The sequence below is a fragment of the Apus apus genome, chromosome 4, assembly GCF_020740795.1.
Source record: "Apus apus isolate bApuApu2 chromosome 4, bApuApu2.pri.cur, whole genome shotgun sequence".
NCBI lineage: Eukaryota > Metazoa > Chordata > Aves > Apodiformes > Apodidae > Apus > Apus apus.
The window spans coordinates 10,290,159-10,415,688 of NC_067285.1; the positions used below are offsets into that span (position 1 = coordinate 10,290,159).

A 125,530-nucleotide genomic window follows, 5' to 3' on the forward strand; every position below is an offset into this window, starting at 1 on the left:
CACTGGCCCCAGGAAATCCACAAGTGCCTAATGACCCCTGAGCCTCCTGGGAAGGGTCCTTGCTCCTCCCTATTCCCTAAAATATGCTACAGGCCACTCTCAGAGCCACAGAGAGCAGAAGTCCAAACCAGCATGGATGGCACCCCCAACTTAGCTGATACGGAGTTGACCATCCATTTAACAGACTAAACCAGAGACAGCTAAGCAGTTTTAAGTCAGTTTAAGCCAAATGTTTACACCTTTACTGACAGATACCTATGCTTAAGTGAGGGAGATGCCTTCCTGCTCCCTTTCATGGTTTGTTCTCATGCCTCTTTGCTGGATTTGAGTGCTGGGACTCATATTGTGTGTCTATACACCTGTGAGATGCTGTCCTCACACACTGGTGGTTCTCTTTGGGAAATGAGCACTCCTAGGGGGATAACTCAAATGGCCAAGAAGGTCCTTCAACAAGAAAGGAATGTTGAATGACCATCTCAAGCATCAGCATCTCCATTCAACACCTCCCAACATCCCCTGCCCTACGACAGCAGCTCTCCATCTACTATGCTTGCAACAAACTTCCCTCCTGGGACCAGCCATGATCCAACTCAAGTAAAGTGTTTTATGCTGCCACCCAAGGCCCTGTTCACCCCCTCTGCTCAGTGCTGGTCACATTTAGGAGTGCACTGTGCCCTTGTGCAGCATTACTACAGTGTGACAACCCCACCCTTTCCCTCCCCCCCAGCTGGAATTTCACCTGGACTTCCAGGGCTCAGACTATGAACCTCTCCCCTCACAACAGGGTCTGGATCTGGTCCTGGAGCATTTGGGAGTGGACAGAGTTCTAGTAGCTAATGCAGGGGGTGGGCTCCCTGCTAATCCTCTGCTTTCTTCGCTTGTATAGCCTGGGATAAGGCTCAGCAAACACAGCTACAAATATTTAACAAGTCACTGAGATGTTACTGTAAACCAGCTACAAAGAGCAGTTCATAGCAGACACGGTGAGACAGCTCCAAGAGTAGCTGTCTGCCCGGGCACTGGCTGTAATAAAGGAACAATCTCGGCAGACTTGGAACTTCTTCAGTGGTGAAAGAACAGGGAGTATTAAGAAATAGAATAAAACAAAGAGCTTCAGCTGATGAGAGCCACACATGCGATGGGACCAGCCACCCAACCCAGAGAGAAATCCCAGGACACCACGTCCAGCAACCCCTGGGCAAGGGGATGCTGGGTGGGACGGGGGTACTTACGGCACAGGAGTGGATGGACATTGGCTGAAGCCCTCAGAGGCTCCTCCAGGCCTGGGAAACACATCTCGGGTGAGCAGAATGATTCAGGCCAAATCCATCCCTCACTGGAACATCTTAGAAAGGCTCCTCTGTGTGATCCACTCCTTGTCCCTCAGAGAACAGGAACTAAAACCCCACAGAAATAACTGCTCGTGTCAGCAGGCTAAGGGACACAGGGACAAGCCCTGGGCAGGCAGTCACCAATCTCTGCTGGTGCAGTTCACTCCTGGGGACTTTTTAGGACCCTTACCATTCCAGACCACTTCACCTGTGCCCCTCCTGTCCCTGAGCTAGCACCTTTGGGCTGTCCTCAGGGCTCCCAACATGAGGGGTGGGGTGCAGGGTCGCTCCGCACAGGAAAGCTGTGGGGAAACCCCTGGCAGTAGCACCTCTGCCCACCGTTCGCTGTGCCAGCCCAGGTGGCTCCCAGACTGTCAAGGAGGCAGGTCCCTTTCCTGCCCTTGCATCATTAACCTTTCAGCCCTGAAATAAAAGGTTATAAAACCAACCCAAGTTCCTTACATTCCCTAATGTGCCGTTTGCCTGGGAATGAGCTGGGAGCAATGAGGCAGTTGAGGAGGGGTTTGAAAGGGGGGGAGGGGAAGAGCCAGGCATCAGGACCCGGCAAGGGTGGTGAGACTCAGCTCCACAGTGAGATGGGACAGGCACAGAGGTGAGCAGAGCTGGGCACGGTTATGGCAGAGCTGGAGGGAGCATCCTAGCAAAGGCCACAGCTACATGACCTCTGTCTCAGAGACCAAGCAGGGCTGGTCCTCATCTACCAAAGGAACAGTGATGGTGGGTTTCACCCCAGCACCTCCTCCACACAACCCACCGTGCCCAGAGGCTGCTGTGGCCTGAAAGTGCACCCCCCACCCCCAGCAGGTATGGAGGGTCCAGGACACAGCTGAAAGCAAAATTACCTACAGCTCAGCAAAAATCAAATAAAAGACTGAGTGTGAAGGTGGCAAAGGCAGCATGATGGTGGAAGTTCAGACACAGAGATGGGCAGGCAGCTCTGCTGTGTCAGATGCAGGGAAGCACTGCCCCCATGTAAAAGAGTCCCTTGAGCACTTTATTTAACTGGCTGAACCATGAGAGCACAAGGTTTTGGGAGGGACAAAACCCTGGAGGCATAATTTCAGGTTTTTTCACCTTACTCTTACTTCTGATGGAAAACTGTGAGCCATCAGACATTTCAGCTGTGCAAAGCTTCACCAACTGAAAATCCACCAAAGCCCCAGTCCCGCCAGCCCCAAACACACCAAAATACTCTACTGTTTGCACTACAGATTTGGCCACAAGATCAGATAGCCAGAGGGACAGGGCAAGCATAACTCATGGTTGCTGGATTTACCTCCTGCCCCAGGCAATGGCTCCTAAGCCTCCCACAGGGTCTGATTTATAAAACCCTCTAAGGCCAACAGGGCCAGCTGAGACCAGAGAACAGACATCAGGACACTGCCAGGATCAAGCCCTCCTGGTGGCTTGCAAAGGTCACCACCTGGTAACCAAGAGGTTCACATCTGAGACATCAGCAGGTGCCCTATGTCCAGCAGCAATGCTGCTTGTCAGCCCTGGTCCACGTCCCAGCTGAGCACCTCCAACCGTGACCTTGGTGGGGTTGGCAGAGCAGGAGTATGAGACCAGTAGCTCCAGCACTGGGCTCTGGTCACTCATTTTCTCACCAAACAAGAAGCTGAGCAGGGAAGGAGGGTGGCTCCAGGCACCCCAACACTGGGAAGACCAGGTGCCAGAGCTCCCAAACAGTTATGTGTGCTCTTGGGCAAAACAGAGCACATGCTAAAGGATCTGTTCCTTGTGTTTGTGTCCCCCCACCCTCTTTGGAGCTACCTGGTACTTGTGGCAAGGCAGAAACCCAGCTGAAGCTGATGGTGAACTGAACCCAGCAGCTTTGGGGAGGCAGGTAGCTACAAAGCAGCAACGCTGTGTTTGGTGGGAGAATGATCCCCTCCTTCACTCTCCTGCAGGGAGGGCCTCAGCAGCACTGGTAAGGGCAAGCAAACCTGTCTGGCTGGTCCTCAGGGGCTGAAAACAAAACCCCACTCAGATGGACAGTCCTGCATCTATCAAGAAATATTGCCTTCCTGCCTCATCGTTTCTAATCCCATCTGCAACCTAATTATTAAAAACCTTCTCAACCCAACAGCTGTAAATGCTGCAGCAGCCAGGCAGCCCCTGCAGTGCTCCAGGAAGCAAATCACACCCTGGAACCCTAAGCTCACTTATTTAAGAAACACACAAACCATGAATGCTCTTACTGTGGCATGAAGGGGGGTGGGGGGGGAACAAACAAGAAATATCAAGGACTCATTTGTTTTTATGTCACTGCACAGTGAACTGAGCCATTGTTCCCTACCTGGGATAACAAAGCCCTTCAGAAAACACAAGTGCTTTTCTCAGTGTGTTCTTTAAAAAACGTCAAGACCAAAGCTGCCAGAAGATGAACAGCTGGAAAAGAAAACAAAATAAAGCAGCTAACAGATTATCCAGAGGGTTTTCACACTTGAACTGTAAACGCTCATTTATTTAATAAAAATAATCATCCATTATAGCAACTTCTGCTCGTGGTTTTTGTTGATTTTTTTTTTTTTTTTACAGTAAAGCACAGTTTATTTGCTTTCCTCACCTCATGAGGATTCAATTCTGAAAATGCAAGTGAATGTAAACAATGCTCTCCAGGTCCCAAGATGCATCTGGGGACCCTTGGAGTTAATTACAAAGTCAAAAGAGAGAGCAAAATCAACGAAACACTTCCCAAAAGTAAAAAGTTATTTTTTTAAAGTCTCTCCCTGTGCATCATATGACTCCAGAGAAGGCAAATTCATCTTATACATGAGACTTACCCAAACTTTGCTTTCTCCAAACTATTTCTATGACCTGACAGCATTTGATAAAGCTTTTTTCACAACATTAAAAAGCTTGAAGACTCATTTATTGTGATGAATCAAAAGGTTTTCCTTTTAATGTTCTCCAGAAATTTCTTCATGGCACAAGGATGTTAGATTTGTTCTGTCCATTTTTGTATTTACTTTTTTTTTAGCAGAAAGAGCTGAAAGACATTTCAAGAAAGGAGTGTAAAAGCAACATTAACTCTCTCTTCTGCACCAATATCACAGTATTTACACATTTCTTTTTTTTTTTCTTTTTTTAAAAAGCAGCTTAATTACACTATAAAATACTGGAGAAACTGTCAGTTAAGTTTCCCATTTTGGAGTTTTGCCCTGTATAAGACTGAGAGAGGGATGTTTTTATATTTCCTAAGTATGATGAGACCGGCAGATTAAAAACGGAACTCTGCTCCCTTATTTCAGAAAGATGGAACAGCCCCTGTGCACAAAACCTCTCCTCTTCTGCGGAAATCCCACAGGAGTTTAATCATCACAAATCAATACAAATGAGATAACAGGATATATGCAGCCCTGCTATTTGCTTTGAAATGTCATCTATTTACAGTTGGAGGTGGGGGAAGCAAGTTAGCATCAAACACATTTTGGTGCTGCAGTGTGGTATAATATCCAGTAAGATTAATTCCTGGGGAGCTTGGCCAGGTCCCAAGTCTCACGTTGCACAAGAAATCACCAGTCCCTCCATTGCCCGGGATGTTCCTTCCTGCACAGCAAAGCCACTGCTCCCTCAGAGTCTGCTTTAATAAATAGTGAGAGGGCAGGTACCACCTCAGCTGTATTGTATCACAGGCAACACAGAAATTAAACAGAATTGGGTACAATATAAAAAATAACGACAAAAACAGCCAGTCTGGTGAGCTCTGTGATCCTAAGCTTTATAGCCAAAAAAAAAATAAAAATAAAAATGACAGGATATTGGAAGTTTTGGTATTATCATCAAATTATCAGGTAGGGGAAACGGGTCTAGTTGTTCAGTGGTTTTGAGTGAGGGGGCTTCAGGGGTGGGAAGGGAAGGACTTTTAAAAGGTGTCAAAGATAATTAAAGCATTCACAGTTTCAAAGCTGCTTGCCTTACAAAAATTTAAGACATTCAGATTCAAGGATACAACACTGTATTTTACAAAGGGGTTAAAATTAATTACATATACAAGGGGGAAAAAAAAGATACAGCAAAATAAAAAAAGCCAGCACCTCTGGGGTGGCATATTCCCTTTGTTGTTCGCCTCACGGAGCTGCACGTTTCCTATCTTTAAAGAATCAAACTGAGCAGTCGTGAAAACATTAACTGAGAGATTCTGGCAAAATTAAAAAAGAACTAACAAAACAAACACAGCAAGTCAAAAAACATCCTCCCCTAGAAAGCCGAATGCCACGGCTCAGGCTTCCACTTGCCTGCTGCTCCTTGCTGCTGCTGCCCGGAGTTTTCACAGGCTCACCTTGGGTTTTAAAGGCTTCCTGCTCGCGAGCTGAAGGAAACCATCCCATGCAAGCACAGCCCAAGTGGGCCATCCCTTACTCTGTTACAAAGTCTTGAATCGGTCCTGCCCACAGCAAAGGGTCCTTCAGACAACTCTTTTCCTCTCTATCCTGCAGAGGATTCTTTTGAAGGCCCTTCTGAAGTCATGGTTGAAAATTGTATAGATGACAGGGTTCAAGGAGCTGTTGCAGTAACCGAACCAGAAGAAGAACTTGAAGAGAGTGTCGGGCACGGAGCAGCTCTCGCAGACGGCTGTCAGCGTGTAGGTGAAGAAGAAGGGGAACCAGCAGATGACAAAGACCCCGATCACCACTGCCAGCACAAAGGTGAAGCGCTTTTCCCTGTTCTGCCTGCCCCTCCACCGGGACCCTTTGGTGGTCCTCTCCTCCTCCGCCTTCCTGGGCAAACTGTCCCCAGGCTTAATCTGGCTCAGTTTAGTCTTGGTCTTTCCCCTTGATGTTTTCTCTGACTTCTTACACTGGTTGTTCTCCTGCTGCTCGGAGGAAGAGGTCTCCTCCATGTCGATGCCACTGACCTCTCCCTCCTGCCCACCACCACCCCCTGCTGCCTTCTCCCCATTGAGCTGAGCTGTGGCTGGCAGGTCCTCTTTGTCAGTCAAGCCGTTCTGCCTCTTCTCGGGGCGCTCTGCCCGCTTGTTCGGCGGTACTCGGGTTCGCCGCTTGGCTATCTGGTAGATGCGCATGTAGACCAGGATCATGATGAGGCAAGGGGCAAAGAAGGAGCCAATACTAGAAGAGATGATGTACCACTTCTCATCGTTGATCTTGCACCCGGCCACCCCTTGGTCAGCTTGCTGCCCGCTCTTCTTCTCGATGGAGATGAGTGGTGGGAAGGAGATGACGGCCGAGATGACCCAGACAATGAAGATGATGCACTTGATGCGGCGCGGGGTACGCTTGAGGTTGTACTCGATGGCTTGTGTGATGGACCAGTAACGGTCCAGGCTGATGGCACACAAGTGCACAATGGAGGAGGTGCAGAACAGCACATCCAAGGCCAGGTAGATCTCACACCAGACTTTGCCGAAGTACCAGTATCCCATCACCTCATTTGCCAGGGAGAAGGGGATGACCAGTGTGGCTACCAGGATGTCAGCGGAGGCTAAGGAGACCAGGAAGAGGTTCTGGGGGGCCTTGAGCGCACGGCTGGTGAAGACAGCAATGATGACCAGGACATTGCCGAAGACGGTGAAGAGCATGAGCAAGCCCGCCAGGCTGATGAGGGCTACGGTGGTGTGCAGGGGGTACGGTGTGCCCCAGCCCGTCCCGGTCCCACTGTCGTTGAAGGTCCCGTTGGTGCCGGGAGGCGGGTAGCCCTCCTCCTCCTCCAGCTGCCGCTGGTACTCCATGGAGGAGAGGAAGTGGCCCCTCTCCGTGAACGGGCGCTCCAGGTTAAACATCAACCCCGGCTGCGTGGACACCCCCGCCCTTCGCCCCCTGCCCCACCCGCGCCGCGCCCCGCTTCTGCGCCCGGCTCCGCGGGGCTCCGCAGTCCTAACGCGCGGCTGGCGGGGCAGGGGCGGGGCGGTGGCGGCCGGGGGGCTGCGAGCGCCCGCGGCTCATGCTGAGCGGGGCGCGGAGCGGGGACCGGGGCTGCAGCCGGCGGCGGCTGCTCTGCTTCGCTCGCCGCCGAGCCGCTTTATAGCCCCGGATCAGGCCGGGGCTGCCGCGTCAGCCCCACGTGGGGAGCTGCCCCCGGTGCGCGCACACACACACACGCACACACACACACACACACGGGCGCACAGACAGGCGGACACACCCCGCACACCCCCCGCCCCTCGGCCCCCCGCACACTCACCTCGCTTAGTGCTTACGCCCGCCAGCTCAGCCCCGCCTGTGTGTTGCACCCGCGGCACCTCAGCCCGCACACAGCCCCGCGCTCTCGCCCGGCTTCGTCCCGCCCGGCAGCAGGAGCGGAGCGCGGCGGGTCGCGCCCGCGGGGCGAGACGCGCAGGGGGGAGCGGGGGCAGCGGGGCCGGAGTGCGTGTTTGGGGGGGTGGGCGTTGGAAAGGTCGTGCCGTGCCGTGCCCGGCCGTCCCGGCGCCGCACAGCCCGGGGCACCCCGGGCAGCTCCCGCGGCGCGGCTGCTCCGGCCGCCGCCATCCCGGGGCCGTGGGAGGTGGAAGCAGCGGCTCCGTCCCGCGTGGGAGTGGGAGCGGGAGCAGCGACAGGCTCCGCCGCGCCGCTGCGGCTCCGCTCCGGGAGCTGGGTGCTGGCTGGGAACCCCGAGGGCAGCGCTTGCGGCGGGGCTGGGGTGGCGGCCGCCCGGCGGGGCTGGGCTGGGTTCCGCGTCCCGGCCCCACGGGGCACGGCCCGGCCGCTGGCAGCGGGGCCCGCGCGGGGCGCCGCCCGCTCCGAGGGGCCCCGGGCAGCGCGGGGGGGCAGCGGCACCTGGTGGCCGCGGCGCCGCACTGCACCCGCCGCGCCGAGCCCCCCACCCTGCCCGCCGCACGGGGGGGGGGGGGGGGCGGGAGGAGCCCGAGCTCCCCTCTGCGCAGGCAGGGAAACGCTCCTGCCGAGGGGCCCCGGGAGGATGGGAGGAGCCCCCATCCAGGGAAGGAGGGGGCAGAGCTACCAGGTGTGGGATAGCTCAGCCCCAGCTCCACGGGTCCCCCCCTCCGTGTCGCAGCACCCACAAGGGCTCCCATCCCAGAGCACTAGACCCAGCAGACTTCTCTCCTGCCACCCCCTTGTTTCTGCCCCTGTGCTCCCCGCTGGCCCTCCCCAACTCCATGGGCAGGAGGAAAGGAGGTGGGCAGCAGGCTCAGGGGAACAGCTGCCCCCACACCCTGCCCCATGGGGTGCCCCAGCCCTGGGGAGCATCCTCAGGTGCTCCCCAAGGAGCACAGGGGCTGGCATCACCCACTTGTGTGTCTGCAATAGCAATGTGGGACCTTTTTAATAGCAGAAGAGCAGTAGTGGTGTACCTGGTAGCCCACCCATCCCCCAGAGCTGTCAGCTCTCAGCATGTACAGATCACTCACCTGTCCAGTGCACAGACTCCAGCCCTGATCCTCTCGCTCACAGACTCTTCTTCCTTATTTTCAGGTGGCTCTAATGATGCTCCCTTGGTCCTTCAGATCCAGGCAGCTCTCAATTAATCACCACGCTGAATGCTGGGGCCAGTGAACGTATTTCCACTGCAAGATGGAGGAAGCCCTGTCATCTTTGTCCCTGCACCACACACCGTGTTATAAGCCAGGCCCAGGAGAGAGGGAGCAGGAGTGGGAGAGACAGGGTCTGGGAGCCAGAGAGCACAGCCTCTGGGCCTGGCATGTGGCCAAGCAAGGGAAAACAAGGTGGAATCCCACCGTTTGAGCAAGGGAGTGCAGGGACCCACTGTGCTGGTTTGCCTGGGAAAAGGGCAATCTGCAGGGAGGGATTTAAAACTTGCAGATCGAACCCAAGATGACTGACAAGCACAAACATGATCTCCAACACTGAACACGATGTGTTACCACAGACCGCACTGCAAGGGACCCAGGAAAACACAAAGGATGAAGAGACTCACCTAAGTCTGTTGGAAAGCCAGGTGGGAGGTCGAGGTGTTGTTGGGCTTTGTGAGCATTTCCTGCCTTCTCCTCATCGTAGGTGATGTACGTGCTCTGCAGGGGGACGAGTAGCTCTGTGACCAGCAGTGGGTATTCCTCTCCCTCAGACGTGGCATCTGCAGGGGCTTGAGATCATCCCTGGCAAAGGCCTCCTTGGTCCCTCCTTAGATGGAAGGACCCAGAGAGAGAGGGAGGGTGCAGGGCATGCCCTACCTGAGAGTGGACAACCCCTTCCCTGATGTCAGCTGTAACAACGCACCTGCACTAAGGCCATCACAGACTGAGATGCTTTGCTGCAGACCCAGGCTGATGCTGTTCTGGAAACACCCCATGCCCCCTGCAAAGCTCAGCCTCCTTCCCCAACACAGGCAGAAAGTGGATTTAAATAACAAAACGTGACCTGCTGTCTTGATTGTCTGTCTCCTTTTGTGGCCGGACACCCTCAGTCCACCTGAAGGTAAGTCCAGCCAACAACACTGATCCTTCATTACAGCACTGAATTTCTTGACATCAGCAGCACTCGGCCCTGACTGCAAAGTGACTTGGTAACTCCCAGTCTCCCCTTCGTTTTCTCTGCAGGTCATCTCATGGCTCTGCCCAATTCTTGAAGTGAAAGGTGGTCAGAATCTGCCAGGGTAGCAAGGACCTTTAAGATCTCACACGACGACTCATGGCACACCTGTCCTACAGGGACAGATGTTTTTACAAGTCTATACCATGTGTGATGATAATTTGGCATATTCATAAAGCCTCAACTCCCAGAGTCCTGAGATTAGGCAAGAAACTTGCATGTGTAGCTCCTGGAAGACCATAGAGAAAAGCTTCAGGGAGGGGAAAAAAAACAACAACAAGTAAATAAAATTTTAATATCAATCCCCTGGCATTTGCATCCAGATGCTCAGTTTTTGAATGCATGCTGCTGACAGCATAGATATGAGTTATAACTCAGTCAACAAATGCCTGATGAGGCAGCCCAGAAAAACAGCCTGTCCTCTGGCAGCATCACACACCCAAGAGCTGCAGGAGCCTGCCCTTTCCCCAGAAAGCAGCCTGGATCCTCAGCAGAGCCCCACAAGGAGCTGGGTTCGCTAGGCATGGGGGGACAGTCTGGGTGCAGACTAATGAGCAAGGCTGAAGGTTATCCATCCTCCTCTGACAGCTCCCCCTCCACCAGCTGCCCCGGGCGGGCAGCAATGCCCTTTCTGAGGCACAGCAGCAAAGTTTGCATGCAGCACATGTGCCTCGAGCACATCCCTCGCAAACAAGCCGACCTTTACAGCTGGTTTCAGGTCATTAATTAGGCACACTGCTTCCATGTTTACACATCTCTTGCGCCCCTCAGCTCCGGCATCGCTTCCAGCGGTCCAGGGGAAGCTGGGACCACCCTCACCTGCTGCCTCTAAGGGAGAAGGAGCTGAGAAATGTTCATGGTGTCTCAGAGCAAATCACAGAGAGGGAGATAATCTGTGGAAAGAATTTGTATAATAAGGCTGCAAAATATGTGTTTTCAACAACAGCCCCAGGAATTGTTTATTTCTAGAAGAGCAGCTTGATTCTGGCAGAGAAAAAAGTAACAAGAGCTGCTGAAGGTCCACGACTTGCTTTTTGGACAGTCTGGTTCAAGGTTACAGAAGCTGGACAGACCTAAGGCCATGCCACGCTCAAGGGAAGTCAGCGCAGTCTCCTGGGGGGACCACACAAAAGGGACAATCACTAGAGCAAGGTGCAGAAATTGTTCCTCACTAGCAGCCTTCAAGAGCAGCTCTGTGCTGCCTTGACAAAAGCCATCAAAGAGGCAGCCTGGGCTGGAGCTGTGGGTGCTCTGCAACTGGAGGTAAACAACGGTCACTGTTTGCTTTGTGTCAGGAGAGCTGTGGTTTGCTCTTCACTGATCTCAATATTTGCATATCCATGGCAGGAAGCCCTTGTTGTAGCTGTGGATTTTGATTGTGCTACTGGGTATATTTGAATAAATCAAAGCAGGATGGCTTTCAGGAAGATTTCCTTCAGTAACTGGGCTCTGTTAAGGGCAATGCACTGACATCCCACAGCTTGTGACACCCCATGAACTAACACCTGGATAGCTCCTCACAGTAGCTTGAAGTTGGACAGTTTTCCTCCAGGCCTAGGGCAAGCCAGCAGAGATGCACCCAAGTCACACACAAAAAAAATGCTTTCCCCCTTTGCTGCATTAGCCCCAGCAGGAATAACACCATGGGAGCTATCAGGGGAAGAGGCACAGACCTTCTGCAGGGAAACCTGGCATTGCTGGGTATATCACGGTGCCACTGCAGAGTGGAAAAAAAGAAAAAAGTAATACGGAAAGCACACCAGCCTTTTCCAGGGAGGTGTTTCAAATGCTGCAATTCGTTGTTTTGGGGTTTTTTGTGGGTTATTTTTGTTTGTTTTTAAAAGACCATCAGAAGTGTGGCTTGTCTGGTCACCACTCTAGCTGCTTTGGGACCCTAGGCTCTCTTCCTCCTGCACACACACTCAAACCCACAGCCCTCCCTTTCCCCGGCTGCCACCATGCATGTGGGTTTTAGTTTTGCCCTTCTCATAGATCTCACAGCAATGGCTTCTGCAGAGCCATGTTTTTGAGCATAGGTTTTCCAGGCTCACCTGCTGGATGTACTCTTCCAAGTTACTTGAATAAACCAGTGGGAAACAGATAGCTACAACAGCAGGCTCTCCTAGCACCTAATCCCCTCATGAGCAGGGCCACTGCTGCAGTGATCAGATGTTGGGAGGGGAGGAAAGGAGACACGCTGAATATTACCTACAGTGGCAGTTCTTCACTACTCCCCATCTGCAGAGAGCCAGTTCAAACCAGTACAAGATGGACCCTATGTGACCACCTGCCCCTGCTGTGTTTTGTTTTTTTTGCAAAGAGCTTGAAAGCTCTACTTGCCTTTCCTCATCAGCTGCTGTTCAGGTTGCTCGCCCTGTTCGGCAGGATTTTAACCACCGGGTTTGATTGCACAGCCCTAAATCAACAGCCAAGAGAAACATTTCCAAGCTACAGATTATGGTGTGGCAGAGTCAGGGCTGAGGCTGAGACACAGGGACTGCACTCCTGTGAGCCTCTGGTTTATTTATTTATTCATTATATTCCCTCTTTTGCTTCTGCCTGGTGTCACACCAGCCTCTGACATAAAAGGCTCATTTCAGCTCCGCAGGAGTGATGCACAACAAGAAACCTCCCCAGCTGTCTGCATGTCACTGGCCTTGTGCCTCTCAGACACTTTACGTCTAGGGGAGAAGGGGAGAGAGAAATGTGCAGTTTCTCTCTGTAACACCCACAAGTAATTCACACGTGTTCCTCTGTGCCAAGCACAGGCGAGTACATTTTTATGCAGTTCAATTTTCTTTATCCAGCTCCTTAGCTGGGAGTCCTCAATCCTCACTGCATCCTGCAACATGGCCAGAATTAAACCCCTGTGGGCACAAGCCTCAGAGGAGGGGAGCAGCTCCATCCCCTGCCCCAGGCTTCCCATCCAGCCAGCTCACAAGATGGATCCCACTGGAATTAGCCACAAATGGCAGAAACATAATAAAAAATAAACCAACCAGTCTGTGGATCATTCCTAATATATTACAGGGGCATTCTATACTGCTCATCATCAGTCCATCCTTCAGGAGCCTGACTCACTGCCTCCCCTAAAACCCTTTACCGGACTATGATGGGCTTTTCCATACATTTGGGACCATAAAACCAAAACACAGCCAAGTCCTCCCAGCCCTGGCCAGAGCAAGAGAAGGCAAGACCCACCTTCCTCTGGCACTGTTCCCTCCCAGGAAGAGAAAGTCCAGGTGCCAGTAACTTTCCTTGCAACCTTCCTAAATTAAACCAATCAAGTCTCTGCAGCTCAAGAAGTTACCTTTCATCAGCAGAGCTGACCCATGTTTAAGGCAAAATTGAGGCCGCCTCACTTTAAAGCATTTAATTTCCCAACTGGGAGAGGTTAACATTCAATTACTCAGCTGAAAAGTAACTCATTCATTCAAGTTTCACTCCCTAAGGCCCAAGCATGTCTCTGCCCTTTCCCTCCCTGTTTCTCACCATCTCCATCCGAGACTGACACAGTGACTGCGTCTCTGGGCCAGGGGCTGCAGTCAGCAACATTCATTCTGTCCCTCTTGCCAAGGCAGAAGTGCCCCAGGTGAGCTGTAACTCTCCATTTTGTTGCACCTGCCCATCGAGCTCCTTTGGCATGGCCTGAGCAAAGCTTCCAGCAAAGCAAACAGCTCCGAAAAGAGAGGGCACAACAGAGAGCAGCCAAGCAGGGGCTGAAGGCTGTAATTCATACCTGGCAAGGTGTGGGTCTCACAGCAGGTTCAGATCATCATAGGAAAGGGGAAGCAGAGCATACACCCCCTTTCAAAAACCAGACCACAGCAAGCTGCTTAGCAGGAACAGCTCTCCACGTACACTCGCATCAGGCAGGTTTTCTGGCTGCGTTTAACTCAGCTCGCCAAACCTACATGAATCCAGGGTGGCACTAGAGTTAAAAGACCAAAGAGCTGGGTGGCAGCAGCAGTTCTTGAAGTCTGAGCTGTATAAAAGGTCCAGGGCATAATTGCCTGAAATTGCTGGGTTCCCAGAAAGCAGAGCACATCGGCAAGGTTTCACAGGGAGGGAGCCCAGCAGGGAATGCAGCAAGACCTTCCCCGCTTTCCCTTATTACTTATTTCACCATCTAGTGGCAAAAGCAAATATAACTGAGAAGCCATCCAGGAGCTGCAACTGACTCTGGGAGACCTCTCTTTGCTCCAGCTTCTCCCAGTTATCCTCACAGATGCCTAGGCTGGGGACACAGAGTAGGATACAGGACAGCATCCAGAGCCCTAGCAAGTCCCCTGTCTCAAATCACAGCCCTGTATAAAGGCTCCTCTGCACAGGCTGACCCGCAGCCCAGGATCCTCTGCCCACCCCCTGCTGCTGTGTCCCTGCTGTCCTCCACCCCAGCTGTAACCAACAGGCTGCTGTAACTTCCCCCAAGCACCAGTGGCCACCCTCCCGGCAACAGCCTCTCCCCAAAACCTCCTGGCTCTCTCTGGGAAGTCCCAGCCCCCAGGGAGACAGTTATCAAAAGACAGCTGCAAAGGAGCAGCACCAGGTAGGGCAAACCCAGGTCTCCTAGCCATGAAACCCAGGTTAGTGAAGGGCATGGCCTGAGCTAAGCTCCCAGGAAAAGACATCAGGGGAAGCAGAGTCCTTCAGAGTATGAGGCCCCACCCCAGCTGAGTTGTGAGCCAGGGCTGCAGTGGGTGGAGGAGGAAGGGTGTCAGAAAGGGACACAAATACCTCGAGGGAAAAACCTTTACTGTGGACTCAGCTGGGTGTTAGGAGCACCAGGGGTGCTGGGGAGAGCTTGCCTTCATCAGCCCTCTGAAGTGCTTTCTCCTACTGCTGCCTCTTTGCCATCAGGCCACGCAGAAGGGGAGATTCAAGGCCAGGCTCCATCTGCTCACTTGAACACGGCAGAAACGTTTGTACATGGATCTGCTCCATGGGAGGGGAGGAGCAGGAACCTGCCTTTGCAGGGGGACTTCCCAAAGAGAGCTGACAAAGCCAGAGCAGCCCCTGTGGCTGGGCCTGGGGCTGCCCCACATTTGACCTCTGGCTGACAGATGGTCCAACACCTTCCCGGCCTGCATGACGACAGCCAGGCAAGCAGAAAGCAGAAACCCTCATCATCTGGTGGCCACAGGAGGAAAGGTTCTTCTCTCCAGGGCCAGGGTGTTCATCCTCGTGGTGGTTTGCAGATCCTGCAGGCAACATGCTGCAGAGGGAAATCCATCACCGTTCTCGCTCTCCTTCCCTCCCTGCCTACAATACAATTATCCCTATGCAGATTGCCAGGTTTGTTTTTTTCCTGAGAGACTCAAATTAAGTTTAAACACCAGCTTCCGATTTATGTGCTTATTCAACACCATCAGTTGCTTTTCACCAATACATAGTAGGTCTTTCCCCAGGAAACACTTATCCTATCTTGGAATACTATACCAAGGGTGTTACTATGTAATCAGGACAAAGCACTTAGAGAAGGCAGGCTGATAGACTAGATGCTGAGAGAAGAGCTGTGATACATCTCTACTTGTGCTTTTTCAACTAATTTTTTCCTTCTCCCTGGTAACATCCTAGATAGCAAGGGAAATTCCTGCCATACAAAATTCAAAAGGAAAATAATCCATGTCTTTCCCTAAAGTGTCACTGAAAACTAAGCACATACACAAAAGCACACAAAACTAAGCATTATTAATCTCTGCTGCTTCTTTTTTTTTTTCTTTTTTTCTTTTTTTTTTTTTTTCCTGAGAAGTAATTTTCAGCCCTGCAGAGAGCAATGCCAACAAATTCTTGTGCCACATTTTTGTCTTTGCACTCAGATGAAGGATACTGCAGGTCAGTTCTCTCATCTGCAGAGGATGCCATCACCATCCTCACAAGGCTTAATGTTTCTAACACCCTGTGCCACCCTGGGAGCAACCAATGGGAGCTAGGTCTGGGAGGAGGGAAAGGGCAATCTCTACTATTTCACATACAATTCTGTTTTTCAGCCTGTCAGCACCAGTTAAATGCAAGGGCAGAGGGACTGAAAGGGAAAGCAAACTTAGTGAGAAACTCTGGAGCTCCCCTGCAGACAGGGAGTGTTGAACCTGCCCTGAACTCTTCTTTCCACTTCTTGAGGTCAAGCCATTTGTTGGGTCACAACCCAAAGAAGTGGAAATTGTCAAACAGCATCCAAGCACTACCCGAGGTGTAGCCCCTGTGCAACCAGACACATGGAGAGGAAAATAGCACAACCAAAATCTCAAGACTTAACAGCACCCTTTTATTTCAGCTATGCTAAAAACAGCCCCCAAATCCCCAGAAAGGCATCTCACTGCAGATTTCACCTGGCTTTGATCAACAGCTCCTCAGAACTCTTTTGGAGAGGAGCCTTTCCTCACTACCCAGCAGCTAGCATGTATGGGATCAACCACCCAGCTGGCCAGGAACCAGGCTCAGGTGCTGCAGGGGAGGGTTCCCAGTGCCTCTGAGCACTGGGACACCTCACCAGGCCAGCAAAGTCCTCTGGAGTTGAAGTCCCTGCCAATCACCTCACTACAATCCAATCTCAAACTTCCTTAAGCAGAGCTAGAGGCAAGAGTGGTAAAAAGCAATCATGGCAACTTAAACAAGTATCTTAGGAAAACCTAAGTTTTCCAGTGTTTCTGGGGAATTAAATGTCTGTATGAAATGAGAATGTAATTTTCTCATTAATATTTCACTAACAATTTAATTATAGGAGCGTGTAAGTTTTCCTAAAGCAAAAGTGATGAATATTTTTAAGCATTACATGTATTTCAAAACTCTTTACAGATTGCTAAGCAGTCCGTGTCACTTCAAAAATAAAGATGTTCATCTTTAATGCTAAATGCTTTGGAGCAATGATTGGCCATAGAATTTTCATTTAATTGAAATTCATCCCTATCTGAATCTTGACATACACCCCAAGCCAAATAATTTCTCAAAACCCTTCACAGGGACTCTGAGACACTGTAAAACCCTGGTTCCTCTCTGTAAACCAGGTGTCCAAGGAGGCTACAGAAAAGCTGTAGAGCAATGCACAGCTGTGCCATGTGCAGCAGATCCACCTTTTGTATTTCTCTCTCCCAGCCATCTTTTCCCAAATGCTGTTTTTCTCCTGGTGTCTCCATTCTGCAACAGAACTAGAGGAAAAGAGCTTGGACCCCATACAAAGCAAGTTCAGAAGAGGAACAGGGTGCACCAACAGATACATGAATTGGAAGCCACTGGTCCCACATCTTTTTGCACTCCTTGCCCTTCCTTACTCACTTCAGCTCAAAACAGTGTGGGAAGCACAAGGAGAGATAAACAGTCATTTGCAAAAAGAGGGAAATCTGAAGTAGGAGAGATGGGAGGTAAGAGCACAAATGGAGAGGATGAGATCAGATGTGACACTACAACAGCTCACAGCAAAAAAACAGGCCCTGCTGGAAAGGCCCGTCCTTCTGAAGAATTCTGCTACGTCCAAATACGGTTCAGCTTTAATGCAACATCTACCCCCCCACACACACAAATTTCAAAAGCTTCTTCTGAAGAAGCAGTGGCCTGGCTCCAGGACCATCCATCTGGTGGAGCCACAGTCCCAAGAATCTTGGCTCCACTCTCCTGCCTGGCCGGCTGTCCTTGGAGCTGCAGCCTAGTGTGGGCTATCAGCAGCACCAAGCAGGAGATGCTGGCCACAGGGGACCTCCTGGTCACAGGGGACCCGCTTACCACTTGCTCAACTTGCTTTTAGGGAATTTCCTCCAGTGCCTTTCACCCCTTCCAGGCAAACCTCTGACTCCCTGGCACTTCTGGGAATCTCTCCTGGTCCCCCATGCCAGAACCATACGGCGCTGTCTGACGCTGCTCCTCAGGAAGCTGGAAATGCCTGGCAGGCCTAAAAAGAAGTACTTTACTTGGAGAAGATTAAAAAGCTTGAAATGAGAGCTGCCTTGCTGAGAAGCAGCTCCTTACCTAGCTGAATTCCTTGCCCTCTGCTATGCTGGCAAGAAGAGGCGATTCCAGTCTTTGCAGCTGTAATTTCCCACTCGGTTAACTTGCTTGGCATGGATCAAAAAAAGCTGAAAGGCATGCAAAAATCTTGGGCCATACAGAGTGAAGAGTTTTACTGTGTTTTCTTACCATGGCTGTTGTCAAACAACATTATAAGATTTTCATGGGAAAATGTATTTCCATTAAAACTGACCACATGAAGTTTGGAAATCACTTCAGGCAGCACAGCTGCAATAATGCAGGACAAAAAGCAAACCAGCTACTACTAGGTCAAGTGAAGCAACGACCCAACTACAGCAAATTAAGGATTCATTATGAGTCTTAACAAAGAAATACTTTACCAATGGAAAGGAAAAAGAGGGTGTTGTGGAAAGAGCTTTTAAAAGGGAACACTTGTGTGCAATTTTGCAGATAGCATCTTACTCAGAAGCAGGGGGGTAGATTGATCTCTAAAGACTCTTAAAAGGTTTTGCAGTGGAAAAAAATAGTTGCAAGGCACAGTCAGATCATTAACTGTGCAACCCAGGCTGCCAGCTGCTCACTCAGATACTCCAGATGGCTCCTCCTCTAAAACATCATCATTTGATCTTGGTAATCAAATCATCTCCCACTCTTACAAGCCTAAGTGAGGCAAGGCTGGTACAAAGAGATGATGTATTTTATTTAACTGAGATGACTTGCCAAAACGAAACAAATTAGCTTTCAAGGCACTCAGCCTCTTCTCATTGTATGACAGCTAACCATCCCCAGCCCTTTAACACCTTGTATCTGCCACTGCAACCACACACAGCCCAAAGCACCAGACATACTCTACAAAGCTGCCCAGCATCCAGGTTTTATACAGTATTTTCACACTAAACACTTTAACATACAGTAAGTACCTAAGTCTACAGCCTCCCACCAGTGTAGGAAAGTAGGAACTGCCACTGGAGAGCAGCACTGGGAGACTCAGCATCCCAAAGCACTTAGGATGGATTAATTAAACAAACATGAAATTCTGTGTAATCTCTTTGCCTCACCACAGTCACCCAAGCCACCACCTGCAGGCTCTATTAAAGGCCTCAAAAAATGTGCAGGTGCCAGAAACAAGACATTTTCTTCACTTTTCACTCAGAGCCTGAACATTTTTCTGCTGAAGTCGGGCTCATCTGTGGATGCTCCCTTCAATCATGTGAACAGAAAGCAGTCATGACCAGCAAGATGCCCCCCAGTCCCAGTGGCTGCTGAGCACTGCTTGGCTGACACTGATTATTGGCAGGAAGCTACTGGGGCTGGGGAAAATGGCTTTTTCTTTTTCTTTTTTTTTTTTAAAAAAACAACGATGGGAATGTCTTGCACAGCTTTCTGCAAAGGCATCAAGGAGGAAAATTAAACTCAACCAGTGCACTGTAACTCTTCAATTCTCTTCCAGAGAAACAAAACTAGAAATTTCCCAATATTTTCAGAAAATATTGTTTTGATGGTTTAAAATGGCCAGCTGATATATCCAAAAGTCACATCTTCCAAAACAATGCACTCCTACTAGCATGACTGAGTATTGTAAATCCTGGCATTATTTAAATCAGCATACTTATGTAGAATGTAATATTAATTTTGTTTCTCATACTTGGTTACAAGAGATGATGGAAGTTATAGCCAATCAGGGGAAACAATTCATTATTGCAGTGGGTGGCTCGCATCTGAAGTCTAAACCCCAGCCTGATCATTGCCTACAGGGATTATTCCCCACTGGAGTTTAGCACTAAACTTTATCGCCCACTCCAGTTTAATTTTCGTAACAGAGCTGTACTTTTATTTCACAAACTAGAAGTATACAGAGAAGAAAACAGCCTGCTAAAGGCCATGAATTAGGAAAAAAGATCAGAACTGGGAGCAGAGAACTATGGAGAAAAAAACCCCAAGAATTATCACAGAAAGGAAGAGGTTTTATTTGAAAGGAAGCTAAAAACCCGAAACTCTGTGACTTGGAGCAAAAAAAAAAAAAAGCTGCCATTTGTAAAAAAAAAAAAAACCCTCACGAGTAGTAAAAAGCAGATGAACAGGAAAAAGACTGTTCGTACATTTCTCAGAATACAAGAACTAGTCGTCACCAAATGAAATAAGGTGGTGTGGTTTGAGACAAACAAAAGGAAGTACTTTTTCACCCAGCACATAATTGTATTGTAGAATTATTAGACACAGGATGTTGCAGAGGCCAGAAATACAAATAGATTTAGAATTTAAAAAAAAAACAAAACACAGTAACAACAAAACAAGAAGCAAGCACTTTCTTCTGTGAATTTGCCTAATTTGCCTAATCTATCAAGGGCTACTAAAAGCAGTGGTGCAGGTGCTGCTTCCCTTTTCACAAGCCCTGGTGGTGAAAGGCTGGTGAGGTCTGGAGCAGTACGGGGGAGGAACTGCATGTCCCTGGTGTGCTCTGTGCACAGTCTGCCACTCAGCCCTGCAGGACGAAGGAGGGGTGGCACCTGGCCCAACATCCCTCCCGTGATGAGGCCACCTCCTTAGTTTGTGTCCAGGTTGCTGTCAGACGCTCCACTGATTTTAATCTCTAAGGACAGAGCTACGCAGATTATTTCAGGAGGGACTGCTGTGCTCCGTGAGAACCCATGCAAGCTTTAAAGCCATCAGCCACAGCAAGTTACACTGGTGCTCTCCTCATCATCATTGTATCCCAACTGCCAAAGCCTTTCTATTCTGACTTCAAAGGATACCGGCACTTTTTGGTTTGTAGGACACAATGCAAGCATGACCACCTTCAAACAGTGCCTACTGTAATGAGCCTTACAGAATTCAAAGACATTTTGGTTTAGAGCTCTGCCATGTCAGCTTGGCAATATTGTATTTTATCAAAACAGAAGCTTAAATATAGGTGTCTGTCTTACAGGCACCAGAATACTATACCTACTTCAATTTTTTGTTGTTGTTGAAATGCATCTTGCACTAAAATCCAAAGATTTCTCTTCCATTCCAGAAAGTGGTGGGTTTTTTTCACTATATGCCCTACTGTACCACAACAAAGCAAAAGATTTTTCCAGCATTTGCTTCATAAAAGCATGTCTCTGAGTAAAGCAGTTACTCTCATGCAACTTCTGAAGTTTCCTTTAATTGCTATACATGGAATTCTATATTTTACTCAGGAAAAATGAAATCTTTAAAGACTGATGAGTATATAATGAGAAAGTAGTTCTGGATAATTTGGGGCACTGCAAAAGTGTAACTTACATCCAAGTTAATGTGAAACTAGAAATACTAGAAAACTTTCAAAATACTCAGTGGCACCTTATTTACAAATATACTATTTATAATGAATGCATTGATACAGAATGACTCTTATAAAAAAGCAAGGCAATCTTTTATATAGACATAACAATCAACATTACAATAATTCAGATTAAAAGTACATTTTTTTTTAGACTGTTTACACTCTTGTTTAGCTTTTAACCACAAAATTAGTGTGGTCTGGTATTCTTCCACAGCAAAAGTCCTGTGCAGTCCTGGTTAAGATCTAAAAATCAGAATAATAAACATAATTTTCTGATCTTTGCTAACATAAAAAACTAAAACCATTTGCAGATATTCTAATTTGCTTGTAATTGTCCTGACTGTGCCTTGAAGTTTCTGTTGTGCAAACTACAGCCAACTGCACATTTCTAATTAGAAGCTATTCATGGCATGCTGATTTGATACAACGGAGGTACCATAGTGACTAGATGAAAATTCTTAGTTGCATCCAGATATGAAGACTCCCTTGATACGGGTTTGTTCTGATTCAGAAATGTTATTCATTTGTGAGTTAAAAAAAAAAAAAAAAGGAAAAAATAACCTCTCAGATTTTTCTAATTGTTAAATAAAAGGTATCAAACTCCCAGGATTAAAGAGGATAACTGAACTCCAGGTGACACAATAGGTTTAAGTGCTAACCAGCTAGACAGTTTCAGTACTGATTTACTAAGTCATGTATATGAGCAAACACAACCTTCAAGAAGACTGAACATGCACTTTCTCACATAACATTAGCAAAAGAGGAACAAAACTGCAGAGGCAAATCTAAATCCAAGAGAGGCACTGAAGCAAATATCCCAGAACCCAAATCTCTTTCTAAAAAGGGGTGTATGAATTTTAAAGTTTCCGAAGCGTCAATTACACAACCGTGTGACCCAACTTTACAGGTAGCGTTTGCACTGCACTTATACCAGACAGCTTTGGTGATGAACTTAAATATGGGACATTCTGAGACAGAACTTCAGTGGGCTTCTACTAAAAGAAAACATTTTTTTTCCAAAGACTTACCAAATAACTTTCTATTTAGCAGATGTAAATGCAATATGTGGCCAACGTGAGTCACAGCAGCAATTATTCCTTCTTTTCATCATCCAACGAATCCCTAATCTGCTTTACACCTTACCAGACTTCCATAATACTGTATATTATATAGTACAGCAATTCAGATTGTTAAATCAAGGCATGATTCAGGCTACTGTCTTTATGGGGCATACGTATATGTACATATTCTTATGTATGTAGACACAGAAACATACAAAATGGGTATTTTATCTGTGGGCAAGCAATCAAGGTTAGGGTTTTCACCCAAAGTAAAGATTGTCACACTTTCCAATAACCCTTCTCAATTATTTTCCCCAGTACAGCAAGGAGCATAAATATTTAATACAAGTATCTGGGAATCACCCGTTTCTCTATTTTACCATCAAAGATGCCATAAAGAATTAATTTATCCACCTTGTCTCTGCTTTCATACATGTATAGATACACATATACATACACATATGTATGTATACATACACTTGTCAGGATGAAGTTCTTTCCATTCATACTTTAATTGATTAGGCCAGACAAAATTCTTAAACGTGTATAAGCCAGCATGTGTCCAACTGAATGTCATCAGGCATTAAATACAATCTAGGAACTGCACCAGTTAACAACCCAGTATCCTGGGAAATGCAAATGCCTGTTGTGTCAGGATGTGAGACTGTTTCGAATGATCAAAAAAACTGGATTTATATGGATCTGAGAACAGATTTGGATATAAATCCATGTACGTACTTGCATGGATTCATACACCTCTATTCCCAATCCATATTACACGGTTGATACTTAAATTTTCAGATAATTGTAAAGAACTTTTCCAATTCTTCTGAGTTGATTTCTCCTGTACCAAAGCTTCTCTCACACTGCTTTTTTTTCCCCCTCTCCCTTGAGACACTGAAAAAATAAGCATTCACCTCAGAATACATAAAATTAAACTCTTAAAACGGGGGCCAGGGTTATCTGGCATTGCAACAACCATACTAGCACAAAGATAGTTTGAAAAAATATCCTGTTTTTAATATAGTAATGAATTAAATCATAGCTTTATTTATTCCTACAAGTGTAATGAAAAGAATCGTTTGTTTTTAAGCAAGTGTAACGAGCACTATTTTGGTAGCCAACTTCTCCACAGGAATTTATCTGAGAGAGGGTCAGCTCAAATCATACAGTCATTAACCATGTACCTTAACAAGGTGAATAGTCAACATATTTACAAACTAAACAAATTCAGTCCCATCAACTCTTATAAAAATGGGATTGAGGAGCAGACAGGGAATGAGACCAAGATGCTTGAAAACACAGGGGTCACCACTTTTGTTTTAAGGAACCATATTCATCAAACCAGTTTCCCCTAGAGACCTGAGGGCACAGATACAGATTTAGAAGTATATTCAGAAGTTAGATTACAGTCTTGACACTAAGCAGCTCAGCATCTTCATATTTTAACACCTTAATGCTGAGAAAGATTAACTTCAGGCAGAACTGTAAGGAACTAGCCTTTTATAAACTACCATCTAAACTGAAAAGCTACAGTAGATGTAAAAAAAAAAAAAAAGGGGGGGGGTGGCAGACAGAGATAAGAGTGTGTGAGAAAGAAAGAACATCATTTAGTAAAATCCAGTGACATCTACAATAGTTTTACAGCATGTTTAAGCCCTCTAAGGTTTTATATCTCCACCTGCCTTCCATTTAAACTTACTCCTTGTTAAGGAAAAGACATATGACAAAACAGAAGGCAAACAGATCTAGGCAGCACGTCTAAGGAAGCATGCCTGAAAGCCAGAAATAATATTCCCTAGACTTCTGCATGTGAAATAGATTTCCCATGGCATGGGTTGATTTGATTTTGTTCAAAAAGGTACAATCCTCTAAGTCACACTACCCCAGCAGCAATTCCAATGAGTCTAAACTGGACAGCTTTTGAGTAACCGTGGAATGCAACCGCCTTGAGTTCCTACCCTCCTGAAAAAGGACAACTGGCCCTACAAGTGCAGCAACAGTGTAAATCTCCCTGAAGCATCTCCTGCCTTTTAACAACCAAGAAAGTCACCAAGATAAACCTGAATGTCCACTACTTACAGTGTTTCTCTTGAGCTATCAACACCTGTGCACAAATGAAAAAGGTGCCTTTTTTTTAATAGATTGGTTTAATACTGAAACAGATAGGATGAAGTTAAAAAAGAATAATCAAGATACTGAACTGAATATTTTGAAGCAAGTGCCCCAGCTGTGGGGAAAAGTGCATTTAGTTCAGCAGCAAAACAGCACAGTGTGAAGATATTGTGCTTGGACACAGAAGTTCCATAATGGAAGGAGGTACAAGGCAAGTCAAGATATAAAACCATAGTACATTGTTAACCAACCTTAAAACTTACATATATTGCAGTGTTTAAAAGTAAGACACATTCATTTATTGTACAAGGACTATAAGGAATCCTTAAAATTGCCTGTTGTAGTTTATGACTCAACATTGTAATAAAAATGTACATATATATTATTTCCTTGCCACTTAACTGCACTGTTAGACCTCATGGAATTGTTACTTCACAAAATGAAAACCGCTCTTCACTGAGAACACTCAACGTTTTTACCCATTGGAAAAGATTTACTTGTGCTAGAAAAGACCAACTGCAAAAGGCTCAGTTCAGATATGTTATGCCTGTAACTGATAACTCAGGGAAGCAAGACTTAAAGGAATTCAAGCTTTTTTCTTTTCTTTTTTCTTTTTGTTTTGACTGCATCCTTTTCACCTGCCAGTTGTTCTGATGAGTAAATGTTTTTAGTATACAAACCGGTTGATAAAAATTCATCAGCAGAGGCATATAAATTCTAGATATGATTGATTAAAACAGAGCAAATCAGAATAAAACAAAATCCAGTGATTTACTCTGACTGTAAACAATATAAAAACACCCATTTGCTTCAAATCTCAAATAAGTTAAAAGAAAATCCCAACCTCAGGACACATGACCCTTTCAGGTTTTGACATTAGAAAAAAAAAAAAAAAAGGGAGAAAAACAGAAAAGTTCATTATATAAAGGTTATACATTTCTCTTAACTGAAAGTAAATCTAAGCAAAACTATTTTTTGTCCCTTAAATTTAAACTTTGAGTTCATTGGCAATTGCTTTAAATGAACTGGCATTACCAGATTATTCAGACAACTTCCATCAAATTCAGCAAAGAAAACTTAGACAAGCATTTTTACAGAATAAAAAAAAAATCTAAATGGCTATGATTCCTCTATTAGCAGAAACACATAATGCAGTCTTAAATTTGCCTTTTTATATTATTTATATATTTATATATATATATAATATAATATAAGCCCGATATATTATATTATATATACATATACAGACAATTACAACATTAATGCAGTTTGTATTTTGTACAGTGTATTGGACAATCCGATTAGCATCAGACCATGGCACGATATGGTCCCTGCATTTTTAGGAACTGAATGATGAAGGAGGGTCCTCCTGCAACAATCTGAGGTGGAAGGTGGCTGAGCGGGCAGTTCTCAATACTCATTATTGACAGTTTGCTGCAAAGAGCCAGCTCAAAAGGAAGGCTGTGCAGATTGGGGTTGTCATTCAAATACAGTTCTTCCAGATTCTCCAGTGTACCTGGTTAAAAGAAAATAATGCCAAGTTGTTTTTTTTTTAATTCATGCAGTTTAAAACTTTTAAGACAGAAGCTCTAAGTCCACTTGAAGATTCTTTACTTTGTAGTATCTAGAGTTGGTGACTCATCTCAACTCCTGTTTTCAAGCACAGGAACCCTAAGCAAGAACGAATTTGGTTTAATTTCCCTGTAAAAAAATATCCATTACTACATCTCCTTTAGATAACAACTGACTTGAGAAGACACAGAGTAAGAGAACTGAGAGGGACTGTAACATTATAGTGCTGTTCCTGTGGCACATCAGGCTGTGTATATCTAGAATTTTCACATGAATTTTGTGGCCTCTGCTTATGAGCACACCAGATGCCTATCTGATGTGTCAGTAACTGCTTTGGCTCAGGCACCCTACATTAACGAAACAGAAAAGGAGATCTTACCAATTTCCTCAGGAAGGTGTGTGAGAAGGTTCTCTCCAAGCCCAAGGTGTGTCAGATTGGTAAGGTGACCGATACCTCTGGGAAGGGTGGTCAACTGATTATTAGTCAGAACCAATTTCTAAGGGGAAAAAAAACAAAAACATTAAAAAAAAAAAATGTAGTGACTTTTGCTTCGAATTACAGCAAGTAACAAGCTGATAAATTGATGCACTGTCCTCCAGCATCTGAACAAAAAAATGTCGACTCCTCAACAACATTTCAGACCTCTATTAAGCACTACTAAACATTAAAAAAATATAGCACATAGTAAATCACATGCTTAAATATAAAAACTTTTATGAACATCACTGAAATCAGAAGGTATTCCTGTGGCAGTATTGTAGTCCTGGTACAACAGTTAAAATCTTTACAATTTGTGTTCACTATTAACTGATAAATCTGGGAAAGAATTTGTGGGGACAGACTGTGGATGAAGTTGCACAAGATTCTTAACTTTTGTTGCTATGTCCATTTCCCAAAGAGTTTCCCTCATCAAACTAGCAATAATTAAATTAGCATGGTGTAAATAAGGGATGCAGGATGTTTATCTCAGCCATTATTGTTTCACCTGCAGATCCTTGAGGTAAGCTATTTCATTTGGCAAGGATTCCAGTTTGTTTTCCTCTAGATCTAGCTCTCGGAGCTTCCGTAGATTTCCAATTCCATGGGGAAGTTTCTTTAGTAGATTGTTGGACAAGATAAGAACCTAATTAAAAAAAAAATTGCATTTCAGCAACACAATTAGTAAATAACAACTAAGACAAGATCTTTTATATTCTCTAGTAAAGAAGCCAAATACTAGCCTCCATTCAAATTAAATTACCAAAAAAAACCCCAGTGCCTTCCTAGATTTCCCATTATTTTATCTTTCCTTATAGCTATGACATAACTGTGTTTTACATTATTTGCTGTACTTGCCAAGTCCTCCTTAAAGAGCTTAATACTTCCTCTTCTCCCTATGGCTCTTTAGTTAGGAGCAGCAGCAAGTTAACTTAAAGACCAGAGCAGCTAAGGAGAAGACTGCACAGATACTGGCTTTTCAGAATGGCCTCCTACCACACACTAGCCCCTACTACAGTGCTATCCTCATTTTTTTTCTAAAGTGAATTATAAATATCCTAGGTTCCAGAAATATACTTCTTTGCAACGTCATTAAACAGAGTTATGCAACATACCACAAGCATGTCAGCAGGGTTACACTAGCATGCCATTTTTCCTCCCGAGAAGTCCAACAGACCTTAGAACTAATCAAGCTTCACACCAACACAGTGAGCAGTAAGTCAGGCAATTAACTGCCGATTGAAAAATGCTATTACCTAATTATTTAACAAAGCACATTGAAACACAAGGATGTGAAAGAGCACACAGTGTGGATCCTCAGGCTGGCCACATACAGCTCGCTGCTAAGCCAGCCCAGATGGCAAGTGCCTGGCTTCTACCACCCCCAGCTCTCACTAGTCCCGTGCAACGAGGAAACACCAAAGGCAGGAAAACAATAGAAAACAAGGCTAAAAATCGAAGTGAAAATCAAAATGAATAAAAGCCAAAATCTTAGCACAAGTACAGGAAGTCTTTTGGTGGCCTTTCTTTATGAACCACGACATACACAGAATGATGAGAATAGTAACATTTTAATCATATATCATGAAACAAAGGCAGGAACAGAAAATATTACCTACATGCAATGCAGTTGACTTAACTCTACTGTGGGAACCTTCACTTTTGTGTAAACACTGTCCAAATACTTCTTTGTATTTGATTCTTTAATTACAGAGCAAAATAGCACTACACAGGTCTGCAGACCATGCAGCTCTCCAGCTTTGGCAGCTGGCAGAGCACTGGCAAATCCACTTGCTAGAGGTTACTAACTTCCCAATCACATCAATCACAGCCTTAACTGAAAGGGAACCGGACTACTAAAATACCTATTACTCTGCCATCTAATTTTTGCCTCAAACCACAGGAATTATTAATTCTTCAAAGCAGCAGTCACACTGGAAATCTACAATTTCAAATATGCCTTTTGCTATCGTACTTTAACAAATTTCTTCCAGCAACCCAGAAAGGCTACAAAGTCCCCTCAACTGCCCAAATAAGCACCTCTACATTTATGTCCCTCCAATTAAGTTTGTTTCTGCTGATGGTACCTTGGGAAACAGGACTAGGGGACACAACAGGTCTAGTTCATGGCTCCAACCTATGAGTTCTTCCCTCTCACAGGCTGGGAATTCCCACCCAGCTGCCTATAAAGTTCACAGTGCTACATTATGCCACCTCATACATTTTTTTTCTGATCTGTGATATTCCCATTTTGGTCTCTCCAGAAATCAAACTGAGCCCAGTGCCATTTAATTTACAACGGTAACTTCCTGTTGAGAAACATTTTCTCTCTACACAGTTTAAAATATATATGTACTGAGCCATTCATGCACACTCATCTAAAGCCTAAAGAACATTCAAAAAACTGTTGACAACAACCACAAACAAATGCAACACATCTATTTAAACAGCACACATACACATTTATTTGGCTTTATTTGACCCAAAAGTAATACTACTTAAACCTGAAGAAGAGAACACCTGTTTGCAGAGATTCACGTAGCTATTCATTCATACTCTTCTCACCTCAAGAGAAACAAGCCCAGATACATCCTCAGGGATTTTTGTGAGCTGATTAGTCGCTAAATTCAGTTCTACCATACTAGTCCAAGTCCCAAAGTCCAAGGGGAGAGAGGTCAGCTGATTGTCCTGGGATTTAACATATCAAACATTTAGGGTCTGCACTTGCAAGAAGTAGAAAAGCCATCCTAGAGATTAAACAACCTGCTTACAAAATACTTAATAACAGTACATAGTCAAAATCAGAGTAATAAATTTTTATAATTAGCCAAATACTTTTTTAAATTTCTCCAAATGCAGTAAATAGTCCCAGCCTAGAGTTACAGAACTGACTCTGTGTTACTAATATGAACTGAAGTGGACAAATCAGAAGTACATAATTCTCAAGATTGCATGTGTCCCAGCAGTTAAAACAGCAATGCTGTAATCCTAAAAATACATGCATTTTTATTTAAAAAAACGAACAAACAAACAAAAAAAACCCATCAGCAAACAAAAACTCCATTAAAAAAAAGGAACAAGAAAAAAAAAAACAAGCATACCATAAAGGAAATATACCTTAATGGCAAAGAGTAAAAACACCTGAAACTAATCTGAATAGCTTACTGCTCAAAACGTTGCTACAAAACTTTTTATCTAGACCAAACACTAAAAATAACAACAAACAAACTGAAAAGTCCTGGTAAACATGCAAAGTTACAAATGGGTATGTGATAAAAAATGGTCTCAATGCAAACTAAGAATCCATTTGGGCCAAAAGATATTCTAAGAGAGAAGCTGAGCTTAGCTACTGCTCAAATATTATTTACTTTTTCCAAAATAATGTAAGAACTTAAAACAAACCCAGTCTCAGAATAACAATCTCTTTTCCCTAGTTCTTTTCACTCAGTGTTTGTAGCACAGACTTAAACATTCCTCTTCTGTGCTCTATAACTACTGCCAAAAGTGTCCAAACTTAGGCATTGCAAAAATATATTAAAAAGTATATTTTACATAATTTTGTTTATAATCTAAACTGTAACAGTAGAGAGGGAAAGAAATAAGCTACTTTACATGCTCATGTCCCATGTGAATACTCAATAACTTTGCAACCAACTTCCTTATTTCATTGTTCAAACTTGAGAAAACATGACAAAAGCTTGACTAACAGAAATAAAGACAAATCATTAACATCTTGATAGTACATTTTTTAAACCAGTACAGAATTACATCTACATGTGACAGCAGCAGTATCCACTTCAGCACGATCTGCTCATTCCTTCTCTCAAGTTTGCTGGAATTCATGGAGCAGCCAACAGTGCTCCTCATCAATTTTACACACAGTAGCATGTTTCTGTGCCTCACCTTCATGTTCAGCTTACTTAATACTTTAGCTCTAGAGAAAATTCCAAAGGGGATTTTATTGATGCGGTTGTGCTCCATATTGAGAGAGTAGATTGTAGAGAACTGGGACGGGCCACCCACGGGATAGGACTGGAAGCAGTTCCTGGCCAGTGTTAAACTAGTCAGTTTGACAAGGCTGGATAAAAGACCCTGTAGAGAGAAGAAAACCACCCAGGAACTTAGGACAGATTTATGTGAATACATCTTTTTTCTCTTATGGGTCTAATTAGAAACGTTATTCCCCCTTCAAGTCCAACCCCCAAATAAGCCTTGCAACACACAAACCAGTGTTACATTTGATAAAACTTCGTCAGCAACAATCTCTGCTCACAGCCCATACCTTATGTCCCCTTATTTCCCTCTTTCTCCTTAAGAAACTGCCAGGTACGAAAAAAAACCCAAACCTATCACACTGAAAAGCACAAATTTAGGAGGTTTGTAACTCTTTTTTCCCCTCTGAAAGGATCTTTTTTAGCAACACGTTGCTGTGTCTTGGGCAGCTCTGCAGAGCTCAGGGGCAGTGAATGATGGGTCCCAAAGAAGGGCATGCTCTGGTTTGCAAACTGGCTTTGATACTTCCAGTACAAATCTTTGTTAGTGCAATAACATTCCATAAGGTGAACACATTGGGAGAACTTTCCTTTTAGGCTGTAACACTTTCAGGTAATATGACAGAAAAAAAGAATGGCAAGGCAAGGCTCTGGAAATTTCTTTTTTATTTTCCCTATTTTCAAAATATTCCTAAATAATTATTATTCCCCTTCCCTTATTTTTTCCCCTTAAGAAATAAAACGCAAGAAGCCCAGAGTTAAACTGGGTAGCCATGGTTGCCCATTGAATCCAGAGTCTCATTTCACTTCACAATCTAATCAGATTCCAAGATCCCAGCAGCACAAATATCTCAGAGCTTATCAGTTAGTTACATGCCAAGCACATTGCTAGAACTGTGGGGATGGGTAACAAGATCTAAATGACTGCTGAAGTGTCACCTTTGGTTATTACCACACCAACTTGCACTCAGTCCTATTTGCTTAAGTATTACAGAAACTGGAGATTTATGTGTGGCATTACATGCCATAAATAATGGCACACCTGCAATCAGGAAAAAGCAGTAACAAAATAATTATTCCAACCATGTTCATAGTACCAGTATTTCTGGACTGAAATTTCAGTGCTATATTAACTGTAAAAGCTTCAAGAACATGGCTTTGCTATTTCACCAGGACAGCTTTGGCTACTTTTCTAAATACTTCAGTAACGTTATTTTAAATAAAACAGGATTAAGTAGGGACTTGCCTACATATCACAGCTAAAACTTTAAGCACTGAAATAAAATTCTGGGGGCATTTTGGCAAATATCAGTGAAACAATTTCCCCCTAAAGATAAAATAATGGATCTTCAAATCAGTATTAATTTAACCTAATCATTAACTAGCATAATCTTTGATTAGGAAATACTACTTCTAGCTATACTTTCATTAACAAATATTCTTTGTCCTAGAGTTAAGGCAGTCCCTCAGCTCTTTTACAAACACATTTTATTGCTTCATATGGATCTTGGTATTTCAAAAAGCCATTTTTGATGTCTGCTTCCACACAAAAAAATATTTAAAAATTTTTAGCTAATAAACCCTAATAGCATAGAGTAATTAAACACATTTGAAGGGAAGCAAGAGAGCTTTGGCAGTACAAAGAGAACAATGCTCTTGTATCTATGAGAGCTGTGGCAGTGCTGCCTTCCCCCAGCCCATCCTTTTAAGATAAAATATTTATTAGGCATTGTGTCAACAGCTTTGGCTATGTTTTGAAATTCAGAAGTTTCTTCTACATACACAGTTCTTTGTATTATAGCACAGAATGTTTGACTTTAAACAGACTACAGTATAAACTATACCCTTCTGCGAGGTAGCAGCTTAAGTGTTAACATATTGTTGGCAAATATAGATGAAGAAGGCAGCACAGTCACAGAGTTTTGCATTATGACTGAACATATTTTAAAGCAAGTAATCTTCCCTCACATTAGCTTTTTGTAATTATACCGTAGTTGCTTTTATGTCCGGGTGGGATGGGCTAGCTTAGCTCTCATCTGAAAAGCAGCCTGGTGGCTTTCAGTCAGCAGCATTTTCTTAAGTCATAGTTTTACCCAAACATTTATTATCTGTTTTCAGTTTACTATTGAGGAGTTTAAAAATTTATCTTAAGGAAAATAGTTACTTGTGGCACTTTGTTAAAATGAATACCTAACTCCAAATGCATTTTGTTGTGTTTTTTTCTTCTGTGTATATTTTCCTATATACCTCTAAATATTTTTTTAATTATTTGATACTAATAATTCATACTGCTGTAACAGCCTAGGAAAGCAGTTCGAACCATCATTAAAACAGAACAGAATATAAGTCTATGTTATGTCCTAAAACCTTTATTTCCAAACAGTTCTAAAGCAACAGGAAAAAATATCTAAAATAAGAATCAGTCATATCAGATTTTTTTCTATCACCAAAACAATTCTGCCCAGGCACTGATGCTTCAAGTCAAACATTTTCTCTAAATGTTTACTAGCACCAAAAGCATGCAGTATGCAGCCAAGCATCACATTCTGCTACCCTGATAAATCAATCTCAAGAAACATAAGAAAAGGAAAATCAGGATGAAAGGTATAACTAACAGCTGAAATAGTTTCAGAGTCTGCAGACATCAAACCTGTATTTTAAAAATGGTCCATAGCCAACTACTGCAGCTATCCAGGACCGTAAAACTGGAGTCCACAGGGGCACCTTTTAGAGAACTCTAGGGAAGGAGCACAGAAAAATGTACAGTAGCACTGGGGACTAGGACTTTCTGCCTCTCCAGCCCACAGGTAGCAAAGCACTCTGTTCACGGAACATGTTACTTGAAGAGACTGACAAGGCGGCCCCAGACATTTTCCTCACTCCCACACTAAGCTTGGAACCAAGTGAGACCAAGATAAGAATCAAGAGCAGCAAGTATGAAAAGAAATGTGGTTTATCTTCCTCTCTCTATGATCCTCAGATAGTCACTGGAAAATGAAAAATTATTCAAATTCTTGGTTTTTATAACTGGCAGAAGGTGTGTCAAGGAGATGCCAGATGATATCTCATTGGTGTCAAGAGCATATTTTTCCACCTTCAAATGAGAGTGCTGAGGCCAAGTAGCTGTGACAAGCTTTACCCATTCTCTTAAAGGTCATTCTTGCGTCAGAGGGAAAAGAGATATCCTATTTTTCTTTTTCCTGCTTCTTCCCTACCTACACGAAACAGGAACACTGAGAAGCTCTTATCTAGTTTGAATGGTAGAAACCTGGACTCCTTATTTTATATTTTCTAAATAGACTGAGGACAGCAAATCCAATCACATGTATTACTCCCACTTTTGACTGAAGTTGTATGACATCAGTTCTTCTATACTAGACACATCTAATCTGTAAAGAATTGCAATATTTCAAATTACACACATGTAGATTACAACAATGGGTATTCCTGAGAACTCTGATGCAAGACAAAATAATTTCACATGTTCCAATCCCTCTGCAAAACACCAATGCCTGACAACAACATTCCCTCCCAAATCCACTCCCTCTAACTCTCACCTCTGGCAAAGTAGAAATGTTGTTGTTCTCCAGGTTCAGTTCATCAAGTTCACTGCATTTTGCTAAAGACTTCGGAATTGCTGACAGCCTATTGTACCTCAGGCCAAGACGACTTAGACTGGATAGATTTCCTGCAGGTAGGAAACAGGTAGTAGTATATTATTAGATTAACACAAAGGCACAGAACGAGGTTTGACTTTTGATACTCCTGTTGTCTCAGACTCTACACTTCAGACTTTTCATATGGTGAAACAGAGTTATCATCCCAAAACAGGCAATACACGGGTTACAGTGTTTTCCAACACTGAAGTCAACCATGCTGAAGTAGACTGTGCATATTAAACATTCTTCTTAAATTGTGCAGAATACGGTAAGCAAGGAAGGCCTATGTCCTGTTGTAGAAGTCCTTCTACCCTGTTCTTTCTACCAATTAACAACTCTGTATTTTCCAGATGTCCCCAAAATTACTTTTTAAAATTAGAGATAGCATCATTCCATGACTCATGTTACCAGAACCTGGGCATACATTACACAGCTCAGGTCCTGGCAAAACAGTTTCCTCTACAGGGGAAAAACCTTTTACCATCCTTCAAAAGCAACGAAGTCTTAAAAAAGTGATAGGAAAAAAAAAATAAATAAATTAAAAAAACAAGTTTTCTGAATGATATCAAAGGAAAAATCTGGAGAAAGTCTGCACAAATCTGGACAATAGTGCATGTAAACATCTTATTTAACTTTGTCAGGCCGACAGTCCCTGTTGATTCATATTTCTGTCAGGAAAAAAAATCTTGAGACACTCGCAACTTCAAGATTTCCCATCTAGGGCTCCCTTTACCATCTAGCAAGTCCTCAAGACCAAAACCAACTGCGTGATGTCTTTGAACTATATGGTGCTGGGGCACTTACACTCTCCTGCTGGTAGTAAGACCTTGAACTTGATTGTTAAAAGTCAACTGGCAAATAATAGGAAGAACAGTGCTTAGTCTTCTGGCTTGTCCCTCTGATCAGAAAACACATCTGTGCACAACCATGCATCACACCAGTGGAGCTTGTGAACAGACTGACACGGTCAGTTCCTTGCAAAACATTCATTATTTGATACTAATTTTTACAACCACTCACAGCACGATACATTTGTTCTGCAGACTGAAGTACAAGAAAGACGCATTAGAAAAGATTTAACAAATAGCAGCAAGTATAACCAGAAATAATTTTAAAAGATTAAGGGAACTTCATATGTACATATGAAGGATATATTAACTTCTATGCATATGTACTTATACAAGGTTCCTGGAGCACAGTAAAGAAAGCAGCAAATGTTGGGTATAAAATATTCTTGGAAGCAAAGAATGAAACAAAAAAGAAGTGAAGAATTAAAATTAATATAAATGCTACAATGGGATCTGCTACACAGAGGAAAAGTCTCCACAAAAGAATACCTCTTTCTTGAGCTTGGCTAAAATACACTATAAAAATTTGGTCAAAATATACTGCAAGAATCACCCTACACCACTGAGTAGCTGGAAATTTGGCTAATGAAAATGGGAAACGGCGAATGTTGTACGGTTCACTGTAGATACTAAAATGGAAATTCACATGATTAGTGAAAGTAAAAAACCAAAACAAACAAAAAAACCACCAACCAAAAACCAACCACACAAACAATAAAAAAAATCTTATATAGAACAAAAATTATTAAGGTCTTACAAATCAAGAAAGAAAATAAGATTAATTTTCAGGGCATATCTGATATTTAGCTAACAAGCTTAGCAACAAATTTCACCTTGTATCATCGATAATGAAACACAAGATAAAACAACAGGTAGTCACCCAGAGCTGCTTAACTAGTAGCATCTCCCACTGGGATTTTTATTTATACTTTTTAAGTGCTTTATTTCTGAGCAAGTATACAATAAGCTTTTGCAAAAGCAGTAAAGAAAGCCTTCCCTTATCCAAAGAAGGCTACAAAATCCAAGGCTATCAATATTGCTCTCCAGTGCACAAAAAAGTAAGGCCTCTTTTGAGCCTACAATCTACTAGTATAAAGATGCACATTTTGTAGGCAACATAGCTATTTCATGCCATATCTAGTGAGATCTGGCACTGCTGGCTGTATAGGAAACTGGTCTCACCACACACAATAGATAGACATCCTATTGCAAGGCACCAAGAGCACTAAGATTTGCACATCCTGACCGTGTTTCTCTGAATTGCTATTTAATGCTTTACTAACAAATCAAATTACAAACTTTACACAAAATAAGGTCTCAATCTACTGTTCTTTTTTGCTAGTTAAATCTTGAGCTAGATGCTGATCTGGACTTTTCAGGCAAATTGGATGAACAGGGAATGGCTCTAGCAGACAGCATGATGCCAACTGTTGCTTAGCAATACAACGTGGCTATGCCAGTCCCCAGATTGTGAGCACAGGTTGTATGTATATGTCTCTCTTCCTACCAGCAACGTGGCATTTCAGAAAAATGAAGCAAGGCAGCCACTAGAGAGAATCAAACTGTATCATAATTTTTCAGGAGAAAATTACACACATTGGCATGGCATTATCAGAAAGGAGGCATAAGCAGCACCTCTCAATTTTTTTTTAATCATGGTAGCATTTCTCAGTAAAACTCTATCACTGCTTCTCTCTTAGTTATCTTTCTCCTCCATGGGAAAGCCATGCAAAGGCATAACAAAAGACACATTCTGCATGTACCATGTTTCCTGTGAGTGTTTTACACCCCACGGCACTGAATACAGTCACTTCTGAGAACAAAAGCAGCAAGCTTTCAGTTGGAGCTTCACCAGTAGCACCTCTCCCACTGGTGCTGGAAGGGCTGTTCTGCATCCAGTTGATGCAGAACACTATGAGCTGCCTTCTCATTTCAAGTCAGAATTTATTTATAGAAAATGTATTGTCATTTAGTCTTCTGTCAACAAGACTTCATCCTCATCAGAGTTCATATTCACACCTCATTGTGAGTGCATCACGGTGAGAAACCCTTACATCAGCTTTTATCTTCACATGCTGTCCAAGCCAGACCTCAGTCTCTTCATCACAAAAAAGGATGATCCTTATCACTCTTCCCTCTGCTCAGTGTGTTAATTTTTAAATTTTTTTTTAAAGGAACACTTGGTACAAGAATCTTCATATTTGCCTCCATGGGCCAGCTGGCAGGCAGCTAGCTAACTTGCTCAGGCCTCCTCACCTCCTCTGACCACCAAGTGACAAACTTTCTAACAGAAACTGTTACAAGCTGCTAAATAGCACACCTTGCCCATTGCACCAGCAAAGGGGACTCAATTTACCGCTAGCTCAGGATCACCAACAAGACACTCATATTCAGAACTGCCTTACAGTGCCTACACTCATCTCCATCTTCTCCAGTTCAAGTACTAGTTTTGGAGATAGTACCATATTAGGTGCTGGCATGCTGTCAAGTCTAAGAAATAAGGCAAGTAAGGTAACAATTGAATGCAATCAACTCAGTCAGACAGTCATCAGGATCACTTGTGGTTGTACTTGTCACTGAAACCATACCTCTGCATTTCCTCTAACACAGTCCCTTGCAGGTAGAGTGACTCAGAAAATGCAGCATCAGAAGCTCATGAACATGATACTTTAATGACGGCAACTGAAAAGTGCCTGCTAGCAGGAAAAGCAACAAGCAAAACCCCTTCCAACCTGCTTTCTTAGGAAGCCCATTATAAGAAACCTTGTAAACTCAACTCTCCCATCCATTGACACTTCGAAAAATACAATACTAAAGCCTGACTAAGCCTAAACTCATGCCTAAGAAAGTCAAGGAAAAATTGGTACAGTTCAATTTCTGGCATGAACAGTCATCTTGGGAATTAGGTTTCACACAACCACTTTAAGGTCCATTGTCTCACCACTCAAGGATATTCATGCCCACCAGTGGGTTCCACTTTGCTCAGCTCTCAGGTTTGAAGCAACATAAGCACAGAAGTTCTATCACTTCATTGGAGTGACTGCATTTCTCTCCCAGGGTTAGATGTTTAATTTACACAGAAATTAATTACTTGGAAGCACGCAAATCCAGAAACATTGAACTGTTATTATAAAAGGGACTCTAAATAGATGGTTTAAATTAAATTATTTATCAAAAATACCTCAAAAATATTAGCCAAAGAAAAAACAGATGTTTTCCAATCCCAAAATGAAGGGAAGACCAGAAATAAAGCAGAAAGCCATGCTTACAAAACCATACATTTCAGAAAGACCACCTGAAGTGGTTCTCCAAATAGGAGCAATACATGTCTGTCATTAGTATTTCAAAACCAAGAAAAACTGGATCTGGTATGTGGAATAATAGAAAGAAATCCAAGTTTCTAATTCAAAGTTCTGTCAGTGCTTTCTAAAGGGAGCGACAAATGCTCTCTTCTCAAGATTTACCCCACCTTTTCCTTCCTTTTTAAAAATAATCCTTCAAATTTCCTACCCTTAGATGATGGGTCATTACTTACTGCAAAATATTACCGCATCATTACTAAAAAATGGAACAATTAGGCTGCTTTATGTAACTTAGTTCATCAAGCTATTTTTCTCATCAGGATCAGCTGTTTTCTCTCAAATAAACCGAAGCATCACATCAATTTTAAACCTGTTTGCTAGAGAAAACTCTTCTGGAGATAACATTGAAAACACAGATTGGATTTATAAGAGCTGTGCACATCACAAACCCATAAGATTGTAAATAAAAGTATATATAACTAAACTTTGCAAACAATGATCAATCACCTATTAAAGAAAGTGTTTTACATGACCACACATTCTTTCATAGAGTGCAGTTCATTTAGGGGAATATTAAGGGATAATCTTCTAAGAAAAAAACAGCTGTTGTACATTCAAAAGGTACCAGATGTAATTTTTAACAAACAGGGAAAAAAAATACACCCCAAATTATTTTTTTTTAATCAAACTTTGTCACTTAAAAAAAAAACCCAACATAAAAGAATTAAGCTTAATAAACAACATCATATTATTCTTGAAGTGAGAATAACAAAAATGAAAATATGAAAGAAAAAGCCAAAAGGGGTTCAATGAGTATGTTACAAAGCAGGTGGGACCTAAGGCCTTAAGAGTTTAAAACTGCAAAGGAAAGACTAGACCAGCTAGAGATGGCCAGTTACGCAGAGACTAAATACTGCATTCAAATATTTCAACATAAAAATAGCCTAAAATAGCCAGAAGTCAGAAGATGCCTGTATCACACTGTACTTTCTAGATATTTGTTTTTCCAGACGTTGGCCATACTCCATGACAATTGTTGAACACTTTCACAGATTTTTAGGTGAAAGGAGCTGTTGACATGTTTAATCTTATTTCTTCTCAGAAAGCAAACCATTTCCCTTGATAGCTGTAGAGTAAAATGGAAGGCTTCAGATAAACCATTTTAAGCTGTCGTTTGCATTCCACAAGCAAAGATGATGTCTGCTGATGTCCAATGCTGCAACAGAGCAAAGAGACTGATCCAGCAAGACATCCAGAAGGGGATTTCAGTGGGCACATTGCAGAGGAAAGCAGAACAAAATCCCAGTCATTACTCATCTGATCTGGGAGCAACTCCTTCCTAAACCAAAGCCTGTAGATTTGTATTAATGTAAACTAGCTTTATCAGTCTATCATCTGAGAGAGGTCAAATCCTTACTGCAACCTGCAGGGCAGGAACATCCCTAATGTTTAATATGATCCAGCTAAAGGTTGATGTTTTAGGAAAACTGGGAACGGGGACAAAAAGGTGACGGGAGTGGGAGCACAACCATTCAGGAGAACTGCAGAAGAGCAGAGAATCCCTCCTGATCACTGCTACCAAAGTCAAAGCACAAAATGCAGTCGTACTCTTCCAAATACAAAGGTATAGATGAACAGAAGACACAGTTTGACTTATGAACTCTGGATTTTACTAGCTTAACAGTAAAATAATATTTAGTGCATTTGAGTTTTTTCCTTCCAGCCAGCAATACCTCTACCTGCCAGTGTAGAGGGCAGATTCAGCCTCACAAACAAGGTCCTTTATTTTTTGTCCTGCTCAAATCAAAGTGCATTATCTTCTTTACACAAAGTCTAGGAACTCTCCTGAAAATGTTACCTATTAGAAATGCTACCTATTAGAAAGTTATTCAACATTAGTTTAAAATTAATCTCTACCACCCTTGTTTGCTTAAAAGCCATTTGAAGAGAGCAAAGCGATCCTAACTACTTTCAGTCTAACAGTAGCAACCAAAGACAGGTTTTTCCCTCATTATTTCAAAATTAAGGCTAAGGCGTGACCCTGTCATCAGTTACTTGTTTTTCATCTCTGATTCAAGACGACAATCATTGCTGACTGCATATGTGTGAAAGATGCTTGCAAGATGCTGGCAAAAACTGAGTGACAGAGGCTCAAGTATCTGACACGTACCACGCACAACACCTGCATGAGGCTAAGGAGCACAAACTCTTAGTGACATGTTTCTGAAGCTGCCTAAGATAGGAAAACTCCACTTAACACATTCATCAACATGCATGTAACTAGTAGACCTGCTTGTTTTGATTCTGATGTCTTCCTTTGAATCACTTTTCCCTCACGCTTGCTTCTTATGTAAAGAAAGTGAGATTATGGGGCTTTTCTTTCTGCAGTATCCAAATAATTTCTGAATACCAAGCTGGAGTTTAATATAGCTGTACATATTGGTTTCCACAAGCAATTACTGTATGATGGTATGTACATTCACTAAAATAAACTGTCCACATCCTAGTCTTACCAGGAAAAACACCCAACCAAAATACAAATTAAAAAATATTTTCATAAATACACATCAAATAATAAACTCAAAATTAATAAGCCAATAGAAGCTGGCCTAACTTATACAGAAAATCAGTACATATCATAGAATGATTTAGGTTGGAAGGGACCTTAAAAATCATGCCGTTCCAACCCACCTGCATGAGCAGGGACACCTCCCACTAGATCAGGTTGCTCAGAGCCCCATCCAAGCCCCATCCAACCTGGCCTTGAACTATTCCAGGAATGGGGCTTCTGCAACTTTCCTGGGCAACCTGTGCCAGTGTCTTACCATCCTCACACTGAAGAATTTCTTCCTATCACACTAAAGCATTTCTTCTCTAGGAAGAAATATGTTTTTAACTATGTTGGACTTGCATTGGAGATTTATTAAAATTTAAAAAAGGAAGTTATAAGTATTGAAAATGATACAAACATATAAAACCACTTCACATTGCAACAGAGTCAAAAGCAACAGTTGGGACTTATTTTGGGCTTTCAATGAAAGTGTTGCATTTTACTCAACTCATACTTCATACAATAACACAAAGCTACTGAAACCTATTGAATTAAATTTTTCAGTTGTATTCTTATTTTCCTTCTCAACCAACTATTTAAAACCTTTCCACAATATAAAGATTTATATAAATGTGAATTGCATTGTAGGAACAGTTTATACCTATCTGGCAATGCAGAAAAAAACGTTAAACTTTGCTAAGTGATTAGAGCTATTTAATTTTTAAAGTCTGTCCTACTACATAAACATAAAATGTATAACACCTGACTATACATTTATAATTTTAGCTAATTAAGAAATGTGAGAGTTATTGCACTCAGACTAGTGATCCACCTAGTATATTCTCTCTGGAAAAAAAACGGCCAACAGCAGATACCAAAAGAAGAACATAAGAAAAGGGAAAGCACACCCTAAAACTTCTCCAAGAGCCAGAGGTGATTAAAGAGCATGTGGCGAGTTCAGCAGCAACTGGTATATTTTTCTTCTGCATAACTGCCACACTGCCCTGTGAGCTTTTAGCATCTACAGCAACTGCTGTGAACATCAACCCCCAAGTGCTCCCTACCCATGGCAAGCAGCACAGTCTGCTTTTTACTGGTTTCAGGTCAACACCTCACAACTTTGCCTCAGGCCCCTGCTCTGCTGCTGGAGGAAGCAGTGAGCAGTCACTTCCCCCTTTGCTTTTCCTGACACTCACTATTTTCTAGCCAATTGAACTGCTTTATATTTACTAAGTCTAGAATTGAAGCCAACAAGAACCAGAAGCTTCATTCCCTTTATGAGACCACCAAGAGAACTAGCAAAGGCTTACAGCAGCCCGAAAATGAGAATAAGAGCAGGAGCCACTGCTTTCCACCAGATAAAGAAAAAGACAAGCTTATCACAATTGCCCCTTACTAGCAGAATCTAATTTAAAGTGTTTCATTAACAGCACAGTCCAAGAACTAAACCTTAGACAAGGCACTGAATGCTGACTAGATCTCCCAATATGATCCCATGGAAATGAGCTTGATCCTGTGAAGTACTAAATGCTCACAGACCAATGACCCAGGTCATGTGCTTACATTTAAAGAATATTAATATTGCCCTCAAAGCTGGAACAGGACCCTATGCACTCTGCTCCATCAGGGTGGTGAATAACTAGCAACATCAAACCCATCAGTCATGTATGAACATCACCCCTGAGCACTGAGGGAGCTGGGTCTCATCAGGACAAGGACACTTGTCACATGTTTTAGAGAAAGACTTCTCCAGTTTTTGTTAAGCCTGCTAAACTTAAAATACCACTTAAAAGTAGTTCAATTGTTTTACAGAAATATCTTTACTAGGACTTCCAGGGACTTCAAGCTCTCAACCACAATTTGTACAACCTGAGCCAAACCAGTGCCTGATTGTGCTGCTTCACATTTTATCTACTATATGTTTATCTACTATATGCTCTCAGAGGTACACTGGGGCAAATGGGTTAGAAGTCTAGTCTGTAGCACAATTTCAACCAGCAAAAATGGCAAAGCTACTCCACATAATATTTGCTTTCATGAGAGCTGTGATTGCAGCTTCTGAGCTACTGTGCCACAGTGCAGGGCAGGAATATTCAGCAGGGCTTCAAATATGCCTTTCATTTTCTTAACCATTTCTTTGGAACAGTGCCATGTCAGAAACTGCAAAGTGTGTCCAGTGATGGAATTTTTTGTGCTTTTAAAGTATCATTTTGGAACATTCACTACTGACTATTCTTTTTCTTATTAAAATGTCTGTTGCCTTAAATGTCCATGAATATGGCACAATTGACTACAATCAAACTGCACGCATAAACACAGAAAACTAGAAAATTACAAAACAGATGAAGAATCTGATTTTTTTTTAAAAGCTGTAATTCTGTTTCTGTTCAATTTCTTTCTCAAATAATGTTTCTGTGCTTTTAAATAAGAAATTGCGAACACATTTGTACAGAATGCTAAAACTACAAGTTCAAAGAGAGAACACTCGCAATGTGGTATTTGCAGCACAAAAATTTTCTAAACTAGCTTGCAATCCAAAGAAACACTTTACTCCACCCAAAATCTGCTTTCTTTCTGTCTCAAAAGTCCATTTTTTTTTTTTTAACATAAATGGTATGTTCATTACCTTCTTTTAGATATCTTTTGGATATTTTAGTGTGCCAGCTAAGTATACAAAGATAAGACATTGTGTAAACAAAAGTAGATCATAATTCCACATCCCAACAAAACACAAAACAAAACTCACAACAAACATGGGGATGGAGGAAAAGCTGCAATTAAAGCACTAAGCAGCTAAGATCCCACTATGATTTTGATTCTAGACTTGAGACTCTTGGAATGTGCTAAGCTGTTCCACAAAGCTCATTTTTCTTCCAGGAAGTGAGCTAATATACAAAGTACTTTACAATTTTCAATCAACAGAAATACAGATATGAATGTATTAAGCCAATAACTATAAAGCAAGACATTAGGTCACTTCCTGACAGCTAATATCTAAAATCGGCATTTGTTACTGCATGAAAGTACGCTTATAAAACATTGGTTGAAACAAGAACTTTGTATTTTTACAGAGTGGGTAGATTGGCTCTGCCACCTCTGTAATCATTGCTGATGCATAATCCCTTCCCTGCCACTCCCCTGCATGTCACCCCTCCAACATCCCTTCTTCACAGCTCCAGTGTGTTTTAGTCCAGTGCTGTGCTAAAAAAACAAGCCCTCTTTCCTTTTTTTTTATTGGCAGGTCCAGAAATCTTTCTGTGGCAAAACCAAACCTTGATTAGATAGTCCAGAGGTCAATTTAAGAAGTATTTTGCAAAGATTTTGGGTAGGGGAAGGAGGGATGGTTCCCTGTTTGAGAGAGAGGAACAGAAAAGGAAGAGGGCTGTTTGTTTGTCAGAGCAGCTTGACAAAAACACTCCTCGAGAGAAAAAAAAGCAGGCCTCCATCAACAGGGTGTTGGTGGGGGAAGAGGAGGGGACAGACCTGGCAGGGATGGAGCATATGTTCCATAACAGGAGGCTCATAATACGTTAAATATTTCTAACAAGCGAAAGTGCTTGGGTTTTTTTGTACCTTGGCCTCTGACCCCCGCCCCAGTTTGACTGCAGCGGGGCAACATTAACAGCACGTACATATTAAGTGTACTGAAACCTGGCAGCGTGTAGCAAGAGAAGGCTGTTGTGCCAAAACCCAGGTAGCTACTGGTGAGTAGGGAAGAGACAGAAACAGGAGGGAGAGATGGAGGGGCTGGAAAGGCCGCCCGGGAGCCGCCTCCAGAAGGCCATGCGCCCTTTGCTCCTGGGTTTCTCCCTGTACTCAGAGTCTCTTGCTGAACAATCCTAACCACAGAGCAAGCTGTAATCTAAAAATCAAGCCACAACTTGCTTTAATGTTGAACAAAACCTGCGGTGACTAAGAAATAATGCCAATGTTGCTGAACTGGCTACGGATGCCTTTTCTGTAACTTGCATAAATGTAGGTTGATCATTATCATTTCAGCTGGAGCTTAAAATTTTTCCCTTCAAGTCTGGCTGTTTGTGAACTGTATGTGGCACAAATACTAATTTCTGATTTTAAGTTTTTGCTCTGAACAGAAATACTCAGTTACTACACACTGCTCAACACAAACAGGTGTTTTCCAGTGGAGCAAAAACTGAACCAGTGGAACGTTAAAGGCATGTTGGCACACTCCTGTCTCCCAGCATTATTCATCTGTCTTTGGTAGATTGTTGAGATATATAGCATAGATATGTAGCTCAGATGCTTGTAAGAGGCAGCTATATATATTTAAAAATAGGCAACTTCAAAAAAATAAGAAGACAATTAAACGGAAAAAGAAAACACAGAAAACAGGCAGAAATCCAGTCCAACAAGGCATGAACCTGACTCAGAACAAACCACCTAAGCTTACAATAACTTTCTGAAGAAACAGGTGAGTTCAAACTGCCTCAATTGCATAGTCAGCAATTTCCTGTCTATCACAAATTACACAACTGCCTAAGTGACTGTCTGCCCCTCCTACTCAAAGACCTTTCACTGTAAGCACAGTCCTGCAGCATATTATAAATAAGATTTTTGTGGTCCTCTGAGCAGCTCAGTGACTGCCAGTCACTAAACAACTCAGTAAGTTGTACTACTGTTCTGCACAAGAATCAACAACAGCGATCTGTAAGACCTAGCAATGGAAATCTCACTCTTGTTTAGAGAATTTTCCCACAATTAGCAGTTTATCCAGAGAACTCGCTTCCTAAACATGACACGTACACTACACATAAATTTTATTTAAAACAACTTTCATTAAGATTTACAAAATAACTACAAAAATAAAGGCTGTGTTTATGAATTGTGCAAGTTAGATGCAAATTCCAGCTGGAATAGGATCTGCAGAGTTTAAAAATATCATCAGTCCTGGAAGAAAGTTTAGTTCCAATGGATACTTCATCAATGTAAACCTCTGTTCAGGTCAGACTTTCTAAACAAAAAGCCACAGTAGCTCCACACTCAACAATTTACTGCTAGAAGAGAAGCTGAAGTGTTGTTAATTTTTTCCTCACTCTTCTGCTCATTCACTTTACTATGTATTAAATTATATTAATGAAATGTTCAATATAAATACTGTTCAAGTGATAACATTCATTCTTCTGAGTACATTCTGGTGATAAATAAGAGCTTAAAATGAAGGCCTTATTTTTTGTCTTTTTAAACCACAGCATTCATCTTTCTCTGTCATGTGTTAAAAGTGTTTTAATTAACTAGGAAAAGTGATATTCTGTTGTTTCATCCTATAAGAGACTCTGAAACTGACCAGGACAGTGTTTATTCAGGTTTATTTCCATCTAAGTAACAAATTCTCTATATATCACAGCATTAGAACATGGACTTTATGGACTTGGAAGGTTTTTTTAGTGGTTCTATGGAAAAGCGTAAAATATATAGAATTAATTTAAAACATTTATAGATTTAGTTTCTTTAGCCAAGGACATTAGTTAAGACTATCTGTTAAAGTATTACACTTCAACCAAGAATCCTTTGGCTTTTTATTCCTTTATATGCTCAGTTTCATTACAGAATGGATGGACAAGCTGTACATACTTATTTATAACAACAGAACACCTTAAATTTGTGTGAGAAATAATGGATTTTTTTCCTTATAACTCTCATTCTTAGACAATGCTGCCCTCTGTAGCACAGCTAGATTTAATAATGTAATTCAGAAAGTGAGAAACTACATTTAAGGCAACATGCACACCTTATTTTTGATCTCAAGTATGAAGAGGCCTTGAGCTGAACACCAGTCACCCATCAAATGCTCATTCTTAAATTCTTTCCTCTTACTGTACATTTTAAAACAGCTGATTATTTTCTCTTCTCCAGCCTCTTGACATACCTATGGTTTCTGGCAGGTCCAAGAGCTCATTGTGCTGCAAGTCAAGGTTGGTGATCTGCGTGCAGCTTCCAATCTCTTCTGGAAGATGTTCAAGCTGATTGTGCGCTACATCCAGCGTTATGAGGTTACACAACTCACCTAAAAGCACACAAGAAAACCAAAACATCAAGTTTTTCAATGTACAGCTCTAGAGAATTACTTCCACACAGAGATTAATAGAATCAGGCAGATTTGGGGATAATCTGAAAAAAAGCTATCACTACCATGAAGTTCTACATAAAAAATAAGGCATTGCAGGATCATCACTTCATCAGTCAGATCTAAAACCTGATCAACTATTTTAAAAACGTAGATAAAGCTTTTATAGATTCTCTGAGGAAATATGATTTACTTATTTTTCTTCTGACAGTTCAAGCTGTGGAATAAGAGTACCAAACCTATACCTCATACTTGTTTCAGGCTGACCAGAAGTTTAAAACATCACAGAGTAAGTGTACTGTACTGATTTTTGGGAAATTCAGATCTGCTGTTAGAGCACAATTTACTTGTTTGAGGCACAAAATCAAAAATTTAAAAAACCCATATCAAAATTATTTGGCTTACAACCTAGATAGCTTACCCGGAGTGCTAATTTAATAATTTTTAGGTAATCACAAAAAAAACAACTTACAGTAAACTGCAAACCTATTTACACAGATCATTGTGACTTACATATGCAAGCAGAGATACAGCAAAAAAAATGTTTGAACCACAGTATCATTTTAGGTTGGAATATACCTTTCAGATCATCAAGTCCAACCATTAACCTAACTCTACTAAGTCCACTGCTAAACCATGTCCCTAAGCAACATATCTACACAAATACAATCATAAAATCGTTTAGGTTGGACAAGACTTTTAAGAATTAAAAGGTTTATCTGTTAAGCTTTTAAAGATTATATTTGTCTAGAGTGCAGAGCTACTTCACACTTAACTGCTTCATTCCTGGCATTTACACATTAATTTAAAAGTACAGCTAAGCACATCTCCCTGTGTACAGTATTTTCACCTATCTTAATGGTAAACATACTGTATTCTGAGCAATAATTTGGTTTCTTTAAAAAAAAGTGTACATGCATGAATGCAGGTGTACATATTCACATACTTTTGCATCTGATGGAGGTGAAATTAATGCAAATTATCTGAACAGCTTCAACTCTATCCAGTAAAGATGAAGTCACTGTACTTGTGGATAAGAGCATGACTCGGTGACTAACAAAACTGGAAGAGCAGCAAATTCCTTTTGAGGAGCAAATGTCTATTTTTAAGCTTCAGTGTTATATCTTTGACACAATCCTTGAAAGATTTTCCCACAGGCTTATAGATCTAGCTTGGGCAAGTTATGATGTGTAGACTCTCTACCTATTATTAGGTCAGCAGATAACCACAAATTGTGATTTAGTAAATATTAACCTATTTACTGATTCAAACTTCGCATTGAGTTGCATGTGTCATATAGCCACAATACTTAATACATATGAAATAACCGTTGAAGGCCAGCAAAAAAAAGCCAGCCCCAAGGTCATTATCGCATTTTCCTTAGACTGTTAACTTGTAACTGGTCTTGTTTCCTGCATTTATTAACCCAATTTGGGACTTTTTCTATAAATTAGGCAAACAGAACTGAAAAAGTGGTGCTTATGCAGCTCCTCCATCTCGGTGTGTCCTCTCTCAAGTCAGCACTCACATGTATTCCAGGCAACAAGAGTCAACAGTCAAACACATTGTATCCAGCACTACATAAACCACATTAACATGCAGAAAAAAAGCAAATTTCAGAAAAAAATTGAGTAAAAGTTAATGTTCTGTGGTATGAGCATCTCTGTTATTAATGAAAACAAGTGGGCAAGGGTAGAAGATGGTAGAGGGAAAAAGAAACTGAAGACTTCAAAGTTCCTCCTTTACACAAACAAACAAATCTTTACTAAGATAACTCAAGAACTTTTGGGGTAGAACACACTTGGGGGCAACAGTTTTCATTCCATGATTGCTGTTTTCATTTGTTTTCCCTTCAGTCCTAAACTAATGATGTCAAATTGGAAATGTGGCATAAATTTAATTTCATCACACCGATTTCTCATTTACTTGACTCTTCCCACTCTACATCTGCTGAAGTTGAAGAAAGACTTGGGTTTTACAGCAACATTTGCTGCACTTCATTTTTGCACCTGCTGAAAACTTTGACAACAGCAAGCTACATGTTTGAACCAAACATCTCACTAGCTAATTCTGGGGAGGAAAAAAAAGAAAAGATATGTCCATGTTTATTTAGCCAGTTAAAGGCAAGCTAAGACTTTGGGTTGATTTCAACAGCCATATTTAATATATTTTTATATCAGAGATGCAGGCATTGTTTTAAAAAGCAATACTGGTAAACATTTAATAAAAATGTCAAATATTAAAATAGATTGAGGACTGCCCAACAAATTTTAGACTTTGAAGAAATCAAGAAAAAGTTAAAGGCCTATCATGAAGTACAGTGACTTAATGAAAGCAATTTTAAGAGATATTACAATATTCAGTTTTTAGGAAACATTGCTTAGTAAGGAATCCTGCTCTTGTATGTCATTATACTTACGGTTTGACAACATTTCACCAAAATGCTCTCTTTCCCCACAGAAGGAGAGGGGAGGTGAAGCGTTGGCACTAACATTCTTGCAATGCTTGAACTTGGATCGCTGAGACACAACACAGAGTATGCAAGTCTACAAAAAGCACTCAAGGTACATCTCTCCTATTGTCCTCCATGAGGTATGGAAAAAATTCTTACATCCAGAATGCTTAACAAGGTGACAGATGTTTAGGTGATGTGGTAGGGACCCATCTCCACATGTAAAGGCACACAGAGGATGAGCAGTGGGTGGGAGAACCCAAATACCAGCTGTCCCAGGAGAGCCATAAGCCCCATGGCCAGAGACACATCATGGTGGGTAAATGGAAAGGTTCTTCAGAGCACCTCACAGACTGAGGGCTGCTACTGCATATGGTGCTTGAACACCTACTACAGGGCGCAAGGAAGAGCAACTTTGGATGCTAAGAGTTGCTACAGAATTTTTAGGGAAAGGAAGGAATCAATGTGGTTTGGGAAGGACAGGCATAGGAAAATAGATGGATAAGGAAATAAAAGGCTCCAGTTCTTTATAAACTGATGCTGGTTATGTCCTGTAGCCCATCAGCACCATCTGCCCTGTCTTCTCTTTAAACCCTATTTTGAACTATTCTCCTGGGTGAGAGGCTCTGTTCTGCATGCCTGGAGGACTGAGAACCAGCAACACTGCAGTTAACATGACCAACACTACTGAAAATATCCCAGTACGTGGGATCAGAACCACCCTGGGCATGGAGAGCACTCTGCCACCAGGCCAGCAGCTGAAGAACAGGAGGAGCTCTTTCACCAGCTGACTGACAGAAGCAATTTGCCCCATGAATGGGCACACTGTGCCCTGCACTGCTGCACAACAGCAGCTCTTTCAAAAATTACGCCCAGATAAACACATGGCATAAACAATTGATACAACAAATAATGATCTGTAAGAAAAAAGAGGCCAAACTAAAGGCCATTTGCACAATGCTTTCCTAGGAGCTGATATAAAGCCAGCTCGTTTCAGTGATGGGAAGTGTCCTTCTTGTCTGAACAGTGGCAACTCTACTGAAGCACTTCTCAAATAAAGGTGAAGATAACTTTCAATAAGATACAAGTGAAGTCTGGCATTTTTGCTTGGTCAGGGTAAGAAGCAGATGTCAAAATTAAAAAGAAAGTTTCCCTAAAATAAAAGATTTGTCTAAGTACAAAAAGAAAAAAACAGCTAATAAGCAAGGAGCTCATGATCCTTTTCCTATTAAAAGAATCAACAATTGTTTTTTTTCAGGTGTACTACATAAACTTTGCTGAAACACATCCGTATCATTATCAAGGTAACAGAAATGCACCAGCTAGAAATCTGCTGCAGCTCAAAATCAGCCTGTCTCAGAAGGCAAAAGCTCATTCCAGTTCACCACAAGGACAACTCCAGCATCACTTCAAAAGGACTGTCTGAACACCCAAAAATCACTGCAGCAAGGCAAGCACTACTCTAGGGAAATACTAATCACAGGTAAAATGAACTAACTCTTCTCACCATAAGTACTGTCAAAAATAGACAAGTCTTAAGCTCACAGTAGGGAATAAAGGATTCTCTGTGTACTACTTGCAACTGCATTGAAGGGACAAGCATCCCCAGGGCAATTTAAAAATAAACTAGGAAGGGGCTTGGAGGGCTTGGGGTGAGTTGTTTTTTGGTTTGTTGGGTTTTTTTTTGGTTGCTTTATTTATTTAAATACTACATTAAACTGTAATTGCAAGGGAAAAAAGGCAATTGAAGCTCAAAGTCTGCCAAGAAAGCAGACAGAAACTGTATGTATTGGCTGGCTCGACAATAAAAGAATTTAAAGTCATGCCCATATGAAATACATAAAGCTGTTTCTCTCTATATAACTGTGACAATATGGTTAGTTACACCCTATTATGTAGTTTTTAAAAACTTGTATTTTAAAAGATTCTAGAAGATAAAAAAGTTGAGAAGCCTTGCGTATTTTTCAGAGAAAACAGTTTGCTACGAGTCCCAACCACCTTTCAGTTAAAAATGTTGATAAAAATACATCTAAGTATACATCTTAACAATCTTTTAAAAAGATGGGGTTAGCAATCACCTCATCGTTGTTCTCATATGCAGGGAAACTAAATGTTATAGTATGACAAAGCTAAATATACCTGCTGAAAAACCCCAACGTTATGAAATTACTAATGTTTTCTGCATAATGAGTCAGAATTATACTCCTTTTACATGGCCAACCTTGAAAGCCTGTTATGACAAGAGAAGCAAGTTACATGCCCTGACTTACATAATTCTGAAAATTCCTCTTGGCCATTTACAAACAAAATATGGCTTCATTTAAAAAAATAAATAAAAGTATGCACAAATTAAGAGTCATATAGGGAGACAGTATAGGTCAACAGCAAAGAGGCTCCAGTGTCTCCTACCAGTAATTCACACAGTGGGCAACACTCCTGAACTGCAAACATTATTCGTAATAGAGCCTGTTTTCCAGTGGATTAACTCTGTGCCTGCCCATGCTTAAGCAGATTGAAAATTATGAAATCCTTCACAACATGATAAATCCTGGGCCAGATGACACAGCAAGAGGATTAAGACTCTTATGGAAAGTACAAGGAAGAGGAGAATGTAAATACTAGTGGAACTTCAGGTTGCTGTGTCACAACACTGCCTGTAAGCTAATTTGTTAAGAATAATTATCCAAAATCAGCAATGCTGGGAACAAGTTACACATAGCTCCCATAACTTTGGTAGTTATTCGTCTCTTAACAGGTTTTTACTACATGAATTTTTAGTCTGTCTATAAAACTCTTTGGGATAAGTGCCTTGATTTTAGAAAAAATAAAAAAATAAAAATAAAAACAATTTTACAGTTTCAGATTCTTTTCCTTCTCTGTAAGATTCGAGTACATCACTGTAACAGACAGCCTGAACTTTTTGCTCTGCATTATAATCAGCTGTCCAAAAGAAAAGTTAAGCAGTCAGAGCTATTCTGAATTATTTCAGCACAACTGTAACTCACACAGAGGGGTTACTGAGTAAAAAATATGATTTTAATATGGTCACAAGTGACTTATGTACCAAAGTTAAGATATTCATATAAGTAAGAAATAAGCACAGTAAAAATTTAGAGTTTGCAGAATTCACAACAGGATCTAGTTACGGAAACCACTCAAAAACACAGAAGCTCAACTGAAAAGAAAGACTCAAAATATGATCTAAAACAAGCTTCAACAAGACACAACAGCAAAATATATTTGTTGTTTATAATTAAAAGTAACACATAAAATTAAAAACATGTTCAAACATTTCAAACATGTGAAACATACAAGAAACAGCCTTAGTGAGGACTCAAGGCAGGATTTAGGCTGAGAAGTAGAATAAACCAATAGGAACCTCATGAAGTGCCAAGACAAAGTCCTGCACCTAGCACAGAATAGCCCTGCACCAGCTGGTGAGGAAACAGGGAAGGAAGGAGCAGGGAGTCCTGGTGAAGCTGAACCTGGGGTCACATCTTGGGTCCTGTCCATTTAGTGTTGAACAAGTGTGCTTGCTCTTAATAAAAGCTGACCACCTCCAGTGCTGCATTAGCAAGCTGTTCAGCACTTAAGAAGGTAAGCAAACAGCTAAAATAACTGCAGCATTGATATTTAAAAATAATTAAGGAAAAAAAATAAAAAGCTGGACTTCTAACAAGCTGTCAGTATTTACTGGAATTACACTCAAGGCATCAACCCAATAAGCTCTGCAAGTAGATCAAAAAGGCAGGACTACTTAATCATTATCCTAAAGCCAGTCTGAAGAAAATGTAATCAGGAGGAATTTGACTAGCTGACATGGCAAAACTGTGTCCCCACGAGAGGTTTCACAGGAATCAGAACCCAGACACCGAAGCTGAAGCCAGCCAAAATGTTCTTCACCCTTCCTGCAGCTCAAGAAAGCAACCAGAACTGGATCAAATAAGCATTTTCTCCAGCTTCTAGGAAGCAGCAGCACATATGTATCAATGCCTATATTTATTCCACTTCTGTTCACAACTTCATGCTTTTATCACATTAGAATACAAAAATATAAAAATATTCTCTACTGCTGTGTTTGCAGACACTAGCATCCCAACTAAGCGCAGGAACATTACTTTGTTTGCTTCAAACTGCTGAAACAAGAAGGGATTCTTAGATGTAAATCATTAAAAGAAATACTTCTCTGTATTGTCAGGTTTGCTTAAAAAAGGGGAAATGAAATTCAGAGCATTACTGAAAAGCTTTGCAACTAACAAGTTATTTAATAAGGAGGCACTATATGCAGCATGGAGTGAGTAGACATGAACTAATGCAGCTGCATACATGTGGTTTACTGTCTATGCTACTGAAAATCAAACAGGTGCAAGTGTCATGAAAAAGAGTTTCAAAGTAGTCAAGAAACCACAAATGATCTAAATATTGGGTAGATGGGGGAAGGGAAGAACAGAAAAGAGTCACAGAGACATTCCAAGTCTGGTGTAGGCAGATTCTCTGAATTACAATCTAAAAATATTTCCCTTGCAGAACAGCCCGGACCAGATTCTCCATAGAATAAGAGTTGCATTCACAGACAGAAAACACAATATTTGGGGTCTTAAGAAACTTTCAGAAACTATGCAAATGTAACTTCAGCCATCTTAACAAAATTATTTCTATTTGAGCTGTGTGTGCTAAGATGACAAAAATATTCACATCTACACTAAGATGCATCTTGTCTTTGCAAAGAAAATGCTATCAGCTTGTTTGTGCAAAACAATTCCTTCAACAGAACATGGAGGGATGCAAGAAAACTCTTGATACAAGAAATGCAAAAGCCTTGTTTAACTAACAGCCTGCAAATTGAAGCATTTGCTTGGCCTCATCCCAAAACAGTTCTTCTGGTTTTCATCCTTCTCGTGCCGACTGTCTGACTCACCAGAGCATTCACATTCTTCCATTCTAATCTTCAACTTTTTGGTCTCAGTGGAATGGACAATTTACCAGATATGGTGATGAAGTTGGAGTCCATCTTGTTAACTGATTCCCACAATTACCTCTCCAGGCTGTGTTTTGGCAAAGCTTCCACACAGAAGCCTTTCTGTTAAGGTTTTTATTTCATGGATATCACAAGAGATTCAACAGCCAAGTCAACAGGTAAGTTCTGCTTTTGCAGTTGGTATGTACATATTATTCAATATCCGTATAATTGACCTTTTATTCAAGAACAATGTTGAAAGAAAACCTATGGACCTTGTTAAAGATGCAAAGTGTTTATAGGAGTTTAAAGGAAAAAAAAATGGTCAAGCCCTTGGAAGATCAGTCCACTGAGAACTGCTACAGAGACAAGCTGTACCAGACTCAGGAAATCCCCAATATGAAAATAGTTGGATCTAGGGAAGGATTTAGGTTACACCTCACATATAAACTTAGCCTGCTTCTATCCAGCCATTTGCTTAGGGCTACAGTCAGAAGCAGGATACTGAGGAAGATGCACTCTGAAAATTAATCACTGCTGTCAGTTTCATTGCAATTTACAATAAAGACTAAGTTCACAAAGAGCAGAGTAGCTTTGCCATCAAGAAACTTGAATCAATGAATTCTCACCATTATACCTAAAAACATAACAAAAAGTAGCTTCAGGAAAGTGGAATTGAGTTGATGCTACCAGGACTCCACCAGGTTTTATGGAACAAGACACAGAAAACAGTGGGAGAAAGGAAGAAAAAGAGATTTTGCAAATACAACCTGATGCATTTTCAACTGCTTTCTGCAGCCAGTAATCCATCCTTCTTCAAACCACTTGTGGTGCACTTCAGATGCTTTTATACAACATGAGCAATCCTACCTGTGAAGTTTCACAGATGACCTGCAGCAAGCCAAGCTGATTTAACAGCTCAGTACTGGCAAAAGTAGTGGTCCTGCTCTCCCTGTTCCAGTCCTCCTACTCCTCCTCCACCAGTTCCAGCCTTATCTCAAAATTAACTCATTTCAATCAACTAAAATAACAGACAACAAAAGTAGTGAAACCACTAATATTTCTTCTCTTAGTTTAGTGAGATAAATCAGGTCACCAAGCAAAAGCTCAGAAGAAGGAGGCAGGATTGAGCAGCTGGGAAGCTGTGAGGAGCAGAACGGATACTGTCCCTTTCAGCATCATCAGCATAGCCATTTCACAAAAACTCCCACTAATTCAGCTCCTCTTCAAGAAAGCTTGTGGCTAAACATGCAGAAAAAAAATAATTTAAAAAAATCACCAAACCTCGAATATATTTTCATCTAAATGGATTTTTAAGTATTTTTATCTCTTATTCAAAGAAAGCTATTCATATTTGAAAATGCAGCAAAGCATATCAAGCTTACTATGAAGTCTATTAAAATAATTCCAATTGCATTAAAAGTGTAGAAGCAATATATATGTTGCTGGAAAAGTGTTAAGAGAAGTCCAATATATGACTAGTAGCAATTATTTGATAGGTACCTAAAGCCTGAATTTGCCAAGTTACTAAAAGACGATCTTCTTCCAAAGTACAGATAATATTGTCTGCATTTTATGGCTTATTAAGTGCATTCAGCTGAGTAAACTACAATTTCATATTAAGAAGTCTTCTGGAACATTGAAAATACAGGAAACCTTACTGTCATCGTCCTACCTATAATAAAGCAACTGGATGCAAGGGATTGACAGGTACAGCATTCGGGGGGGGGGGCGGGGAGAGATCAGAAAGGCACACATCTGTTAATTAATTATAGATAACAGCACTTCCTCTTTCTCACGAAAATGTTTGTGTTAAATGCAAAGCAACTTTTCTCCCAGTGCAGTCACCTCATTTAAGTTTGTGTTGTTTAACTACTGAAGACAGTTTAAGACCCAAAACAGAACCTAACTTCAGATGACTTCCCAGCAGCTCAGTGCTGGTAGGTTCACCTCTTCGAGGTTTTCCTCACCACACACCATAACAGGTCAGTTGTTTTAAAGCAGTTTCCAGGACCACTTAAAAACCTGATCAACTGTGTGTTTTGCTAAAAACATTTTAATTTTGTTCATTGTTTTACCTTCACTCTGGCTTTTAGGAAATATTTTAGAGCTAGTTTCAGGTTTCCCTAAAAAGAATCTAACAAGTATTAATGCTGTATGCTTGCACAGCAAGCAGTAGCTGCTCTTGATAAGCATTTCTAGAAACTCACACAACCAGCAGTATAGTTTCTATGTGTCATCCATTAAACAAGAAGCACTATCACAGGAATGGATACTACCCATTCAAAATTTAAGCCAAGAGAAATAACAAGAGGTGATTCTGATAACCTCACAGCCATCTAAACACTATGCAGACCAACAGAATTTGCAGGAAACATTAACAAAAGGCACAAAACTAAAAGGCATGAAAACAGATAAAAAATAAAAGTTACTTGAAAAAATATAATTAGAACATGAAATTAGTTTGTCATTAAAAGTTAACAGTTTTCTACAAAAAATATTCAGTCTGAGTAATGGCTGTGAGAAGACATAGCTGCTGTCAGCACATACACTGGAGAGCAAATCCAAGTAAGAGGGAAACTACTGCATCTGAGAACTGTGAAGCATCATTGGCACAGAAAACAACTAGCCATAGACACACTGGGTATTGGATGGAAGTTTTCAAAATCAGAGTACTTAGGACTCCAGGACCTACTTTCAATTTCTTTCACTGAGAGTAGAAGGAAAATAAGCTTTATTTTATCAGGCTAGAGATTCCTAGAAAAGCAATTAAATGGGATGATTGCTTACAAAACAGGTGACACTTTATTTTAAAGCAGCAAGGTCCTGAAGTTGGAAAGCCTTTTATAGTTATGAAGAACTGATATTGTGTTCAGTAGTAGTAAAAACCATCACAAATCTCTAGCACCAGGGTCTGACTTCAATTCCATCACACTCAATACTGGCTCTCTGAGGAAACAGTAGCCATATCCCATCTTTCAAGCTGAAAGGGATTTTAATTATTTTTGGGCTTTTTTGTCCTTTTGTAGCACATCTATCTCCAAAAGACGAAGTAAAGAAAACCCAGGATTCCTCATATAGTTGTGTACCAGATCAACAACATGAGGAGATCGTGGCTAGCTTGCTGAACAAGGCAGTGGGTTATATAAGCTTTGAATTTTAAAAAACATGAACAAGAACACTAGTTTACCATCAGATATGTGAGCCTTAGGCCTTAGAACAATGGGGTATTTTTACAAAGAATTTGAAATGCTCCATATGATATTGCTTTATAAAAGATAATGGTCTCATTTTACTTCCCGCTTTGCAGCAACAAAAATTCCTCTTTTATTTACAAGCTGATAATATAAGTGTTTGCTTGTATATAGTACTTAGAAACTGTATTATAAACGTACAAGGGATAAAATCATTGGGACTTAAAAGGCAAGGTTTTTTTAAAGTGCACATTTAAAATGTAGAAAAACAACAAGTGTTTAAACAGATGAATTCCACTGGAAAGTAAGCAATAAATTTCTCAGCAGTTCCATTTTTCAGCTGTGTTTCCAACTCAAACATTCATCTTTGTACTAGAACAAAGATTCATGATAGTGAGTAAAAATCAATTACAAAAGCAAAACTATTTTGTCTGGTTTTACTCTTGAGGAAAAAGGTTTTCAAATGCCTGTTCTGTATGTCTTGGTCATTACAAGTTCTTTGTGTTACATGGACTTAGAAATCCTTTCATTAATTTATTTTTCAGCTGAATCAATTGCAAGCAACCTAGTCAGAGTAATTTACTTCAAATAAAAAAGGATGAAGTAGAACACAGGAATTTTCCTTCAAAATTCTTCATAAGGGTGACAGTCATCTTTTTGTGCTTCTAAAATGCCTTCCACAATGAGGTGCTGACCCCTAACAAGGAAAACAGGCATTATCACAAATAAAGGCACAACTAACTAACTGCTGGATACAAAGCCAGAAGTAGCTAATGTTCTCAAGCCAGGGTGTGATAAAGACCCAAGAACACTGCCTGTATGCATATCAAGAGAATAATATACATATATATATATAAAAAAATAAAAAAACAAGCAAGTCACATATATTCCTTCATTATACATACATCAACTAAATTTCTCCATGAAACTTTTACACGATTGCTTTCCAGACTATTATGAACCAACACACATCAAAATTATATACTTTAATGTAAACTTAACCACAAGAATTCAACAAACAAAAGCATTAAGAAACAAAGAGGTTCCAAAAGCAACAATAGTGTCTGCAGTATCAAACACACCTAAAAGAAGTTTCTAAAGGGCAACACCAAACACTGGAATGCAGTATCTCACAAAAGGTTTTACTTCACACACTAGCATTAATTTAAATTTAAATATGCAGTACTATGCCTAGTTTAACCTCAGAAGCTGACTCTGAAGCTAGATTACATTAAGTAACTGAGCCGCAAACAGACTCAGGTAAAGTACAGACAACTGTGTAATGCAGCTCAAGCAGCTGCATCAGTCACAATTTCTACAACAGATGTAGAAACACACAGTATGGTTTTTGGTTGGGTTTTGGGGTTTTTTGCAAACATCAGACCTATGGTTTCCAGCGTGTTTCTGTGATTGGTAGAAGATTCAAAGAGGCTGTTGGATTTAAATTGAAGCATCAAAATAGATAAAAATTGTAATTCCCTAGCATTCCCAGGGGAAATCCCCAGGATTGCTGAGATACTAGTGACAACTCAACAATCATGTTGATCAGAAAACATACCACAGTAACCATTTAACTTTTGCCTAGCAAAAAAGTGTTTCCGTGGCATATAGTAGAATCCATTCCAATTGCAGCTTTAGGGACCCAAAGAGAGAGACCAACAACTGACAGACTGGCTGCATTTCTCCACTCCTGTTATCACATACAGAAGCTGTCTGTACCAGACTTTGCTGGTAACATCATTAGCCATTTCAGATGTGCCCAGGAGTTCCTGCCATCAAGAACAAGTTACCTTACATATCTTACATAGCAAGTGGCAGCAGAAAGAGGCAAACACTGATGATTTGAAAAAGATCTGCTAAGGATCCAAATAAAAGCATTACCCAAGCTATGCACAATTAGTGAGCAAAGGGGCCAACTTCAGTAACACTTAATATACTCACACACTGGCTTGGTTAACAGAAAAAGTCCCACATCAGCTTTTAAAAACAGGGCACAGGAATTATTTATTACTCACAGTATTACAAGGGCTTTTACAAGTTTTTTTCCCACACTGGAAGAAAGTCACAGCAGTTTCTTAACTGCTGAAGTTTATGTTCCCCTTCACCCTAAAGGGACTAAGCTATGCTTGCATTTTAAAAAATGGTGATACACAGAAAAAGGCCACTAATGATAGAATCTCCCTTTTATGAGGCACATACATTGCTCAAGTATTGCTTGAGAACAGCCTGATAAAGAGATGTTTGCCATGAATCAGAACCTATTAGGAACAACTTAGGAGTTCTCGATACACAGCGCATTTTTGTAATTCACTATTCAAATCAATAAGCCACTTTCATACTATTTCACCATCTCTCAAACTTCTATAACAATGTTTGGAAAAAGAAATATTATTCATTAAAAAGTCATAAGAATCATCAACCATGCGTACAACATTTGGTCACTTTATATTAAGAGTCCCTCTATTAATATATTCATGACTTATAAAAGGTAGATGCTTTCACGAATCATTAACCTACATTATTAAGTGTTATGGCATCCAAAAGCTTGCTCATGGTAACAGCACGTAGCTACCTATTCTACCTTGTATTACCATGGCCACACCCCTCTGTAACATGCCCATAATGTGTTTATAACTTGCAACAGTTCATAAATGATTTATAAAGAAATCTTAACATGAAATATGACCCTGTATCTTTTGGGTTTTTTAAAACCATCTGAGCTCTGCAGACACCATATGTGAAAGCACAAGGCAAAGATGAAAACAAGACGCATCAGATTTTAAGATGACAGATGAAGAAAAAGAGCTTTTGGTATTTCAAAAATAGTATTTCAGAGGTACTGAATACTCTTAATATAAGCTAACATTGCAACAGTAGCATCACGAGCATAATTTTATGAAGTTTTCAACGAAAAAGGGCACCTGGAGAAGTTTATATACACTTAACCAAACTGTAGGATGAACTTCAGCGCAGAATTAAACCTTGAATCAGTGCAATCACTTACCAATTTCAGCAGGTAGTTGCTTGATTTTGTTCTCCCGTATGCTAAGCATGGTGAGTTTTGACAAGTTTTTGATATCCTTTTCCACAGTAGTTATACGATTAAAGCGTAGGTAAAGGGTGGCGAGGGAGCCCAGCCTGTACACCACCGAAGGGATTTCGCGCAGTTTGTTGTGCCGCAGGTCAAGCATGCGCAGTTTCTTCAAGTTATCAAGAGAGTCAGGCAAACTGGTGAGTGAATTTTCACTCAGGGCCAGTGTCATCAGGTTCACTAGACAGCCCACCTCTGCCGGGAGGGACTGCAGTTTGTTACTGTATAAATAAAGTTCTGTTAACTGCGTTAGCTCTTTGATAGCTGATGGAAGCATGTGTATAGACCTCTTGGACAAGTCCAAGCGCATTGAATTCTCTTCCCGGCATTTATTTAGCTCTTTGATCACCTCAGCATTGCTGGATTTTTTGCGGGTACCTGTGGCTGGATTAGGTCTTTTTATTGTATTGTCCACTGAAAAAGCTACCCCAGGCTGCGTGCTACTGGAGTCCTTCTTTCCATCTTTGGCATCTTTCCCTTTGGTCTTAGGCTCCTTTTCTTTGCTCTCTTTCCCAAATCCTCCAGAGGCTTTGGCCTCCTTCTCCCTTTCTTTTGACGATGGGACTTTTGGATCCTTCTCTTTACAGTCTTTTTCTTTTCCTAGATTACTACTCATGGTGACTCAGCGTTTAGAGAGCACCACATGAAATCTGTTTCTGAAGTTCACAAGAACAATTCACTGCTGAGGCAACAAGGATCCTTAAAACATGCAAGTGTCGAACCAAGGGAGGAGCTTTGGAGGTGTGATACCCATTTGCTACATATTGGTTCTGAAGGCACTCTTTCCTAATCGTGGTATCAGGAGATTCAGCCGTAGAGATCTGAAGGTCAGATGCTCCGTATTAGTATTTCTGTAACACAGAGAAGAGAAGCCAAATTTAGTGTAAATATAAAAACTTAACTTCCAGTTAAACGTTGAATGTTTCTCCACTAACTCAAGTTAATCATTTGTCCTTTTCTTCAAATGTCAGAGAAAAACTCAGTGCTAAAACAAAAATATTACACATATTGCTCAGAAGACCCATCACAGTCCTGTGTCTTAGCTAGTTCTTAGCGTAACACCCTGGTCATCAATATGAATATTCTCTCCCCTCCATGCCAAATCAGTCAATAAAGATCTGCTAGAATTTTAAGTGCCTGTCTCTTCAATCAAAACTGTACAGGCTTATTCTTTCAGCACAAAAGAGCCTCAATTTGGTCTACAGTAAAATCTAATACTCTACTGTAATATGAGCACTTTGCATCAAGATCTCCCTTCCAACCAGCTCTGAAATGCAGGTCTCTGCTTTTTAACAGGGAGCAGAACACTGTCACCAGCTTCATGTGCTTTCAAGACAAACACAAGGATTTTTAAAATAAACCTATCAAAAAGTAAGCTGAAAGCTCAGAAGAAATAATATATCATGCTTCAAGACAAGCAAAATTACAAAGGAATTTCTCATGAGAGTAGGATAAGATATCGTTAAGCAGTATCTTGAACTCCCACCCCCAAGGACTATAATGCAGCTTAATAAGTCAACAGATGTCTGAAACCTGTAGAGCCCCATTTACATTTTTACAAACTCATCATGCATCATAGAAAGTAGCTTTGCTTCATGCTTCAATTCAAAACACATGACATCCCTGAGAAATTCAAGATTCTGAATACACTGGAGAGGTTTTTTAATGTATCTTTGTGGAAGAAAACAAATAGTCAATCAATGGCAACAATAATTTCAAGCCCCCTTATAAGTCCACCTTTCAACCTAGAATCAACTTCCCTTTGTTACACAGCATTCACTGAGAAAGTCTGTTTGTATCTCAGAGGAGTACCTTGTTTCCTCAGCCACATGAGCTATGTGAAAATAACCTTAAAACCCCCAAAGAAGTTCTGTTGCCATCCTAGCATTCCATCTTCTGCACAAGTTTGTAACACTCATAATCAAAATCATAATATTTTGCATACTTAAGCCATCAACAAGTACTAGAAATACAAATGTGTTAGCAAAGCTCAAGTAACTATTTTTAATTGCACAGTTATGCTCTGTATGGTTGCCTTCAGGTACAAACATATCCTTGGAGAACACATGGAAGGGTACTTTGCTCAATATATTCATTCACACACACAAAAAGGTAAAGATAAGCTATTGAAGAACAGTAATAAGGACAAGCTCAAAAGAGACCCTTCCCCAGGAGGTGGCTTGCAGTCCTTCACCCTGATTAAGTACTGCTGCACTATCACGAAGTGTGTGCTGCTGTTCTGGACAACTCCCTTGCAAACAACCATAGCTGTCTGCTGGCAGCAGCAGCTTTTAACTTGGAAATTGACTCCAAAGCAGAGTTCCCTAAAGCAGCACAAGCCGGTTCCTTACTTCATTCTTCAGATATCCACCCAGCTCCTACAACATCCATTAATCTGACCTATCCCTCAAGATTACCAACCTCACTACATTATATTTTAAAGCTTGTTCTCAGCATCATATAATCTACTTGCTTGTAAAAACTCAGATTTTAGAGGAGACAAGACTCCAAATACAAAAATCCAGCTGACTAAAGGGTGGGAGCCTGAAATGCCTGACAACTTATTTTCAGTACAAAAGGTAGCACAAAGAATTGAAAAATAACACAGTCAGTTTCTAAATTCTGATAATATAGAGAAAACTTAGCCGTGTAGCAGTGCCAGACAGCTACTGCTCCACATTCAGCTCCTACAGTGCAAAATATTCCCAAGGCTGCTGCCCTCGTGAGCTTTCAATTTAATCAAATTTAGGACCCACCAAGAGATTTGGTTCATTTCTTACACCCATTGCAGTTGAAGGAGGTTTAGAAGAAGCCTCAGAAAGGAAAGAGGGCTGGAGATTAGTGCTGCTAAAAGCAGCTCAGTAGTACAAATGCTCCAAATAATCTGCATGCACTTTCACTGTCTTTGTTAGCAATTACTTCAATTGTACCTAAAATAATAAAAAAAAAAGGGGGGGGAGATGGGGGGAGAGAGGGAGGGCAGAACTCCCTGCTTCAATATGCCAGTTTAACATTTCATTTTCTGTTAAGGAACAGAAGTCTTTTGCCCATACAATGGAATCAAAATTGAAAAGTCATTAAAAACATCTGAAACATATAATGAAAATTCAGAGCAATACAAAGGGTCATGACCAGAGAGACTTCAACCTCTCCTGAGAGTTAAAGCTGTTAGGAGGCAATCAACATGCAGACTAGCCACAGGCAGCCCTTGTTTTCCAACACATGGAAACCAAAGCCGAGCTCACAAGGCAGCAGGCCTTCAAAATACACTCTGTTCAGAGTGACAAAAGGCTAACAGTAAAATGTACTGCCCCTATGCCATTTTTATCCCTTTACTGATTATTTTAATTACTGCCTGAGACTGCAAAATGTATTTTAAATAGTTTTACAAGGTTTAGCCTCCTTCTTTCCAAATAAAGTAATTCTCTAATACCTAGAATAACTACGACCAGCACTTCTACTGAGCAAAAGCTTATAATGAGAATTTCTCATCATAGTAAGAAGAAACAAAAAAGGCAATGCTGGGGGAAGAGCATTGAAGAAAATGCCTCAACTGGAACAGCTCCACCTCTCCAGAGTCTTGAGACCACCTCTAAGGCACCAGCAACTGCCCTTTCCCCTGCCTGCTCAGCAGGGCTGGGATCCCCAACAGCAGAAGGCTCCCTGGAATGACTTTCTAGGCTGTCCTGCAAATCCACTATGATGCTCTTATAATGCAGAGGCAGGAGCTAAACAAGCATATGAAACTCATCCTATTTCTAGTATTCTGTGACACTTGAGATTGCAACCTATCTTAAATGATATTAATGTATTTGCATGCAATATAAATGAGAATACATATTTAGTGCTGCATGCTTTCCATTAGCAGGACTAAAATCTTGCCATTTCATATATTAATGACCTAGTCTTGAGACAAAACTCAACTGGGCAACTACACTCAGAACTCATCAATCCTACCAACATGTAGACAAATGAAATAGTCAACTTCACAGAACAAGCTCTACAGAACTTTTCTACCTAGATCATTCAAGCTGATGGGATTACTCACATCAAGTTCAGTATGTATGTAAACTTTTGGAGGACACGAGCATAATTACATATAGTACAGAGGAAGCTGAATATGTTTCAAAAGGTTAATCATATTTTTCAGGCCCTTTGGTTAAAGGACAAGAGTCACCATCAATTTTAAACTACAGTCAAACAAGCATTCATTGTATGTCAAAAAGAGAGGTTCTTTTGGAGATATTTTTAGCAAAAGGAAATTCAGTGAAATTAGCCGGTACTGCCAACTACTTCCATTTTCCAATGCTGTTCAAACTGACCTCCTGTCAATATTAATTGACATTATAACATGTAACTATTATGTGCTGAAAAACTTGGAAAACTGAGCAAGACCCTAGGTTGGCACAGCATATGAGGGAAAATAAAAACTCAGACAAGCTACAGAAAATAGTATCTTCCCTGTTCAGAATACAATTTTTTAAAGTAAAATATGTGTAAATAGCTATAAATAACTAGCATCAGAGTTTTGTTTCATTCCTCCTGATGTCTGGTGAATATAACCCAGAAGTAATTTTTTTTTTCTGTCAACAGTTATTGACAAAATTGCAGAAACACAAATAACTTCAGCCTAAATTGTATCACCTTCTTTAGCTACCTGAAAAATAACACGTTGATCATGTGTATTTTACTGATTTTTTAATACCTACAAATAACTGAAAAGAAATTTCTCTCAACAATAGAACCCAAAACAGTTATGCAACAAAGTTTTTATAAAAACCTCGGTAGGGTAGGAACAATCATGTCTGCAGCTCTCGGAATAATAATAAACTAATCACCTGCAACTTGATACTGTAAATACCGATGCTACCTCATCACTATCTAACACAATATAAAGCTTGAGATAAAGGATTTCACCAAACTGTTATTCAAAGAAGGCTGTAAAACACTTCAATGTCTCCTACCCACTACTGAAAAGCACATTTACTACCCCTCCAGAAAACATTCCCTGCCAATATTACTTCACAGTAAAAACTCCCATCCAATTACATTTTTTAATTTTTATTTTATATGAACAAACTTTTGAGCAGTTTTCATGTAGCTCTCTAAGGAAATGTCCCATCAGGCAACTAGCACCAGGGCTGCATGGGTGCTAGGGCGACAAAATGCCAAGTGCCCGGGGCCAGCCAGCAGGAATGGCCAAAGCCCACCTTGCTGACAGCACCAAAGTCCCACTCTAAGACTCACTGCTCCTGCCCCAGTGTGGTGCGACCCCTCCAGAAAAAGCCATCCCTGCACAACTTACTCTCAGCAGTTCCTCAGTTCTCAGAGGACGTGTTATGCGTCTTCTGACTTGAGAATATATATGCAAGTTTCCTATATATTCACAGAGGTGGTTTGAAGAAGAAATAATGAATTGAAATATTCCACCACTGCTGAAATATTTCCCTCTCAAGTGATGAGGCTGAAGCAAATCAACTGCGGTCTTTTCTGCCAAAGGAACAGCACTGTGGCACATCATCTTACAAAACAGTAACTTTAGAGCTCCACTTAAACACTTACTGGTTTTCTGTTCTGTATTTCAACAGACAAAATAGGTACTCTAAATCACAAACATTTCTAATATTCTAAGCATGTGTATCTAAGGCATAATTTTCACTAAAGCCTAATATATTACACTAAAATGAAACAATTTTACTTCTTTTGTAAGGTAGCAGGAAACCTGCAGGCCTGCATTTGAAAAGAAAATTCTTTGCTATGTGTAAAATTTTATATAATGCCCTGTGTTTGTACTAAACTTAAGCCAAAGGGCACACACCACGCCTAGGGCGTTTTAACCTGAATAACAGAAGAGAATCATTCAGAATATTAAATAAACCAAAGAAATAAGGAATCAGCTCATACTTGAGACTCCAGAATATGCAGACAATGATTCCACAACATAATAAAAAGAAAACATTTTGAGATTGCAATTCTGATCTAGGAAATTCTGATTAGTCAGACCCTAAGCAGTCTTTAACAACAAGGCAGAGTTCAAATGCTATCTAGTAACTGCAGCAACACCTGTTCACAAACAACAAACAGAAAAAATCCACCTTCTTAAAAGTAGTTAACTTTTACTTAAATACCATGAGCTATATCAAAAGCATTTCATATTCCACCACACTAGAAACACAAATACATCAATAAGCAATGGATGAAATCCAAAGTTTAGCCCAAGCAGCTACAACTTTCCATTCTCAATACCACATATGCAAAAATAAGACAGTCACTACTTTCATTTCAAAACCCAAATAGCTTAAGCCAAGGAGTCACATACAAACAAAGCACATTCTCTCCTACAATTTACTATCTTCAAACATCTGACCTACAGGGCTTTCATCTGCATAAGTGCATTTGAGCTTCTGCCACTGCAGCCACCACAGACCAGCTGTGAGCAAACTGCTGAACCAGTCACCAGGCGGTTGCAGAGCTCTTCTCAACACAAAACCTCGTTCAGACGTACGGAGACAGCACGGGAACAGCCAGCCATTGCATCGCCATAGATCAATCCATTACCTAATCTTGACAAAAGCAGTTAAAATGAAGTCCTAAAATATGCCAGACAGACACTTCTCTTTGGGAAGAAATCTCCTTTATTCCAGGGTACAGGATGGTTGACGCCAGCAGGATAATACTGTGAAGGCTCTTAGTGCCAGCTGTGATGGCTGGCTTGTTCAGAGAAGGCTGACTATTAAATTTGTCTTGATCTTGTAAATCAACAGCCAGCCGATGGTAGTTTACAGGCTGACAATCTAGCCTGATTTCAGTATATCTGGATGTGACCCTACTTTGCCCCCTAATCTCCTCTCTCACTGAGGGAGCAGCTTGTTGCCTTCCTGCACGCACAGCCCGAGCCTGTGCAGCTGGGTCAGCGAGGAGGCCTGGACCCTGACAGCCCGCTAAGCCCCTTAGGATATCTTCATTTGCCACAGGACCGCAGCCAAGACCATTCCCTGCCTGCTTACTGCTTCCAGGGCTGCAGAACAGCTGAGCACAACCCAGTCTCACATTTGAGCAACATCTGGAGGTCAAGGGAATCAAACAGCAGACCAAGAGGACAACTGAGGGCTTGCTGGGACTTTACTTATGGTTTCTTAAATTTGCAGACACATCTGTAACTGTAGGCACGTAATTACAAACCTAGATGCAATTAAAGCTGAAGTTACTATAAATAAGAAAATCAGTTTCAAAAGGTATTTGGAGATTGATCCCTGGGCACTTGCAGAACAAGACATATCTCCCAGGACATCCCATCCCAGCTTCCAACAGGACCATGCCCTTCCACAGCAAACACACAGGCACGCGGAAGTTACTGCCCGTTTCTAAGCTTTCAAATCCATCTTTTCATTCACTGCTCACCAGATTTGCTGCTCTCTGGAATTACTTCATTGCACTAAATGCCAGGTCACATACCAAAGTCCAGATCTATCATGACAAAAAGGCTCCACTCTAGCAGACAGAAAGTCACCTATGCCTTAAGTTCCTAGGGGGTAGAAACAATCTTTTGTGCCCTGCCTTTGAACTCATAGCAAGTACAAAAATATACATGCTGTGATTCATTCCATGCACACCAACATTATTTTATGAAGATTTTTTGCCTTTACAGGGGAAAAAAAACACAACACTTTTTTTGGCCAAGTGATAAAATATCATTTCATGTTTTTGTAGAAACAGACTGTAAAAGCAAGTACAAAGAATTCTGCTAACTCTATGTGGCAGCTTATTATAATATGCAAAAAGGTACTTTCTGCGTGTGTGGTCCCCCAGCATGTACCTTTTGGGCTGCATGTCCCTGTTTCCATGGTAACTCATCGTATCAGCAGGCTGTGTAATCCTGCATAATACATGAAATTTGAAAATCATAACTTGCTAGATTAAACAAATTTTCCAGTCTTAGTACAGGTCTAAATAACTAGATATGCCTAAAAAAAAAGGTTATTCTAAATGGACATACTAGTCGAAGAAAATCCAGTTCTCATTTTTGTGACCACACAAATTCTGCATCTATAGTGGCATACAACCTTCCCCCAGAGCAAGTACTCCCAATCTACCCAATATCCTCCTTTGAACAAGGATCATCCTGCTGTAGCAAAAACCTACTTTCCACTATAAAATACTTCACTTTTGCCACCATGCAGCGTGCAGGCACTACCATTCAGATCCCTCAACAATTCCTATAAACAAAGAAAGCAGCCTGCCACACATGGCTTTGTTACAAATTTGATAGAAAATGGCATTGATCCTACCCCAAGGTGATGATGCAAACTTTAAACCAGCATCAAAATAATTTTCTCTGTTCCTTTGAGCAATAAAAATAACATATCAAAACCAACCAAACAGGAGACAAAACCAAGAATGATAGGCAGGAGAAAAAGTAAACACACAAGACAACAACAAAGCATTATATACAAAGTATCTATTATTCATCAACAACTTACTTTATGTTGATCCTACAGAAATTGGGACAAACCATATCTTAAATCCCATCTCAGCCAAATAAAACATCGCTCTATTACTACCTACGGTAGCATCCTACCCTGGCTTCTACCAGCAATGCAGAATCATCTAGCAACAAAGCAAAAATATTGTTGATTGTGGCATTTCTTTGTTTCTTTGTCTCTGAATTTGATGCAATAAATTTGCTTGTCTTCTTCAACATGCTTTTATGCAATAATTATGACTATTTTGCAAAGTTGAGTGCTCGATGACTCTCAGTCCCTTGAATTTTCTGACCATAATTAGTGGCTGCATAAGTCATAAGATCCCTTTGCAGAGGTTTACTATGCTAGGAAAAAAGCCTACTTGAAAATCATCTTAAAATGTGCTTTTAACGCAATTTTGAACATGAAAAGGAGCAATGGCCTTTTACTTTCTATGTTCTACCAGAAAAAGCCAGAATAACTACATATGGCAGCTTGTCAGTGCACAATATCAGGCCCTTGTTTAATTTTTTTTCTAGCTAAGATTATTTGCACTTCTTGATCTTCAGCGAAGATGAGAAAAGCTTGGATGTATTTGTTTTATTGAACACCTCTTTGAACAAAACTAATGTACAAAATTGACATATGCAATAACATTTACTTTCCAACTAACAGAAGTGAGTTGGGAAGGTACACAAGTCTCTGGTAAAGTTAAAAAAAAATATCTATTTGCCCACAAGTTTACAATTCTAAATGTCCTCAACCTTTAGAAGCCATTAACACATTTTGCATTTAACTTTCTCCCAGAAGATAAATATCTCCTTGAACAAATCAGCACTCTTCACAGCAAAAAGATAATAACCATAAATGGAATAAAATTTGCTCAAATTTAAGTGTACGTTTCAGCTTCATTAAACTAAATTAAATAAAAATAAAATTTATTCTAAAACTGCACAAAGATCACTTGGAGTTGTTTTCTTTGGGATGGCATATTTTTCCAAGAGTTTACATTACATGTTTAAAAACTACAGGAAAACAAAACAAATTTAGAATACTCTAAATGAAAAAGATCTACACATTCTTCCCCCATTTCTGCTTAACCAACATTTTTCCAGTGAGGTTTTTTGATTGTTTTGGTCATCTGACCCTTTCAGATAAATGTATTTTACCCACCAAAAGTGAACTGCTTCAGGACAAGTTAGAATATAGATAGAATGAGACTACAAAGAAACTGCTACGTTTCACATAACTATACCTTCAGTTCATCAAACATGATGTTTGAACATGATGTGAGGGACCACCTCTGCCTTGCAAGTATTCTTATTTAGATGAAGAACAACAAACTGCCAAAGAGAACTGGTATTTTTTCCTGCAGGAGATGTGTCCACTCTGGCTAGATTCTCATTATTAACCATTACATGTATTTTTAAGGTTAACTGCATTCTGTCTACCCAGGGCTTCCCTGCAGTTTAAACTGGATTTTGCATTATCTCCTCCCTGTCCTTACCCTCTTGGTGAAACAGCCTTCATGTTCCACCAGACAGACCATTAAGCATGGCTGCTTGAAACGATGCTCAGCCACAGCTGAAGAAGCCAAAGCAACTTAGAAATACTTGGTAAATAACTTTGTAAATAACTTTCATATTTTGTAAATAACTTTGTAAATGAACACTGACTCTGTAACAACTATGGCATTTTTGTTTTAGATTAGGGACTTGAAATCTATCAAGACGTCTGGTGCCACAGTGAATTTCACCACATATTCACTCCAGGCCATTTTGAAACCTCGAATAAGAAAACTGCAAGGAATTCCCCTGGAAACAAAGAGCCGAGTATTTCATAAACTCTAAGCCTGTTTCACCTCCTCGACTCCTACACACCAGCTTCTTTTGATATAGGCATTCCCACAGAGCAAGTCAAATGCACAGTGGCTGAACAGGCCTTTCCTATCTAGCTGAGACACCCTCCTACCACCCTCCCCACCTTCCACGGGGCCACAGCAGCCACACCAAGGAGAAAAGCTCCTGCCTGGAGCACAGACAAGCTGAAATATGGGGAAGGGAGAAACAAGCAGGAGCTGGAACAAGAACAGGGATGAGAGGCTGACAAGCATGGGTGGAGGGCAAGAAACAACTGGTAAGAAACTCCCCGTAAGAGAATATCACAGATATAAAAATACTGAGACTGTGATCAGTCAATAAACACCACTTCTGCTCCTACACACTGCATGGAGAAGGAGTTTTAAAGAAGGCAAAGTATATAGTAATTGGAGGTTTATTAAACACATTTGGATGAGCATGGTCAAATAAAGCACTAGAAGCCTCATTATTCATACCAGTCTAATTTTGAGTGCTTGATATTGCAAACTTAGTTTTCATAACTTGAGTATTTTTATTTAGTTTTCACATGTGGGGTTATTTTTCCCCCCAACCAATATTTAATGCATTAGCATTACAAAAAAAACAAGGATGACAACATTTTAATTTATTTCAAGTTCATCCACATTCTTACAGAGTCTAATGATGATCCCAGAGATTTCTTTCCCAGGACAGAAGATAAAGCTAAAACAAACATGGGAGAGAAAGCAAGTTCTGTTCACCTTCCTATGAAGAACCACCTAAAGTCCAGACCTCCCGTAAATCCTCCTCATGCTCTTTCCTGCTGTTGAGGAGGTTTAGCCACCACCTCATCTTAAGCTCCAATCTGACACCCCAAAGACTCCAAATGGCACTGAATACTGTTCTGTTTTATAAGGAGCCTGATTAAAAGATTATTTCACATATACTAACAATTCTGGAAAAGACATGATAAATTGGGTATCTTCACAGGAACAAGATGTTTTCCTTCAAAAGAAAAAAGAAAAAAAAGAAAAAAAAGAAAACCACTGTGATCCTTCCAAGCAGAGTCTTCAAAATCTGTTCAGATGAGGCATCTTTTTTTCTTTTTTCTAAAAAAACAAAAGGTCTTCAATGACATTTCTACTAGAAATAGTGAAAAACATGATTTCTGCTTGCCAAAACCCAAATGGATTATATACTCTTTAGCATGCATGAAGGCCTTGCAGATTGTAAAAGTAGAAAGCAGCAGCAACGTTAATCTGAAAAAAGTAATGGAAAAATTTAGACACAAACTGAATTAAACAACACTGTACAAATATAATGCAATAATAAGCTTTTTACCTTGCCTTTTTCTAATGAATAACATAATGGAAATCTGAAAAATATTATGAAAAAGTAGACTATCTTAAAACTACATGAAAGTTCCAATCACTGCCCTAGCAAAATTACAAAAAAAAACAACACTGTATTGCATGTCTACTTATAAAGAATGACATTCTTGCACCTTATTGCCCTTCATTTGAGACCAAAAAAAAAGTCATTTATAAATGTCTAAGTAACTCAGCACAGAATCACCTGATCTGTTTATGAATATTTAAAAGTTACTGTAAGACAAATTACTAAGAAAAATGCAACCTTTACAGGCACAGCCCAGGCACAACATAGTGCCTCACCAGACCTGCCCATCTCCAGATACTTGTACCTTGCAAAATCTGTGTTAAACAAACAGACCAGAGGATTGCACTAGATGGTGGCAGCTGAGAGCAGGTGATTCACTGCATTTGGATTGCCCACATCAGCTCCTGTCTGACTTACAAAGAGGTGAGGGCTGCTCTCAGCTCCTAGCAGCACGTTTCTCTACTGTACCCATTGTGCACCACACAGCTCCCCAGAGTGTCGGAGCCTGGATTCTCCCTTTGATGCACAGGGCAAGAGATGAGTATTTCAACTACCCAAGTGACATTCACATGAGTAGGAGAGGTTGAAGTAATCCAGATTAAAAGATAATAAGCCCCTTTCAAAACAAGTGTAATCCAAAAAGCATTAGACATCTGCAGAAAGCACTCAGAAAAGGTCTACAGATGCACTGACTAGAGGGACTGATCAAATTTTAGCATGACAATCTGCTCCAGAACAATATGTTCAAAATCAAGGCACTGTATTTATATACAAACACTATGAGGATACAAGGAGAATATCTAAGAAAGTGAGAAAAGAGCCCCTGAACAGAAGGAAAGAGAAGAAACTGAAACACTGGATAAGTACCTGAACCTGTAAAAATACATAAATAAAAATTAGTTTAACAAGGAAGTTCATTAATTTTAACATATACTTGTTACATATTTATTCCTTTTTTACTCAACCATTTCCAAAATAGTGGGAAAGAAATAAAAGAAAATGACACTTGCAAGGAAAACAGAAAGGACCAGAAAAGCAGAGCGAGCACAGGTACAGGTAGAAGACAGACAAAAACAACCAGCATTTACCTAAAGTGCTGGGTACAGGCTGCAAAGAAGTGTTAAGTATGACAACATACAGAAATAATAACCAGAGAGCAGGAGAAGATAGACAAGCAGGACAACGGAAACAACGATGTAAGCAGCAGGACCTAAATTGGTCTGTCCCCTGCAACAGGGTGTGGACAACACCATCTCAGCATATGCCCCCTTTGCAGCAAGACACAACATGCCAGTGCTGTATTCCTCCATCCAGTTCCAAGCCTTTCTCCATCCCTCCCCTTGCTGCAAGGCAAGAAACAGACAAATTACATCAAGTCTTTTATTCCTATGTGAGGCTGAAGGATTAACATACGTCTGATGAAACCTTCTCCACCCTACCAGCCCCCAGCTCCTGTGATTCTTGGCCATAAGGTTGTGCAAATGGGCATAGCTTCTCTCCCACATTTCTTCTGCTTCCTCCCATTCAGAAGGTGGAAAAGAAGCTGCAATCTGAAGAGCTGAGTATCACTTGTCTGTATCACACAAATCCCTACCAACCCAAAAGCTTCCTTGATTCCTACACAGACATTGAGTAACATAACTTGTTTGACAATTGTCAGGATTGGGTTAATATTAAAGTATAATTAAAAGCTAGAAACATGTTTTAAATTTCCTTTTTTTTTTTAAAGATGCACATGAAATCACTTTATACTTAGCATCCTATGAGGATCAAATTCAGGCATGCTGCAAATAAGAAAAATTTAATTTAAAATTATTCTTGCTTGGTTGTGAGGACTAGCAGTTGGGAGCATGATTGAAAGGTTTTAATCACAGCCTCTGACATACTGTCATGCACTGTCCTCTAACTCCTAAATTCCTCATGACAGATCTGTGCAGAGAATACTATTTCATTGTTCACTTCTCTCACAACCAACCTGTAGCTTATTTTACAGAGCAAGTAACACTACTACTAAATCCAGGCCAGCTGACCCCTGCCATAATTAGGCTTGTTACTGGAGGCTGTATTCAGCATACTTGATCTGATGCTGATACATGCAGCACCATGTCTTTCCTACTTCTACTCTCTGTTAATAAACTAATTTTAATTCAAGAGCTTTTCATCTCTCCCCAGAAGAATGTGATACCTTCAATGGATGCTTTTGTGGGTCAATTTCCTCTTTAATATTTACAATCACACTACAATCATGCAGGAATCTGATAGAAAATTACCAATCCGCCCCCATTGAAGCTTTGGCCATCATTCTAGTATGTCCAGGAAGCTGGATGAGGCAAGCTCAAAGTGGTACCTAAGAAAAAGTTCAGTGCTTTAAGTATTTGTTGCCCCAATAGCCCTTCCACCCCTCCTTCAGAATCAGGAACCAAATCATCGCCCTGCAAGGCAATTCAGGCCTGCGGACTGGTACCAAATCATGCTGCCCTGCCTGCTCCAACATATTTGTCTTTGCATACACAACATATAAAGCTGCTAATGGAGATACACAAGCTTAAACACTAAATAGAAACAAAAAATCTCTACAAGGCAACAGAACTTACCGACATCCACCACTTAGTAGATTACATTTTTCCATGTGATTAAGAGCAAGACAAAGAAATCCAGGATATCCATTAAAATTACTTCAGTAGAAATGAAACCAAGAAACCATCAGTTTCAAAACTAAGCTTAAAAGGATTGGGGTTTCATTGAAGAACACGCCTTACGGAGCTCATGTGACTATAAATCAGAATTTGGGTATCTGCACATGGCACCACAAATACAGTATTTGTCTGGGAGAGACCAAAAAAACCAAGAAGGAAATAGATGTTTCGCTTTCCTCAATACATTAGATCAGAAAAAAAATATCCTAACATCTATGAAAAAGAAAAGCACCAGTTCATTATGGTTTGATCTCTTTCTGAATTTGGAATTTAGTTCTCAAATATCAGCAACCAACTTAAATTCTACTACAAATTCAGTATACTGTAAAATTGGAATTGTTACAGACCTCTTGGGCAAAGGAAGATCCCAACAGGCTGCACCTGTTTAGGCTTCCCCTCTATGATCAGAAATAATTGCAAATAGTAATTGCATTTTAGCACTGCTTTTGGGATCTGTATTCATACACCAATAAACAATAAACAGTTCAGAACTAGGGAGCAACACTCAAAAAAACCAACCAAACAAAAAAAGCAGACAAAACAGAAACCAACCAGCAACTTAATCGGAAGTGAAATCAGATTATTTTTCACAAAATCATTATTTCATGTAGTGCTAAAGTAAAATGAGAATGTAAAAGCTTGCTATTTCAGCTACACGACACAGTGCTTTTATCTCTTACAAGAATATTCAAAAACTTGCACATGTCCGTCCTTGCACTCAAAAAATAAGCATAAAGCCAATAGAGGACACCTGCATCTTTCCACTACAGAAACTACAGCAGGAAGACCAGCTGTTCACCATAGGTATCTGAAGAAAAACATTGAAGTTTGAGACTAGCGTAAGAAAATACAATCAAAACCCCACAAGAAGCAGGGTTTTTTGAGCCATTAAAATCTGTGCTTTCACTGAAACGTAGCTATTAAGAACCTAGCAACTAAAATGTCTTCTTAGGAGAACTAACACAAACACTTCAAGAAGAAGCAGAAGCTACAGCCATACCCCAACAGGAACTCAGCATCTCCTGGATTTTCCTTTTAAATAGTTTTTCAAACACTTGAATCAACAGAACGCTGCTTAGCTTAAGGAATACATCAAGCACAAAGAAAATAATTGCCCTAAACACAAGGAGAAAAAAAAATAAAATCAGGTATTTCTAGAGAGCAAGACCATTACAGTGAGTATGCTTAAGTCTTGAAGTCTAATTTAAAATACATATAAAATGAGAAAACAACAAATCAAAATTGAGCTGAAAAAAATACCATCCATTTCAGCTGAAATTTTATCATCAGGAGCTCTCAATTTGTTACTTATTCTTTCTAAATATCATTTCAAATATTAAAAACTTGCATAAAAGCCACATTACTTCTTCAAGAACCATGACATGCCAGAGGTACCAAAATAGAGCTGGGAGTGATCTGCAAGTTAATTTGGTGAAAATATATACATATATATATATATATATATATATATATATATATTAAATGGCACAATTACAGGAGTGTCAGTATATCAGAACACCTCATACTGAAAAGTGAACCTTACAGGCACATGAAAAGCTTGACTTAAAAGCAGCAAATTCTTTGCACTGGCTAATTAGTCTGCTCTATGATCACATGTTGAAGCTCTCATATCAGAAAAATCTGTTTCACTTTGCCACTGCTTTTTAGGCTAGGATATTTATTTCCATTAGGCTGCAAGAGCTAGGAAGTGCTAAAAGCTGCATATTAATAATAATCAAAACCAAATAGTACTCTCAAATGTAAAGTGCCCACCGACACATCAGATGAAGAAAAAGGACCATACAACCAGTCTCCCCCGTCTCACTGATAACACAACTTACAATACTTGCTAGCTGATTAATTACAAGTTTTGGCAGGAAGGAAAATCAGAATCCAAATTAATCCTAAGTGATTAATTAATCCCGAAAAGTGGTCAAAAACTGGGCAAAATGTAACATTTCCAGCTTAAAGTCTATTCTATTAATCAAGTTCTGCCCATTTACTTTTGGTAACTGAAAAGCAGCACATTTGTGCTGGATGAATATATACACACACCTGCAGTACATATAGCAGAGCCATCAAAGTACAACCCCACAAATGTAAACTTGTTAACAAGTTCCTTAGTCTCTCATTTAGTTCACAAACCAAGTTATAGAACACTGAATTTTTATAACATCATAATTAGATAGCCCCTGCTGTCACCCACCTCACCCTCCACTGCTTGATCAAGTTGCTTAGAAAGGAAAGAAAACTTATTGATAGGGAGACAAGGACCTGAGCAGTCATTTTACACTCTGTGCTTCAACAGAACCTGAATTTCAGTCCATGAGTTTTTACAGCCACACACAAGCCATGCAGAACTCTTTCTGCAGATCATAATCCTTTGCCCATTGTCTCCAAACATGGCAAGTCATGGCTTTGTCATTGAAAAAGTACAAGAGAAAAGTTCAAACCATTATTAGATTCCTATTTAGAAAAAGCATTCAGTAACAATCAGGAGCATTTTGCAAACAGCACTCTCATACAAGGCTTCCATGGTCCCTCCCTCTACTTCTGATGGAAAACTTCACATCTCTAGATAGATTCACAGAGTAATTCAATAATGACATGGCCAGCATACCCACCACTTGGCAGGATAACTCATGTTACCCTGAAATAAGGGAACACAGACAAGCACTTGAAATGAGTAACTTTCATGCTCTACACACCATTTTACATTGCCTTAGCTTGTTTCTGTGCCACAAAGTAAGAAATTTAAGGCAAAGAATACAGAAACTTATTCTGAAGCATTTCTTTCTGTTAGAACTCTGTGTGGTGTATTTTTGCTGTTAACTAAGGGGCTTCATAGACAAAGGAGGACAGAAAATGACACTGTAATAGTACAAAATGACAGGAAAAATTAGTAAATGCAGCTTTAAAGTTTATCTTAAATATTTTTGAAAGACAGCCAACAAGCTGACCCAAAGCATCAACAGTGTGCAAACTGTGAAAGTGTTCCTGCTAACACAAAGCAGGTTTAAGCAGTTTCAGTAGACAATGGAAGTCACAGGAGTGAAAGCTTGTGACAAATACAGATTTCTTGTTCCAAGACTTTGTATGTTGAGAATAACGCTTAAACATGTGCTTGAAGAGACTGAAGATGTATGTCTGTGGTTTATATACACCATTAGCTTTGAAACTAAGATGAGAGCAGCCTTTAGTATCAATAATACAGAAGATCATTAAAGAAACGAGAGGTCACATACAGACTACATTCCACTTCAGGATCCTTTCAGGCATCACAACTGCTTGTTATCGTGCCACACGTTCGAAGACCTAACACACTCTGTGTGACTTTCATTACACACACAAGAATCACAGCAGTCACAGTTTTGTACCCATTTGCCTTGCTTCATCTTTCGTTTGTCTTGAAGGAGTGAAGAGTTTGGGGTCAGGATCCACCTCAGGTCTGTATGCTGGTGAGGCTGGCAAAGGTCACCGAGCCAGGTGGGCTCCCCAAGGCACGTGCTGGAGCTGGGCTACAGCTCCCCAACTCACAGCAAGGAAGGCAAAGCAATCCCTTTGCCATTGCTGCTGTTAGAAATCTTCCCTGTCATTTCTGTGCCTTAATTTCTCTGCACTAATGCAAAAGGGATAGCGCATATCATGTAAAAAGGTCAGAAAGTTAATTCAAAGCTATAAAAGGCTACAAGGGATTTTGATACCATAGCAGTAAGTTTAGAAATTACTTTGATTTTTTTTTGAACCAGAACACTTCACCAAAAGCAAACTGTACATCTGGAGAGATGCAAGCAGCTGCTCCAGAAGATAAAAACTAGTTCCTTATTCTCCTCTCTTTCCCTTTTATTTTTACACAACTCGATTTCAAGAAAACCGTTTAGGTTTTCATTCCCACAGGAGGGCAAGAGCATGCAATGCTGTTGCCGATGCCTTCTAAGAGAGAGCAGAACAAACAGTGGGAGCTGGAACGTAGAAAGAGCCGAGTCAGAGACCTGGAGCGTGATGAAAATTCAGCCGTAGCAGTGGAGTTAACTGCTTGTTAATGAAGGCGTGTGCATCCCATCTGCTGGCTACAGAAGAGCTGGAATGGTTTCAAAAACATTCCAAGACAGACATACCATCAAATATATGATGTGAACGTGTGATCCATACACAAAAGTCTACCCCACTGATTTCAGCAGGAGTGAGTATAGATACAGACACACAGGCACTAAGGCTGCGGGATACGAACCGTGTCCTTGTCACACATTAACTGTCACTGCCTGTTGAGAATAGAAATCCTTCCCGTGTAATTTGTTTATTCATTAATTCTGATTTCAGGAGAAATTTCTGGCTTGCACCCAACAGCTAATTGGTTCAATAAACAGCATCTCGGCTTAGAAGAAGAAGAAAACACAACACTGTGAGAGCACAGAATTGAAACCTCGATGTCTGTTTGGGTCTGACTTAGGGCTTCTCAAAAGAACTGGATTACAATGGAGCCAGTTTTAAAAGACAAGACAGTATACAGTTTAAATGCAATAAATAATTAACAATATTTCTTATCGGAAGAGATAAGAGAAATTACTACTGTAAAAATGTGCCTAATGATGACCTAAACCACAAAAAATAAATTTACAGATGAAGTAATGGAAAAAAAATCCAGGTGGTGGTATTTATTATGTCAATTACAACTCATGGCTTTAGTATTTAAACTTTTGTTTCCTTCCTAACTAGGCCTGCCACACACAATATGCTATCAAGAAAGCTGCCAAACAATTGTTTGAATATTCCAAAAAGCAACTGTGTAGCCAACCATGAAAAATAAATAGGATAACCTGAAATATGCCATCATCTGCATACTGTGCAAGAGTTTAAAAGTGTTAGAGACTTATCAGAAGAAATTTTGCTGTCCAAAGACAAGTTCCCAGATATCTTAATTCATATTATTTGCTAACATAAATTTCTCTTTTCATGAAAATAAATAATCTAGAATCTTCAATTCAACATAGCTCTTTCAACTGCCAGTGTTATACAAATACTTTATGTTTTGCAACACCGTACAACAGCCATTCATCCTTACAATCTATTAGAAAAGTGATTGTCACAGATTTAGTATGCTCACATTTGAACTGAGGCTTCATTTAACCCATCCATCCCTTCAATAAGAAGACTGTGCAAATCACTCCAAATTATTCATATTTTATAGGATTTTTATTGGCTTTAAACCCTTTGATTGTACCATCATTTCCCTACAAGAAACATTTTTTAAAAGTCATGCACTCTAAGTGCTATGTCAGAAGCAACAATAAAATGGGTTTTCATGGGAAATCCATCCTTCATATTCTGCTATAATCAGCATTTTGCAGAACTACGTAGATGGATTCTCTGGGTAGCCCTTCACTTCCTTGTTTAGGAGGTCACTGTTTTTGCACCATTTCTTTTTATAAAGATCTATTTTTGACTGCTGTGGACTTTTGTTTACGTATCAAGCCACTTGATGCCTCCAGGAGCCATATAGTTTGCTAGTGAAGTAATTTTCTCTCTGCTACACATAGTGACTCCATGTAACTAAATGCTTCTGAACAGGACTTGGCATTTACGGAAATCCGAAGACGACTCCTCTCTGCGGTCATCCCTGAGAATTAAAAGAAACACACAGTTCTGCTTTTCTGCAGTGGCTGACTCAAGGAGGAGGGGGAAGGGGAATATAAAGGAGCACAAAACTCTACCATCATAATTTCAGAAATACAACAGTTCATCTAACGAAGAGGATAAGGATTACTCAGTTATTTCCTTGCCTCGGACAGCTGAGGGTTGATGGGGCAGGAGGAGGGTTGAGTTGAGGGGGAGGCACTAAAAGATGATAGGAATGGTTTTTATTTTTCTTTTTAATGAGGATGGAATAAACTCCATCATTTTCCTGGATTAGGTATAAAGGAAAAACAAGACTGAAGCTCAAAACCTGAGCCTTTCCACAGCACAAAGCACTTTAGTCAGCACCTGCAGTTGCATTATATGTATAGTTTTAGTCAATTCTCTACGAATTTACGAGGACTTTGGCTGCTGTGCTATGCAAGATTTAAGTTACAGTAACATACTAAATTGCTTTCTTTTGTTTAAAAAAAAAAAAAATAATAAATCCATGCAACAGTTAAAACAGTAACAAAGAGTACTTTTATGCTTTCAGTATTTTGACATGTGAGCATTTCCTCCCAGGACCATTATCACTAGAAGTGATTAATGCTGAGTATTACAAAACAGATTATAACCTAACTTTCAGCATAAAAAATATACAACAGTGGGAAATCATATTATACAGAAGACTGGACAGTTAATGCACTACAATTACACAGGTTACCACCACTGTCAGTCACAGGAGAGCAGCCTCAAAGCAGAGAGCAAAATCTCCTATTTGCCAAGATTTAGATGACTGGGACACTGAGAAGAAAAAGGAAAACAGACAAGTCAAACTCCTCATGCATGATCATTGCTTGCACCTCAGCTACGAATAAATACTCTGGTCTTTTTTGCTGCCAGTCAGCTATTTCTTCACACAAGTAATAAATATGTTTATTTTTCCTCCCAGTCACAACACAACATGACAGCCCAATGGATCGTTCTGACCATTCAAACTGACACAAACCACCTCTTCAGTTTCTGATTTAATACTGATTCCTATTACGATGGAAACCCCAAAAGCATAGACGTAAATACAACAGCAAATCCTAAAGACATTTTGCCATATTCTCTGAGGTATTAAACCAACATTATCTGTACTTTCAAATGGATAATTAAAATCTATGTACACATAAAGTATAAATATAATACAGCTTAAGATTCTCAGGTGTCAGGGTTTCAAGATTATTTTTTGTTCTTTCACTTAACGTTGTTTAACCTTGTATTTCCGTGTCCATCACTATAAATACTGATTACAAACACAAGTTTTTGACAGAAGTATTAAAAACATTGTATTAGAGTAATGCATGTTGTTTGCAACACTATGCAGAACACTTCATATATAAGTGAAATATCAATCTTTACCTAGAACTTCTAAGTAAATTTATGGTTTCTTGCATTACTATCAATTCGTTTCAGAAAACTGTTTTCATAATGTTAGTACCAACACAATCATTCATCATATCATTAACCTGAACAACTACCACTTCAATATGTGTAAAAAAGTGAGAGTGACAAGCTACCAACACCAGATAGACCAAACAAAAACGAACATGTGATTTAAACAAGCATTTCTCACTGCAGTTTTCACAAACTAAACTGTGTAAAACAGAGTGAACCCTAGGATTACAAATAAGGCAAAATTTATAAATAATAGTTTAATATATTACCCTTCCCAAAATTTGACACTATACATATTAATTACAAGGCTGTAGCTAGAAGAAATTAATCCAAAGCTTTAAAATATGGCATTCTATGATGATTTAAATAGTCTCTCTGCATCTACTAATCACTAAGAGTCATGTAAGTGATACTAATCACTGTTCTGTTTTACAACTTTGTAAAGCAAACTTTTGACAGATGATGGCAATCTGCCACCCTTTCCCAAAAAGAATGTCTGCTTTCAGTCACATCACTGCATCAACACTTTCAAGGGAAATTCGGGGTACTTCTGGTTAGTCGTAAGCTATCTAATGCTTCAACACCAAAACAATGGTGGCACAATATTTTGCATTCCTTATGCATAAAATATTCCCACAGACTTCTCTAGGATTTCTGGAAATAAATGCAAAACCATGTCTCAAGCAAACATGTTTTGCAACCCCAAATATAGTGGGTTTAGAAATAGTTGGTGAAAAGCTGCTCAAGCTTTATTTTTTTTTTTTCCCTCTAAGTGCCTGTACAACCTGTGGGCTGAAAGGAGTGGGAGACTAGAACATGGGTAAGTTAAAATTGCACCACCTCACAAACAAGCTACACTATTTAATAAAGATGCACTTCAGAACCCCTCTCCAAAGCAATACCAACCACGAACAAAATCTATGCTACAGAAAGAACCTATTTTAAACGCCAGCAGTCAAAGCAGTGAGAGAGTGAACCGAGATGTGCTGCAATATTTATGCAGCCATTATAATGCAAATGCTTAAGGTATTAGAAAGGCTATTTGCATTGGTGCACAGCCCCTTCAGTCGACGTACAATGCCAACAGAAAGAACAATTAGGATGCATGCATAACAAAAAGCCCCCGACCACAGGGAAAGCAGGTCCACTGAACCAGATACAATATCTACCGACCGGATCATCAGGGCCCCATGAAAATGCTGTCTGCTGGATCACTCCACACATCTTGCTCGTATGTAGAATATGGAGCATTTTAAGATACAGAAGCCCGTAGAGGATTAGTGTGACAATAAGAGCAAGCTACAACCAATTCACTGCAAGCACCAGTCGCATGTTTCTCAAGATGAGCACCGGGGCTGGAGAACAACTCACCTCCCCAGGGCTGCCCCTCTCTGCAAAAACCCAACACCACTCACAGACAAGTAGCAAACTTTCCACTATGCTAAAAAATAAAATTTAAAACAAAACAAACAAACAAAGTAATAATAAAAAAGAAACAGCTACACACTTTCCTGTGGCAAAAAATACTCTCCAGCACTTTTTGTAAAAACAAACAAAACAAAAAAAAGACAAGCAAAATGACGCTCTAATGTACATCCACTCTGAGAGTACAGAATCCCCTTTTTGTAGAAAAAACAAGAAGCAAACTAACATGTTTGAGTCTTTCCTACTTTTTCTTTTTACGTGCTCACCTTAGCAGTAAAACAAGGCTAAAAGAATCAAGAATACAGCCATGCCAGATTGTTTTAAGAAGTTCTCTGACCACACATCCTAGTATTTATCTACACCAATTCACAGCCTCTTAACATATTCTCTCGCTAATCAGCATGTCTACAATTATAGACAGGCTCTGTTCTCTCATGTATTTCTGTTGTAGAGCAATACAGACAAAGCACTTCTTAAACTGCAACGATCTTTAAACAGGCTAAAACTAACTACTTGATAGAAAATTACTTTTTTTAAAGGCCACGATAAACACTGCACAATTTCTGCACAAAGCATACCCATTACCTAGAGACTAAGGATGGAGAAATTCTTAGTAACTACAATTCCCTTTTTACACGGAGACCATTGTTTGCTAGACTGAAAATGCCTTTATCGAACCAAATTTTATGCTGGAGAATGCCCAGATTGGGTAGGTACATTATGTGTCTTTCACAACACAGTCAAACCCAAGCAATGCAGCAAAAAACAAGCAGTTGAAGATCAATGCCCAATACCACAAACATTACCTATTTATTGTACAACCTGTTACATTTTATCCCAGCACAGTTTGTAACATAACTAGTGTATCAAAAAGACTAGACTATGGTAGCCGGTAGAATTTTAATGTGAACAAGGGTCCTTTCTACCTCTTAAAATCTAGTGACAACTGACTGTTTTCAGGTTCATTGCTGTGAACACAAGTTCCCCAGAAGGAGACAAGACAGAAATAACTCCTCTGAAATGCAGTAAAAATAAATACAAGTTATTACAATGGCAGAGGAAAGCAAGCCTCGCTTCAATAAAAAGAGCATCCACAAAGCTGCTGCACACACACACAAAAATAAATAATAAAAAGCAACGAGCCTCGAAGCATTTTGGGTGGGAAATACCACTAGCCAAGCTGAGCAAGAGGGTCGAGAGGGCTGGGCGTGAGTACACGTCACCAGCTATGGGCCAGGATCTGCCATGCAACCAGGCAGAGCACTGAGCCCGCGGAACCCACTCTCCGAGAAGGGCAGGAGGGAGGCAGGATCAGGGCTGGATCAGGGCTGAACCTGCCATCCACCCCAGGAGCTGCAGCGGGCGAGGGGCGAGGCGGGCGCTGCCCTTGCCCCTCTCCACGCGCACAAGTTTTCATCTCTCTTTACACAGAGGGACAACCCGCTGCTAGAGAGAAACCGCTTCTTCTCAGCAGTTTTAGGAACAGCACCCAGATTCTCCACAACAGTATTTTGGAAACATCCGAAAATTTTTAACACACTTTTTACTTCCTTATAATCATACTAAACCTTCCTGAAAGAGAGCTTGGTTATCTGCAGGGCTTCCTCCGCCGTGTCAAGAAGGGATCACAAAACGTGATCCTTCTCGCTCATAACAAAGAGAAGATACTTTTACAGCCTTAATTCAATTAACATGCATGAGCAGCCTGCACACATGCAAACACATAGATCCACCTGTTTCACGAGGGCCGTGCACAGGTCAGCAGCTCCATCTGGTGCGGTGACAAGCCAGGACTGCCACACACATCCCCCTTCAGCAGAAACATTCTTTTCTAGAAAGCCACCGCCAAGTAACAATCAATCCAAGGGTTTCCTAAAAGGCACACGCTCAGCGATCCTCAGAGCAATTAATTTCTGTACATGGGCTAAGAGTGCAGGAAGACAGCTGGAGAAAAAAAAAAAAAAATCATCGTCTGAAGGAATCCCTTCAATCACACAAAATTCCTGGAGAAGAATACACCCGTCGGTGCGATTTAAGTGTCAACATAACAAAGGAACGCCCCTCCCAGCACCTCCTGCCTTACAGAAATGTCATGCTGAAAGGAAGAACTAGACCGGGAACAGCAGCTATTTGCAATCAGCACTGTTTATCGACCCTACCCTTGCCATCGCCCCTAAGAAAAAATGCTGGGGATTGTTTAGCGTTTCTAGAAAGAGTCAAATAGAGGGATGTGGCCAAAGACAGCATCCTCTTTGAGGATTCCTTGTTATTCCTCAAAGGCAGGCTGTGGACACAAGGAGAGCTTTGTCTGGCATCACCTTTCTGTATTACAAGATTTATATATAAAATTAATGTCACCTGATGTGCATGTTTTGCCTCACCACATGTACAGAAATCCTAAAGGCTGACAAACGTTAGCCTAAATGAAAAGGAATCCAGCTTCAAATTACTAACATAATCTCCCATTTTACTCATCCAGAGCAAAGAATTACATAGAAAACCAAAATAGTCAAACCCAAATCATTCCACAGGAATTAAGAGGATAAGAGTGTTACTAAAATTAAAATGTATGCATAGCAGTGTAATAACAAATTCATAGGATAAGTAAATCTTTCCCAAAAACCAGGCTAGGATTATATCAAGATCACCATACAACATATGCCTGAAATATGGCTGTAAATAAGCGGGACTTAATGGGACCACCACCTACTTTAAGCCCTTGATTTTATAAATAGAAGCATCCAATAATGACTAGTGATTTTCAAAACACAGCTGAGAAGGTAAAAAGAAGAAACGAGTAGAAAGTCAAACATGCAAACAAGAAACAACAGAAAAACCAAGACCCTGAAGGTAATTACTAAAACCATCTTCATTTCTATTTTGATAGTTAAAAAAAAAAAATCCAGACCAAGTACTGCAGCAATGATAATACACACAATTAAAACTCCTTGGTCATGAATATTCTGCCTGCAAAATGTCTGCTCGTGTGCAGAACCGACTAAAACATACGTGTCTATAGTCCCACCTCAAATATGCAAGTTAAAAATCACTAGTAGCATTTCAGTACTTTGTAACTGCTTTCTCACTCCTTGCAACTTTTTATTCCTCTCCCTACCTGCTCTCAAAAAAGCCGGTAAAGTCAAGCAGCAGCAGTTTCACTAAACTTCGGTCCTCCTGAATTTCAGTGCAGCTCACGCCCAGTCGTAATTTTAGTCAACAGACACGGCCGTTCACCTTACTTAAGGTTACTGCAGCTTTTTAACCGTTTTCTCGAGAAAGATACGCCCAACTTGGTGAAAACACCTTCTCCAGCCACAAACACAGGCGGGAAGCTGTCACACCGCCCTCTCTGAGGCACCTCTCCGCTTCAGAGACCGGGAAAAATCACCTGGCTAGACAGGAAGGCGACGACTTTTGGAACGAGATGCTGCCTCTCCGGCTCCATCAGAACTACCTCGATAAATACGTGGGGTGAAACAGGAAAAGAGCCTCTCGCCTGCACGGGAGGGTGGGGGACAGCAGTCGTACACACGGAGCAGATGTAATCATTACCCTAAGCGCCGGTAATCATTACCCCGAGCGTCACTGCCGCCACGCACACGCCGAGTCTCTTAAATTTCTCCCTGCCAGCTCTCGGTACCGGGGGCTGGAGGGGAGGAGGAGAGGTGAGGCTGGAAAACCCAGCTTCCTCCTTTCTTTCTTTCTTTTTTTTTTTCGTCTGTGTGTGTGTGTGTGTGTGTTGTGGCGGTGGCTGGTCGCTGCCATCGCCCGCAGGCAGCCCGGAGGAGCGGGGCAGCCCAGCCCAGCCCAGCGGGACCATCGCCGCCCCCGCCCCGCAGCGGGCGAGCGGCCCCCGGCCCGCCCCACCTGCCCGGGGCTCCGCGGCTGCCAGGCGGGGCTGCGCGCCGGGGCACACACACACGCACACACACACACACACACGCACACACGCACACGCACACACACACGCACGCACACTCGCGGTGCCGGCGCGCCGAGCCCGGGCAGGCTGCCCCGCCGAGCCCGGGCAGGCTGCCCCGCCGACCCCCGCCGCCGACCCCGCCCCGGCGCGGCGCGGGCTGCGCCCCCCGCCCCGCAGTTACCTGCCGCCCCGGCCCTCCCCGCCTTTGTGACCGCGGCCTCCCGCCGCCCCGCCTGCCGCCCCCCGCTGCCGCCGGGCCCACCCCGCCCGCTGTCAGCCGCCGCCTCCGCGCGCCCCGCCGCCGCCCCCCGGCCCGCCGCCCCGAGCCCCGCCGCCCCGTACCGTACGGCTCCGCCATCCTCCCGCGGCGCGCCCGGACCCCCCTCCCCGCCCGCCCTCGCCGGCCACCGTCTCTGCGCACCGAGCCGTCACGGGACTCCCCGCCCACAGACCTCCCGCGGCAGCGCGGGGCGGGCCCGCCGAGGCGCGGGGACACCGACCGCTTCCAGGTTACGGCGCCGCCGCCATCTTGGCGGCGGGCGGAAGGGGCCGGGTTGCCCGTGGCGACGGCGGGGCGAGGGGGCGGCCGCCCGGGCCCTGCCCGGCCCTGCGGCGGCAGCGGCCTCCCGGGGGGGCGAGCGGCAGCGAGGCGTGCCCAGGGCGGGCTCCCTGCCGCCCGGCCCGGCCTCCCGTGAGCCCCGCGGGGCCTGCCCGCGGCCCGGGCCGCCTCTCCTTGCCCCCCGCGGCGGCTGGCGGGCAGGGCGGGTAGCCCGGCAGCCCGGGCGGGTAGCCCGGCAGCCCGGGCGGGTAGCCCGGCAGCCCGGGCGGGTAGCCCGGCAGCCCGGGCGGGTAGCCCGGCAGCCCGGGCGGGTAGCCCGGCCTTCCGTCGTGTCAGCGCTGGGACGCTGAGGGGGAACTTGTGTCAGGATTTCCCCGAGTTAGGGTGGCAGCCCGTGGCTCCTGACTGCAGCTTGTTCAAGTCGTAGGAGAAACAGGAACCGTTTGCCTGCCAGGCAGCTCTCTAACCCCAGAGTTTGTCCCCCAGGACAGACATGGACAGAAATTCTAATGACGTGTTCTCAACAAGTCGCTTTTCTCAGCGCTGTACAAGCATCACTCTTGCTGCAGGTCACCTTAGCGACTGAGACATGGCAAAAGAGATGCGCTGGAGCGCTATGACATTGCCATGTTTCCTTCTTCTACGGAATCGGGACCATCCTCAGGCAGCACATGCTCTTGCCTCGCACCAATGCGCTGACTTTCCTTCCTGTAGGAGGTATCACAAGCTAAGAATGACAAAGCTGGCCTTGCAAGGAATTTGTGGGAGCTGGAAAAGGTGGCAATAGCCATTCAGAAGGTGGCAACCATACCTCTTGGGTAGACAAATGCCACCAGGTGTGACAGAGCATCTGCGACCAGTCATCGTTTGATTTCAGACGAGATTTAAAATCAAGTTAATTCACAGCTTGTTATAAGGGATCCTTTTAGATTTTTAATGTTAAATTCTCAGGCAGTTGCAATCAGTTCCCCTTTCAAGCTTGGGTGGATTCTGCACTGCAGTAGTAGCTCAACTTTCTCATTTCTGAAACACATTAAAGCTAATGGGAGTCCACTAATTGATCTCCGTACTTGGTGGTCTGGATTGGTCCCAGTGGCTCACGTTCAAAAGGAAAAGCAGCCACTTTAGCAGAGTCAAAACCATTAGTAAATCTGGGAGCCGTTTCCTACATCAGACAGTCACATCTAAGTATCTGCTATTTCCATCACATTTTACATCTTTTGGCAACCATGGAAGCTAGTTCCAGTGTGACAAAGCTATTTGCATCCAATTATCTGGGTTCTGCCAGTTTGCTTTGTATGATTCTTTGGCAAACCAGACAGTGGTTGCAGACTTTTTTACTAATAAATGCTGGACAGCTTTAAAAACAGAATTGGCTTTTTGGCCTAATGGGTCACAGGGCAGAAACCAGGTGAAATTTCCTAGTGACAATATCTCTTACAATGACTCGTTGTTTATTTATTGCTATTACTCAGTAAAACGTTCAGTGGGGACAGTGCACTGATCTCTTACAAGACATGTGAATAGAGGTTTTGCCCTGAGGCTGAAATAATTTTTTTCCTTTGTAGCTTATTTGAACACACAAAGATGTCTACATATAACTACATCTTCTGTATTAAAGACCACAGCATATATTCACCATGCTTAGGGAGGATGTGAACGTTTTGTTGACTGTGTACTGTACATTTCTCAGGCTATTTGTCTGAAAAGTACCACTGCCCAGTTGATTTAGCATTGGAGAAGCATTTACAAAGGATACATGCTACATGCCTCTGGTTCTGTTAGAGACTTTAGTTGTTTCTACTCTGCATTCAAAAATATTATTTGAAATCTAAAAAAAAAAAAAAGGTTCTGTTATAGTAAATAAATATATATATATATATATGCTCTTTTAATGATGAACATAAAACTGAAAAGCTGATATAAAGCAGAGCAGGACAATTGTCACCAGACAAGGAGTCAGCCAAGAAATTTACAATCATAACTCCACCCTTCTGCTGCAATTCTTTAAATATGACATATGAGATTAGACTGATACCAGGGTAATTCTTGTGCCAACAATCAGAACTAACAGACCTTTTTGCAAAGGCAGAATTCATACACACAAGGTTTGTTTTCAATCTGCACTAATGGAGTGATTAATTTTATACCCTCCTACTGGATGCTGGAGAGCTCTTCTCTAACCTACTCGCAGCCTCCACCAGCACTGTTTGTCTCCAAATCTTCATCAACACAGACCTGTCCCAGTGTAGAAAGTGAGTGTAAGTCACAATCCTTTGCAGCATTAGTTAAGGGTCTCAGGAGACTGTGCTGACAGGCCCGTACTTTGAACCTTGTGGTATTGCAGCTGAGTACCTCTCCTTAAATAGACCCACAGACAGTAATTCAGAGGTTCCTCAGTCTCCACTGCCCCAGAAAACCTGTGGAACTGTGTGAAGATCTTGAATTACTGCCATTCACACTGAAATGAACAGGAAAGGAAATATAACTAATGAGCATGTCCTAACATACGTACTTACAGATTCTGAATTAAGGTTCCACTGGGCAATTTCATTTGGACAATGCCTAACTTTTAAATGCTCACCTTTGCAACCTTCATAATGTTCCTTGAACACCTGTAGCATTTCTTGTGTTCCTGAAAAGGACACAGGTGCGTGCAGCATCACAGCACCTCCATGGGTCGTCAGCCGTGCTGGTACCTTTGTATGCCCAACACAAGTCTCTGCTCCTGTTCCTCAAAGAGAAACAGAGCAACAGCAGACTGTTATCTTCCATCTAAACCAGCAGTGGAAGGGGATGAGTGTTGGAATTTGGATCATTCAGTGGATTCATAAGGCCATTCCTAAGACTATTTAGTATTTACACAGTTGTTTCAAGCATTTTTCTACAAAGCAGTGTGGTTTATTAGGACCTAGCTCTTACACAATGAAGTAAAATAAAGGAATTAATTAGTTAAGCTTGCTTAAGCTGACCACAAGATCAAGGTAGCAACATCAGAATCATCTTTGACTCAATTCAGATACCTCTGCTATAACAGCTCCACTTGCCTTTTCTTAATTTAGTGGTTGCGAGACTAATGAATTGACCATTTCTCTCTTGGTCATGTGGCCCTTTCACTACCTCATCCCAACTGTAAAACTTTTGTCATCTAACTACAAGAAATCCATCTCTCCTCACCCAGGCAGGCAGCTGTTGCCATCTCATCCAAGGACACTCAATTCTAGTCATTTCTGCACTGTGGGCTGGGGCAGACAGCACAGGAGGCAAATTCTTTGCCTGGCTCAGACAAAGTCAAGGCCAGCCTCAGTGAAGCTTTTTTCCATTTCCAGCTCTGGAAGTCAGGATGTCCCAGCAAAGCGCATCCTGTTGTGCCCCTTTCCACCTGCATGCCCCCCTGCTCTGTCCTTGTGGGGCTGTCTCCCATAGCTGGTACTCTATTCCCTTCCCCTCTGCCTGTGACTGACCTCCACACTTTCAGACATCTATTACCTGTTCCTTCCCCAGGTTGCCTCTCTTTTCTTAACCTCCAGCAGAGCTTCCAACTTTGGTTCACCACACTAGGTTCTAGTTCAGTCTCTTGTCTTGTTCTTCATCTCACTGCCTATTCCCCCGACATTCCTGTCTCTTTCTTTTAGTCTCCTTGTACTGACAAACTGGATTCTGCTGTGTCTTCTGTCCCTCTCCTACTGCCAGTTCCTTGCCAGCCAGTCTCAGCATAAGACTCCTCTAATTCCCAGTTTCACTTTCTTTGTGAATCTCAGTCTCCCTCTGTTGGGTTTCAAACCTCTGAATTCCGAGTCCTAGGTTTTATCTTCCTCTCAGAGAATCATAGAATGTATTGGGTTGGAAGGGACCTATAAGGGTCCAACTCCCCTGTCCTGTTCCCTTCCCTTCTTTTCAATCATCAGTTTACCAGAAGTTTGGATTCAGTCTCTTAGCCAAGGGTTGCAATGGGTTTAGTTGTTATGAGGGAGAGACTCATGTTTTGAAGGCTGATGGCACAAAAAAAGCCCATTTCATTTTGTGAGCATCCCACCCATCACAGAAACAGCATATGCCTTCAGCACTGCTTTTCTCTCTCCCCCTTGGATGCACTGCCTTTATAATAAGAAAACAAAAACTGGGAAGGCTGGAAGAGTTGGCCTATCTCAGGAGCTGAAGATGAGAGAGGAAGGGTGCTAGGCACCCTTCCTGGAGGTTGCACACAGACATTCAGAGCCTTTCTCAATGTCTAGAAGCTCATACTCCAGCAGAGTCCCTGGCAAGAGGATCTGTCACCTTGAAAACAGAGACAGCCCCACCAGTGTGAAAGCTGCTGCTTGATGTGAGAAGCTGTTGCAATCCAAAGGATACAAAGAAGGGGAACCTCAAAATGTGCTTCTCTGTTGAAGGATTACAGTACAGCAAGATGTTGCTATATTTACTATCTGTTCCTTTTATGCGTTCAGAGTCGGGTCTGGTTACTTGAATGACAAGAAATTGTTTTTGCTCTTTCCTCCAGTTGGTTCCACAAAGCAAACGTATGATAAAAGGACAGAGTTTGATTAAGGTACCCATGTTCTCAAAACCAAGCAGAATGACTTAGGGTTGTAAAACTATCATGTAATAAAAAATTCTGGTCCTGTCAGCTTCAACTTTCAACTCATTAGTCACCAATCTGTATCTGTCAGACTGTTAGCAATTTTTAAAACAGACTTCCTAGGTCTTGCAGGAGCTCTTTCAGGTGTACAGACAAGACATATCAGCACTGAAACAGCACATTCAGAATGCCATGCATTCAATTATTTTCTCTTGTTTACTTGCATGCACACAAACTTTTTCAAGTATCCCAGCTGCCCCAGGGCCAGCAGTTCTTCAGTTTACTTAGTGCAAGGGAAATCCAGCAGGCTATCAAGCAAGCTCATCTTTAGTTATACAAACAGAGAATCAACCAGTTCAAGTAATTTATCGTTCAAAGTCAACACTACAAACAACAGAAACAAGCAAGAGTTTTTTCATTCACAACAGACAATGTATTTTTTTTAGGGTAGATATTCTAGGCAGGATAGTATCAACTGCTGGAAACTCCTACTTTTCTCTGCAGTGAAAGACAAGGCAAATTAAAGGCTTGAGTTGTCTGTACTTTAAAAGGGGAGAAAGGCTGGAAGGAAAAACTCAGTTAAACTGAAACTGATGCTTATTATTCCCTCCCCAGGTGGGCCATCCCTAAAGAAACCAACCTTTCTTGACTTCATTTCATTCTTCAGGTACTTGCAAACCCACTTCTGATATCTCAGGGTAACTCAAAAGGACAGAGCAAGATCCAGTGGGACATTCTATGCACTGCTGGAAAAGATTCTCTTAGCTTGGGTCTGCAGCACCAGAATTTCAGAAGGCAGTATGCCTGTCAAGGACTAACCATGCCGAGGACTAACATAACTCCCACAACTAAGGCGCAAGAGGGGACAGGCATTCACAAAAGCTGGTTTAGATCTATAGAGGTTAAGCTTCCTCTGTAGCCAATAAGATAAGCCTGTGCTTCGGCACTCTGAATCATATTCTGAAGAAATCACTTTTTCCATTGACCTCATGCAGACCCTGGGGAGTTGAGCTTTCCAAGGGAAAAGCCACTTCCTCCCCATGAAAGTGCATTCAAGCCTGAGTGGCCGTGGGTACACCAGCGTTCCACACGCCGCACATCGCTGTTGGACGCCAATGCTGCGTGAGCACTGTCGATCTGCATGCCTGCAGGTGGTACAAGACATCTCCTACCATTGTACCTGTTTCACTTGGCTCTCATGTCAGCCTTCTAGAACTGGCTGGCACTGATAATTTGGTACTGTGTGGCTTAGATTTTATTAACACTACATGTCATTTCATGCCTTCAAAGGTCCCTGAAGATTTAGTACCGGGCTGACTGGTATGGCACGGTATGTAGGAATACAAGTATAGCCCAAGTTTTTCTCTGCTGAACTTCATACAAGGGCATATCCTGCCTGTATCTGCATAAAAGGGGGAGCAGGCTTCCACTTCCCCAGTGTCCTCTCTGATCTTCCAGTCCTCAACAGCCTCAACAGGGTAGCAATGTAGCCTGTGCTTCAAAGAGAGGGTCTGAAGACAACCAGCTCTGTACTGTTACCATTTTTTGCTGATAAAGGTGTGAAGCTGAAGGAAGGAGGCTCCCTCAGCAGCCAGGAAAGGGGAAAGGTCTCTGGGAGTGGTGGCCCCAGGAAGGCAGAACAATTTTTTTACAAGTTTTTCTTAAGATTACTGTAAACAACTCAACTGTGTACTAAAAGTGACTGGGAGTGGCAGCACATCCATGCTGAGCTGTGTAAAAAAGCCAGCTGCCCCATGCCCAGGCAAGTATCATTGCCAGCAGGTTAACCAAGGCCACAAGCAGAAGCAGTTTTACTCAGGATTATATCTTGTCACTGCTGCAAGCTCCACTGTCTGAAATGTGGAAGAAGATGAAGATCAGGTGAACAGGAGAGTCCCCAGGAAAACAACCAATCAATCTGCATTCACATTCTCATAAAGAGGAAAAAAAAAAAAAACTTTAAAAGTAATTTGGGAAGGGAAAATTGAGTTGGAATAAAATATTCGCCTGTTGGTCTTAATAGCTGCAGCTCTGCTATCTATTTTCTTTGCCTCTTTCAGCCTGTCAGCAGGGATTGAGTGTTCTCATGGAGCCAGGGATGGATTTCCTGAACGGTGACAAATCGCAGTAAAGCCTGAAGTCAATTCCACAGTGATATTATACAAATTGCTCTTTTCGGCAGCAAAGAGATGGATGAAAAAAACACAACAAATCAGAAAATAGTATGAAATCAGTAATCTTGCAGTTCAGTTACAGGAAGTGAAAGGAATAACCCCAACAATGATGCTGAGTCAGTCAGGGAACCAGGTGTTACGAAGAGTAGACTGGTAAAGGAAAATTTCAGCTGAGGATTTCTGAAAAACCAGGAAACCTGAAAACTGTATCATTCAGGTCCAGAATGATCTTCCAAAAGGACATAAAATAAACTCCTTCTGCTCAGAGCCATGAAAACTAGAGCAGAGTGGGCACAAGCCACCCTAATATTTATTCCTCTTGTGGTAGCACACAGGAACCTTCACCTTGTGTGTGGGTGCTGTACAAAAAGTGTCCTGATTCAGACTGAAAGCTAAATGTGAGACCAGAAAAATGCATTTGTTACAGAGACAGAGAGCACGAGGAAAGAAAAGCAGTCAGCATGCTGCCAAGTTTTTTTTTATAGGCCATACGGACAAGGAGAGAGTTGGAGAGAGCTCTGAAAGATGTTTTTTTTTCAACAGGCATTAATAAGGGGTTGGTTGTAAGGCTGGGAGATGAAGCACAGAGAGGTTTGAAACGGTAACGAGTAAGCAGTGGAACTGGTCATCACAAACTGATCTTAGGAAAGAGCCAACATCCCGGTAATAATCTTAAACAGATCAACAGGGATGGGCTAGGGAAAGATGGGTCTTGAAGAGGCAGGCATGTGACACACTACAGAAGAGAGTTAGTAGGCAGGAAAGAAGTGACAAAGGGACAGGCTAGGAACAGTCCTGCATTGTGAGGACGAGGGCATGGTTATTCAAGAGTTTTCTTTCCCTCTCTTGTTTCTCAGAGGGAGGAGCCGTGTTTCAAGGGAGAATACAATCATTTGACTGTGTTAAGAGATTATGGTCTGACTTTACCATGTGTTAAAATATTGATTCTCTTCCTAACATATGCTTTTGATACTGACATTCTCTTTGTCTATATAGAAGACTGACTTCTGCATACAAAAGCTGGGACTTCGTACTAGGATTCAGTGATGCTGGGTAAATACAAAGTGACGTAAGTAAGGCACAAGTCTCAGATTTTTTCCACTCAATTAAATGAAGATAGCAAGAGAGACACTGAGCAGTGAGTGGTGGTGAGAAGCTGGAATAATTAAACAATAATATGACAGACGGTGCATTTACGGGCAATTACAGCATGCCTCTGCTGGCACTTTAAGGCACAAAGCCAAAGACTTAAGCGATTCAAACCACACAAGTAGAGCAGAAACCTCCTAGAAATGCCAGTTTAGAGCATCTGGCTTGAGAGCCCGAAATGGAACTTACACATAGCAATAAAACAGGCAGTCAGGCCTCTGCATTTACTGGCCGTTACTGCTAGAGATAGAGCAGGAAAAACAGCCCATCAAAAAGCTGTTTCTCTGTCCCTTGGATAATACATTTCCAGGCACTTTTACACATGTAGCAGTGAAAGACAAATCTTCAGACTAAGGACATCTCATCCTCACCCTGTATATGCAGCTTGAGGATACCACTGCATCAGGCAACAACAAATTGAAAGTAAGTCTATTCAGAAAGCTCAACTGAAAGAAATCACTAATCTGGCAGCTCCCTTTGAAAAACAAGGACTGGGTTAAACATCAAGCTATCAAGCTTCAGGCTCTGAAGGCATTTGTGATTCCCTCAAGGAGTCATACAAGGCTTTCTGTTCCCTGCCTTTCCCCATACACTAAACCCAAACCACCTTCCTCCTGCTGTCTCCAAAGAAGATGGGCTCTGTATCCCATTGTACCACTCAGCAGTTTAAGGGGACAATTGCATGAAATCTGCAGGTGTATTTTTTAAAGCTTTGGCATACATTATTCAACACACATCACAGTCATGCTGGTACACTACATTTCTGATGTCATCAGCACAAAGAGAGGTGAAACAAGCTCTAGACTTTTAGAACAGAAGAAACGAGAGAAGGATCCACCTGGAAAGCAAACACCGATCAGGTGTTGTCAAAAGCTTCTTAAGCTGTCTACAAAGTATTTACTTAAAAACAGAATGGAAAATCACCTTCAAGATGCGTAATTCTCACAAAAGTGGCTTTATTTTTTAAACACCCCATATCTGGAGCTACACAATTAAATGGGTCTCTCAACCAGATTCTTGTTTTTAAAGTAAAGACCTGATTCCAGACTTTCTTGTTGTATGGAAAAAATTGGGAATATGAGCTTGAAGACCACAACAAGCAGAATGAAAATAAAAAGCATTTTAAAAGTACAAGGACAAAAACCAAGCCTTATAAACAAATGGGACTGGCAATATTGCTTCACCTAAATGCTTTTTTCTTCCCTTAGTAGGAGATGTTTCTCAAGACTTAAAGTAAATGTTGTTTTGTATCTGCAGGGCTTTCAGCAAGTGGCTGCCACATTACGAAATTCTGGATTCCAGCAACGAACATCCCTGCTGTCTGCTGCACTCTGAATATCTGGGAGGAGGAAGAGGAAAACAAGCTTATCATTTATAAAATTATTGCTGGTTTTGTGGTTGTGAGGCTTTCTCAGTGCACAAGAATAACTTGTTTGTGACATTAGAAAAATAAGGATATGCATTGTCCTCACCATGGATACCACTCTCACCCTTTCTCAGATAACTTTGGGTTTCATCCGCAGGGCACCTCTCAGGACCTCAGGAAGCTGCATGGCATGGGCGCACAGCTTGAGATCTGGGCAGCACGACACCGTGCACGACGACAGCCTTGTGCTGACGTTCCCAGCCATCTGGGATAGAACCAAGACAAGAGAGACTCAGCACAATCCCACTGCAAGTGCATGATGCTTTTCCCAGATTGAAAGGGCCCGTCTGCCAAAGTACTTCAGCTTTCTAGCTATTTCTGGCAGCTGGAAGGACCGCAAGAGAAATGAGTGTGTGTTAGAGCACATGTCGACCCCAGAGGCAAAAAAAATAGCAAAAAATGGGGTATAACTACGCTTTCTGTAGCAGAAAAAGAAATCAAGTCCCTCATCCGTAATTGGAAAAGTCGCATCTTCTCTTGTTGTTCCTCTTCCAGTAAAGGGAATTATGTCCTCTGTGCCACACTTTCCCCTCCTGTCAACCATGGCAAATGTCACTCTACTGAAGAAGTACTCCCCTTACTCAAAGCTATACCCATTCCTGTTTTTAAGGCACTTTGAAAAGTACAATGTTAAGCTGCAGACAATGCCCATGACTCTCTCCTCTCTTATTAAGTCCTTCCAGTCCACAGGGTGGTAACTGGTTCTTTCCCAAAGGAAAGAGGTGCTTTAAAAGCAGACTTACTAGAGACTGTGAAAAACAGTCTCCACAATCTTGCCTGTCCCAGTGCTATCAGCTTTCTAGGTGGGCTGCCAACTTGGCATTTGACTAGCTAAGAAAATTGATTTAGCACAGGATGCCAGATTCCACTTCTCAGTCACTAAAATGCTCAAGTAGCAAACTGAGTTGACCATTGTTTCTTATCACCAAGCAAACAAACCCTGTTGGCAGGAAAATGGCTTTGGAAAGTGATTCCCTACATGACTGAGATGGGCTCTGGTTGCTATAAAGGCCCTCACATAATGCAGGACTCCAGGTGGCAATCGGCACTCTGAGGGACACTGTCAAAAAACCCAGCCTGAGATTTGATTTCAGTGTCTTGCTTTCAGTTCATCTTTGGTTGCTCTGCAGGCCATGATTGTTACCAGAAATAACTATTGGTTTCACAGTGAAAGATTTTCAGTCATAACCGGCTTTCTCTTACACTAAGTTTTAGCCGTAACGAAGATGTTAACTGGATCACTAGTTGGGCTTTTTAAAATAAATAAACAAGGCAACAAACAACTACCAAATTACTGATCTGCAAATTGCATGTCCTGTTTTACATGCCCTGTTCTACACGTATCCAGTCTTCATAAATCAGTCCCTGGTCCCTTCCTTTCTAATCAGTAGGAAATATTAACTGGCACACGGACTAGCACATCAGACAAAAGAGGCAGCTTTTCCCACTGAAATCAGTGGGAATGCTTCTGTGCACTTCAAAGGGCAAAGAAGGATGTCCCAAACAAGAACACTGATTTTATAGCCTCATCAGTGCCAGTCTTCTGACCTGAAAGTGGAATATGTGAATCACAACAGAAACGGCCCCACTTACGCGCTGCCCTGGACCAAACCACAAGTGTTATCTTTGGCCAACTCCACAAAAGGCAGGAAGCAGGAGACCCACGCTCACCCTCCACAGGTCCTCTGCTGGCCTCCAACCCAACGAGCAGGCGAGACCTCCAGAGAGGTGGAAGGGGGCTACCTGAGGGATCACTGGTTTCCTCCTCTAGGTTGCCTTAGAGGAAAAAGGAAATAGTACTGGAACAATGCAGACAGAGGCTTTAAATAACCATCAGAGACGTTCTGCTAACTAGAAATTAAAGGTTTCATCATGGGTCTTCCAGCAAACCAGAGCCTTGGAACCCACAGCCAACCGGCCCAGAGGCTGGTGCCGCAGTGAGCGGAGGGGAGCACACAGCCAGCTGCATCCAGGCAGGGCGGGTGAGAACGTTAGCAAAAATTGTTTTCTCCCACATTCTGTTCTTCCACGGCCAGTCCCTGCGCAGCAGTGAGAAGTGAGCTCTCAACGCCAGAGCACTCAAGGGAGCGGTCATGGCCTGCTGGTTAGCAGGATTACCAGCCTTAACCAGCAACCCCTGAGCAAACGCCAAGGCAGGCGACGTGTACAGGGCACCTGGGCAGGCTCGTTAGCAAAAGCTAAAATTACCACACGTCCCGTAGGTGGGCTGGTGCCGGGGCACGGCACAGACGCAGGCCCGGCCCGGGGACCCGTCCCGCCCAGCCCGGGGCAGAGCGCGGGCACCTGCCGCGGGGCCCGGGGAGAGCCGGGCGCACCTGCCGATCCAGTTTAACCGCTTTTAAGCCCTCAGCGTTTAGAAAGGCACCGGCTTTTACTGCTGTTGATATGTTAAGCAGCAGCGTGATTCACATCGTGAATCCCGAGGCGCTGCCTGGGAAGGAAAACCGGGACGCGCAAGCCCCGGCCGAACCCGGCTGTCGGACCGCGTCTGCCGGGCGTTTTAATGAGAAAAAGGAAACAAATCAGAAAAGCGAACCAAAAGGCGCAAAGCTCGGGTTTGGCGGGGCGCGGTCCCGGCGCGGCGGGAGCCGGGCAGCCAGCGCGGAGGGCAGGCCGGGGCAGGCCGCGGGGCGGGCAGGCCCGCGCAGGCTTCACGGCGCAGCCCGGCCGAGGAGCCCCGCCTGCCAAGGGTGAGCCCGGGCTGAGCCGGGCAACCGGCCTCCGCGTCCTGCTGCCCGCGCAGGACGCCGCCCTGCCCTGCCCGTCCCTGCGGCGGCTGGCGGGAAGCTGCAGCCCAGCCACACTGCCGGGACGGCCCTGGGGGAGCCGCGCCCGGGGCGCACCCGGAGGGCTGCTCCGACGCCGCAGCTCCAGCTCCCCCCGCGGCTCCTTTCGCCCCTCCCGAAGGACTACATTTCCCAGCACGCACCGGGGCAGCGAGGCGCGCTGGCAGGCGCGGCGCGGCGCAGTGCACGCCGGAGACTGTAGTTTTCCTCTCGGCGGGCCCGCCTTCCCCCGCCGCACACAGCGCCTGCGCGCCGCCGGCGGGAGCCGCCATGCCGGAGGGGAAGGCCGCGTTCAGGGAGGTGCTCCCCAAGCAAGGTACCGGCGGCGGGCGCGCCCCGGCAGCCTGCCCGGCCCGGCCCGGCCCGCCCCGCTGCTCACATACGGCGCTTTTCTCCCCTCGCAGGGCAGCTGTCGGTGGAGGACACGGCCGCCATGGTTCTGTGCAAACCCAAGGTGCTGCCCCTCAAATCGGTGTCCCTGGAGAAGCTGGAGAAGCTGCAGCGGGCCGCGGTGGAGGCGGCACGACCCCCCGAGGGGGCAGCGCCGAGCGAGGGGGCTCCGCCGTCCCGGCCGTAGGCGCGGGGAGGGGCGGGGGGGCCGCGGCCGCGACGCGCAGGTACCGCTCTGTATCGGAGGCTGCGGATTAAAGGCTGACCGAAAACGCTGGCGGTGCTGCCGGGCTGGGAGGCTTCTTTTCTGCTTTTTCTTGTAGCAGTTCCATTCAACGGAACGTTCATGCCTTCAGGGCGACGTTTTGACGCGATCTCCAGGCTTGCCACGCGGGACGGGTAGAACCCCGGCAGCCGCGGCTCCGGGGCCAGGCCGGTTAGGAAACGCGCCGGTCCGACAGCCGCTTACCGGGCTCGCGTGTCCCCCGGAGCAGGTCGTGTTCATGGCCCCCTAAGGGCTGTTCCCACCCGAAACCTTGACACCGGAGGGCAGCAGGCAGGGCTCCACCGAGCTGCTATCAGGGAGTCTTCTCTAGATCCATCCTGTTCTTGAGGAAGGCTCAGCCAAGCTGCTCTGCCCAGACATCTTCAGAGTATCTCCCTGCCAGAATGGCTCTCCTATGCAAGTCACTTGTTTTCAAAAACGTATTTGGTAAATACTTGCCCTGAGTTTAATTACTCAATGCTTTTCTGCAGATTGTCATACAGAAGGACAGTGTTAGCTGTACAGCCTAAGTGCATATACTTCAGACATTTGAGCTGTTTAATTCTGTTTTTTAAAAAAGAGACAGAAAGGAGAGCTTCACAAAAAATATTTTTAATATGCTTTACCAGAACTTTTCACTTTTCCAGTTACATAGAAAAAAAAAAAAAAAAAAGACGAATTTGGTACATGGGGACTAGAGCCAACCAGTGTTCTCCCCTGAAAGAGATGAATTAGTCTTATGACCCAACTCCATTTTCCTGGGCTCTTTAAGACAAAGAAACAGCTATTTTTCTTCCCCAAGCACAGTATTTCTTCAGCAGCAATGGAAATGTAATCACAGCAGCTTAACTTGACCCTTCTATAAAGCCTGTATATAAACCAGTGATTTTATGATGACAACACTGTCCTTGAAAGAAAGAGCGGCAGTCAGACATCGATGCGAACATAGAATGTCAGGAACATATGGCACTTGAAAAGATAGCTTATTTGAAGGCACCACCACAGCAGTGGCCAGTTGTTCTACTATATGCCCAAAGAAAAGTCTTCTTTCTGAAATTTATAAAACTATTAAAAAAAAAGTATTTGTACCCAAAACATGTGCTTTTAAAAAAATATGGACTGTGCTAAGCAACTCTCAAAATTTTGGTATATTATATATGTGTATACATATATACATACAAACACCAAAAAAAAGCATGCATGTTTGTATATATATATATAGGTATCTTATATTTTCCCTTTAAACTTGTAAGGCTTTAGGAGCTGGTTCTCACATTCAGTAGCTTTCTAGCTTCAGACGACCGCCATCTCCTTCACTCACAAAACGCTTTCTGCCCCTGTAAGAAAGTAAAAAAAAAAACCACCTTTTCAATCATTCAGAGTAGTATTACTTGCTTTTTCTTACTTGTCACTGAGAGGAATCTTTTATCAAAGTCAAATACAAGGTGTGAAACTTCAGCAAGATTAGCTGACATTCTTGATCACTGATAAATTGCTTTAAATCCATCTAAATCTCATATGCAGGCATATTTGCAAGAAGCTTTTCAAAATTTGTGTTGTCAAGTGCTTTCTACTTTGCTCACCTTTTCATGTTCACACTTGAAAAATATGCTAATTTGAAATCCTAGGAATGGTGTTTTTCTACCTAAAACTGAAGTACATAAGCCAAAAATGCCTCTCAACATATTCATGGTAACTGAAGTACAATCAAGCTTTTGTTGCAGCGATGACATTCAACCCTCCCACACCCCAAACCTGCAAAATATTCGATACCAAGATACAGAAAAACTCAGTATTAAGTCTAAAGTCTACAAATGGAGGCTGTTCTCGATAAAGATGAATTTCGAACCCCAAATTTATTGCAAGCTGTCAAACTGATGTAAGAAGCCTTACAAGACACCCAAACTGGAAAATAACTGTAACAAGCAGTATCCTGATGCATAAAACTGCAAGTCATAGTTTTAACATAATATTTTAAAACTTATATGTATTCCTCACAGGAAACAAAGCTTATTAGTATTATTGTGACCAGTTAGGAGAGAACAGAATACTCATTAGCTACAATTCAAACAGCATTAATTAGGCTATAAATAAGTAAACAGTAACAAAATAAAAAGCACTGTACAAACCACGACAGATACAAAGGGATCAGGTTTGCAGACACCTAAATGTCTTACCTTTTGCCACAAAGATAAGAATGGGTTGTCTCATCTTCAAACTCTATTCAAGCAGTTTTGTATGTTTAAATGTTTTTAAGCATTTTTTTTTCCACTGTAGCTGACAGCTTTCCACTGTCAACACACCTGAATCCTTGTTTGGCCTGAATCTCACACCTCAGTACTGCACTGCTCTCTACCAAGCTAATGAGCAGAACACACCAGAGACAGGCCCTCATCCTTTGGAGAGCAGGCAGGCATGCTGCCTGGGGCTCTGAGCAACCTGATCTAGAGGGAGGTGTCCCTGCCCATGCAGGGGGCTTGGATCTAGATGATCTTTTAAGGTCCTTTCCAACCCAAACCATTCTATGATTCTACGATTTGTCCCAGCCTCCACATAACAGGTTTCACATCAGGGCAGCTTCTTAATGAATGTTTTGCCAGTCCACCCATCTGTTTATCCACCCTTCACAGTATCCAGCTCCAGTCTGTACATCCTGCCTTCTGTTAGCTACAATAAAGACAAAAGCAGTGCCTTCACCTGTCTATGATAAAACAAGTACCTTGAAGGACAGAGGTCTCTCAGTGGTTTGGAGATTATTCCAGCCTGAAAGCATTCCTCTACAAACCGCTCAAGCACAGAATAGGAGTGTGGCACATCCAGGTTAATATCTGGTATTTCACTGTAAACTCGTTCATAGCCCTGCAATATAAGGATTCAAAGAATGACCTGGTTATTCTATGATTTTTATTACAAATTTTTAAAATACCCTTTTTAACTCAGAGGATTTATTTTTTCAATATAATTTAATGTATACTATGGACAGTTTCAACAAACCTAAAGCAGAACAGCTGCAAGTCAGTGGAAAAGAAAGGTGTAACACCAGTCAACAACACAGTATTACACAACTACCTATCTACATCAAAACACCAGCTGCATTTTCAACTTCTTTAGAAGCCAGAAATCCAGACAGTAGAGAATGTAGCTGCTATCATCTGGATAGTAACACAGAAAAGTTAATTTTTCTTCCACATAAGTTAATAAAATGTGACCACAGATCTCCACCACAGCAGTTTATGCAGTAAGGGAAACACAGGTGACAACCAGAGATTACTTCTTCACTGCCCACCAGCAGTACAGCTGGGTCAATTTTGACACAAGTCTTTGTGTGGTGCCTAGTTTGCCCTGGGACAGAACAGCTGTCCTATATTCATACCTAGAAGCAAAGCCGTGGATGACTCCAACTGTGTCAAATACTAGCTTCTATATACTGTTCTGACTGACATTTGTAATTAAGTGGGTTCTTACTGTTCTTCAATTATGAAGAACTACTGGATAGAAAGAGAAATTGTATTTATGAAAAATGAAGCTACGCTGCAGCATTTTCAATAATTAGTTTTAATCATTTAATTGCATAAAAGCAGTTAGAATCTTTGAACATTCAAATATTCTGTACCTCACAGTTCCACAGAGAACTATCATTCAAAATTAGTATGTGTTTCTTACAGTACATGACAAGTATTGCACACATACAGAATATTTGTATGGGATACAGAATGACCATGGAGAATTTTAAGAAGAGGAGCAGTCAGCAACAGACTACAAACAGTACTTAAAAGAAGTTAAAACAAAGTTAAAACCTACGCACATTTTGGAAGACCTCATCCAAAACTGTCTAAATGCCACACTTACTCTTTTCATTTGGTCCATAGTAATGACAGAAGAGCTCCAGAGAGATTTCAACAAATCCAGTATCATTTTAAAGGTTTTTTCTCCAGTTGACTCCAAAACCATCACAACAGCCTAAAACACATAAAACATATGGTTCAAGTACATGTCATGTAAGCGTATCAGGTGTGAAAAGAAGTGCATTATTATGCATTTTCTGGGGAGGCAAGTCCCTTTGTTACCATACACTCACCATTTCAGTATATGATTTGATAAGAAAAATGGATTATTTTAATAAAAATAAGTTATGAAAAAACATAAAGAACTAAACAGAGTGAAAATCACTGCCTTTCTGGCTCTGGTTTGAGAGATTCATGACTAAATCCATATAGTTGCTGCAGTATAAATGGCACTTAATTAATTTCATTCAATTAATATTGTATCTATGTTTTTTTCAAGCTATGATTTTAGAATAACTTATAAGTTTAAAATCTACAAGTCTCCACAACCCCCATTTTTCTATTGTGAAGGAGTTATCCAAAAGGAGTCAGTTTACTGAAAACAAAATGATGTAGATTGTGTGTGTTCAGCTTCATTGGTAAACAACCATTTCCCCATTTGGCAGGCTTTTTTAAAAGAGTACAAATGGGAACAGTCTCCCAGATACAGCAAATGTGATTTTATTTTTTTTTTCTAGTCTGGTTCCGAAATATCTCAAGAGCTTTTACTAATGTGCTGAATGGAACAATTCCACCCTGAAAAGGAAGCTCTATAATTTAACAGAACAGGTAACACCCATTAGAATACCCATATGTATGAAACTAAAAGGAAATAAAACACCAAAACAGAGCATATTTTTTTGCTACTATTCTTCAGCAGAAAATACACTGAGCTTTTCTTTTTCAGGAATCATATAATAACCTAAATTCAGCTATTTACCCAACAAAGAAAAATTAATTCTGGCTCTTCCCAGAGTTAGCAGCAGCTTACTTGTTGCACAATGTGCACAGGAACAAGCACACAAACCAGTAACTTTACATGAAACAATTTAGTTATTCAAGTAAATTAGAACTCACAACCTGAGCTTCAGATTCCAGTTATTTGTATGCCCACATCAAAACAAAACCAAACCTGCTGGTATTACTGACAATTATTAAAGGGACTCTGATTCTCCTTACTTCATATACAAGTTCATGGTGAAAATGGGGTACTTCCAGTTCCTGAAGGCAGCGTTCAGCTTCCAGGACATCTCCAGAAAGCAAATACTCTTTCAGCAACATATCGATCTGTTGAATTGTAAAACAAACAAAGAGCCCAGCACTAATTAGATATACAGTTTAAAAGCTGTCAACTGTTTTGATAATCTGTGATCAGCCCATCAGTTCAGTTAGTTCCTGAAACTTGCTGCTAATTTTTTATAAACGTATCTGCAACCTGAAACAGTGTTAGCCAAATACCTATACAGAACATTAATACAGGCACACAAGCATGAAAAACATTGCTTTATGGGATGTGTATAAAGGCTAATCATACGGATATTATTAAGTTTATCTTATCTGAACTCCTTCTGTAATCTGTTACACTCACAACCTAGAAATTCTAACATCACCTTTTCTTTTAAATCTGCCCACTTCACAGCATGGATCTCTCATAATTCCTGTTTCTTCCTCTCTCTTTTTCCAGTTATTACTGTAATTTCAATCAGTGATGCCAAAAAATAACAGTTTATCTAGTTTGGCCAGTTTCATCTTGGTTCTTCTTTTATATTATAAGCTCTTAAAAAGCTAAGTGCTAAGTATAGTTGTAATACACAGTATTGTACTAGCATGTCCCCATTACCATCAAATACTAAAAAGCCAACAAAATTATCTATGTCAGTTTAAAAAAATCTATTTTGTATAAATTAAAGAAAAACCAGAAACCAAAACCAACATTCAAGACATCATTTTGCTACAGGATATATGTATCTCTTCACTCTGTCCCATACAATATAAGCCTAGACAAACAGTAAACTCTAGAGAGGAGTTTTGTGGACTTCAGTTACCTCTTTAACAAGGTGTTTCACAGACTGCTGGCCACCTCCTGACCCCCACACGTTGTCTATACGCTTTCCACCCTTTGTCATACTCAGCAACACAGTAGCTCGGTCCAGCGCAGCTCTAGAAAGCAAAGTTAATGGTTTAAAAAGTTATTATGTAACTTCATTAAAAGGTTCATTAATTTGTACCTTCCCCTACTGCCATTCCTCTTTGGGCAAACTGACTTGATCCCTGGGAAGAGATCAAGATTAACAACTCCATGGGGACATCTCAATCAAGAAGCCAGCAAGCTAGCTCCCCACGTTCTCTTTCTGCCACCTTTGCACTTTCAGCTATACCATGCTTAGGACATGTAACCATCTGTGATGGCAGCAGATCTGAATCATTCATGTGGAATCTGAAACATCCTCACAAGAACTTAATATTTTCTTATGCAGAGATGGATTAAATCTGGGCTGCTTCAAGAATGCAGCTTGGCACGTGTAGCTCAAACGAAAGAGGCTTGAGTTGCTTCCACACTGAAGAACAAATTTTCTACTGAAATATTTTCTGTTTAGCTCTGAAAGAATTATGAAACCATGAGAATTTAAACAAAAACAGCACCTCAGAGGGCAAATATGTAATTGCAAAAAGGTGGTGTGCCAGTTTGTTAGGAAGATAATAAAAAAGGAAGTGAACAAAAAGGAAGTCTCAGATGCAGTTAAGCAGTATCCAGCTAAAGAAGGAACAGTTATCCCAAATCTTCATATTGGGGGCCAGCCAGTAACAGTAACTATTCACCAAGATTTAACGAGCAGAAAAGATTGGCCAAGAAAGCATCCCAGATGTGCAGTATGCAAGCTACAATCCTTCAAATCACAGGAGACATTTGTGTAACTGACAGACAATTTTCACAATTTGAACCTCAAGTTAGGCAGCTAAGCATTTGCCTTCCTTCTAAAAGTATCCAACTATAATAATTATAAATAGAAATTTCAGAAGCTACAAGAGTTCAGCACCTCTCTATCAAGCCTGAAACATTATTTTTCCCCCATAAGTGTATAAGACATGACTAGTTATTAAAATGTCTCTCTTTGTCAGAGATTGCTCCTTCAAACATCTCATCCTGACATGGAAAACAATTATACTTCTTTATGAATATTAAAGCATTACAGAGAAAGTCTGGGAAAGCACTGCACGAGCTTCAAACCTTTGAAAGGCAAAGCAGTTAATCCCTTGTGTATTTCACAGCATATCTACAGCAGCTGTCCTGGTGCTATATTTACTCATTAATCACATTAAAGCTTTTTCGAAAGACAAAACCTTCTATAATCACTTCTTGTTTCAGCTCGCTTTTTTTTTCCACTCTCAAACATAAGCTGGACAACAAACCTGACAAACTGCACTCAAATATATTAATCCATCTTTTCAGGCAGTTTCAGTATTTCTTCTCTGACCAGAGAAATTCTGGATTTTCTTGTTTTCAATGCAGACTCAGTGGGTTTCTCTTTATGATTTTAAATTAAAACAGAAGAAGTTAAGAGAACCACATGATTTATCCTGAAGACCTCATTTCCTGATCATCATCTCTGGCATTTGGAATGGAAAGCTGCAGTTATATAGAAAACAAGAAAATTACCGAGCTTGGACACAATCCACAGTGCCTTTGTAGCCATCTATGTAGGTACTGCTTAGAATCCCATCTCCAACAGCTCTAGCAATAAACTGGCCAACCAACTGCAACAACAACAAAAAAAGCATTTTTAATTAAATTTTGAATTTCAAAATAGTTCTAAGTAAACAATTTTAACATACTTGGTCTTCAGATTTTATTTAAATGAGCCCTCTCAAAGTAAAAACACAGCCTGGGAAATGGGTAGGGGATTACAGACAGCAAGACCATCTGTATTTTTTCAAAATACAGATTCTAATTCAGTTTACTTTATCAATTTTAGCCATATTTAGAAGAAACAGCTTTTGACTACTAGCATAAAACTTTACAAATATACCTGTGGTGCCTTGGGAGAATCCAACACCAGTTCAGGTAGTTCTTTAAGCAGTCTATCAAACGATTTTTCCACATCAGTTTTGCTTACTACTGTCCCGCAAAGGTCAGAGATAAGCTTAGATGTCATTTCCCTGTGACTAGCTTTCCCTTCTAATGCCAAGGAAACAGCCAGCACTGGCACACTGTATTTCATTTCACCAAGATTTAAATCCTTCAGCATCTCCTAAATAAGATTTGAAAAACAAAACCGATTAAAAGGTCATAAATTGTATTATATAAATATATATTATACAAAAATATTACAAATATATCAATATTTATATGCTTAAGATTTATCTATTCACATATATGCTTCTGCTCATGTAATGAATATAAGTGCATAGGAAATCTTACAGTGCATTTCTTGCCAACATCTCTATATGCTCATTTATAGCGAGCAGCTGGATCCCCTTGTTAGCTTTGCCCCCTAAATTAAAGGAGTAAAAAAGAATGCAACGTACCGAAACTTCGTTAGTATCTCCATGTTCAAAATACTCTTGTATGATTGGTGTTAACGTTTTTTCAAATGCTCTTTCATCCAGAGGTAAAACTACTGTTTCATAGACACAGTTCTCCTATTTTAAAATACAACAGAATATACCCTGTTGTGAAAAGTACTGTCTCTTCTTACATCTTATGCAGTGCTAATAGCATCAAAACATACCTTCTAAATCCTTAATGCTTTAGCCCTGGTAGTCACAGAATCACAGAATCTTAAGGGTTGGAAGGCACCTCGAAAGATCGAGTCCAACCCCCCTGCCAGAGCAGGGTCACCTAGAGTACATCACACGGGAACTTGTTCAGGCAGGTTTTGAACGTCTTCAGTGAAGGAGACTCCAGAATCTCTCTGGGCAGCCTGTTCCAGGGCTCTGTCACTCTCACAGTAAAGAAGTTTTTTCTGATGTTTACGTGGAACCTCCTATGCTCCAGTTTGCATCCACTGCCCCTTGTCCTATCATTGGATGTCCCTGAAAAACCCTGGCTCCGTCATCCTGACACTCCCCCTTAACATATTTGTAAACTTTGATTAAGTCACCCCTCAGTCTCCTCCAAGCTAAAGAGGCCCAGCTCCCTCAGCCTTTCCTCATAAGGGAGATGTTCCACTCCATCATCTTTGTGGCTCTACACTGGACTCTTTCAAGCAGTTCCTGTCCTTCTTGAACTGAGGGGCCCAGAACTGGACACAATATTCCAGATGCGGCCTCACCAAGGCAGAATAGAGGGGGAGGAGAACCTCTCTTGACTTACTAACCACACCCTTTCTAATGCACCCCAGAATGCCACTGGCCTTCTTGGCCACAAGGGCACATTGCTGGCTCATGGTCATCCTCCTGTCCACCAGGACCCTCAGGTCCCTTTCTCCTGCCCTGCTCTCCAGCAGGTCAGCCCCCAACCTGTACTGGTACATGGGGCAAAACTCTACACTTGCCCCTGTTGAATTTCATCAAGTTTCTCCCCACCCAACTCTCCAGCCTGTCCAGGTCTCACTGAATGGCAGCACAGCCTTCTGGTGTGTCAGCCACTCGTCCCAGTTTAGTGTCATCAGCAAACTTGCTGAGGGTACACTCTGTTCCTTCATCCAGGTCATTGATGAAAATACTGAACAGCACTGGTCCCAGGACATAGTCAGTATTCTGCCAGAAAACATCAGATTGTCTCCACTGTTAAAGTGTGGACAACACTGGCTAAATGTCACACTGCTTCTGCTTTGAATTTACTGTTAGCTACACTGAACTGAAGACTGACCTTACTAATACTAGTTAAATACTCCACACCCTGTTATTAGGGTTCTGCTGACACCACATGAACATAAAGATCAGGTGCCTATGTACTATGTACTGAAGGGAGAGTAACACAAACTCCTGCCCCAGCCCAGCAGTTAGCTGTGCCACAGCACAAGACTTAACTTTAAGTGTCTTTCCCTGCAAGGGGCACTCCAGACCCTGCCTGTTTTCCCTGTTCCTTAGTGACTGTGTCACACAGTCACCAGACAGGCAACTCATGTTCAAATCAGAGAAAAGGCATTTTCAGAGTACTTGTCAGTGAAGACACTCCCTAAGGATAAAAACAAGCACATAGCAAATGGCTCCTGTGTAACCTGGTCCTGCAGAGCTCCAGCACACCCTGCATTTCCCACACAATTCAGCTTCCCACTCCTTACAGGCTAGAGAGTAACATTCAGAGCAATACTACAGATCACAATAATCTGAACAAAGAAGTTTTCCAACTAATGCTTACTGGAAAGAAATTTTCCATAACCAAGAAGTATAGCAGAAGTCCAAAAGCTTATCCTTTCATCACATCAGACTGTTTTCAAGATCAGAAAAGCTAAGCATTCCATGCAATATTAATTTTTCATTAAACTTGCTTTTATGCACTCATCAGCTTCATCTTTAATAGCTATCTCTGCTAACAGAAGGTGTTGAATTGCAGGTAAAAAAAAAATATATTGGAAGGAGGTTCTGATATTCTCATGTACTACGCTGTCAGCAGCTATGGCTTCAGCAAACAGCCTCTGCCCAAATGAAACCACCATCGCTCTGCTTATGTTACACAGAACTTACTTAGGGTCCTTCAGTTGTATTGATCTCAGAGACTTTAGTAATCAGTGTTTCCTTTCCTCAGTGATTTCATGTTACAAAGCACCCTTTGCCCAGTGAACTTGACTTTGTTTTCCCCCGATAATAATGGCTGTAAAGTACAATCTTCCACAACATAACCCAAATAAATAGACATAAACAAACTTCCCAGGCTATCAACATGAAGTGTTTATACTAAGTAGATACTAGACATTGGGAGGGTTGGGAATACAGTGAAGACAAAAAGGATACTGTCCAGACTAAACTTCCAACTAGAGAAAATCTGTGTTGCCTTTTTAATCTGGTGCTTGTTTGCAATATTGAGCAGCATTGCAACATTCACCTCTATGGGAGCCAGCAGTGAAAGAAAACTCCTGGGAAAAAGGTGCCACCTCTCTTCAGGCACAGAAAAGAGAGCTCATGGGGTAAATTGTCTTTAATTAGCCAATAATCCATTTTTTAATGTAAAAATGAGCACTTGGTACAGCCAGGCTGACATTCACAGAACTCACAGGGTCAAACTTTCATTAATACGCACATCACAGCAACTGAATTAAGTACAAACCAACACTGCAAATAAATTATTTGCCTACCTGGTCATCATCATAATTAGGATCCTTAACATCTACTTCTTCCACATCATACACTTGACCTGGTGTTCCCCAAACTCCTTTACCACCTGCTCCACCTGGCAAAATAGGGGACAGTAAGCAAAGGCCACCAGCTTACAAAGAATACTTTTGAGTTCAACCCAACACTCTTTCACTTAAGAGTGATGTATTACTGCTCGTGCCCATCTCCTGACTCTAACAATATATACTTAAAAGGGTGTGATTGTATGACATGTTCCCACTTTAACCACCAGTCTTTTCACCACTTCCCACACAAGAATTACTGAAGGTTGAAACAACTGTACTTTCAAATATAACCATGCTTTCAGTTTGTATTAGTTACAGTCTTGTGAACCCCCAACAGTTCACATTTGTGTATTAAATTGGCTAATAAAAGGTACTTCAAGACAGAGGTTAATTCATGACACACATAGAAAACTTTCTGATAAAATGCCTCCTACAATCTAACAAAGAACCAAGTGCCTGCACAGAGACTGTGGCTTATGAAAATGATGCCCAGTGGAAAACAAATAACGATGTTTTGGACAGGGTCTTTACCACATTACCCTCTTCACTAAGCTACACCAACCTTTCTTTGGTAGACCTCTTCCCTTTCCAGACCGGGATCGCCGGTCCAGGAGTTTCCCCTTTGGACTCGTTGGTACTACAACTCCAATCTTCAGTGTCTCTCCATTGTCACTAACAGAGTCTCCTCTCCCAGAATCTCTAGAAGAATTTTTCCTCAGCCGCCTCTTGGCTTTAGCATGTAATTTAGCTTCACTAATTGAAGTTGCAGGAATCCAATTGCCATTGATTTCAGTTTTTCGCTCCTCAGACCCACCATTTTCTTCATCACCGGAAAATGGAGCATCACTTAGATTCTCAAGTTCTTAAAAAGGAGAGGAAAAAATGTTACAGTTTAAGAGGTTTATGTTAAAATACCAAAACACACTGCATTTTACAAGGATTACAACATTAAATAGAACTCTTGTTTCCACCAGTGTTAAGGTAAATGATGTTTGCTTTAGAATATGTCTACACATCACAGTAAGAAGGAGTTCCTTATTCGCCTGCACAAACTACCCGCAATCTAAACACAGCATATGTCAAGAATTGGGAAGCAAATGAATAAACCATTTATAAACAGGTAAACCACAGAAAACCCCACCCTTGTTAAACAAAACCTATCATAACTCCTCAGTGCGTAAGATTTAAGAGCCTAGTTCTCACTCCACCCACTCATCTCTTGATTTAGAAACAAACAAAACCACCAATACAGTAAATTCTGCAAGAACTCACTAATGTTAACAGACTAATCACCAAAGTGAAATTAATTTCCTAAATCATCAACCAACATTCCCCTCATTCAAGGAATTTCAAACAGCTCACCAGCTGAAAACGCAATGATTTAGACTTACAAGAATACAAAACCAACATGATTCTTATTTTTTCTTTTTAAAGTTACCAGGGGGGGAAAGAGCCATTTAATACAAAACCCTGGGACTTTGGTAAGGAAGACTCATAGAATAAAGTCTTTTGAAACAGTGAGATCTCTCTCTTCTTCTCTATTGACTGCCCCTCACTGTGGCTTCAGTCAAGACTGTTTTAAACTGGCCATGATTTATTCCCCAGCATAATCACATACAATAAATAACTAGCTTTTGTTTCATACCCAAGAAGAAATCCTCTCCCAGCTTAAGGACATGCTGAGCACCAAGAACTGCAGTAATTTCACTCTTTTGGGAAGTTCATGAATGTTTACAATTCAAATCTAAAGTCTTTTATTTCACAAAGTCTGGATGTCCCCCACCTGAGCTGTATGGTTCAGCAGAATGCCTTATTGAGAGCATTAAAAGCAAAAGCCTTAGTAATTTCTTCTTCCCCTTTTTAGCCCATCAAGAAAAAAAAAAAGCACCTGGGGACCTACTTTACATTCCAGTTGGAACCTTGGAAGCCCTTGCAAATTGGAAAAAACACAAAGGGAAGAGCCTCAGCTCTCTTACACAGCTCTTCTTTTCCTAAGGATTCATTGGAGTCTCAAAGATACAACCTATAGCCCACTCTAGGAAGTGAGGATGAGGCACACAGAAGCTACTTTACCAGCTGCACCAAGCCTGCTTTACAGAAAAATTCACTGCCATTAACCCAGAATATCATAGTGTTTTAAATTTGTTTTTGTACTTAGCTGAATGTATTACTTCACCATTCCAATACATCTAATTAACAATGTCTATTTGGCAATACTTCTCAGAATATTATTTTTTTCAATTCAAAACAGGTTCATGAAAAATTGCTCTGAAAGCAAAGTACACTAATAAAACATTTCCAACCTCAAAGTATTTATCCATATCAAAGAGGATAACACAATATTAAGTGAAGAAAGTTAGATGCAACTATCTCCACCATGGTCAAAGAAATAACATTTAGATACTGGTGCTCGGAGATGTGAATGTTACGGCTGAACAATAACGCAGCCATTCCAGTCAAAGCATCATCTTTCCACTCATTACTTCCACAAAAGCATTCCTTTTATGCTTGCAGCAAGCTAAAAACCAAATGCCTGCATCACATCAGGAAAAGATTCCCACAATGAGCTTTCTCAGTTTGTCTAATATTTTAATAAAATGAAGAGAAATCTGCATAAAGCTAGCGGGGGGGGGGGGGACGAGACAGTAAAAGAAAACAGAGCAGGTTTCCTTCCTCACATTTCCCAGAGAGACCCCTTCAGCATAACCAGTCATCAAAAGCAACTCAATTTAAATTCTTCATGTCCACTTTTCCACTAATTTCTCCAGTTTAGACCTTTAATCTGGCTGTCCAGGAACTGCACTCTTCAATGACCACCTACTTGGTTCACAGTTCCCAAAGAAAATTGCCAAGAACTAATTCAGTCAGTCCTGCATCTGACGAGTCCGGGTAATAAGGGAAGTCTACAGTCCAGCCTCCTTAAACAGCCCTGATCTCAGTTTGGGACTAAAGGAAATCCTCCATAGGAAACAGCCAACCTGTAAGACTTAATATTTCTCAGTGCATTACTAAATTGCTTTTTAAAATATATATAGAACACTGTCTTTCTCCTTAATATTATGACCAACTACCACTCCACTATCAGTTACCCACTTAGGCTGAAAAAAATAGGTTAAAGAGATATTGTAATTTTTAGTAATTTTCTAAAATAGAATAGTTTTATGAAAAGAACAAAAACATTACATGAATCTTCCTTTCAGCTTCTCACTTTTCTATCATGTAACATATACACACACATATATAAGCAAAAGCAGTATCCTATAAACTTCAAGACTTTGTTTACTATGCCTTAAGAAGTTATCCAAATTGATCTTATTAACCTGCTAGTAAGGCTAGAGGGCACACTTAAAATCTGTGCTTCTATGGTGCTACCGTAAGGAACAAAATACACAGCAAGTACTTACCTACACAAAAATGTAATTTGATCAAATTGAGTCAGTTTAGCTATCTACCTTTTCCCATCTACTATCCACATATAATTCTAAAATTATGAGAAGCAACACATCTTCTAAATTAAACTAATTTTGGGTTAAAAATGGAGGTCACAAGGAGCATGTTGCAACTCCCACTGCATTACATACCATCTTAACACATATATGATCTTTTTCTGAAAAAGATTTAAAACCTACAAAAACTCTTTGGTATACAAAAAGGTCAGTGCAGATCATCACCACCTTTGGAGGACACAGAAAACATTTAACTGTGTTACCTTGTCAATTTCAGGGCAGTCTATTTTTTCCCATGCCAGCCCACTCACAGTCAAGCCTTTCCTAATTTGTTTCCTCGAATTTTAAGCTAAGTAGCTACATAAAACCACAATTTGTACCTGTCAAATGCACCTACACACCTTACTTTTGAACTGATTATTGTCCTCACACCAGCACTAATGGAAGTCAGATGATAAGGAATCAGAGTCTCTATTACTTAGTAAGTTAAGGAAATTTTAACTTTATTATTTTAACAAATTTTGAAATACATGTAATCAAGCATGATACTATGATATATACTTTTAAGAACTATTCTTAAATTTGTATGAAAAAAATTTTATTTTTTTTTCAAACCAGTACTGTTAAAAAACCAACAGGTAATACAGTTTTTCTACAGAGAACAATTCAGGTCAGCTAACTAATTTTCAGTAAAAAAAATCTTTAATATATTACTTACCTGTTGGGTTAACATAAAGGTGTGCCTTTTCTATTTCCATAGCTGCTTAAAAGAACCAACGGTGAAATGTAAAGTCTGAATGTTTTCCCTTCCAAGGCCTAAACAGAAACAGAGAAGCTTAGGGGAAGAAAAGCACTAGATCAAATCTTACAGAAGTAAAAAGCTGCAAAGTCTTCACTCACAAAATACAGTGCAAAAATAGGTTTTTTTTTAAAGTTATAATTAACTATCAGTAACCACTGAAAAGTTTCTGAGAGGGTAAATGGTGTAACATGAGACAGCACTTCCCTCAAACACATCTATCTAAGCCTCGATGTCTTGGCAGTTGTCAGTTCTGTTGCTTATAAAGGAGGCACCAGGATAACGGCCGTTATTTTAAGGGTAAAAACCCTCTGTATGCAGCTTTTTTTAGTTGATAAAGCTACCTCTATCAACCTAGACTGTCCAACTCTGCCAAGTGGTTATCTATATGAGGGCACATTATTAATGTTGTAATAGCATCCACAAGAGAAATGTTCTTCAGGTGAACTCTAATGATAAAATGGTTATCAATTTATCGAGCACAGACCAGCCCTAGAAGACAAGCTATTTTTTTGTTCCTCAAGGACACAGTGTTTGTTTTACTGCACATGTGCATACAGCTGTCAAGCTTTCACATCTGTGCTTCTACACCCTCTGAACACTCTTTACAACCACCGTTCAACCTGCAAGCGATAAAACCGAACACTTCTCTTTTTCTGTTACTCCCTCTTCTCCCTCTTCCTAGTGCCTGCTATTCTACAAACCACCCCATGCCACTGTGAAAGAGATGGCATCATCCATCCTTCCTTTCTGTACAGAACAAATTAAGCAGCCTCAAAATTCCCCATACATTCTTTCATCAGCAAGAGCTTCACAAATCACTTTGTAGTTCTGTGAATATTACCAGTATTTGTGTCTGCCTCCTAAAAAATTCAGTGGCTCCTTTTCCCCCCTTCTCATCCTTTGCTGCCCTGAAAACACATTATCGTTCAGTGGCAAGATTTTTACACCAAATGGCAGCACTCCCTTCCCCTTTTCTTCCCTCTCCTTGTTTTCCCCTTATGTCCACTTGCTTACCACAGAACAACTAACTGCAAATGATTCATCACAGACCGTTGGCAATAAAGCAACTCTGGTTTAGGGCACAGTTTCAAGCTGTCATGATCTTGCACTTCCTTAGTCAACCCAAACAGTTAACAGCTTTGTGTAACAAGAAGTCCCCCCAGCCCGACACATTTATTTTTCTTAATAAACATTTTTTTCTGAGTTACCTCAATCAATCATTCAGTTCTCAAGTGTTCCCAGGCACTGTCAGTTGAGAGCTTTCCTGTATGGATCTTAGTCTAAACCGAGCAAGCTACCTTGTAAGAAGTTTTATCCTTCCCATCAGTTGTCCACCTCTTTGAAAAAGAATACAAAAGACCAAATCTACATTAAATAACAATCATGACTTTCATCATAGGTAATAAAGTCCTAAATTTCAAGCGCAAAGATACTTCTTCCATCTAGGACCCTAGCTGGAATCCTCCACCTAAGGCAACATCACAAATAACAACACATGTGCTGTCTTGCTGAGATTCATCACTCTGTTTTGTTTTCAACAAGAAAGATGGAATAAATGAGCTTTACAACTCATGCTGTCATATCAATCAGGAGACATACCCTCAATTTAGCAATCCACCCTCATTAACTCAAGCCCAAAGGTGTGCTGGAGCTTTAGGTTGCTGGCACTTTAGAAAACAATTCACTTTATATTTTGCAGAATTGTACCACACTGTATTACAAAGCAACTACAGAAAACCTGCATTAAAAACACCAGAATAAGTAATCCCAAAAAATTATGTTAGAAGAAATAATACAGGAACAAAATGGAGATAAGTAAATTTAAATATCTGCATAACAAGAACGCTGCAAGAGATCTTAAGATAGATCAGCGATACAAACAGTACTTTTACAGTTCAGCAGACAAGGTTATTTCCCAAGTCTCTGAAAATCACCAATAAAATACGCTCAGCTACATGCAGTACTGTCTCTGTGCTCACTGTACAAGTAAGCAATTCTACCCCAGCAGATGAACAGCAGCAGGTTAACTTGTAGGAACAACACACGCTGCAAAAGAAAACCTCCACAAACCTCTCAAAATCTTACATCTACGTAAAACATCCCTGGCGAATTTCTGCAGAGCTGACACTATTTTTCTCTTCCCCCTAAGTGAACACTCCCCATCACCAAGGCTGTGTAGAGTTGCAAACGCCAGCTGTTATTGTGCAGCCACACGCAGCAACACCCAGCTAAGATCCAGCTATGCCTACAAAGCCCGTGCTGCCAGCAGGAACCCACGGCGGACCAACCCCAGCCCTGGAGAACAGGGTGGCCGCGGCGGGGGGGCGGGCCGGCGCTGGGCCCCGCCGCCTCAGGCCCGCTGGGCGGCACGGGCCTGGCAGCCGTTGGGCCGGGCTGGGCCCAGGAGCATCGCCACCTCACGGGATGTGCCCTCACCACCCTGACACTGCCGAAAGCGGCGACGCGGAGATGACCGCGCAGCCAAGCCCGGCTACCGGCGCCGCGGCGGGAGCGAGGCGGGCTCCCGGGGCCGGTTCGGGGGAGCAGCTCCTCACGGCGCTAGCCGCCCCTCAGCCATCGCCCCTCAGCCATCGCCCCGCGGCCGGCCGGCCTGCTCGCCCCCCCCCCCCACGCACCCTGTAGGGCCGGCCTGCCGCGCCCGCAGGGAGGAGCAAGGCCGCCCGCTCCGCGCCGCGCCCGCCGCGCCCCGCAGGCCGCCCGGGACCGTTACCGGCAGCGGCCCCGGCCGTTCGCCCCGCCCCGCCGCGCGCCCGGCCTGCTTGTTTGCGTTTTCTTCCCCCTAGCGACCGGGCGGCCAGCGGCGCCGCGGATTGGCTGGCTGCCGCCCGCCCCGCAGCCAATCGGCAGGCGGGGACGCCATGGGTGGGGCCGCGCAGCCCTCGGGAGAAGGACGGGGGAGAGCGCGGGAGGGCGAGACCATCGCGGGGGGCCGGCGGGGAGGGAGCGGGACGGAGCCATCGGGGCGGGGGGTGCCGGCCGGCGGGGCCCGGGGAGCGGCAGGGACCCCGAGAGACCCCTCCCTGCCACCGGGCTGCCCCCCCCAGCCCTGGCCCGAACCGGCCCGCTTGGGACCCCCGGCCTGGCGGCTGGACGGCAGCTGCACGGAGGGGCAGCCCCGGGGCCGCGCACACCAGCAGCTGCCATCGCCCGCCCTGGCGGAACCCAGCCCGCTGGCCAAAGTGCAGCACCGCGCTTCTGAGCGCTTAGGAGGATCCTTAGCACCAGCGAGCACTGCCTTGAACAAACAACAAACCCTGGCCTGCGGTAGAACAGCCGCACCCAAAGACCCTGGGAGGGGATGGAGGGGTTCTTGTAGGAGCCTGGCCAGGAGCAGGGAGCCCTGCAAGCACGAGCAGCTGCGGGAACGCTGACAGCTGTGCCCGGCTCCTCCGCAGCATTCTGTTGTCCTCCTCTAATTCTGAGCTGGTTTTTTTTTCTTTTCTGATGCAAAACCATCAGAAAAATAATGTATTGCCCCGTTTCGTGTTGCTCGTGACTGACAGGGATTTCAGACCTTTTGCTCCCTCTTCACAAAAGACCTCTCTACCTTCATTTCATCATCGAGTGTTAAGAACAAGGGGACTAGGAAACACCGCAGCTGCCTCACGGTTGGCAGACAGGATTCCTACTGTTCAGGCAATCCAACAGGTAAAAGGTGCTGCAGCCACCTTCTCCACTACTGAGACTCTTTTAACACAGTGCACGTTTGGGACTGACATCTAAAAAGCCATGCATATCCATCCACACATATACCCTATTTCAGTTTACTTTTCCTCTGTTTATTCTGTACTCACTGCGAGGCCAGACACCTTATTAGAGACAAACGTCTCCTTTCGTTGTCATGTGTTTTGCCTCCATTTACAGTCTCTCCTAAAAACCCAGCTAACCCTTTGTTTTCTCTCTGTAATTTGTCACTCTAGAGAGCCCAAGCAATAGCAGTCCAGCCCTATGAGGAAAGAAAATACAGATCCCTTCTGCTTTTTTTACATCGCAGGATTTTTCAGCCGCCAGGAAGAGAATCCTCCTCAGTTGATAGATTATGACTTGACTTTTGTAGTATTTTTACATATTTTTCCAGTATAATTCTACTTCAGATCGGTGTACTTTTGACCACAGTAACAGCCAAATTTCCCTTGAATTTCATTATTGGCCCAGCTCTGCACAAACCGTCAAAACTAGGTTTAAAAATTAAAACAACAATAACCTGTTAAAAGACTGTGCAGTGCAATTGCTGTATTTTTAGTGATCAATACTTTCCCCATCAGACAAATGACAGAAAGAAAATCACTCTTGTTCATGAAGACACTAAGTTGCAGACGTTTTCAAGTCAGGACAGTTCAGCATGCTCCCACAAGACTGTTTTTCACACGCAACCTAGAGGCAGCATCAAAAGATGTTGTTTCCCCATCAATCAAAAAGTAATTTCTAGTTTGCTCTTTGCACCTCCGCTGACTAGCACATACCAAACAAACCACTACAGTGTCATCGCCAGCATTAGGAAAATAAACCCTTGCTATTAGCAAAGATTGTGGAATTCAGTTTCCCCTGCAAGACAGAACAGGGGCTTTAAAGAGACTTTGCAGGGAGGAGGAAGGAGATGGCAGAGAAATCAAACTGAAACAGTAACCAGAACCTGCACACCAGAAGACACCACAAAATACCACGTCAGTGCATCACGTCAATTACACAGTTTAAAGCACCGTGGAAAAGCGCTGGAGAATTTTCTGATAAAATTTACGACTGGATCACTTCCAAGAGGCCAAAAAGCTGGGTCAGTAATCAAAAGAAGATGAAAACCCCTGAGCACACCTCCAGGCAAAAAAAAAAAAAGAAAAGGTCGTTGTTTTCTCTCTTCTGAACGCTTCTATTAGCAGCTGGTTTATCAATCACCGAAAATCTCTTCTAGATTTCACTTCACTTTCTGATTTCATAAATGCTGTGACCTGAAGAGGGCTGATATGCATGAAAGACTATTTGCATTTTTCCATTGTCTCAACAGGCCTGCTAAAAGATATCGCCTCTTTCTGCCTTTCTAACCTCAAAACCACCTGCAATATTTAAGACAGCCGATCACACGCTGATCCCTGAGCTGCACAGACCCGCCGGGCCCCCTCCCCCAGCTGTATGAACAGCAAACATACCACCACAAAAGCAAACGAGCAGGATTTCTCCCCCCACCCCCGTAGAAAAAAAAAAAATCCCTCTTTTTGAGCGTTTCGGGCCAATGGGTGCGGGCCGCGCAGCCCCACGCCCGCTCCCCCGCACCTGCGCCCCGGCGTTACCTGCGCCCCGCACCGCCCCGCACCGCCCCGCGGGGACCCGCCGGCAGCTCCCGGGGCCCCTCTGCGCTTCCCCCGACCCCCAACGCCGCCGATCACCTGGAGCGAAATGCTTGCACGGCGGCGAGCAGGCCAATTTCTATCCGCCTTCCTTCCTTAGAGCCTGCTGGGTTGTTTTCAAACTCTCCCCTCCCTTTCTCACGCGCTGGCCAAGCCCTCCCGTAACACCCAGGGGAGGAATCCATTGGCTGAAGTTCCCCAAAACGCTGGAGCAGCCCTTCCCCCCCTGTTCCGTGTCCACTGCACAATAGGAACCGCGTGTCTCGGGGCTGCCCTGGCCAGCTCGCTGCCGGCCTTTGCTTTTCATCAAGGTTTATCGGAGCTGTAGCCGGGTGTGATTCATGTAGGTCATCCCACCTCCAGCACCAGAGAGAGCAGGGAAAAACAGGGAACTTGTGTCGGGTTAGAAACATCACAGAACATTTTCCTTGTGCTCCCCACGGTGGGTTTGTCAAGGTTTTACTTTCTGGTTTAAATATTTTTGAAAGGCAGCATCTGTGCTCCTGACACCTCAGCAGTTCTGTTTGATTACAATCGAGTCTGTTACTATGTCACTTGGAATATAAATTCCCACACATAATGCAGACAGCAAAAATGTATCGTATCTGTTAAATCAATCTGCTCTGTTCAGTTGCCTGTCTCTTGGCCTTCTGTTTTCTTTTCCTTCAGCCTATTTTTTTTTTTTTTTTTTTTGTATCTTCAGCAAAGGTGCCTTGATAAAATGAACTGCACACACAGCAAAACCCGTTCTTCATCAGGCAGCATCAGCTCCAGGCTGAAAGGATACTAAAACATGCCTTTGCTTTTTTTTAATGCTCAGTAATTAGAGTTGCTTTTGAACATCCTTCTGCAGCTCTGTCTGTGAGCTGGGAATGGGGCTGAGCTGCACACCTGTGTGTGCCAGGACGCTTGGGAGGTGGAGAGAGCTCAGCTCGTGCTTCCCTGAGCTTGGAAATTGAAGTGTCACCCATTGTGGTGGCTTTGAATAAACACTTCTCTAAACCACAGCTTTCCTGTCTCAATCCTGGCTTTCCAGGACTTGCTCCTCACATTGCACAAACAGCCTTCCCTCTTCACATCTCCAAGTCTGGTCTCCTGGCAGAAGAGCTAGAATTGGGTTTGCTTTGTAAAACTGTTCCAGCACGTCTCCTCTGTGCTGCAGTTGTCACCTGTTCATTCTTGCCTTAACAAAAGGCAATCATGCATCTGAAGAGACACTTTGCTGGGAAGGGCTGAACTTGTGAAATGTGCAGAAAAATAGGAGTACTTTAAGAGTTCCAGACAGTGAGTTCATTTAAAAGCTAACAACCAGAAACACTAAATACCACCTTTACCTCAGAATAATTGTCCTTTTTTACTGGTTTACTGTGGGAGAAAATCTTAGGGAGCCATTTATTAAAACAAGGTGTGTTATTGCCTTGTAATTATTATTTGACAAGCTGAGGTCCTGTGATTAATAAACCATGTGCCTGCTTTGTGTGTGTTTATAATCACATGCTCCATATTTATATTGACAGAGGGTTACAGAATATTTACCTTTGTGCATAGGACTGGCTGTGCTACCATGTCTCTTATCACATGCACAGTATGATATAATCCTTTTCATAAACTTATCAAGTTCCGTCCTCAAAGTGATTTAATGTTTCACATGCACAACTGCAATGGGGAGGTTATTGCAGAGCCACATTGTCAAATGGCTAGTAATGACCTTCTAACCAAAATGTCTGATGCCTCCTTTTGATCATTTATGCTGTACCAGCACCGGCCCTTGGCACCAGCAGCCCTTCCCTCTCCCTTCCTGGGAGTATTTATGTAGAGAAGTACTCCTACTCCTGACATTCACTCTGCAAAGTGAAGTGAGAGAGCCTCTCCTTGAGCATAACCCAGCCTTTGCAGCAGCTTGAGCTGCACCTTTCCTGCTGCCTTCCAGGACTGCGTTTCTTGCATCATGTTTCCACCACGTTTGCAAGTTATTAGATGATAGAAGAGTGAGCTGCCAGCTAGCTTGTAGGGAAGGGTTTGGCAATTTGTGCCCCTGACTGCCACTTTCTGCTGCTGACTCCTTTTTTCTGTGTGGTATGTCAAGCCTCCTTTGTCCTGAGGTTGCTTCATATTGTCTGTCATCAGCAATTTTCACCCGTTCTCTGCTAACATCCGTGCCAAACTCATTTTAAAAAGCACTTTGCCAGATCTCCAGGAGTGATGTTGAACGCTTCCCTGGTAACTGCCCTCCAGCCTGACAGCCATGCACTGCTCTCTCACAGCAGGGCTTTATGGGGCTTACACCTTGTGCTAAATCACTTCTCCCTTTTCTTAAGAACTTTCCACATGGCAGTGTATGAAATGTGCAATTTAAGTCCAGATAGGCGAGATCCACCCCATTTCCTTCACAAAGCAAATGGCCTGCAGCTCACCTTGCCCAAGAAAGATAAATAGGTTTGATAAACCCATTTCATCTCATGCCATTTACCTCCTTCTCTTTTGCTAGCCTTTCCTTCACCATTTTTTCTGAAGCTTTCCATATACTATTAAGCCTTCATGCCTGTTCTTGTTCAGATCAGTTCACTTCTGTACAGGCTCATTGTGCTCCTGTCCCTGACTGAGGGACCTGTTAAAGACATCAGGCCAGTTCTTCCAGAGCTCTGGCATGTGGATTAGCCCGTTCCTTTGCCTCCAGTGGAGGAAGGAGCCCTAGGATTTGCTTCTGTCCTGGCCATGAGCATTTCCATACCCCATTTTTCTTCTCATCTGCAGCCACATGATTAACATCCTCATCCTCGGTGAAAGTTAAAATATGAGTTTGGGTTTTGCACATATCTACTATACCTCTATCCCATGTTATCTCTTTTTTCTCCCCTGTTTTCTTCAGCCTCATGCTACAGTGAAAAACATTTTCCCATTTTTATTAATATCCAATAAATAAAAATCTGACTCACTTTTTAAACAGCTTTTATAACCAATGGATTATTTTGCTTTTTAAAATAACTCCTTGTAATGAATGCACATTCTTAATATCAGTTCTGAGGTTTAAATTCATTCATCTCCAGCCTCTTCCTTCAAGTTTTTCCCCTGGCCTGGGTTTTATCTCCACTGAAGTTATGCTTAATTTATTGGAGTTTTATCGCCAGTCCTGGAGTCTTGTCCCAATAAAGTTTAGACATGTAAATCCCCAGGATTCTAAGGAAAGCTGACTGTATGGATTAGTTCCTGGTATTTATTGAAATACACCCCTTGGAAGTCTGAAGCTGTATCAGTCACACATGCCTTGATCACAGATATACAGTATTTTAAGGTACTGTTTATCATTAAAAAAACTTGAAGCATCTCAAGTCTTCTAAGAAAAAAACCCTTGATTTAAGTGGATTTTCCTCATGTAGCTAGGGTAAAAACAGGCAACACTGGATGGAAGAACAGAAGTAGATTTGCTGTCTTTTTATAAATAAATGTTTTACCTTAAAAATAGAACTGTGCAAGTCACCTTTGGTGGTAAACACCAAAAAGGTGTTTAACCTCAGCAGAGCCAGCCTTCTGGTGGCCAGTGAGGTCTGGAGATCTGCTAGCCTCTCTTCACCCTGTCTCACATCTGTTTTTTTCTCTGCCCTCTCCTGTGTCTCTTCCTCTTCAGTCCCTCCTTCTGGCTTTCCTCCCTGTCCTGGACACACTGTGTGGAAGTCCCAGCACTGCACTGAAATCACCAAAATGATGGTGTAGAAGAGCTGGATGTTCCCAGCTCTCTTGCTGCAAGGCACGTGGGTTTGGCACCCAGTGCATCCTGCAGCACAGCCGGCTGAGCCAGCCAAATAACATCTTAGAAATCTATTTCTGGTCTCCTGGCAGGTGTCTGCATGTATATCCATGCTCCTTGGCAGGCTTGGACCACCAGGTCTGGAGGGAATCAGTGTTGCCTCACCTTTGCTGTAGCATGGGCTTGGCCAGCAGGTGAGTAGCAGCCTGGCAGAAGTGTTGATATAAGCAAAACTGCCTCTGGTCCTCACCAGTTCCTGCACAGCGTGTTCTGGGGTATTAAGGTTGAAGTGCATCTAAAGATGTTCCCTGTCAAGGAAGGTCCTTGTAGTCTTCCTGTGGACATACGGCCAGTGGGCTGGAGGAAGTGTGCTGGAGACAGGGGCTGCAGCAGTGACACTCAGCCTAGGGGCACACCACACCACACCTTGGCCTCCAGGCCCTCCAGGTTGCTGGCTGCTGTGGACTTGTCCAGACTG

General features: G+C 42.0%; 5 protein-coding genes across 13 annotated transcripts; 1 reads left to right on the forward strand and 4 right to left on the reverse strand.

Annotated features, from left to right (window-relative positions):
* Nucleotides 1-3,777: 3,777 nt before the first annotated feature.
* ADRA2A (adrenoceptor alpha 2A) lies at nucleotides 3,778-7,245 on the reverse strand. The gene has a single exon (XM_051619804.1). It carries the CDS (start codon nucleotides 7,096-7,098, stop codon nucleotides 5,764-5,766), a length of 1,335 nt encoding a protein of 444 aa, XP_051475764.1. The 5' UTR covers nucleotides 7,099-7,245; the 3' UTR covers nucleotides 3,778-5,763.
* A 13,903-nt stretch (nucleotides 7,246-21,148) lies between these two features.
* Nucleotides 21,149-87,719, reverse strand: SHOC2 (SHOC2 leucine rich repeat scaffold protein). 4 transcript variants are annotated; one of them, XM_051618499.1, is made up of 10 exons: nucleotides 87,586-87,601; nucleotides 85,055-85,265; nucleotides 60,357-61,294; nucleotides 46,552-46,689; nucleotides 33,862-33,992; nucleotides 30,216-30,404; nucleotides 28,878-29,000; nucleotides 26,821-26,958; nucleotides 26,214-26,331; nucleotides 21,149-25,778 (listed from the first exon to the last, which is right to left on the reverse strand). In XM_051618499.1, exons 3-10 carry the CDS (start codon nucleotides 61,057-61,059, stop codon nucleotides 25,570-25,572), a joined length of 1,749 nt encoding a protein of 582 aa, XP_051474459.1. In that variant the 5' UTR covers nucleotides 61,060-61,294; nucleotides 85,055-85,265; nucleotides 87,586-87,601; the 3' UTR covers nucleotides 21,149-25,569. The 4 variants fall into 4 exon arrangements, with proteins under 4 accessions (XP_051474459.1, XP_051474460.1, XP_051474458.1 ...); XM_051618500.1 differs by lacking the exons at nucleotides 85,055-85,265; nucleotides 87,586-87,601 and adding an exon at nucleotides 87,665-87,719; XM_051618498.1 differs by lacking the exon at nucleotides 85,055-85,265 and having other exon boundaries at nucleotides 87,586-87,645.
* An 8,924-nt stretch (nucleotides 87,720-96,643) lies between these two features.
* Nucleotides 96,644-100,209, reverse strand: LOC127383588 (cuticle collagen 40-like). Its single transcript, XM_051616734.1, has 3 exons — nucleotides 99,688-100,209; nucleotides 97,177-97,335; nucleotides 96,644-97,043 (listed from the first exon to the last, which is right to left on the reverse strand). Exons 1-2 carry the CDS (start codon nucleotides 100,207-100,209, stop codon nucleotides 97,201-97,203), a joined length of 657 nt encoding a protein of 218 aa, XP_051472694.1. The 3' UTR covers nucleotides 96,644-97,043; nucleotides 97,177-97,200.
* BBIP1 (BBSome interacting protein 1) lies at nucleotides 100,151-100,619 on the forward strand. The gene is made up of 2 exons (XM_051617675.1): nucleotides 100,151-100,253; nucleotides 100,342-100,619. The coding sequence occupies exons 1-2, from the start codon at nucleotides 100,208-100,210 to the stop codon at nucleotides 100,512-100,514; spliced, it is 219 nt and encodes a 72-aa protein (XP_051473635.1). The 5' UTR covers nucleotides 100,151-100,207; the 3' UTR covers nucleotides 100,515-100,619.
* A 569-nt stretch (nucleotides 100,620-101,188) lies between these two features.
* On the reverse strand, nucleotides 101,189-121,434 carry PDCD4 (programmed cell death 4). Of its 6 annotated transcripts, none has more exons than XM_051617668.1 (13): nucleotides 121,347-121,434; nucleotides 117,156-117,284; nucleotides 115,864-115,961; nucleotides 112,262-112,561; nucleotides 111,655-111,749; nucleotides 108,944-109,057; nucleotides 108,445-108,666; nucleotides 108,075-108,172; nucleotides 106,462-106,576; nucleotides 105,596-105,703; nucleotides 104,442-104,552; nucleotides 103,312-103,451; nucleotides 101,189-101,929 (listed from the first exon to the last, which is right to left on the reverse strand). In XM_051617668.1, exons 3-13 carry the CDS (start codon nucleotides 115,901-115,903, stop codon nucleotides 101,869-101,871), a joined length of 1,404 nt encoding a protein of 467 aa, XP_051473628.1. In that variant the 5' UTR covers nucleotides 115,904-115,961; nucleotides 117,156-117,284; nucleotides 121,347-121,434; the 3' UTR covers nucleotides 101,189-101,868. The 6 variants fall into 6 exon arrangements, with proteins under 6 accessions (XP_051473628.1, XP_051473632.1, XP_051473631.1 ...); XM_051617672.1 differs by lacking the exon at nucleotides 121,347-121,434 and adding an exon at nucleotides 118,679-118,703; XM_051617671.1 differs by lacking the exon at nucleotides 121,347-121,434 and adding an exon at nucleotides 118,584-118,674.
* Nucleotides 121,435-125,530: the final 4,096 nt, after the last annotated feature.

Coding starts and splice junctions, on each gene's coding strand:
- SHOC2 (XM_051618500.1), bottom strand. CDS start 61,059: ATGAGTAGTAATCTAGGAAAAGAAAAAGACTGTAAAGAGAAGGATCCA. Junction 26,332..26,820: donor CTTACCTCAAGGATCTGCAG/GTGAAACAATAA, acceptor TTTTCCCCTTAG/AAATTGGTTCTGACTAATAA. Junction 25,779..26,213: donor ACACCTTCCTGAGGAAATTG/GTAAGATCTCCT, acceptor TCTTTTAACCAG/GTACACTGGAGAATCTGGAA.
- LOC127383588 (XM_051616734.1), bottom strand. CDS start 100,209: ATGGCGGCTCCCGCCGGCGGCGCGCAGGCGCTGTGTGCGGCGGGGGAA. Junction 97,336..99,687: donor CCCGAGCTTTGCGCCTTTTG/GTTCGCTTTTCT, acceptor GTTCTATCCCAG/ATGGCTGGGAACGTCAGCAC.
- BBIP1 (XM_051617675.1), top strand. CDS start 100,208: ATGCCGGAGGGGAAGGCCGCGTTCAGGGAGGTGCTCCCCAAGCAAG. Junction 100,254..100,341: donor GGAGGTGCTCCCCAAGCAAG/GTACCGGCGGCG, acceptor CTCCCCTCGCAG/GGCAGCTGTCGGTGGAGGAC.
- ADRA2A (XM_051619804.1), bottom strand. CDS start 7,098: ATGTTTAACCTGGAGCGCCCGTTCACGGAGAGGGGCCACTTCCTCTCC.
- PDCD4 (XM_051617673.1), bottom strand. CDS start 115,903: ATGGAAATAGAAAAGGCACACCTTTATGTTAACCCAACAG. Junction 108,667..108,943: donor GAGATACTAACGAAGTTTCG/GTACGTTGCATT, acceptor AATCTTATTTAG/GAGATGCTGAAGGATTTAAA. Junction 108,173..108,444: donor ATTCTCCCAAGGCACCACAG/GTATATTTGTAA, acceptor TTGTTGTTGCAG/TTGGTTGGCCAGTTTATTGC.